The sequence below is a fragment of the Carassius gibelio genome, chromosome A4 (genome assembly GCF_023724105.1).
Source record: "Carassius gibelio isolate Cgi1373 ecotype wild population from Czech Republic chromosome A4, carGib1.2-hapl.c, whole genome shotgun sequence".
NCBI classification, from domain to species: domain Eukaryota; kingdom Metazoa; phylum Chordata; class Actinopteri; order Cypriniformes; family Cyprinidae; genus Carassius; species Carassius gibelio.
This window is the reverse complement of record NC_068374.1, coordinates 1,310,538-1,454,716: the sequence shown is the minus strand read 5'-3', so window position 1 is coordinate 1,454,716 and position 144,179 is coordinate 1,310,538. Positions and strand designations below refer to the sequence as shown.

General features: G+C 40.5%; 6 protein-coding genes and 1 long non-coding RNA gene across 10 annotated transcripts in view; 2 read left to right on the top strand and 5 right to left on the bottom strand.

Annotated features, from left to right (window-relative positions):
- Window positions 1–6,823, bottom strand: part of LOC127968521 (ubiquitin carboxyl-terminal hydrolase 15) — a 34,542-nt gene extending 27,719 nt beyond the window's left edge. For both annotated transcript variants that reach the window (XM_052569800.1, XM_052569808.1), the window contains exons 1-3: window positions 6,663–6,823; window positions 6,225–6,352; window positions 1,517–1,647 (exon numbers count right to left, since the gene is read on the bottom strand). In XM_052569800.1, coding sequence (XP_052425760.1) covers window positions 1,517–1,647; window positions 6,225–6,352; window positions 6,663–6,751 — 348 coding nt within the window. In that variant the 5' untranslated portion in view covers window positions 6,752–6,823. The remainder of the gene's footprint in view (window positions 1–1,516; window positions 1,648–6,224; window positions 6,353–6,662) is intronic.
- A 25,524-nt stretch (window positions 6,824–32,347) lies between these two features.
- LOC127968262 (cerebellin-1-like) lies at window positions 32,348–34,014 on the bottom strand. The gene is made up of 3 exons (XM_052569340.1): window positions 33,630–34,014; window positions 33,246–33,377; window positions 32,348–33,052 (listed from the first exon to the last, which is right to left on the bottom strand). The coding sequence occupies exons 1-3, from the start codon at window positions 33,970–33,972 to the stop codon at window positions 32,745–32,747; spliced, it is 783 nt and encodes a 260-aa protein (XP_052425300.1). The 5' UTR covers window positions 33,973–34,014; the 3' UTR covers window positions 32,348–32,744.
- A 4,862-nt stretch (window positions 34,015–38,876) lies between these two features.
- LOC127968575 (uncharacterized) lies at window positions 38,877–46,416 on the top strand. Of its 2 annotated transcripts, none has more exons than XR_008156016.1 (7): window positions 38,877–39,010; window positions 39,297–39,491; window positions 40,420–40,438; window positions 40,537–40,731; window positions 40,828–40,949; window positions 41,212–41,283; window positions 45,925–46,416. It is a non-coding gene; the product is annotated as an uncharacterized LOC127968575 (long non-coding RNA). The 2 variants fall into 2 exon arrangements; XR_008156017.1 differs by having other exon boundaries at window positions 38,919–39,010; window positions 39,242–39,491.
- A 23,271-nt stretch (window positions 46,417–69,687) lies between these two features.
- LOC127968082 (uncharacterized) lies at window positions 69,688–71,887 on the bottom strand. The gene is made up of 2 exons (XM_052568974.1): window positions 71,776–71,887; window positions 69,688–71,578 (listed from the first exon to the last, which is right to left on the bottom strand). Exons 1-2 carry the CDS (start codon window positions 71,878–71,880, stop codon window positions 70,544–70,546), a joined length of 1,140 nt encoding a protein of 379 aa, XP_052424934.1. The 5' UTR covers window positions 71,881–71,887; the 3' UTR covers window positions 69,688–70,543.
- A 156-nt stretch (window positions 71,888–72,043) lies between these two features.
- LOC127980869 (prolactin receptor-like) lies at window positions 72,044–91,569 on the bottom strand. The gene is made up of 8 exons (XM_052585474.1): window positions 91,280–91,569; window positions 89,325–89,401; window positions 81,927–82,044; window positions 81,621–81,790; window positions 80,987–81,165; window positions 80,733–80,886; window positions 76,066–76,087; window positions 72,044–72,215 (listed from the first exon to the last, which is right to left on the bottom strand). Exons 2-8 carry the CDS (start codon window positions 89,395–89,397, stop codon window positions 72,044–72,046), a joined length of 888 nt encoding a protein of 295 aa, XP_052441434.1. The 5' UTR covers window positions 89,398–89,401; window positions 91,280–91,569.
- Window positions 91,570–104,138: 12,569 nt separating this feature from the next.
- Window positions 104,139–122,780, top strand: LOC127968068 (gastrula zinc finger protein XlCGF8.2DB). The gene is made up of 3 exons (XM_052568948.1): window positions 104,139–104,409; window positions 104,486–104,543; window positions 118,867–122,780. The coding sequence occupies exons 2-3, from the start codon at window positions 104,486–104,488 to the stop codon at window positions 119,949–119,951; spliced, it is 1,143 nt and encodes a 380-aa protein (XP_052424908.1). The 5' UTR covers window positions 104,139–104,409; the 3' UTR covers window positions 119,952–122,780.
- A 13,669-nt stretch (window positions 122,781–136,449) lies between these two features.
- LOC127967772 (gastrula zinc finger protein XlCGF57.1-like) overlaps window positions 136,450–144,179 on the bottom strand; it is a 21,511-nt gene continuing 13,781 nt past the window's right edge. For both annotated transcript variants that reach the window (XM_052568439.1, XM_052568450.1), the window contains one exon: window positions 136,450–138,316. In XM_052568439.1, the coding sequence (XP_052424399.1) occupies window positions 136,611–138,316 (1,706 nt within the window). In that variant the 3' untranslated portion in view covers window positions 136,450–136,610. The remainder of the gene's footprint in view (window positions 138,317–144,179) is intronic.

Below are 144,179 nucleotides of genomic sequence, written 5' to 3'. Positions count from 1 at the left end.
GCTGTGATTGGTTATTACTCTTTACAGTGCGTGGAAGGGTGCGCTGTGATTGGTTATTACTCTTTACAGTGCGTGGAAGGGTGCGCTGTGATTGGTTATTACTCTTTACAGTACATGGAAGGGTGCACTGTGATTGGTTATTACTCTTTACAGTGCATGGAAGGGTGCGCTGTGATTGGTTGTTACTCTTTACAGTGCGTGGAAGGGTGCGCTGTGATAGGTTGTTACTCTTTACAGTGCGTGAAATGGTGCGCTGTGATTGGTTATTACTCTTTACAGTGCGTGGAAGGGTGCGCTGTGATTGGTTATTACTCTTTACAGTGCGTGGAAGGGTGCGCTGTGATTGGTTATTACTCTTTACAGTGCGTGGAAAGGTGCACTGTGATTGGTTATTACTCTTTACAGGGCGTGAAATGGTGCGCTGTGATTGGTTATTACTCTTTACAGTGCGTGGAAAGGTGCACTGTGATTGGTTATTACTCTTTACAGGGCGTGAAATGGTGCGCTGTGATTGGTTATTACTCTTTACAGTGCGTGAAATGGTGCGCTGTGATTGGTTATTACTCTTTAAAGTGCGTGGAAGGGTGCGCTGTGCTTGGTTGTTACTCTTTACAGTGCGTGGAAGGGTGCACTGTGATTGGTTATTACTCTTTAAAGTGCGTGGAATGGTGCGCTGTGATTGGTTATTACTCTTTACGGTGCGTGGAAGGGTGCGCTGTGATTGGTTATTACTCTTTACAGTACATGGAAGGGTGCACTGTGATTGGTTATTACTCTTTACAGTGCATGGAAGGGTGCGCTGTGATTGGTTATTACTCTTTAAAGTGTGTGGAATGGTGCGCTGTGATTAGTTGTTACTCTTTACAGTGCGTAAAATGGTGCGCTGTGATTGGTTATTACTCTTTAAAGTGTGTGGAATGGTGCGCTGTGATTGGTTGTTACTCTTTACAGTGCGTGGAAGGGTGCACTGTGATTGGTTTAGCGCAGTGGTTCTCATCTCCAGTCCTCAGGACCCACTGCTTTGCATATTGTGTATGTCTCCCTTATTTAACACACCTGATTCAGATCATCAGCTCGTTAGGATGGACTCCATGAACTGAAATGAGTGTGTCAGATAAGAGAGACATACACAATGTGTTAGAGCAGTGGGTCCTGAGGACTGGAGTTGAGAACCACTGGTTTAGTGGATATATCGCAATCAGCAAAAAAGGGAGACTGGTGCTTGTCACGGTTTGGAAAAAAGGGAAAAAACATGACCTAATAACTCTGCGAATATCGCATTTTGCATAACATTTTAAAGGGATTTTTCAATACCAACCAGACACAATACTGATATTGGTTTTGGAACCAAACTCTTCAAATATACATTCATATAAAAACACCAATAAGGAGTTTTGACTTAATGTGCAGTGCTCATGTTTAATCAATGGATTGTGTAAGATCTATTGGTTGATCTTGTGTGTGTGTGTGTGTGTGTGTGTGTGTGTGTGTGTGTGTGCATGTTCAGCTGCAGCACCTTGCGGGCGATGGGCTCCTGTCCCGGGCTCAGACCGTACCAGCTCAACAGCTTGTTCCAGCCGGCGGCCGGCAGCAGGATGTAGTCCAGCTCATCGATCAGGTGCTGCTTGAGGCCCAGCACGTCCCCGTCTGCACACACACACACACAGGCGTGTCACACACACACACACAAACACTCACATGCACACACACTCACACACAGGTGCCACACACACACACTTCCTAAAAGAATTTGCAGATTTCCTCTCAGATCTTCTGGTTATGGTTGACGTTTACTGACCTAATAAACTCCTTTGGAGTCAAGCAAAATGTCACCGGGCCCACTCATCGTTTTAATCATACACTAGATTTAATTATATCGCATGGAATCGATCTTACTGCTATAGATATTGTACCTCAAAGTGATGATATTACAGACCATTTCCTTGTATCGTGCATGCTGCGTATAACTGATATTAACTATATGTCGCAGCAATACCGTCTGGGCAGAACTATTGTTCCAGCCACCAAAGAAAGATTCGCAAATAACCTGCCTGATCTATCTCAACTGCTATTTGTACCCAAAAATACACATGAATTAGACAAAATGACTGACAACATGGGCACTATTTTCTCTAATACATTAGAAGCTGTTGCCCCGATCAAATTGAAAAAAGTTAGAGAAAAACGTACTGTGCCATGGTATAACAGTAATACTCACTCTCTAGAAATTAACTCGTAGTCTTGAACGCAAATGGAGAAAAACTAACTTAGAAGTTTTTAGGATTGCATGGAAAAACAGTATGTCCAGCTATAGACAGGCTCTAAAAACTGCTAGGGCAGAGCATATCCACAAACTCATTGAAAATAACCAAAACAATCCAAGGTTTTTATTTAACACAGTGGCTAAGTTAACAAATTACCAGACGCCACCTGATTCAAATATTCCACCAACGTTAAATAGTAATGACTTTATGAATTTCTTCACTGATAAAATAGATATCATTAAAAATACAATAGCGAATGTAGATTCTACAGCATCTAACACTTCAGTTTCATCCATCGCACCCAAAGATAAACTGCAGTGCTTTACAAAAATAGGACAGGAAGAGCTAAATAAACTTATCACTGTATCTAAACCAACAACATGTTTATTAGATCCTGTACCCACTAAATTACTGAAAGAGTTGTTACCTGTAGCCGAAGAACCGCTTCTCAATATCATTAACTCGTCGTTATCTTTAGGTCACGTCCCAAAAACATTCAAGCTGGCGGTTATCAAGCCTCTTATTAAGAAACCAAAACTAGATCCTAGTGTACTGGCAAATTATAGGCCTATTTCAAATCTTCCATTTATGTCTAAAATTTTAGAAAAAGTTGTGTCTGCTCAATTGAGCTCCTTCCTGCATAAAAATGATATGTATGAAGAATTTCAGTCAGGTTTCAGGCCCCACCATAGCACAGAAACTGCACTTGTTAAAATTACAAATGACCTGCTCCTTGCGTCAGACCAAGGCTGCATCTCATTTCTAGTCTTACTTGATCTTAGTTCTGCGTTCGACACCATAGATCATGACATACTCATAGATCGATTACAAAACTATACAGGTATTCAAGGGCAGGCTCTAAGATGGTTTAGATCCTACCTGTCCGATCGCTACCATTTTGTTTACTTAAATGGGGAGTCATCTCATTTATCATCAGTAAAATATGGAGTGCCACAAGGATCTGTCCTAGGTCCCCTTCTATTTTCAATATACATGTTGCCCCTTGGTAATATTATTAGAAAATACGGAATTAGCTTCCACTGTTATGCTGATGATACTCAGCTATATATCCCAACGAGACCAGATGAAACTTCCCAATTATCTAAGCTAACAGAGTGTGTTAAAAATGTAAAAGATTGGATGACACACAATTTTCTCCAATTAAATTCGGATAAGACAGAGATATTAATTATTGGACCAAAAAAACACTACACAGAATCTTGTAGATTACAATCTGCAACTAGACGGATGTACTGTTACTTCCTCTACAGTCAGAAATCTGGGTGTTATATTAGACAGCAACTTGTCTTTTGAAAATCATATTTCCAATGTTACAAAAACTTCATTCTTCCATCTTAGAAACATTGGCAAGCTACGAAACATGTTATCTGTTTCTGATGCAGAAAAGCTAGTTCATGCATTCATGACCTCTAGACTGGACTATTGTAATGCACTTCTAGGTGGTTGTCCTGCTTCTTCAATAAACAAGCTACAGGTCGTCCAAAATACAGCAGCTAGAGTCCTTACGAGGTCAAGAAAATATGATCATATTACCCCGACTTTACAGTCTCTGCACTGGCTACCTATTAAGTTCCGTATCAGTTATAAAGTATCATTACTTACCTATAAGGCCCTGAATGGTTTAGCTCCTGCGTACCTAACTAGCCTTCTACCACGCTACAACCCATCACGCACCCTAAGGTCACAAAACGCTGGACTTTTGGTCGTTCCTAGGATAGCAAAGTCCACTAAAGGAGGTAGAGCTTTCTCACATTTGGCTCCTATACTCTGAAAGAATAGCCTTCCTGATAATGTTCGGGGTTCAGACACACTCTCTCTGCTTAAATCTAGATTAAAAACGCATCTCTTTCACCAAGCATTTGAATAATGTATCTCTTAAATTGTGAGTGTAGTTGCATCTGATCAAATGTGCATTTTTATTCATTAGCTTGGGTTTAACTAATTTTAGTTTGTTGGATCAGCAGCTATGCTAATGATGTCTATATTTTGTTTCTATGTTTTGCCACGTCTGGATCCAGAACACCTGAGAAGAGATGATGCTGACCTACAAGTGTGACTGCATCATATAACAATTATTAATTAATAATATTAATAATGTTCATCGTCTAGCTGACTACGACATATACATTTTTCTAAAAATCCTGTCAAACGTACACAAACTCACAGTCACCACTTATAAGCTATTACTAAATATTGTAGAGATGTAAATTTCTGTAAAGTTGCTTTATAATGATTTGTATTGTAAAAAGCACTATACAAATAAACTTGAATTGAATACACACACGTCTGTCTCACACACACAGGTGTCTGTCACACACACACACACACACACACACATAGGTGTCTGTCTCACACACACACAAACACAGGAGTCTGTCTCACACACACACACACTAGAGCTGGGCGATATATCTAATGATATGATCATGCAAATCTAATCAGTAAAGCTGCTTCCGTGATCACCGCTAAAATCTCCATCCATCACATAATTGGAGTGGCATTTAATAGACAGCAAAGGTGGGACTTTCAAGACACAAGCAAGTCTTCAAGTCATATCCAAGTCTTCAAAGGGTTAAAGTTAATGAGATAATTAAGTGACTAATTAAATGATGATTGTGCATTAATGATGAACACCTGTTGTTATTGAGAACTACAGAGAATCAGATGTTGATGTTTTATTGGTTAAAGTGATGCCACCATCATGGAGATCAGTGTTTGCTTTAGTGGGGCTCTTGACCCTTGACTGTCGTGTTAGATGTCTTTATGTAGCATTGCATGAGGTGCTGTAAAGCAGAGAGAAGAAATTAATCTGTATGTGATAGGTGGTCAGATTACAATCAAATTAACATTAGCTCTGTATAAGTTTAGCATAATCAACCCAGTAAAACTACACTATGGAAAAAAAATGACAGTAAGTGAATTTTAAATCTACTAAGTGCATACAACATTTGAAAAACTATACTCTGTAGACACACACAGACATCAAGAACCAGCATATGACTCTCAACAGTGGTGACAGTCAACAAGATGTTGCATGCTGGGTAAAACCTTAGTAAAAACTCCCATCATGCACTGCAGTATGAAAAATTGTCACCACTGTTGAGGATCGTGTGATAAGTGTGTTTGTCTAAACCTGAACTGATTGGCTCCTTTCGTGTCTTTCAACATTGAAGCATTGTGATTTTTTTAACTTCAGTTCAGTAATAGCTGAGTGTCAGTCTACTATCCAAAGATAAACACCATTTCATGATGTTCAGTCATCATGAGTTAGAAGCAGAAAGAGCATAAGATCATCTGTTACTGCAAGGTTTGACTCAGCAATGCAGACATGTCTCTTGCGAAAACAATATTGCAATTGTTTTGAATCAAATTGTTTTTGAGTTAGTAAAAGGGTGAAGACACTACCTAGAGCAAACCCTGACCACAATTATGGTGGCAGAGTGTTTTTTTTCTTTTACTTTTTTTTTTTTCAGTTGAAGGCTGTGGCTAAACTCAGTTGTAGTTCTTGTGTCTCTCTTTACTTCAGTGGTGTTGATTGTTAACAGCAGAAGTTCATCACTAATGCACAATCATCATTTAATTAGTCACTAAATTATCTCAACTTTAACCCTTTGAGGACTTGAATATGACTTGAAGACTTGCTTGTGACTTGAAAGTCCCACCCCTGATAGACAGAGCCGTAGATCGCTGACAAGACACGCCATATCGCTCTCATTATCGAAGGCGATTCATCTGGGATAATGAACACGATATGGCGTGGCTTGTCAGCGATCTACGGCTCTGTCTATTAAATGCCACTCCAATTATAAGCAGGTGATGGAGATTTTAGCGATGACCACGGAAGCAGCTTTACTGCTTAGATGCGCATGATCATATCATTAGATATATCGCCCAGCCCTAGCACACACACAGGTGTCTGACACACACACACACACACACCTGTGAGCAGGCCCGAGTTGTCCACGGGTCCGGGGTACACAGTCTGCTCGCCCATCTGGTATTTGTCCCAGCTGTCGAAGCCCACATACTTCTTCCATTGCTTGAACCAGCGACTGTCCACCAGATACCTGCGGGAGACCGGACGTGACGTCACTCACACACAAACACACACTCCTGACTGACTGAGAACATGACATTCACGTGGATCAGCTGTCATTCATCTGAACACGCGTTTACTGTGGCACTGCGGCAGAGACACGGTGAAAGGAGCGACGCTCTCACCGGCGTGTGTGTGATCTGTAATTATAATAACTATAATAATAATAATGACGATGATGTTGTTGTTGTTGTGAGTGCGAGTGTCTGACCCGACCGTGACGCGGCTCTGACTGACTGTGACTGACGGACTGTGAGACTCTGAGGAGCGGCGCGTCTCACCAGGTGTCCGCTCTGCGCAGCGGCGTCTTCAGGAGCGTCGCGATCTCTCCTCTCTGCGTCTCCACATCCGCCGCGCCGCCTTCCGCCATCTTCACTCGCGCACTGCATGCTGGGAAGCGACGCTCGCGTCAGCACGCTACGCACGGCGCCGACCGCATGACGTCACGGCGCGCCTCTTCTTCTTCTTTAGAGTTTATCGGCAGCTTGCATCCATTATTGTTGCACTACCGCCATCTTCCGGATTTATTTTCCTTTAATATCCATTTACATCATATTCTTCTCATCAGACCTGATCTTGATTAAAAAAAAAACTAAAATATTTCCTCTGCTTTGTTCATTCTCCTCACTTTACAGTATTTCCCTCATTCCTGTCCCTATTATTCCAACTTTTCCTAACTCTTCCATCATATTTTTCCTCTGTTCTTCATATTGTTTGCAACTCAACAACACATGCTCTATAGTTTCTGCAACCTGACAACAACCACAACAACCAGTTGGGTGCTTTCTTATCATGTGTTATGTGCTATTCAGATTACTATGACCTATCCTTAATCTTGTCATAACTATTTCTTCTTTTCTATTCCCTCCCATATTCTTCACAACCCCTACTTTATTTTGAATAGCATACAAATGTCTCCCTTTAGTTTCCCTGTCCCACTGATTTTGCCATTCTCTAATGGCTTCTTTCCATACTACACTCTTTCCCTCAGACTTTGACAACTTAATATTTACTTCAATAGTCTCTTTTTTAACAGCTTGTTTAGCTAACTTGTCCACCCACAATGCCAATATGAGCAGGAATCCACGTCAGTTGAATCTCATAGCATTTTTCCTTCATTCTTGTATACATTATCAATACTGAATACAGTAAATCCTGATGGCTATTAGGCAAGGCAAGGCAAGTTTATTTATATAGCACATTTCGTACACAATGGTAATTCAAAGTGCTTTACATAAGAGAAAGTAAAATAATCATGAAGAAAAATAATAACAAAAATAAAACAAGTAATTTTACTTTTAAAATGATTAAAACATTTTAAAACAGTTAATAATAAAACAATAATAAAACATAAAACAGTGAAAATATAGTGCAATCAGTTCGGACATTGCACAGTGCTCATTCAATAAATGCAAAGCTAAACAGATGCGTTTTGAGTCTAGATTTAAATGTGACTAGTGTTTTAGCACATCTGATCTCTTCTGGAAGCTGATTCCAGCTGCGGGCAGCATAGTAACTAAAGGAGGACTCCCCTTGTTTTGTGTGAACCCTTGGTATTTCTAACTGACTTGATCCTAATGATCTGACTGCTCTGTTAGGCTTATATTCAGTGAACATATCTGCAATATATTCCGGTCCTAGGTCATTTAGTGACTTATATATGAGTAAAAGTACTTTAAAATCAATCCTAAATGTAACTGGAAGCCAGTGTAAGGACCTGAGGACTGGTGTGATATGCTCAGATTTTCTGGTTCTAGTCAGAATCCTGGCAGCAGCGTTCTGGATGAGCTGGAGCTGTCTAATGGTCTTTTTGGGAAGAGACCATTACAATAGTCCACCCTGCTGGTGATAAAGGCATGAACTAGTTTCTCCAAGTCTTGGCTGGAAACAAAACATCTAATTCTTGCAATGTTTTTTAAATGATAGTATGCTGATTTAGTTACTGCTTTGACATGAATATTGAAACTAAGGTCTGTCTCCAGAATCACACCAAGATTCCTGACTTGATTTTTAGTTGTTTGACCCCTAGAGTCAAGGTATGCATTCACCTTGAACACTTCATCTTTGTTTCCAAATGCAATGACTTCAGTTTTTTCCTTGTTTAACTGAAGAAAGTTCTGGCACATCCAATTATTAATTTCTTCAATGCATTGGCAGAGGGAGTCAATGGGGCTGTAGTCATTTGGAGATAAGGCTAGGTAAATCTGGGTATCATCAGCATAGCTGTGATAGGCAATTTGGTTCTTTCTCATTATTTGACTTAGTGGAAGCATATACAGGCTAAACAAGAGCGGTGCAAGTATTGAGCATTGTGGGACTCCACATGTCATGGACGTCCACTTAGACTTATGCTCTCCTAGACTCACATAATAGCCTCTCCCTTCTAAGTGTGATCTGAACCATTTGAGTACCATCCCAGAAAGCCCGACCCAGTTTTCCAGTCTCTCTAGTAGTATGTTATGATCGACAGTGTCAAACGCAGCACTGAGATCTAGCAATACCAGCACCGATATTTTGCCAGAGTCACAAATTAAGCGAATATCATTTATTATCTTAATGAGTGCTTTCTCTGTGGTGTGATGCGGTCGGAAACCAGATTGAAAATTGTCCAGGTATCCATTTGAGTTTAAGTATTTGTTCAGCTGATTAAAAACTACCTTTTCTATAATTTTGCCTATAAAAGGAAGATTAGATATTGGTCTAAAATTGCTCAAAATTGTGTTATCAAGATTGGTATTTTTCAGGAGGGGCTTTACAACTGCAGTTTTTAGGGAGTTTGGAAATGTCCCAGAAAAGTGAGGCATTCGCCACTTCTAAGAGATCTGCTTTTAAGCAGTCAAGCACACTTTTGAAAAAAGATGTGGGAAGTGTGTCAAGACAACAGGTTGATGATTTTAGGTGCTGCACTATGTCTTCCAGAATTTTGCTATCAATTTTTTCAAAATTAGACATAGTATCTTTTTGATATTGTGGCCTATTCTGTCTGACCTCTGCATTACTTGAGGATGTGCTAATCGCCTTCCTGATATTGATGATCTTCTCAGAAAAGAAGGAAGCAAACTCATTGCATTTGCTGTCTGAGAGCATATCACTGGGAATCTGACTTGGGGGGTTTGTCAGTCTCTCTACAGTGGCAAAAAGAGTACGAGTGTTATTTAAGTTACTGTTTATAAGGTTTGAGAAGAAGTTCTGTCACTAGTTTCACATTAAAAGCATGAAGGATGTCTTTATAGATGCTATAGTGAATTTCAAGTTTCGTCTTCCTCCACATCCTCTCGGCTTTTCTGCATTGTCTTTTCATAGTCTGAACTGCTGTTGATCTTCTCCAAACTGATTTCTGTCTGTTTTCTTACTGACTATTATTGGAGCAATATCATCAATAACATTCTTAACTTTTGAGTTGAAAGAATCAAGGAGAATATCAACAGAGTCTGTAGAAATGCTTGGTGTTAAAGATATAGCCTCCATAAATAGTACACGTGTGTTCTCGTTTATGCATCTCCTTCTGACAGAGACAGATCTAGATTCAGTGGTAGCAGAGATCAATATATCAAAGAAAATACAGAAGTGATCAGATAGTGCTACGTCCTCAATAACAATGGATGAAATGTTTAGACCCCTACTGATGATTAGATCCAGAGTGTGTCCACCTTTGTGTGTGGGTCCATGCACATGCTGAATCAGGTCAAAGGTGTTTAAAACCGTTATCATTTCTTCTGTAGTTTTGTTTTCTGCATTATCTATGTGAATATTAAAATCCCCTGCAATTGCAAAACAGTCAAACTCTGAGGAAATTATTGATAACATTTCTGTGACCTCTTCAACAAAGGCTGGAGAGTATTTTGGAGGCCTGTAAATAATAATAAACAGAATGCGTGGAGCACCTTTCAGCACAATCCCTAGATATTCAAAAGACAAGTACTGACCGAATGACACTTGCTTGCAATGATAGACATCTTTAAATAGAGCAGCTACACCCCCCCCCCCCCCCCAACAGTCCTGCAAGCACTCATGTAAGTGAAGTTATGAGGGGCTGCTTCACTAAGGTCTGTTGCATTGCAGCTGTCTTCTAGCCATGTTTCGCTTAGAAACATAAAATCCAGATTGTTTGAGGTTATAAAGTCATTGATTAGAAATAATTTATTTTTTAGTGAGCGAATGTCTAAAAGTGCTATCTTGATGGCAGTGCTTTGTGTCTTTACATCAATCTTAGTTTGATGCATAATAGGCCGCAGATTAGATGAGTTTGCCCTTCGGCTTGAGAAGGCCTTAGACTTTCTATCATGTGATAAAACTGAAATAGAGAAAGCTACAGGCACACTGGGTTCCCGCTTGTTCAGTAGGCATTTGTGAATGTTGCTGCTATTATAGCGGGGACCCCACACATATCACTGAGAGCTGCTATCAGTTGTTTTTGGTTCACCTTCAGCAGATAGAGGGTTTGGGCCCTGGCGTTGTGGCAGCGGTCGGAGAGCTCTCACAGGAACAGGGCCCACAGGCTTTGGTGGTTGGGGGGCCCGCCGTTTTTTAGTTGATATCTGCGTGCTAGCAGTGAATGAGTGGGAGAGTTTAGTCCCAACATACACCAATTCCTCCATTTTCTGTGAGAAGCACAGAAGTGGAGATGCTGGAGAGAGGGATAATGTGTCTGGTGAGATGGGCTGTGTCTCTGGTGTTTCCGGTGGCTGTGATGTGTTGTCCTGGCTTCCCTGGCTGTTTTCCAGAAAGTCATCCCTGGGTGCTGAATCTTGTAGCTGTTTTGATACATCACAGTCAGTCTGTGAGCTCTGTGGGCAGGGCTCAGCCGGGATAGTGTCTATCAGCAGTGATTGTTTTGGCTGCATGGTGTTATCAGTGTCCTTGTGGGATATGTCAACCACATGATGACTCGGACCTGGTGTGTGTGTGCTGAATGGATTGACACACTCTGCTGAAGGATGACGAAGGGAGAAGAAGATATTGTCCTTAAACACTCTTGCACCAAGTTTGTTTGGGTGGAGGCCATCCGGTTTAAACAATTGTCTATGGCCCCAGAAAAGATTGAAGTTGTCGATGAAATTTACTCCTTTTATATTACAAGATCTTTGTAGCCATGTGTTCAGCCCAAGCATCCGTGAAAACATATTTGTTCCCCTTGCTGGGAGTGGTCCACTGATGAACGACTGAACTTTGAATCTTTGAAGTGTTTCAAAGAGTTCACTTAAGTCCTTCTGAAGGAGTTCTGACTGCTCTTTCCGAATATCATTCTTCTCCACATGGAGGACGATTTGATTTGCAGTCTTGTGCTTCATCAGAATGTTCTGAAGTTCCTTGTTCACATCAGAGACCGTTGCTTGAGGAAGGCAGCATGTTGTTATAGTCCTGCTACGGATGTTTCTGATAACAGAATCACCCACTATCAGAGTCCTGGGCTCGGCTGCGCTCTGAGCTGAAATCCGCTGTCAGCTCGTCCTTGAGCGCCTGTTAGTAGCAGTGTTTGCTGCTGGCTGATCAGATCCATGTTTAATCACATTTGAGGATTCCTCACCGACATTTATTAATGCTTGAAATCTGTTCTCAAGATGTATAGGGGGTGGTAGAATACCAGTATTTACAAGCCTTGTCATAGTCGAATCTGGGGTAGAGGAAGCTATGGCAGCAATACGAGAAACTCGTGACAATCTGATGTCTCGTGTTCCTTTGGGTCTCGCTCCCTGTTTGTGCCATCGATTAGTGTGATGATATACCAGTCATGAGACTGTATAAACTGTATAAAGCTGACACTGAATCACTTCCAATCAAAGCTTTCTTAATTTTGTTTTCCTCAATCCATTCTAATGCTATCATAAAAGCGTATAATTCAACTGCATACACACTCAGATCATTTGTTGCTCGTCTGCTTATCTCACCTCTTTGATTAAAAATGTAAACTGCAGATCCAGTCTTTCCTGTTTCTGGATCCTTTGATCCACACGGCGCGCCTCGCTAATATAAGAATCCCATACAGAAACTGAATCGCTTTCTTATTATGTGAATCATAAATTAGTCTTAATATATCCGGACTTTTCTTTCAAGAACCAAAAACACTTTTAAGTTTAACAGAACGATTTGCAGTCATTGAAGCTTTACGGGATAAAATCCCCAATATTTTAAATAACCTACAAAAAAAAGCATCCTCTGCTCTATGAAAAGCTTTATCTAAATCTACAATATTAATAACAGATCCATCATCAGTACTTGTGTGCTGTAGTCTAGTCTGGTATTATATGAAGTGTGTGTTTTATTTCAGAAGCGAGACTGGGCCGCATCATAACATACATCTAGACAGTGAGGTTTTGTTGTTGTTTTGTCTTTGCAATCAGTTTTATTAATCTTTCAGTTAATGTTGGGGAAAGAAACTGAATTTCTGCGCTCATTTTATAAACCTCTTTAAGAAAGGAAAAGATCAGGAAGGGTTTTACGGAAGTCATCGCCAGCAGGATTCATTAACCTTACTATGTGTGATAGCATTTAAAACTAAAAAGATCAAATTATTAAATGACGTACAGACTCCTCATCATCGACTTCAACTGGAGACATACTTCAGAAAAAGAGGCTTCTGTTCATTCACCGTCCGAGTGGACACCATCGTTCATTGCAGAATAGCATCAGGCAAACAGCTAAAGCTGATGTGTATGCCTTCATCACTTTCATAGGGAACCAAATACTGTGACTAGAGCGATGGTAGGGTGCTTCAAGAGCCAAGTCAAACACTGACATCTGTATGAAGCCGTCAGACAAGGGTAACACGCTGGTTATTTTAAAAAAGAAACGGAAAACTCAAAAGAAGCGAGACCCAGAAAAGTTCAGGAATGAGATGCAGGGTGCTGGTAATCAGTGGCACGCACAGGATTGTGGGAAACTGAGTCAATACTCAGGAGACAGAGCCCTCTGGTGGTGATCAGAGGGAGGCAACAGATTTCTGAGTTAACTCAATGATTGTGTCACACAACACTTGTGTGATGTTGCTCTCGTTGCTCATGTGATTGCTTTATAATTTGAGCTCCAACTAAGAGGGATAACGACAGAAATAGAGGAGATGCTCACCCATTATCTGCTACCCAAACCACCAATAACAGCCTGCTATCAGCCAAGAAGTTGAGTGAAATAAGCACACATCGTCACTTAACCGGACTCACACACACACACACACACACACACACACACACACTGATCTTACGGTCTATATTTATGACGAATTTATTCTGATGTTATTTCAGTGACAGAAGTTCAGCTGCAGTATTAATGTGATGAAGAGACTCTATAACCTCTCATCATGCAGCTCAAAGCATTATGGGTAGAATCTCTTGTCAGTCTCTTCTGATTCATGAACACAGTTTCACTGATGGTCCAGCATTAATCCTAAACCCAGGATAGAGCGTCTGAGTGAATGTGGTCAGGACTGTGTGGATGAGGCTCATTGTGTCAGGTGTTTATATGAAGGTCTTCAGTCCGACTGAGCCGTCAGTCCCATCACAAATGGATTATTATTTGCCACTGTGTCAGAGATGCTGAAGAAGGACAGAGTTCCTGCAAACCATCATCTACATCATCACTTTCTTCTTTTTCTTAAGCCCTGTTCATACCGCCAGCGCCACATCCACGTGATTCTGTTCATTAAAAGTGGAGATCTGGGGACTTCCAGTGACACGAGCGGCAGGTTTATCTTTAACTAACCCCATTCTACATATACTTAAATGTGCATGTAAAAGACTGTCAACAATCTGAGTGTTAGAATCATACATTGATGGGTTTTTTAGTAATTTAGGACCATTGCAGTTCATATTCTTCTTTGATTCCAAGATGGCGCCGGTGTATTTGGCTTTCAGTCTGTCACTCTCGTGGTTGCTTGTCTGGTTGTCTGCTCTGTTTCTAAACTGCTACATGCTGACTAAAAAACGAAAAAAACAAACAAACAAAAACTCCTTAATATATTCAAATTTCGTCAGGAATTATAAAAAAAAATCATCGATAAGCTCATAATTTGTTCTAAAATAGTCTAGTCTGGCTATGTCTATTGTGATGTTTCTGTTCCGCAGACAGTGAGGTTCGGGTTTGTTCCGATCAGAGCTCGTGAGCGGAGAGCGCATTTCTATATATTATTTCCATATATTACGACCCGTTCGCTCATTCCGTGGGGTCTCGCTCAACCCAGAATGGCCTCGTCCGAAAATATGCAAGGAGACATTTAATTGTTTAGTAATAAACTGGTGTCTTCTGTGTCGCTGCAAAGATTGAGGATGCTGACTCAGCCATGCCAGAGAGAAATGCACATTTCATATGGATTACATAATCAGAGAGTAGCCTATTTATTTTGGTTTGAATATTTTCCTTTAAAAGTAGACATTTCAAGCTGTCTGTAATATATAGCCTATATTTCTCAAATCTGTGAGGCACACGCTGAGTTTCGGCGCCCTCCAGGTCACATGAAAGTGACCCTGCCATCGCCTCATTACATTTTCTGCTATATATTTGCTTCTTATTTATAAAATACGGGCAATTGATTGATTAAACATTGATCAAAATTAAGATACAATTTATAGAAAACGAAAATCTTTATCTTAATCTGATTTTCTACAAAATAAAAAAACTATTATTGTTATTATTATCATCATTATTATTATTATTATTAATGCTGAAAAGAGCTGAGAATATTTTTTCAGGTTTATTAGGGGGGATAAAATGAAAGAACAACATTATTACATTTGTTACATTTATATAAATTATTATACATTTATTTGTTACATTTATATTATTTACATCAGTACCAGGATGGGAGACCTCCTAAAGAAAACTAGGTTACTGCTGGAAGAGGTGCTAGTGAGGCCAGCAGGGGGCGCTCACCCTGAGGTCTGTGTGGGTCCTAGCGCCCCAGTGTAGTGATGGGGACACTATACTGTCAACAAGCACCGTCCTTCAGATGAGACGTTAAACCGAGGTCCTGACTGTGGTCATTAAAAATCCCAGGATGTCTTTCGAAAAGAGTAGAGGTGTGACCTCGGCATCCTGGCCAGATTCACCCATTGGCCTCTGACCATCATGGCCTCCTAACAATCCCCATATCCGCTGATTGGCTTCATCACTCTGTCTCCTCTCCACCAGTAAGATGGTGTGTGGTGTGTGTGTGTGTGTGTGTGTGTGTGTGTGTGTGTGTGTGTGTGTGTGTCGTCACATCATCCAGGTGGACGCTGCACACTGGTGGTGGATGAGGAGATACCCCCTGACTATGTAAGCGCTTTGAGTGCCTAGAAAAGCTCTATGTAAATGTAAGGAATTATTATTATTCTTATCAAGCTTTTGAATGGTATAGTATTTGTAACAGATATGCAGGTCAGCGATTCATGGGTTAAATTCTGTTTTATAAATTCAGACTGTTGGTACTAAATGCCAGCCTGGCTGGACTTAAACTATTTACGATGCCCATGCAAGCTTCAAAGAAGAAACGAAAACCCCCAACCCAAATTCTTCCAACACTGGAGACAAAGGAACTTTTCGTATAAGTTCCTTACTTTCATTTTATTATTAATATGTATTTTAATTATGTTTATGGATTGCATAAAATGGTTAATCCTTGTTATGTGAAGAGTACAAGTTGCAAGCTTATACTTTAGGAAATGTCTTTCCTCACTTTAACTTCCTCAAAGAGAGCCATGTTCTGCAACCCCCACTTTTGCAGGTCGTAAAGTTTACGACCACACTGGAGAGGAGAGAAGCCAAATCTTCTCCCCAATGCATTCTATGGAATGAATTTGTTACCTGTTAGTTTTTATGCTGTATAAATGTATTACGTATTCCCTTTTGGTACATTTAGATGTTTCCCAACATCTGCAGTGTTATCATGTGTTAAGCAAATCTTTCAGATGTAGAATTACACATATTTAATGTAACTTCATGTTTTGATCGCATATACCTATTATGTTTAGTCTTGTTCTAATCGTCATGCTTTGACAGACCCATTTATCTAGAGCAAAGTAATGAAAAATGTATTTAATCTGGAATAATGAACTTGCTTTAATATTCCTGATGAAATCGGACAGGCCCTAAATCATCAGGGGGTTGTCTCAACCGAGACAAAGGAACTTTCCCTCCGCTTCAGATCGCGGACATTCATTGGATGCTCCCTCGAAAATGGGCGTGAACTATTTCAAGCTATAAGAATTGACCAAACAAGGTCCACCCTCTCTTCGCTCCTCTTTTTGCTCTTCTTTCTCTTCTCCGTTCTCGGACACGCTGCTCTCCAACGTTGCTTCCGCGCGGCCATAGGCCGCGCTCATAGCGCGAACCCCCTCAGCACAGGGGCTGAGAGAAAAAGCCATTTTAATGGCTCCTTTGGAAGCTTTCGTTTCGTTCGTTTTCTTTTCTTTTCTTTACTAAGTTTATTAAACTATTCGCCTCTCCACGCAAGGAAGACGAATTCTGGAACAATGTTTGTTGAACCTTTCAAATACCGCGCGAGGACAGAACAAAGGACCACGTGCTCCACGCTCACGCCAAGCGCAGCGTGCACGCGCGTCACATGGCCTCCGTTTCATGGCACATGGCTGTTTCAACGGGAACAGTGCGTAAAGCTCACAAGCTCGACGCCGATCTCACGCCACTCACATGGGACACCTTTTGCAAGTATCACTTTCTCTATGGAGATTTAAATGCTGCTTTAAAGTGTTGTTATGATCTGATTTGTTGTTGGCTTCTAAAAGTTACTGACTATGATTTTCATACCTGAGCTCCTTATGTGATCCCATTCTATTTTCTCTCTCTCTCTCTCTCTCTCTCTCTCTCTCTTTTATTTGGATTCCGTTATGTCTCTTAAATGTTTATTGTCTGTATTTTCGTACGCATATTTACTCTGTGTGATTTGTAGTTTGATGTATTACTAGTTGAATTATTAAAAACTCATATATAAAATGATTGGCTTTGGACTCCACCCCACTCACATTACGAGTCACTGAAATGTTTTGGTCTTTAGCTACAAGCTCTAAATTTAGAAACTAAATTTATCATAAGGATAGGATAATATTTTCATGGCCAGAGAATACTTTTCCTTGAATTATAAGGCGTGATAACTTTATTGAAAATTGATAGGTCTACAGTGGTGTGCTGGACATACCACGGCTTGATCTGCAGTAATTTACAGTAAGAGATCACAATAATTGATATGAAGAATGTAATATTGACATATTAATGAGTAAATCACAGTGCCCTGTGATTAGTATTGGTATTGGCAATTGAGCTATTTTTCATAATCAATAAAATTAAATGTAACTGTCATCTGAGATATATATTAATCAAATTCTTGATTAATTATTCAAATTCCCTATATATCATTTGAGTTAATTACTATGTAAAACTCATTGTTGTTTTTTTTTGGTGGAGGAACGCGGCTATTTCAAACTTCGTTTTGTGAGCAATCAATCTGTGTATATGGTTTTTAATAATTTCTGCACGTGCACTATGAAATTATGTAACGTTACTTGTGAGATAAGTCGCAAGACGCGAACTCACTCCTAACTGACTGAGGCAAAAAGCTGGTCAGTAGCACCTAGGTATTTGTAGAAACTTAACAGTATAGTCACTGTTATTTTTGATGAAAGTAAACTGCAGTATAATGTTAAAAGTATCCTGTTAAGAAAGACCAAAATCTTTTTACAGTGAGAACATTTTAATATGAATAATTAAAAGATGAAGAAATCTTTTATTAGTTGCAACATGTAAATCTGAACATGAGCGATGTTCCTCTGATTCAGTAAAAAGGCCTTGTTATTAAATATCGTTATTGAATTCGTGGTAAACCACAGTAATATTCAAAAATAAAACGATAAAAACTCCTGGTCTAAAATTGGCTTAGCTACCCGATTTTTAAACCTAAAACATTTAAGTCATAAGTGCTATTTTGATAAATGTTTATTGGAGTCAACAGTTGGAAAATTCCTGTTTTTATTACAGTTGTGTGTTGGAAGTGAACGGATCCTTCCTTCATCCTATGTGAATATATAGCACCTCAGAAATTAAAACTTTCTGTTTGTTACTTGTGATTTTTGATGCAGAAAATCAGCCTGACAAACGATCAGATAATTTCTAAGTCATATTGAAATTGTAATTCCTCTATCTAAACACCAGGAGGAACGCGTGGGTTAGAAATTTCAGGGTACGCCCTGCTTTTTGATTCCAGCTTGCATGAGTGCAAAGCTGCCATCCTGTGGCCATTTCAGATAATGCGCTCTAATTGCTAATCTTTCCCCTTGATGTATTTGAATTAGATGTCTAAATTCTCGATAAATATTTGCATTTACAGCTTTGCTCGTGCGAATATTATTACAGGGAAACAAAAGAATGTTCCCTGCCTTTGACTGTTTACATTTACTTTGAGTTTGGTTCAAACATGATTTGAATTAAAATGTAATTGTTAATAGTGGAAATCTAGATGTGTCAGGTCAACCACTGATTGACCCACTTAGAAGGTAAGCCATCTAGTGGCAGTCTCCTGTTAAATCGACTAACAGACCTCTGTCTTTTCCATTCTGTTTTGAAATTGCATGTCCACTTTTATCCTCTTTGATTAATCTCACACTGTTTGATTAATTTCATGATCATTAATGATAACTTACAAGCTATCAATGGTTATTATAGGATATTATTCCGATTTTCCTTTTAATTCTTACATGCTTATTTTAAATTTTGATTTAAACCAGTTTTGAATTTTTAATTTGAATTAAGTTTTCTGCTCAGCAGGTTAAAGACAGAGAAGCAGTACTTACCCCCCCCTTGTGGTGAAAACCAGCTACTCCTTCTCTCTTGTTTCATTCCTGTTTTTTTATTTTTTTTTATTTATTTGATGTTTATTATTTTGCTTCTCTCTTTTGACTTAGGTTATTTTGATAATTACCATTATTATCATAAATTCCTTTGTTTTGTTTTATCATGATTAGGTAAAGCTGTTACCTTTCCTCTCTACATATAGTTACTCAATTGATGTTAAACAAACCAAACCTTAATTAACTTTAAGTTTCCTTTGTTCATCCTTTGTGTATTTGATTGTAGAACCCCCTCGGTGATTGGACAGTCATCTCAGGTTTCCAGTGAGCAAGGCTGCCCGACCGGTGTTACCGATACTGGCTGCGAGTGAAACTCGGTCCCTCTTGTCTCAAGAGACATCAGCAATTTTGGCACTCCAAAGGTTGTGCTAAAAGTCACAAGCCGTGCTGTCCTGCGACATGCCAGAGTAACGGAGGACCGGGGACACTGCGGTTCAGTGTTTGGGGAGCACCGGGGAGGTTGACCAAGCCACTGGTCCCCACCTGAATGACTTCAATTCAATCAGGTGAACCAAAAATGATAAAACCTATCCGCTTATTATAAGCCACAGAATATTAGATATTCCCCCGGATATATTTTCAGTGTTCTGACCCTTTTGCTTCTTTAAGCCACACCATATTTCTAGGTTTCCTACCCAGATAGCCCACTCACCTGTTGGCCCTATCTTAAAAACCTAGCAGTAGGCTTAGGCCTCCTTATTCTCACTAACACATTGTGTTTCTTCTCATTTCAAGTGTTGTGTTTCACTTTGATCTTTTTCTACCACCTGTTCTGTTGTGATTTGTTTCTTTCATTTCACATAGAGACAGTAACCTGGGAGCCACCAACGAAGTTAAATAGTAGAGCGACCACCAGCAGCCGGTGTCATCACACGACCCGCTAGGCTACTGCCTGTCAAATCTCCATTTCAGGTCCTTCGTTGACCCAAGTTAATTGGCTACTTAACTGTCTGACTGTTTGCATCAGTCAGCCCCAAAATTCTCATAAACGGCACAGCCCGTATGAATATAGCTCGTTAAACGTAGAACGAACTTGCATTGGTCTTTTTGTGTGTGTGTGCTGTGCTTCTCTCGCCGACAGAGAATCAGGATGTTCCAGGCATCCAGTCCAGCAGTCCACGGGGGCCACCTCTCGACATGGTTGAAAGCAGTGACGACCCCCTTCCTGCCCAAGGACGCCAGTAACCTGCAGCACCCAGAGCAACTAGACACCGAGCTAGATGAACTGATGGCACGCGATCCAAACCAAAGCGACTACTACAGAGAACTCGCCAGGATCTTCGGAAGCCCAGTTCCCATTCTCGTCGCCCAGGCACGGCTCAGTGAACGGAGCAACATCGCGGAGGAGGCCTGGAAGGACCAGGCCCCAACCCAGAGTCATCTTGATCAGCTTCTCCTCGAGACCCAGAACCAGCGCGAGAAAGAGGACGACACAGATCCAGAGCTACAGAAAGGAGTTGAAAGACTTCACAATGCCCTGCAAGATCTTCGCCTCGACACAGATCAAAGAGAACATCTGGAGAGAGAAGCCAGAAAAGAACTCAACAAAAACTCCAGCAAGGCGACGCTCTCCTAAAAAGAGCAGAGACTGAACTAAAAAAAAAAAAAAAGACTATAAAACCTGGGCCTGCAAAACACACTTGCAAGCGGCCCAAGCTAAATTCAACAAGCTTACTCTGCAGAGAGACAAGCTCCAAGATGAACTTTACACTGTTCACACAGAACTGAGACAATTTCACAGATTACAGAGTGGCTGGATCGGAGAAACGCACACCACAAAATTTCTCCCGGGCCGCCACTCCAACCCTTTCAGCCAAGAACCCAGAGCTGGAAAAGGAGATGTAAGCTCACTTCTAAGGAAATCACCAGCCAGCTTACAAGAACATCTGTCAACAACGGAGGGAAGAGAACCCTTCCAGAGAACGCATGTCACCAAACCCTGCACTGCTCACAGAGAACTTCACAAGCTAGCCAGAAGCATCTCTACATTCATTCCAGATCCTGCAGGAGGACATGATGTTCATGCTTCTTTACAAGCCATTGACTTTCATTTGCAAACTGTCGCCAACGTGACAGATGTGAACACATTGTACCTGTTAAAAATCACGGCCAGCCGTGATGTGCATTGCTTTCTGGATCGTCAACCAGAGACTGTCAAAGCGTACTACCAGCAACTGCTACAGACTCTGATTCTTGAATTCTCTGATCCAAACTCAGACCATGGGCTCCTTATTGCTATGGACCTCAAACAGGGCCGATTTGAAAACCCACAAACTTTCTGTAGTCAGCTACGAAACACCTACTTCGGAGCATGCAACGAACCAGGTATGGAACAGGATTTCAACTTAAAAACTCTGTTCCTCCCAAACCTACATGCCAGTTGGAGTTTTCATCTCAGAGTCCCAGCGTGTCCCCGTAACAGGACTACACAAGAGTTACGGAACTTAGCCCACAAAGCTTGCACCAAGCAAAAGACGATTTGTGAAAAGACTGTGAAATACCCCAAAGTCTCTGTCTCTGAGCACTGCTTGGAGTTAACCCTAGATGGCGCCCTACAACACCACAGTCACAGACATCTTTACAGAGAGTCAATACCATTCCAAGCCAGCAGAGGGCAACACAGTGCAGCCACGTCTGAGACAGCAGAGATCCTGAGGGTGCTGAAAGATCTTCTTCACATGAATACTCGCAAGGAAGATGAGCCAAGCACCCAGAACACTGCCCGAGCTCCACAGTCAACAGCTACAGCTAACTGAACGAGACAGCACAGGTCCTCACACCAGGTACCACAAACACAAGGTACCAGAAAATGCTGTTTTGACTACCTGCCTTCGCAGCGAGCTACACAAGACCGGTCCTCATCACCCACCGATCGTCCCACCTGCCCTAATGCCAACATTCCTGGGCAGCCCTGTCCAAAAGGGGGTGGGTCAAAAAGGAGTCAACAGGGAAGACCTGATCGACACAGGATTAAACCTGACGGTGATCTCATCTTACCTTTTCAAAAGACTCCAATTTGAAGCTAAGAGACAAGATCGAACTCTTACACCTCAAACTTATGAACTGAATGTACAGGTGTACAGACAGGATGACATCCAGTTTGAACAGGTTGTTTCCATTCACCTGACATTCGTTCCGATGAATCTAATACATCCCATGTATGTCCCACCAATGAACACTCATACATTGCTCATCGACAAAGACCTGCTAGAACACTTTGACCCTTTTCTGAACTTCAAACAGCTAAAAGACTTTGCTCAAGTGCGAGAACCTCTTTCTCTCCAGCCACACAGGTTGCTAGAGCCAGACTGTCAGGTCGCAGAGGTCACGGGAACTCCCACAGAGCCAGACGGTCAGGTCACAGAGGTCACGGGAACCCCAGCAGCCAGCCATGAGTACAATGCCCTAACAACAGGCCCAAGTTCAAGCCTCTGTACCTTAGTCAACAAACAGGGTACGGTGGTACCAGCTTACACCAAAGGGGTCGCTGTTCGACTCAACCTGCAAGGTGGTCAAACCTTACACCACACGCTGGGTTTCTTCCAATCCTCACCTGAATGTGTGGAACTCGGACTCACACTTGCAAACAAGCATGTCAAACACCAACACCTGTTCCAGCAATGTGATAACATCACAAAAACACACAATGTGATCGTGTACTGGAAGAAGGAAAAAGGACACTCAAAGTTACCAAGTCTAGACGAGGACTTTAAAGATCACACTGACACCCTTGCCAAAACTGGCACACTAAACAACATTCTGTGGTCACTCCCAACCCACCCACCCACATTCAAGGTTGAAGTGATTACACACAGCACAAGAACTTTACTAGCTAACCTGCCTACCTCAGAATCGCTTACGCAGGCTCCGTTGTCTACACAGACCAACATAGCGGACATGCAGGCTTCTGAAACCTTGATAATGACTTTGTTTTACCACCTCTCAGACCCCTCCATCCACCCTGGCAACCAGTCAACAGTCACTGACAACCAAAGCCCCAGACCACTGCATGATACACAAACCATGCTGCGTGCACAGAACAATATTGTGGGTTGTGCACCGTCTGACATCACAATGCCAGGGCGTGTAATGCCACGGAGCAAAAGGGGGATAAGGCCAATAAATTTCCATGACGCAGCATGTGCTGCACCACGCAGCACCAGAGCCACTGACACAACACTGAGGCAAGCGTCATGCCAGCAGCAAGATGTGGCAAAACATGGGCGAGGGCGAGCTAAACCCAGTCGCCGCCCACGAAGCAAAGAGACTGTCCTGTCCAACCAAAGACAGGCCTTGTTTGTTTCTTTCTCCCCTTTCTCTCTCTCTCTCCCTATTATCTGTACCAGGATGCTGCTGTGGTTTGCCGTGCCGTGCTGTCAGCCAAAGAGAGGACAGCTGCCACCGAGAAAACCGCTGAGACTCCTGACTACCGATGACAGGGCACACTACCCCAGCACTGTAACCGAATACAGCTGTACAAGGTTCCGATGGAGAGAGGACTCCCTCACTCACACTGAGGCCGATGTCAAACACCTGTTCAGCCAACATGAGAAAGTGACGGTTACACAAATGGAGTTAGGTGGACACCACCACCGCTCCAAACAGTTCCCGGGAGCTTTGCTTAGAGCCGCTGCTGCCGCCAGAATGTTTAACATTGTTATGTCCAGTGTCAATGCAGCGAACCAGACTGTAAACTCTTTGAAACCACTGTTTACTGTCTTCCAGAAGGACTTTACCCAGACTCAGCTGTTTACAGCGTTAACAACAGACATGCTGTGGGAGGTTAGCTCCTCCAAAGACAGCCTAACCACGAGTAAAACCCCACCATACATGATACCCTTAAGCCTTGTGTTAACTGTGCTGTCTTACACCATCACCATGCCAGCTGACCTGCTACGAATGCACCTGGCCAACTCTCTGGATAGCGCCTTCCTACGGCACGTAAACCCCAAACAGAGAGAAGTGAACGTGCTCCTGAACCAACTCATCAGTGAGTCAAACCAAGTCTACAGACCTAAAGACATTGTCAGTGTCAGGATGTGGAAGAGCAACACCCACACCAAAACACACATTCCAAATGTGGCGGCCTACCACGACAGCAACACACAGCTGTACCTGGCCCCAAACATGCACATGTGTACTTTAACCAAAGACATTCATTATCTCTGCCTTAGCAAACCCTTCCTCAGACACAACTCTGAAGGAATCTGCGAGCTGCAACCCTGGGTCAGCGATACGCGCTGCCCTGCCGAAGCCAAGCCTCGTACACAAGTCACAGAAACGCAAGCAGAGATTGTGGGTAACAGATGGCTCGTCAACACTCCTGTGCGCTCAGCTATGCTGACCTACGACCAGCATGACACCGCCACCCGTGCCAACCTGCTGGACCAAGTACTGAAAGGTACCACCCAACACATTGACATTACTCCTGTCGATACAGCCCTCCAAGCACTGTCTCGACAGCCCATTCTGAACCAGTCATCTGCGGTCCTAGCCTGGACTGCTGCCGACACTGCACGGTGCATCTCCACCGTCATTGGTCCCGCCCTGACTCTTGGCGTGACCTTCATCCTATACAGGATACTCAACGAGATGCAAACCTCTACAGCCAAACTCACGACAACTGTGGCTGGAGGTCTCCGATGGAATCCCCGGAAAAGGGACGCAAAGTCAAAGACAATACCGAACCTCACCAAGCTGAATCCTCAGCTTCAGGAACCACCTGTCATCATGACCCACCTGCTGCATGACCATCACGATTCACCTGTCATCTGCCCATCCGGGATGATTGCCGTCCGATGATGTCCACACAGGGACTTCATCTGACGTAAAGGGGGAGATGTAACAGATATGCAGGTCAGCGATTCATGGGTTAAATTCTGTTTTATAAATTCAGACTGTTGGTACTAAATGCCAGCCTGGCTGGACTTAAACTATTTACGATGCCCATGCAAGCTTCAAAGAAGAAACGAAAACCCCCAACCCAAATTCTTCCAACACTGGAGACAAAGGAACTTTTCGTATAAGTTCCTTACTTTCATTTTATTATTAATATGTATTTTAATTATGTTTATGGATTGCATAAAATGGTTAATCCTTGTTATGTGAAGAGTACAAGTTGCAAGCTTATACTTTAGGAAATGTCTTTCCTCACTTTAACTTCCTCAAAGAGAGCCATGTTCTGCAACCCCCACTTTTGCAGGTCGTAAAGTTTACGACCACACTGGAGAGGAGAGAAGCCAAATCTTCTCCCCAATGCATTCTATGGAATGAATTTGTTACCTGTTAGTTTTTATGCTGTATAAATGTATTACGTATTCCCTTTTGGTACATTTAGATGTTTCCCAACATCTGCAGTGTTATCATGTGTTAAGCAAATCTTTCAGATGTAGAATTACACATATTTAATGTAACTTCATGTTTTGATCACATATACCTATTATGTTTAGTCTTGTTCTAATCGTCATGCTTTGACAGACCCATTTATCTAGAGCAAAGTAATGAAAAATGTATTTAATCTGGAATAATGAACTTGCTTTAATATTCCTGATGAAATCGGACAGGCCCTAAATCATCAGGGGGTTGTCTCAACCGAGACAAAGGAACTTTCCCTCCGCTTCAGATCGCGGACATTCATTGGATGCTCCCTCGAAAATGGGCGTGAACTATTTCAAGCTATAAGAATTGACCAAACAAGGTCCACCCTCTCTTCGCTCCTCTTTTTGCTCTTCTTTCTCTTCTCCGTTCTCGGACACGCTGCTCTCCAACGTTGCTTCCGCGCGGCCGTAGGCCGCGCTCATAGCGCGAACCCCCTCAGCACAGGGGCTGAGAGAAAAAGCCATTTTAATGGCTCCTTTGGAAGCTTTCGTTTCGTTCGTTTTCTTTTCTTTTCTTTACTAAGTTTATTAAACTATTCGCCTCTCCACGCAAGGAAGACGAATTCTGGAACAATGTTTGTTGAACCTTTCAAATACCGCGCGAGGACAGAACAAAGGACCACGTGCTCCACGCTCACGCCAAGCGCAGCGTGCACGCGCGTCACATGGCCTCCGTTTCATGGCACATGGCTGTTTCAACGGGAACAGTGCGTAAAGCTCACAAGCTCGACGCCGATCTCACGCCACTCACATGGGACACCTTTTGCAAGTATCACTTTCTCTATGGAGATTTAAATGCTGCTTTAAAGTGTTGTTATGATCTGATTTGTTGTTGGCTTCTAAAAGTTACTGACTATGATTTTCATACCTGAGCTCCTTATGTGATCCCATTCTATTTTCTCTCTCTCTCTCTCTCTCTCTCTCTCTCTCTTTTATTTGGATTCCGTTATGTCTCTTAAATGTTTATTGTCTGTATTTTCGTACGCATATTTACTCTGTGTGATTTGTAGTTTGATGTATTACTAGTTGAATTATTAAAAACTCATATATAAAATGATTGGCTTTGGACTCCACCCCACTCACATTACGAGTCACTGAAATGTTTTGGTCTTTAGCTACAAGCTCTAAATTTAGAAACTAAATTTATCATAAGGATAGGATAATATTTTCATGGCCAGAGAATACTTTTCCTTGAATTATAAGGCGTGATAACTTTATTGAAAATTGATAGGTCTACAGTGGTGTGCTGGACATACCACGGCTTGATCTGCAGTAATTTACAGTAAGAGATCACAATAATTGATATGAAGAATGTAATATTGACATATTAATGAGTAAATCACAGTGCCCTGTGATTAGTATTGGTATTGGCAATTGAGCTATTTTTCATAATCAATAAAATTAAATGTAACTGTCATCTGAGATATATATTAATCAAATTCTTGATTAATTATTCAAATTCCCTATATATCATTTGAGTTAATTACTATGTAAAACTCATTGTTGTTACATATTGTATATTGTTACTGAAACTTCAGAATGTTTCACTTGATTATACATTTAGTCAGGAATTATATTTTGGAAAAAGTCTAACTAGTAAAATGTTTAGACGTTATGTGAAAACTAGTACAAGTACAGGTCCTTCTCAGAAAATTAGCATATTGTGAAAAAGTTCATTATTTTCCATAATATACTGATAAAAATTAAACTTTCATATATTTTAGATTCATTGCACACCAACTGAAATATTTCAGGTCTTTTATTGTTTTAATTCTGATGATTTTGGCATACAGCTCAAGAAAACCAAAATAGCCTGTCTCAAAAAATTAGCATATCATGAAAAGGTTCTCTAAACGAGCTATTAACCTAATAATCTGAATCAACTAATTAACTCTAAACACCTGCAAAAGATTCCTGAGGCTTTTAAAAACTCCCAGCCTGGTTCACTGAAAACCGCAATCATGGGTAAGACTGCTGTCCAGAAGGCCATCACTGACACCCTCAAGCGAGAGGGTAAGACACAGAAAGACATTTCTGAACACATAGGCTGTTCCCAGAGTGCTGTATCAAGGCACCTCAGTGGGAAGTCTGTGGGAAGGAAAAAGCATGGCAAAAAACGCTGCACAACGAGAAGAGGTGACCGGACCCTGAGGAAGATTGTGGAGAAGGACCGATTCCAGACCTTGGGGAACCTGCGGAAGCAGTGGACTGAGTCTGGAGTAGAAACATCCAGAGCCACCGTGCACAGGCGTGTGCAGGAAATGGGCTACAGAGAAGCAGCACTGGACTGTTCTCAGTTGTCCAAAGTACTTTTTTCGGATGAAAGCAAATTTTGCATGTCATTCGGAAATCAAGGTGCCAGAGTCTGGAGGAAGACTGGGGAGAAGGAAATGCCAAAATGCCTGAAGTCCAGTGTCAAGTACCCACAGTCTGTGATGGTCTGGGGTGCCATGTCAGCTGCTGGGGTTGGTCCACTGTGTTTTATCAAGGGCAGGGTCAATGCAGCTAGCTATCAGGAGATTTTGGAGCACTTCATGCTTCCATCTGCTGAAAAGCTTTATGGAGATGATTTCGTTTTTCAGCACGACCTGGCACCTGCTCACAGTGCCAAAACCACTGGTAAATGGTTTACTGACCATGGTATTACTGTGCTCAATCGGCCTGCAAACTCTCCTGACCTGAACCCCATAGAGAATCTGTGGGATATTGTGAAGAGAAAGTTGAGAGACGCAAGACCCAACACTCTGGATGAGCTTAAGGCTGCTATCGAAGCATCCTGGGCCTCCATAACACCTCAGCAGTGCCACTGGCTGATTGCCTCCATGCCACGCCGCATTGAAGCAGTCATTTCTGCAAAAGGATTCCCAACCAAGTATTGAGTGCATAACTGAACATAATTATTTGAAGGTTGACTTTTTTGTATTAAAAACACTGTTCTTTTATTGGTCGGATGAAATATGCTAAGTTTTTGAGATAGGAATTTGGGGTTTTCATGAGCTGTATGCCAAAATCATCAGTATTAAAACAAAAGACCTGAAATATTGGTGTGCAATGAATCTAAAATACATGAAAGTACATGAAAGTTTAAATTGTATCATTACATTATGGAAAATAATGAACTTTTTCACAATATTCTAATTTTTTGAGAAGGACCTGTATATAAATAAATAAAAAGAGACTTACTCATGTTTATGATCTCTGCTGAATAAAGTGCTTCATTCTTTTTTCTGAGGAAATCCATTTCTCAAATCCTCAACCACATCACATCTTTTTGGAGTGATTTATGTCTTATTCCTCTCATCATGAAGCAAACAGTAAAATAAAATAAAAACTTGAACAGTCTGGCTGCTTTTTCTTCTGTGTGGGCGTATTCAAGCCGCGCTTCAGTTTGAATCTGAATAGAGCGTTCAGCGCGGGGGCGTGGTCACATTAAATATAATGAAGGGAGACATAAAAAACAGACATCGCGTTGTTTTCATATGGATTACTTTATCACAGAATATTTGTTAGCAATAGCACTTGTTTAGTTTAAAAGTAGACATGTCAAGCTTTCTATAGATATCTCTCTCATGTATCTTCGTTGAGTATTCACTGAGTTACAGTTCATTTTAATGACGTGTTTGTAAATGAAGAGCAGCGCAGACAAAGGCTGCAGACAGCACACCTTGTTTGTTATCTTTATTTTATAAGTGCACAAAGTTCTGTTGTTATTATGTCTGTATTCAAAAAAAAGTAGACCCTTTACAGATTCGATTGATGTATTGCTGTTTGATCATATCTGTATGATCAAAACTGAAAGTGTAATTTAAGTTCTTTTCGGGGTTATCAGGAGAAAATGACTCATAACGTGTATATGCGTTAATCGACTCCAGAGGGTTAAAAAGAGTTTTCTATAAAACAAAACTTAATGAAGTCGTCAAAATCATGTTTTACCAAAAACAGGTCTTCACCTTTTCTCTTGCCGCTTTCATCTCTACCTGCAGACTGAGCTTGTGTCACGGCCCCTCCTCTGCATTGCAGGGGCGGTTCCTCCTGCAGGCAGAGGTGGGTCGTTAGTGATTGGAGCCACCTGGGCTCAGGGTATTTAAGTTGTTTCTAATCACTCTTTTCTCTCTCTCTGCTCCTCCAGGTATGATCCTGTTTCGTTTGTTCCTTTATAGTTTTACTTAGTTTCCACTCAGTCATGTTCACACACACACAGATTCCTTCATCCATGCACTTTACACACACCTTACATTATGACATTCTCACACCTCATTCCTTTTTCTTTGGTTAAAGTTAATAGTTTTGGTTTACAATAAAGTACCTTTTTCTTTGGTTGGCCTATACTTGTTTGTGTCCCCTCATTTTTGCCACGGGCCATTCCTTTACACCAGGGATAGGGAACTCCGGTCCTGGAAGGCCACTGTCCTGCAGAGTTTAGCTCCAGCTCTAATTAAACACACCTGAACAAGGCAATCAGTGTTTTCCGGATTACTAGATAGATACAGGCAGGTGAGTTTGTATGTGGGCTGAAGCTAAACTCTGCAGGATAGTAGCCCTCCAGGACCGGAGTTGCCTATCCCTGCTCTACACCCACGACTGCATGCCTGTGCATTGATCATTAAATCTTGATGACACCACAAATTTGCAGATGACACCACGGTGATTGGCCTCATCAGTAACAATGATGAGCACCTAGCCGCATGTTGTACTGACAAGAACCTGATCCAGCTGTCTTCATCCATCCTGGTGAACTTCTACCGATGTGCGATCGAGAGCATCCTGACCAGTTGCATCACAGTCTGGTATGGGAACTGCTCAGTGGCTGACCGCAAGGCACTGCAGAGGGTGGTGAAAACTGCCCAGCGCATCACAGGGACACCACTTCCTGCTCTTGTGGACATCCAGAGGAAACGATGTCTACGTCGAGCTCGCAGCATTCTCAAGGACTCCTCTCACCCTGACCACGAAGTGTTTAACCTCCTCCCCTCCGGAAAGCACTCCAGGAGCCTCCGAACAAGGACCACAAGATTCAGGAACAGCTTTTTCCCTACAGAATTTCAGTCTCCTTACGGAAATCTGCCCTTTGACACCCCCCCAACACCCCCCCCCCACACACACACACACACACACATACACCCAACACACACAGACTCCTCTCCCCTCCTCCTCACTACATCTGATTTATTTATATACAACAAGCTAAAAACATTAAAGGACCCGTTCTTCGTGATCCCATGTTTTAAACTTTAGTTTGTGTGTAACGTTGTTGTTAGAGTATAAATAATATCTGTACAATTCTAAAGCTCAAAGTTCAATGCCAAGCGAGATATCTGATTTAACAGAATTCGCCTACAAGAAATGACCCGTTTGGACTACACCCCTCTAGTTCCTGCAGGAATGACGTCACTAAAACAGTTTTCTGACTAACCTCCGGCCACATGAATTCACAAACAGGGGGCGTGGCCTTGTTGCGCTCCGTCGGAAAAGAGGAAGAGCTGTTTGTGTTTGTCTCCATGTCGTTGAAACGCTGTTATTTTCATCTCGGAGTCCAATCATCTTTGTTTGGGCTTCCCAGGGACGCTGTACTTGGAGATTAATGGTTACAATTTATGTTTAACTTGGTTCCCGAAAATTATAACCCACATGTAAAACTATGTGCAGCACATTTTGCGGAGGACTACTTCCTCAATCTCAATCAGTTTAATGCCGGATTCACACAAAGATTATTCCTGAAAGATGGAGCAGTTCCCTCTTTGTCTGGAGAAGGCGTTGTTTATGGACCACAACCGTTAAGTGTATTTTATTATTTAAGTTGGTGCGTTTAACAGTTTCTGTAACTTATTACACAAAGGGCAACGCTGTTTAGCTTTGTTAACTTGATGTTAGGGCTGTGTAAAAAAACGAATGCGATTTTCATGCGCATCTCGTCAGTAAAAACGCTCCTGTGATTACGAGTACATCTCCAGCACATGCTCCTGCACACTTGCTTCTCAAAACTAGTCCAATCTTGTTTCCAGGAGGGCAGTGTGCGCTCAGCTGCTGCCGAATCACAACACAGGAACCACTGGCCCAATCAGAACTCGTTACGTATTTCTGAAGGAGGGGCTTATAGAACAAGGAAGTCATCAGCCCGTTTTTATGACAGTGAAAACAGCGGTATACAGATAGGTGAATTGTGTGAAAAATACTGTGTTTTACACGCGAAACATGAACACATGTTATATTGCACACTGTAAACACAATCAAAGCTACAAAAAAAAAAACAGGACCTTTAAACTTGTCATTACTTGCACTACTGTCTGTTCATCCAGAAACACTCAATAATCCATTTGCACACTGTAATATTTTCTATGCACTGTACTGTCCATTACACTTGTAAATTGTCCATATGTTCATAGTTCTGCCTTTAGTGTACATAAACTTTTACATAATCCATCTGTATAGTATGTTCATAGTACACCTATCTGTATATCGTGCTTATAGTATTTATAATCTGTAAGTTATGTCCATAATACTTATCTGTATAGTTATTGTACATATTATAGACCTTTATTCTGTACTTACTGCTTATTGCACTTCTGGTTAGATGCTAACTGCATTTCGTTGCCTTGTACCTACATGTACAGTGACAATAAAGTTGAATCTAATCTAATCTAAAAAACAATAATCATCTTCAATTGGACGATATACTGTCACAGTGGAAGACCTTCCCCTTTCCCCCACAGTTCTCTTAAGGAATCAGGCTTCAGGCTTCTTTAAATCCTATCCATGCTATCATGACCTCAAAGCAAGCATTGTTGATCTAACATATTACTGTACTACTGGTTTGTTGGGAAAATATTTAAGATCATGTGAAAAAGAAAATAGAACAATAATGTCTCTTTATTCTCTTATTAATGTAGAATGAATAGATACATAATTAGTTATAAGATACTTAAAAAGCGATTCTAGATTTGCTACTTTAAAAAATCACTTTATCACTTGTGATATTCATGGGTCCCGTCTGTCACAGTGCTCAAACTCTTTATACAATGTTACATGCAAAGACAGCTCTGAACTTACAAGTTTAGTCTATTATACTGATTTTCATATAGTAAACTATCATTAATACAGGTTCATATGTGATGATTTTCATCTTCAATCATAGGCTATAGGTTCAGTTTTACTATAATCACATCCTGCAAACCTCCTGTTCTCTTAATGGAAACAGTAGGTAACCACTGAAAGTAATGTGGTTATGCTCGTTATCATATATCTGCCTTCCAGACCATAGTCTCACATATACGACATCTCCGACCTCCAGGATCAACACAATGCCTTTCGAGGAGTTTACAGCATACTGATCCTGATGGCCATGTGCTACAACCACCCGCTGTCCATTCTTCACAATGGAGACAGTTGATGGATTTGAGGGATTCCAATGACCATAGACAGAAAAGTTGAACATGTACGCTCCTTTCAGTGGGGCTGTGAAAATACCTAAAGCAAATAATGAAAGATAAAGAAGAAAATCAGCTATGTCCTCTATGATTGCTCAATTACTGTGCACAGTGTAATAGTGTTGAAACATGGCAGATCATTCAGTTCTCTTATTCACATTACACAACTGCACAGAGGTTTGAATAAAGCAGAAGGATTCTCATTACTACTGAGTTGTGTCATTGGTAATTACCTGTAAATGGGTTGTAGGCGTTCCCTATGTTTGTGAAGACGTTCCTGTAGGTTAGTGTGATGTCTGTGGTGAAAGGACCGATTTCTCCACCGCCAGATTCCATCAGAGCAGCTGAAAATGCTATCTCTCTGTCTGGGATTGAAAAACATGAGCAATATTGTGATATATTACTGTATTACAATAATAATCTGTTAACATTATTTAATGTTTCACCTCTGAAGAAATAAAAAATGTGTTAAATGACATTTATAATGCTTACTGTAATAGATCAACCTATTTGTACAGAATACTTTGTTTTACTCTAACATTTACGCTATGCACAGTATAACATAGGTGTTTTCCTCACTGATCACTGATCAAAGAGATAATGTTTGGGTGGGGTACCATCATTTTTCTTGTTCAGCTCTTCCAGGATGACTGTCTGTTGTTCTGCAGTTTTCTCTGCATCCCTCAGTCGTGTCTCTAAAGCTCTGATGTTGGCTTTCTGCTCTGTAACTGTGGCGGTCAGTTCTCTCAGTGCTGCATGGATGTCAGAGAAGCTCAGGTCTTGTTGGCTGTGAGTTGAAACTTCATCTGTCAGAGTATCTGTCTGTGGTGGATTTAGTCTTCTGTCATCATTGCTGAGATGTTGACTGATCTCATTATCACCGCGACCTCCATTTACCTGCTGCTGTACCACAAACAGAAAGGCTTCCGACAGCAGCAGTATACATAACCAACCCTTCATTCTTCACCGATGTCTAGCTCTTGCTCGGTCATCCCCACAGCCCTCGTGCTCTTTTTATAGTGTCCTGATAACCTAAGTTATCTTAAGTGACATAAAACATTAATTATTAACATAATTTACAACTTTTCAGCTGCTCCAATGCACTAGATTCTGGGAAATGTATGCTCTTAAGATAACACTTACATTGCAAAGTACTTCTTGTTACAAGTATGGAAGAACCATCACTTCTACCACAAAAGACTGCTTTTTAAGTTATCTTCCTGATGTATCCAAATACCTCAGCATATCCAAAACCTCAGAACAACTTGATGAAAGGAAAAGAAAAGGAAAAAAGCACCAGGCCCAGATTGTGTTACACCAGCCTGTCTGAAATCCTGTGCTGACCAGCTGGCCCCCATCTTCACACAGATCTTCAACAGATCGCTGGAGCTGTGCGAAGTCCCTTCATGCCTCAAACGTTCCACCATCATCCCCATCCCTAAGAAACCCAAAATTACAGGACTAAATGACTACAGGCCTGTGGCTCTAACGTCTGTAGTCATGAAGTCATTTGAGAAACTGGTGCTGGCCCACCTGAAGGACATCACTGGACACTTGCTGGATCCTCTTCAGTTTGCCTACAGAGCAAACAGGTCTGTGGACGATGCAGTAAACATTGGACTGCATTATGTTCTGCAACACCTAGACAGACCGGGGACTTATGTGAGGATCCTGTTTGTGGACTTCAGCTCGGCCTTCAACACGATCATCCCAAACCTCCTCCTGCCCAAACTAAATCAGCTCTCCGTGCCCACCTCCGTCTGTCAGTGGATCAACAGCTTCCTGACAGACAGGCAGCAGCTAGTGAGGCTGGGAAAATACACATCCAGCACCCGTACAATCAGCACCGGAGCTCCCCAGGGCTGTGTTCTCTCCCCATTGCTCTTCTCCCTGTACACTAATGATTGCACATCTAAGGACCCCTCTGTCAAGCTCCTGAAGTTTGCAGATGACACCACACTCATCGGCCTCATTCAGGACGGTGACGAGTCTGCTTACTGACAGGAGGTAAAAGAGCTGGCTGTCTGGTGCAGTCTCAACAACCTGGAGCTGAACACCCTCAAAACAGTGGAGATGATGGTGGACTTCAGGAGAAACCCCCCTGCACTCCCCCCACTCACCATCATGAACAGCACAGTGACTGCAGTGGAGTCATTCAGGTTCCTGGGAACCACCATCTCTCAGGACCTGAAGTGGGACATTCACATTGACTCCATCGTAAAAAAGGCCCAGCAGAGGTTGTACTTTCTCCGCCAGCTGAGGAAGTTTAACCTGCCACAGGAGCTGCTGAAACAGTTCTACTCCACCATCATTGAATCCATCCTCTGCACTTCAGTAACTGTCTGGTTCAGCTCAGCTTCTAAATCTGACCTCAGAAGACTACAGAGGGTAGTCCGGACTGCTGAGCGAATAATCGGTTCAACCCTCCCTTCTATTCAAGAACTGTACTTATCCAGAGTGAGAAAAAGGGCTGTCAAAATCACTCTGGACCCCTCACATCCAGCACACTCCCTCTTTGAACTGTTGCCATCTGGTCGACGCTACAGAGCACTGAGCACTAGAACGACCAGACACAGGACCAGTTTCTTCCCTCAGGCAATCCATCTTATGAACAGCTGATAATAACGGCGAACACACTACACTTTATATTTATATACACACACACTTTATTTATCTAACACACATACTTAGTATACACTTAAATTTTGCACACAATATATATGTACATACATAACTTCTTTTGTAATATACCTGCCTACAATTGTCATTTGTATATTGTCATTCACTGTCTACATATTTGTATTTTTATTCTATTATGTGTTTTATGTTCTGTCGCTGTCATTCTGTTGTACTGCGGAGCTTCTGTCACGAAAACAAATTCCTCGTATGTGTAAACATACCTGGCAATAAAGCTCATTCTGATTCTGATTCTGATTCTGATGTAACAGAAACTATGGACTCTCTCTTTTCTAGCACTTTAAATAGTTGCTCCTTTAAACAGTTGCTCCTTTACGCTTAAGGAAGGTTAAGGAAAACAGTTTGACACCATGGTATAATGAGCATACTCGCACCCTAAAGAGAGCAGCCCGAAAAATGGAGCGCAGCTGGAGGAAAACAAAACTAGAGGTATTTCGTATTGCTTGGCGGGAAAGTAACCTATCTTACAGAAAAGCATTAAAAACTGCTAGATCCAATTACTTTTCTTCTCTTTTAGAAGAAAACAAACATAACCCCAGGTATTTATTCAATACAGTGGCTAAATTAACGAAAAATAAAGCCTCAACAAGTGTTGACATTTCCCAACACCACAGCAGTAATGACTTTATGAACTACTTTACTTCTAAAATCGATACAATTAGAGATAAAATTGCAACCATTCAGCCGTCAGCTACAGTTTCGCATCCGACAGTGCACTATAGACCCCCTGAGGAACAGTTCCACTCATTCTCTACTATAGGAGAGGAAGAATTGTATAAACTTGTTAAATCATCTAAACCAACAACATGTATGTTAGACCCTATACCATCTAAGCTCTTAAAAGAGGTGCTTCCAGAAGTCATAGATCCTCTTCTGACTATCATTAAAAGAATGGCATCTACGCTAATATTTGTTTGTTTCTCTCTTGTTCCGAGGTCACTGTGGCCACCAGATCCAGTCTGTGTCCAGATCAGAGGGTCACTGCAGTCACCCGGATCCAGTACGTATCCAGACCAGATGGTGGATCAGCACCTAGAAAGGACCTCTACTGCCCTGAAAGACAGCGGAGACCAGGACAACTAGAGCCCAGATACAGATCCCCTGTAAAGACCTTGTCTCAGAGGAGCACCAGGACAAGACCACAGGAAACAGATGATTCTTCTGCACAATCTGACTTTGCTGCAGCCTGGAATTGAACTACTGGTTTCGTCTGGTCAGAGGAGAACTGACCCCCCAACTGAGCCTGGTTTCTCCCAAGGTTTTTTTCTCCATTCTGTCACCGATGGAGTTTCGGTTCCTTGCCGCTGTCGCCTCTGGCTTGCTTAGTTGGGGTCACTTCATCTACAGCGATATCATTGACTTGATTGCAAATAAATGCACAGACACTATTGTTTTATGGTGTCTCCTTTATTTATACACCTTTTACCTATTTCTTTATTATTCTCAGGTAGGTAGAAAGTCGACCCTGGACAAAACTATAAGCATTTAAAAAATACGTACAACTTGCTCAGTAGACTTCCCTGTGGTCAGTTCTTGCTTACGGTTTTTAAATTACAACTCTTGCAGACCATAACTTGTCAATAATAAAATACAAGTTTTATTAAAGTTAACAAAAGTTATATCAAAGTTCAATAGTAAAGTAACAAAATCAAGGTATAATCAGCTGGTATCAGGCGTAGAGGGATACTGCATTATTCAGTATCCGTCCGTCAAGTCTCTCTCTCAGTCTTTTATACACAGATGTCGAATGCTGGTTCTTCTGATGTCTTCACCTGGAGTGCTGCCAACTCCTCTGCCGAGGCTTTCAGTTGTTTACTTCACATTGCTTTAGTTCTTTTCAGCTTCTTTTTCCTCTTAACCATCTGTGAAATACACCTTAACTACTATATTGTCCATTTATCATAAAAACTATTTGTAATACATAAGCGTTTCTACTCTAAATCAGTCACTACATACATTTCATGCAAGTAAGCAGTTTTCTTAATGTTAATGAAGTTACACAATACATTTTCCATATAGCATTAATCACAGGGTTACATCTTTGTACTTAAGCAAAAGCATTATTACTACTTAGGTTACAGTACATCTGTTTATAGCAAATTAAGCATTAATCAAGAAAGTACAATTGCTAAATCATCATCTCCATTAACACTATTTAACTGAACCGAGATGACATAACTGAATTCAATGATGAACCGCCTTTAACTATCATTTTGCATTATTGAGACACTGTTTTCCTAATGAATGTTGTTCAGTTCCTTTGACGCAATCTGATTTGTTTAAAGCACTATATAAATAAAGGTGACTTGACTTGACATTATCTTGTTTTAAAATACCATTCTGAGCTGTGATTTATCCTATGTTAATTACTACTTAATCATAGGTTACGTTTGTTACACACTAAAAAATAATGGTACTTCAGTGGTTCTTCAGGGGTTCTTTGTGGAGGATATGGTGCCATATAGCACCACTACCATTTAAAGAACCTGTTAAGCCCAGTTTGGTTCTTCAGCGGTTCTTTGCAGTGGATATGGTGCTATATGGGACCACTGCATGCAAATAACCTGTTAAGCCCCTAATTCTTAGTGATATTAGTTCTCTAATATCCTAAGTGTCTTAGCTTTAGTTGGTGATCGGATTAGAAAAATGACATTTAAATATTGTGATTTTCCTGAACACAAGGCACATATCCAAGGCCTCCACACAAGACTTTTTGACCACAGGTGTGGATGTGAAGTCAGATATATATCGAAATTATGCCACAAAGTTCAATAAAAACGTATATTCATATTCATCAATTGCTTTTTTGTTATTTGTGTAGGTATAGGCCTCAAATAATTAGCCTAAAATGAGTGAGGAGAGAAGTTCTGTTTAAAAACGTGTTTCAATTTCTACTTACAAAATGTGAAAATGTGTCAAGAATTTTTTTTTAAGTTCAATAAAAGAAATAATAAAAAGAAGATTATATATTCATATATATATATACACACACACACACACACACACACACACACACACACACACACATTATTATTATTTCTTTTATTGAACTTTATTCAATTATTTCTTTTATAGAAAATTCTTGACACATTTCCACATTTATACACGTATATAAAAACCTATGTGAGTATGCGCTGAATAGTGTGCACTGTGCAGTTCAGGTGCAAGTGAGCGAGAACGAGCGCCGCATTCCTCAAAGAACACTCTAGAAAAACTGGACCGCTGGACTCAACGTCAATCAAAACCAGGACGACGACGAACGCGACGGACACCTTTCTAAAAAGAGACAGAAGATACCGAGGTGAGTGTCATAGCGCATACTGCGACAGAAATATTCAATTAGCGTTTAGTTACTTGTCAGGGGAAACTTTTCTTTGTATTTTGCAAAAGTTTTACCGTGTTTTGTGACATTAATGCTAAATTTAGTATCAATCTAATGTTAGCTGACAGAGGAGCCTGACCAACAGTGTTGGCTAAGTTAAGTAACTTAAATGTAAGTTAACTGGGTCGTTCTTTTCTTGACTTTCTCCAGATATAACGTTATAACACTAACGTTACCGTTTATCATCTTTTCAAATCACTAATAGTGAAAAGTGCTGGGCTTTATAGCTAGCTGCATCATTGAAACGTAAGCGTCCATATTCGGATACACACAGACTGTGTGACAAACGGAGGAATAAAACCAGGATAAATATCGGCCAGGCGTTTACGAGATGGAGAGAGCTGCGCGAAAATCTTGGACTTGACAGAGACTCTGCTCTCGCGAGTGTATTGATAGACAGGTAAGCAAATCAATTATTTATTTTGTTATTGTACGAGTAACGTGTAAAGATGGTCCAGGTCTCATCTGGATTTGATAATTCCAGTGAGGATGTATCTGTGTTTCCCTGCAACACATGCAACTGTCAATAATAGCACTTATAAACAAAGTTATATTGCTCTTTGTACTAAGGTAAGGATTTTATCACGTGTGGTGACCGAGATTATGGCAGTACAATTAAATACAATCGGATATGTGTTGTAAAAAATATATTTAGTCATTACTTGCAAATGTTCGTTCAAATTTACTTTTAGAACGATTGGTTTGAGCACGTTAAACAACACGGCATTAACCATAAACACGTAACACTGCACAACTCCTTGTTAGTGCGTCCGCCTCCCATGCCGACGACCCGGGTTCGAGCCCCACTCGGAGCGAGTGCGAGGAGCGTCAGAGAGGACCCGGGAGAGAGGGGTATTACATAAAATAATACGATCAGATATACAGGTAATAGAAAAACGAATAAATTACCTCATCCGTGATCATGATTCGTTTATCCAATTTAGATACATTGCTATGGTGAAAACGCATTAAAAACGACATCTCCCATCCTCACCTGCTTCATAGCGTCATCAAGCTTCGCCTTTGTTATTGTTGGAAATGCGCCCTCTTGTGGTCAATTACAAAAAACGCATATTGCAGCTTTAAGTCAGTTCACCTCAATATGAAAATGTCCTGATAATTTACTTACCCCGATGTCATCCAAGATGTCAGCCATGTCTTTATTTCTTCAGTGGTAAACAGATATTTTTTTTTGAGGGATACACATTCAGACTTTAATGGCAACCAACTACCCCAATGTTCAAATAAGGTTCAAATGTCTGTGTCAAATCATAAAATACTGTCAACATGTGTTGTAATTTGTTTTGTTATTTTCTCTCTTTCTTCAGGTTATGACAGACTTCACAGGTTTGACTGACCATTAGTCCTTTTTTCCTCATATTTTTAAAGTTGCTGGTCCCAATGTTGTAGTTTGAGAGTTTGTAACAATTTAACTATCCCAATAGGTTGATGCAGGAGAAGATGAACGAAGCATGAGGGAACATCTCCGAGCAATAAAGGAGGAAACAGAGATGCTTAGACCAAACGTAGAGCTTAAAGAAAGTAGGGCACTGATGAAAATCTACCAGAGAAATTTTGTGTCTAACCACAGCAGGGAGGAGATTATCTCTGAGTTTCCATGTTTCAGACTGGCCAAAATGGTAAGTACAGTAGTGTATAATTGCCTCCTTAGTTATGACTTATGACTAACGAGTTATGACTATGTCTTTTCAACTTTGCCTTCATCTTAACATAAGCTCCTTTGGGATATGAGAGACCGTACCAACGTTGATGTGGACCAACAGATTCTCTCTAAGCTCTCATTAATGGCACCTAAAGTCCTTCAAGTTTCACAGAGTCCCCTGATGGAGAAGTTCAGGTGTGTGGTTGATGACTGTGAAGATCACAGACTGACAAAAGGAAATTAAATCTGCACTGCTTAGATTTTCTGTGTATCACTGACTGACACCCATATCTGCCTGAGATCATACATTCCTGCATGTATCTTGTGTAATAATAAAGACTAGTTTATTAAAGATAGTAATAATTACTGTCTTAGTAATTAATTGAAAAACAAAGAAAACTTATTAGATAAAAACATCCACCATGTTATGTTAACCTAATTCTTGTTTTGTTTAAAGGACTACAGTTGGAAGCAGTTATTCTGTTCTTGCCAGTTTGAGGAGGTCCCGGGGCTGCTGTTTGAAGTTGAGGTGAGCCATGAACAGTTGACTGAGTGTGAAGCACTAATTAAAGACTAATTAAAGGGTTAGTTCATCGAAAATTCAAAATTAAGTCAGTAATAACTCACCCTCATGTCGCTCCCCAGCCAGCAATGACATGTGGGGCCCAGATGAGGGCTTCATGGGCGGCAAATGTGGGCCCCACTATGGGCTTGCACCCGGGATCCATATTGGGGCAAGCCGTGGAAGCCCAGACGTACTAAGAGTGGAACCTGTAAGGGTACCGCATGGGTCTTAATTGGGCAATTCATGTCAGACTCATTTGGGCCCCAAATGGGTCTAAAGTGGGTTTGCACCTGGATCCAGCCGTGGATGCCCAGATGGGCTTTAAAAGGGACCTATAAGGGTGTTATGTGGGATCTTAAATGGGCAATTCATGTCAGACCCATTTGGGCCCCACCTGCTTAAAGGGCGTATAAAATGGGCTTGCACAGAGGATCCAGACGGGGGCCAGCCATGGATGCCAAGATGGGTTTTAAGTGGGACCTGTAAGGGTCTTAACTAAGTAATTCATGTCAGAAGGGTTTACATTTATTCATTTAGCTGACACTTTTATCCAAAGCGACTTACAATTGCTATTTATGTCAGAGGTCGAACGCCTCTGGAGTGTCTTGCTCAGGGACACATTGGTGTCTCACAGTGGATTCGAACCCGGGTCTCCCACACCAGAGGCATGTGTCTTATCCACTGCACCAACACAGGATTCAACCGTGAATGCCCAGTTCAAACCCATGCCCACTTGGCCCATAAATATGCCATTCAAGACCCATATATGTGTTCCCAGTTCAAACCCATGCCCAGTTGGCCCATGCCTGTCCCTTATGGGGCCCATGTAATCAGCTCATATGGGCTTCCTATGTAGGACTCTTACTACAAAACCTACATGGGACCCGCTGATTTCACCCAGCCAAAGCCCATGCCCACACAGTAACCATGGAACCCGCAGTTAACCCATTTGGGCCCCACATGTCATTGCAGGCTGGGTCCAAACATGTAAGACCTCCTTTTATCTTCTGAACACAGTTTAAGATATTTTAGATTTAGTCCGAGAGCTCTCAGTGCCTCCATTGAAGCTGTGTGTACGGTCTACTGTCCATGTCCAGAAAGGTAAGAAAAACATCATCAAAGTAGTCCATGTGACATCAGAGGGTCAGTTAGAATATTTTGAAGCATCGAAAATACATTTTGGTCCAAAAATGGCAAAAACTACAACTTTATTCAGCATTGTCTTCTCTTCCGTGTCTGTTGTGAGAGAGTTCAAATCAAAGCAGTTTGTGAACGAATCATTAGATGTAACCGAATCTTTTTGAACCAGTTCACCAAATCGAACTGAATCGTCTTAAATGCTTCGCGTCTCCAATACTGATTAATCCACAAATGACTTTGTTAACTGTTAACTTTTTTAATGTGGCTGACACTTCCTCTGAGTTCAAACAAACCAATATCCCGGAGTAATTCATTTACTCAAACAGTGACTGACTGAACTGCTGTGAAGAGAGAACTGAAGATGAACACCGAGCCAAGCCAGATAACGAACAAAAGACTGACTCGTTCACGAGTCAAGAACCGTTTCTGTCAGACACGTTCGATTCGAGAACCGAGGAGCTGATGATACTGAGCATGTGTGATTCAGCGTGAAGCAGACCGACACACAGGGCGTTTGAACCAAACCGATAAGGTTAACAGCTTAAGTCATTTGTGGATTAATGCTAATTGGAGATGCGAACCATTTCAAACTATTCAGTTCCATTTGATGAACTGGTTTAAGAAGATCCGGTTACATGGAGTGATTCGTTCGCGAACTGGATATGACAAACTGCTTTGTTTTGAACTCTCTCACAACAGACACAGGGTTCCCGCGGGGTCTTAAAAAGCCTTAAAGGCATTGAATTTATTAATTTGGAAATAATACCTTAAAAAGACTTTAAAAAGTCTTGAATTTTGATGTTTGATTAAATGACGTAGTATAAATAAAGAGTGGAGGAACCAGTAATTGAGAACGCAACGCAGCCCCGGGTCACAGTCGAGCGGCAACCTCTCGCTCTCTCTCGTGAGGCCAATAAGGAAGTGAATAAAACTGTAATTCATCGACTGGCGCTTGAGGCTGGCTGCAGAAGAGAGTCAGTCCCATAGACTCCCCATGTTAAAATGTCCAACTTCACAGCAGAAAAAAACAGCCTGGTTAAAAAAATACGTTGACGCAAAATATGCGGCTGTCAAAGCCTTATTTGATCGGTGAGTGATGTAGAATAGAATGACTGCTGCGCCTGACAGGGCGCGTACGAGAGAAAGCCCCGGCTGCGCGCGCACTCACAGTCTTCAAACAACACGAGCGCTTCTTGCTCTCTCTCTCTCTCTCCCTCGTGCATATTAACCAAAATCAATAGACACGATAGAAATTAGAAAAAGGGCGGAACGCTAGACATCAAGTTGTTGTTATTTTCATCTGAAAGAAGAGCTTTTTTTCAGTAAACTAGGCCCTATGTGTACAGTAAGCTTGTTGCAGTAAGCTATGTGTTTTCAAGGCTTCAAGGTTTTATTGAATGCTATCTCTATACAAGTGCAAAGTAATGCATTCTTAGTCAGTCTTTTATTTTGTAATTTTAAGAGCAATAAACATATATTGCAATGTTAAGGAATTCATGTTTTTTTCATTAAGATATGTAAATTAACATGTATAAATTAAATTAATGGGGAGATAATCTAAATCGAATCGATCTGGAAAAAATTTATTGTTAGATTAATCGATGCATCGAAAAAGTAATCGCTAGATTAATCGTTTAAAAAATAATCTTTTATCCCAGCCCTAATCCAAGCTCATGAATGCTCTCAATTTATTACCATATACTGTTTGGTTTCAACCAACAAGTGCCAGCTAGCTGCTAATGTTCCTGAAGCGGCAGCAGGATCTAATAATAGGGGCCGTTCACATATCACGCCTAAAAACGCGTGGAAAACACTAGGCGCACCGCTTTCTCCTTCTTTCCAAAGGGCTCGGGCAGAAGCGCACCTGAGGCAACGATGACGCGCACTCTCCATGAAGACACAGAAATTTCAGCGAAGGATAAATGGATTTGCAGCACTAAAAATCGCACGCAGTAGCTCTGCTACTAAATTTATTTTTAAAATGGCAATCCATATACAGCTATGATCAGTTGTTCCTTCATCTTGGCCTATCTTTCAATGTTTGAATGTTTTGAATCTTTCAATGTCTTTCATATTTGTATTTTTATTCTATTATGTGTTTTATGTTCTGTCGCTGTCATTCTGTTGTACTGCGGAGCTTCTGTCACGAAAACAAATTCCTCGTATGTGTAAACATACCTGGCAATAAAGCTCATTCTGATTCTGATTCTGATGTTGTTACGGGAAAGGAGGAAGCAGATTGGATAGTTCTTGTCACATGACCCGTGGTGCGCTTGCGGCTCTCTAAAAAGTTGAGATTTTTTAACTCGATGCGGTGCGTGGGTGTCTCGACCGCGTCGCTTCCATTATGAACGCGCATACTGCGCGCCTACATTGGAAATAACGAACTTGAGCGCGCAAAAGACGCGATATGTGAACGGCCCCTTATAGCCAGCTTGCTGCTAGCACTGCAGACCCTTCAGCTATGACCGCAACTAGAGTGGATCTGTACACAGCTTTTGGGGCAACACCAACATTGAAAGCCAAGGTGTTGTGGACTCCTAACACAATCGCTAAACATCAGTCCTACAATGGAAATGAGGGTATCTCAGAACTTTTCAAATGCATGTTCCCTGACTCCGAAATCGCTAAAATTTTTACTTGCGGTCACGATAAAGGAGAAGTTGACGGAACTGGCTGTCCTTGATAAAGAGATTGCTGCCCTGAGTTGACTGTGTTTCTTAATTTAATGTATTGTTGAGTTCTAAATTTCGATGTTTATTGTTCAGGGGTCTCTCAGTTCTAGCTAATATTAAAAAACAACTTAACATTGTTCTGCAAACTGTCTTGTGGCCTTCTGAAATGTTTTTATTTTTCACACCTGCTTGGCTTATCTTTTACCCATTCCACATTTGAAAAATAAATGAAAACAAGTTCAAGGATTTTGTTTTTCTTTGCTGGTAGGGACGTGAAATAGGTATTAATTTTTATATAAATGGACTTAAAAAGGTCTTAAAAAGACTAGAATTTAACTTGAAGAAACCTGTAGGAACCCTGCATACATGTAAGAGAAGACAATGCTGAATAAAGCTATTTTTGGACCAAAATGTATTTTCGATGCTTCAAAATATTCTAACTGACCCTCTGATGTCACATGGACTACTTTGATTATGTTTTTTTTAACCTTTCTGGACATGGACAGTAGACCGTACAGTATATAACACACAGTTTCAATGGAGGGACAGAAAGCTCTCGGACTAAATCTAAAATATCGTAAACCGTGTTCTGAAGATAAACAGAAGTCTCACCAGTTTGGAACGACACGAGGGCGAGTTATTTATGACATCATTTTGATTATTGGGTGAACTAACCCTTTCAATTCACTGTAAAACAGCTTCAGTGGGCTTATGGTTTTATTCAACTTTTTAAGGTTTCCCTTTCAAATAAATGTGAAAATGGTTAATGCTATTATCCCTTCTCCCCCAGGGTCATGCTCAGACCTGCCCTCCTGACACACCAACACCTAAAATGGTGCTCAAAGGCTGCAGGGAGGGTCATCCCATGCAATACGATCACATCTCGATGACACTGGGCCTTATCCTTTGTATATATTTTCTGTTTGGCATCCAATATCCTAAAGGACTGAAAAAGACACTGACCTTCCTGGAGTGCGTTGTTTTAAAAATGAAGGATGCAGCACCGACTTCCTGTCACAATTAAAAGAGTGTAAAATTCAATCTGTGCATAGAGACACACACTCTCTCTCTCTCTCTCTCTCTCTCTTTTTCTCTTTCTGGGGCCTATTCCAATTTATATATTTTTTCCTTCTATTTTTTTCTAACTCCTAACGCCAGTGTTGTTAATGTTATAAAGCACTGATTATATTTGAAACTAAAAGAAATGAATTAAACTCTTTTAAAAGTGTAATGTATTTTGTTTGTCAGTAAGCTTTTAGTACGAGATTTTGAATCTTTCAATCCACGATTTGGTATAAAAGCGTCATTTAGAAGCATATTGACTCAAACATTGTAGTATATGGCATAATAATAGCCTACTACCTAAAAAAAAAGGTTATATAAAGCAGCATTTGACAAATTTGATGTGAAGCTTAAGTGCCAATAATGCCAAAAGAGGTTCCCCTATAACGAACAAAAGAACCACTGTTGAGCACCATTTTTGTTGAAGAAATTGTAAACAATCAAGGTGCTTTATGGCACCTCTTATGGTTCTACATAGCACAATTTGACCCCTCGACCAGGAGGAAAAGTCCATTGGCCCTACGACCTCCTTTAGTGGTCTAAGGGTAAAAAAGGCATGTGCAACCACCAAACTGGTACACTTTTTTTAATTGGAAGTGGGACGTCCCCCGTTTGGAGACTCTGGGTCATAGGGCCCTGTAATTTGAGATTCTGGAGATCCAGGAGCTCGCAAGGGTCCAATCGAGGTGAATTCTGCATATTAGTTTCTGAGGGACCCCCTTGACCAGGCGGAAAATTCTGGTTGCCCTACAACCTTAATTAGTGGTCAAAAAAGAGAGCATATGTCCACCAAAATGGTACGCGTTTAAATTGGAGGTATTCTCTCTCTCATTTCCCTGAAGCACAAAGTCATAGGACCTTGAAAAAAAATACCCGTCTTGCACCCTGAAATCACTCGAAAGGCTCTGATCATGTAAGAATCTGAGAGGGCTGAGGGAGAAATTTTGTCCTTCGCCCTAGGGCCCCATGCCTTCAGCTGCTATCTCGGGAAGGCCCCAGGAGCCACCGAGTACAGTGGACATGCTTTCAATGACAATATTGCACATACTTACGTGTCCACAGGAGCAGTATGAAGGGAGTGCAGAATAATTGGCAACTGGGATGTTTTCACATAAAAAAAGTATGATACATGATAAAAATATAGACATGACACGAAACTCTGCTGGAGTGTTTCTGGAAGGGCCACCGTGGGGACTTCCTCATCAAGTGGCCAATCCCCCCTAACTAATAAACCCGGAGAAGTCTGAATCTCAACAGTACGCGATGTAGTCTGAGCACGAATCAGTAAGTCAGTGGTGATTACACGTGGTGATGTTACTGTGGCATCTGTAACCTGTGTGGCAGTAGTGACAGGTACGCGTGATACTTGTGGTAGTGAAACTGTGGTGTAAGCTGCCTGTGTGGTGTTAGCTACACCACTGGTGGATGCGTGTCCGCCCCGTGTCACTACCTCCGCGTAGGTCGGTGCACATGCATTCTCAGTTCTGAGTGTAACCAAAGAGTGTGGCATTTCTGCCGTAATAAGAGCTTCTGCCTGCTCAGTTGACTCTGGAAGGATTTGACTGTGAAAATTTCTATTAGCCCAGGCGGCAGCTATCTCAGATGCCTTTGGCCAATCATGGTGGCTGTTCTGTGTACGGACATTCTGTAGAGCTTCATCAATCAGAGTTTCGTAGTGTTGTTCTAGAATGAGTTGTGTGGTAAATTGCCCTCAAGCATTGTTCTGACCTGCTCCCCAGGGAACGCTGGTCTGACCGTGTTTGTGAGCAGCCGCGTGAGTCGCTGGAAAGTAATTGGTTGGTTGTCGGTCACTTTAGTTGTTACCTTACTCAAATGATGTACCAATCTGATGATGTCATAAAAAGATTTAATCGTATTTTTTAGTGCCGGCTGGGCTGGTATGTACTCATTGTTGTGCGTGAACCTTTGAGGCCTTTCCTCAGCTCTCTCATTTTCTCGAGGAAAGCATGAAATTCTATTAGCTTCCGGCTAATCTGCGGCCTATTATGCATCAAACTAAGATTGATGTAAAGACACCAAGCACTGCCATCAAGATAGCACTTTTAAACATTCGCTCACTAAAAAATAAATCATAAAAACTAAAATTCTAATCAATGACTTCATAACCACAAACAATCTGGATTTTATATTTCTAAATGAAACATGGCTTGAAGACAGCTGCAGTGCAACAATCCTAAATGAAGCAGCCTCTCCTAACTTCACTTACACGAGTGTTTGCAGGACTGTTAGGAGAGGTGGGGGTGTAGCTGCTCTATTTAAAGATGTCTATCAATGCAAGCAAGTGTCATTTGGTCAGTACTTGTCTTTCGAATATCTAGGGATTGTGCTGAAAGGTGCTCCACGCATTCTGTTTATTATTATTTACAGGCCTCCAAAATACTCTCCAGCCTTTGTTGAAGAGGTCATGGAAATGTTATCAATAATTTCCTCAGAGTTTGACTGTTTTGCAATTGCAGGGGATTTTAATATTCACATAGATAATGCAGAAAACAAAACTACAAAAGAAATGATAACGGTTCTAAACACCTTTGACCTGATTCAGCATGTGCATGGACCCACACACAAAGGTGGACACACTCTGGATCTAATCATCAGTAGGGGTCTAAATATTTCATCCATTGTTACTAAGGACATGGCACCATCTGATCACTTCTGTATTTTCTTTGATATATTGATCTCTGCTACCACTGAATCTAGATCTGTCTCTGTCAGAAGGAGATGCATAAACGAGAACACAAGTGTACTATTTATGGAGGCTATATCTTTAACACCAAGCATTTCTGCAGACTCTGTTGATATTCTCCTTGATTCTTTCAACTCAAAAGTTAAGAATGTTATTGATGATATTGCACCAATAATAGTCAGTAAGAAAACAAACAGACAGAAATCAGTTTGGAGAAGATCAACAGCAGTTCAGACTATGAAAAGACAATGCAGAAAAGCAGAGAGGATGTGGAGGAAGACGAAACTTGAAATTCACTATATCATCTATAAAGACATCCTTCATGCTTTTAATGTGAAACTAGCCACAGCTAGACAGAACTTCTTCTCAAACCTTATAAACAGTAACTTAAACAGCACTCATACTCTTTTTGCCACTGTTGAGAGACTGACAAACCCCCCCAAGTCAGATTCCCACTGATATGCTATCAGACAGCAGATGCAATGAGTTTGCTTCTTTCTTTTTTGAGAAGATCATAAATATCAGGAAGGCGATTAGCACATCCTCAAGTAATGCAGAGGTCAGACAGATTAGGCCAAAATATCAAAAAGATACTATGTCTAATTTTGAAAAAATTGATAGCAAAATTCTGGAAGACATAGTGCAGCAACTAAAATCATCAACCTGTTGTCTTGACACACTTCCCAAATATTTTTCAAAAGTGTGCTTGACTGAAGTGGTGAATGCCTCACTTCTTTCTGGGACATTTCCAAACTCCCTAAAAACTGCAGTTGTTAAGCCCCTCCTGAAAAAGACCAATCTTGATAACACAATTTTGAGAAATTTTAGACCAATATCTAATCTTCCTTTTATAGGCAAAATTATAGAAAAGGTAGTTTTTAATCAGCTGAACAAATACTTAAACTCAAATGGATACCTGGACAATTTCCAATCTGGTTTCCGACCGCATCACACCACAGAGACAGCACTCATTAAGATAATAAATGATATTCGCTTAAAATGTGACTCTGGCAAAATATCGGTGCTGGTATTGCTAGATCTCAGTGCTGCGTTTGACACTGTCGATCATAACATACTACTAGAGAGACTGGAAAACTGGGTCGGGCTTTCTGGGATGGTACTCAAATGGTTCAGATCACACTTAGAAGGGAGAGGCTATTATGTGAGTATAGGAGAGCATAAGTCTAAGTGGACGTCCATGACATGCGGAGTCCCACAAGGGTCAATTCTTGCACCGCTCTTGTTTAGCCTGTATATGCTTCCACTAAGTCAAATAATGAGAAAGAACCAAATTGCCTACCACAGCTATGCTGATGATACCCAGATTTACCAAGCCTTATCTCCAAATGACTACAGCCCCATTGACTCCCTCTGCCAATGCATTGATGAAATTAATAGTTGGATGTGCCAGAACTTTTTTCAGTTAAACAAGGAAAAAACTGAAGTCATTGCATTTGGAAACAAAGATGAAGTGTTCAAGGTGAATGCATACCTTGACTCTAGGGGTCAAACAACTAAAAATCAAGTCAGGAATCTTGGTGTGATTCTGGAGACAGACCTTAGTTTCAGTAGTCATGTCAAAGCAGTAACTAAATCAGCATACTATCATTTAAAAAACATCGCAAGAATTAGATCGCAAGGGCTCCTCACTGGCCTTCCCAAAAAGACCATTAGACAGCTGACATTAGACATTTAGGATTGATTTTAAAGTACTTTTACTCGTATATAAGTCACTAAATGACCTAGGACCGAAATATATTTCAGATATGTTCACTGAATATAAACCTAACAGAGCACACAGATCATTAGGATCGAGTCAGTCAGAAATACCAAGGGTTCACACAAAACAAGGGGAGTCCTCCTTTAGTTACTATGCTGCCCGCAGTTGGAATCAGCTTCCAGAAGAGATCAGATGTGCTAAAACACTAGTCACATTTAAATCTAGACTCAAAACTCTTCTTTTTAGCTGTGTATTTATTGAATGAGCACTGTGTGATGTCCGAACTGATTGCGCTATATTTTCAATGTTTTATTTTATTGTATTTTTTTATGTAAAATCATTTTCTGTTTTTAAATATTTTAATCATTTTAAAAGTTTTAAAATTGCTTGTTTTATTTTTGTTATTATTTTTCTTCATGATTATTTTACTTTCTTTTATGTAAAGCACTTTGAATTACCATTGTGTACGAAATGTGCTATATATATAAATTAACTTGCCTTGCCTATCTCTTTTTCTCTTTTGTGAGGTGATTTGTCTGTCCACTGAGACGTCTATGTCTCTGAATCTCTTTTCATGATTAACAAAAGAAACTCTAGAGAAAGAGCGTGAGGGAAAATCATACATGGAACTCCTCTTTTGAAATTGTGTTTGAGGTCTTGAATATTGACGGATGAAGTGATTTTGTCGTTGAGGAGGAGAGTAATCCTCCTCAACGTAGTCTTCAAAAATTCACGCTCAGCGTGTTCATCTTGTTCAACGAAAAGAGGAGTTCTGTTTTGTGGTTTTGCTTCACGTCTCTTTTTTATTTTTTCTTCTACGTCCTTTTCTTCTAATGGGAGGCCTGTTTGGGCCTGCAACAATCTCATGGCGTTCAGAGTTACCGGGAAATCTGTCTGGATTTCTAACCAGTCTAAACTCTTCTTCATGGTACACATCTCTAAATCTCTGAGAGGACCCAGGTCTGACCGACATATTGCTTATGACACTTGGTACAGTACAACAGGTAGATACAATTGCAGGTTTCATGGGACAGAGATCTGGGAAGTTGAAGTACTTTTTTAGAAAATCTACTGACCACTAGTTGTGCTGGAGTGTAGTATTTGCATTTGCCAATACGGCCTTTGGTAGGTGTTGTACGAATCTTGCTTTGTACCAATTTATCCCGTAAATTGGTGTTCCTTCTATATGCCGCTATGGGCTTATGTCTTTTTAAATAGTTGGTGGGTTCTAGGAACTTTTGGAAATTGGCCTTGAGTTCAAGGTTCAGCTGTGTGCTTTGAAGCGAGAAATGGGCAACCAGGGGGAGTATTTTGTCCCTTTGGCCTGTGTTATCCTCAGGACAGGCCCGTGGCTTGTCAAAGTTTTTTAATATACTTCTGAGAAAGGAACGAGAGTACCCCCTGTGTTTGAGGGAAGAAAAGAGTGTTTGTACGGCTGAATAAAATGAGGATGGTTGTGTACAGATTCTTTTAAATCTAAGCAATTGTGATTTTATGATGCCCTTGAATGTGTGTTTAGGGTGGACGCTCCTCTTGTGTAACAGTGAATGGGTGTCCGTCTCCTTGAAATAGACTCTACAGTCGAGAAAGCCAGTTTCCAAAAATGTAGGCCCTTTGTAGGAGACCACATCCAAAAAATTGACCTCCTTGGGGTCAAATGTGTATATGATTTTGATGGACCTTTGGTGTGTGTTGAGATGGTCAGTGAAGGTAACAAAATCCTCTGTAGAGTATGTCCATACTCCCCATATGTCATCAAGGAACCTGTAGTATGCATATGGTTTTTTAGTAGCTGAGGTCAAAGCTGATTCTTCCCAGTAGGCCATAAATATATTTGCATATGAGGGTGCAAATTTCTTACCCATTGCAGTCCCCTTGGTCTGTAAATAGAATTTAGAATCGAATTCAAAGTCATTTCTAGTAAGATTTATTTCCAATAACTTGAGGATATAATAATCTGGCCTTTTGGGGTCTGGGTATTTTTCCATAAATGTTTTGACAGCTTTGAGACCTACCTCGGTTTCTATATTTGTATATAAGCTATCTATATCTATGGTGAAGAGAAATGCATTTTTAGGTATTTTTAATGTTTTAATTTTTGATATAAAATCATAAGTATCCTTGAGGTAACTGGAGTGACGTGTGGATATGGGGTTCAAAAAATATTCAATATATTCAGCTATAAAATACGTCTCACTGTTACAGTCGGATACTATAGGTCTTCCTGGAGGGATTTCTCCAGGAATGCTCCATTTTTCAGGCTCTTTATGGATCTTGGGTAATAAATAAAATCTTCTGGGCCTGGGAGGGTTCTCTCCCAATAAATATTCTTTTTGTGCCCCACTAATTGTTTTTTATCAAACATTTCATCCAATATCTCTTCAACCATGGTTCTAGTTTGTGGATATATGGCTCCCTCTAGTGTGCAATAGTGTTCCTTCACTGCCAACTGTCTCTGTCCTTCCCAAATGTACTGACTTTTATCCATAATAACAGTTGCATTCCCCTTATCAGCAGGTTTTATGATGATGTTCCTATTTCTTTGTAATTCTACCAGAGCCTTTCTTTCTGCCCTTGTTAGGTTTTCTGTTGTTTGAAGGCCCCAGTTTAGGTGCCTGCATGCGTAGTTGTCAGCTCTGATTATTTGCGTTATTGGTTTGGGCAGACTAGATAACGCTGGAGTCCAGTCTGAGGCTCCAGTGAAGGGAATTTTTTGTTTTTGACTCTTTTTCCCCTCAAAGAAAGTCTCTAGTTTGATTCTGCGGTGATAGGCCTGCATGTCTTTTAGTAACTGTATTTTTTGAGTTTTAACTCCCATGGGTGTGGGAACAAAAGACAGGCCTTTAAGTAAAACCGCACGTTGTTCTTTGGATAGTTTGAATTTCTTTGAGAGGTTTACAATGAGTTTATTCTGGTCCTGTTTTGGACTCTCATGAATTAACAGTTTAAATGTGTTTTCCAGTGTTGAAGCATGGCCTTGGCAGTGGAGGCCCTCCAGTGTATCCCATCACTTTCCACCATGAATTGTTCTGAGGGAAGTGGAGGGATGCAACTGGTATTTTTCTTAATGTGAATGTTCAAGTGATCAATCATGATTTGCTTGTACAGTGGCAATGATCTTGTGAAATTGATTAGTGGGAAGAACACTTCTGTGTTAGGCAGTCTCTTAGTGACAGCTTTGTGGGCTTTTTGTATGCCCCCGTACAACTCAAAATTAACCACAGTTATACCCTGACGGAGGATACTAATTGCGTCAATACATGAGTCAACAAAATTCTGATTGGTTCCAAAACCTAGATAAACTCTCCAAAGACGTAGATCTGATATGCTGTCAGATGATCGTTTGTCCTGGGACTGTCTGAGCTTCTCCCTGTACAGACAGATAACACACATACACAGAGACCTTATCTCAAATTCAAGGCTTTCTAGCACTGGCGAGTGTCTTATCATTACGGTTGGATACACACACACAGGGCCTGAAGTTAACTGTTTTGACCACCAGCCCCTGATTTAAAAATCCACCTGCCACAGTAACCTTTTACCAGCCAATTTCTTTTTTTTCTTTTTTTTTGCCTCATAAAGGTGAAAAATAGAGATCACACAAACATTGTTCTTTAACCTGTAAGAATACACATTTAAGTTATTAATGAAATCATTATAAGTAATAATAACTCTTAGACTATAATTGTTTTTTTTATTGGCTGTGTCACACTACATATTCATCTGTCATAGTCATATATACTGACTGCTGCTAATCTGAGTCCACAGAAAAGGAGCAGATGCACTCCTCTTCCTCCACCTCTGCTGCAGCTGCTTCTTCCAGGGTCTGGTCTCCTTGACCGTATGCTGCTGTCTTTGATTGAGGGGGAGGACAGATGGACAAAGAGCAGGTCAGACAGTGTCTCACATTTGAGACTGGACCGCCAATCAGACTTCACCATCTTCATCACATTAAACCCACTCTTTCTATTTCTAGTACTTTGAGATGCTAACCTGCACTGTTTTCTGGATCAGGCCATTGTTGGAAGCTAACTATCTTTGTATCGCTCAGGATTCCAGACCCCACATCCCCAAATCTGTTGTCCATGCTGTCGGACAGCTTGTCCAGAAGTTTGTCTTTGTAAGTCATCATGTGGCTGGTTAACACCCATGTAAGTGTTGGAATCCAGCACCTTCCTCAGCAGCGGTCCAGGTCTGTGTCAAAGTCTTTAGTTTTAGTTTACTTTTTTCAAAAGGATTTGTACATCAAGACTTCACAGTTTTAATCGTTACAATAAGATCACAATGAGTGGTTCATTGGAGACATGCTATGTGAGTAAAGAGCGTTTTGCCTTTATCTGAATAAATTAATTTAATACATGTGTGTCAGGACAGAGTCATGACAAGAGGGAGGTCACATATTAGGAGGTAAAATTGGACTAGGTTTTAGGAATGAGAAAACCACTTTTTAAGCTGAAGCAAAGATTAAAAACACTTTTGAAACTATAAACAGTAATAAATATAATGATTAAATCATATAATTATAATATAATTAAATGACCTGTATTTGTATTTGAGGACCACAGCCTGGGTGGAAGTCAGGCCACTGTGGGCGTCAGCTACTGTGAAGCATCACTGCTGCAATTTCCCTGACCGCTTGCTAAGATGAGTCAGCGTATCATGCAGGAAACTGCTGAACTGAAGAGCATCTCCATCTGTCACCAGCTTGTAGAAGCCCGTGCCTTGCTCTGTTGAGCAGCATTTACCCCTTCATCGTCTGGTGACTGCATCTTTAGAAAACAACAACAAAAGTCATTAAACTGGAAATGGAAGAACTGCATTTTACATGTTACAATCAAAATGTTGACAGATAAATAATATACAACATTACATATAAGCTACTACTTGCCTGCTCAAGGTGCTGAACAATCCCCTTAACCCCCTTAAGAAATGGTCCAAGGCCCTCAGTAGGTGAGAGACCCACCTTGTACCTCCTACTCTGGTGGGCATCAGTGGTTTAATCCCTAGCACTGAGAAACTCTCCTCTAATTTGGCTCTGTTCAGTGGTAAAGGTTGAACAGGCCAGTCAAGAGGTCCTCAACTTTCCTACAATGACTGTTGGTCTTCATTACATCTTTAAATGCGGTGTGCCATGCAGTGGACTCCTAAAATGTACATCCTTTCCCCACGAAGCCTGCTGGAAACTCCTGTCTGGGATCCTCTCATAACGGCCGCTCCATCTGTCCCTCAAGCAACTAGCTTTTCCTTCCGTTCCTCCTCACCACCACTGACTGCAGACATCTGGGAGCATATTGCATCTGTTATATGTGCTGCATCTGCCTTTTTCAGTGCCTGGATCCCCACAAACTGCACCTTGACTTTTCCTGCTCTGCTCATTCTAGTGTAGACCAACTCTTCTTCCATTACACTACTGTCTGTGGATCCATCTGCCATTACGGAGATGAACTTGGTGGCAGATATCTCCTCCTTTACCTTCCACCTTTCAACCTCTGCTATATAGTGCATGAAGACTTGGGCTTGGTTTGCATTTCTGTATGTCTTCCCTGCAGCTAACCCTTTCTGTTCATCCACCCTACAGAAACAATGACAATTCACAGTTAGCTTGATAACACATGCATGCCAGCGCATGCACGCACGTACACACACACACACACTGGTTCACTATCTTTGTGGGGACCCATAGACTTAATAGTTTTTATACTGTACAAACGATATATTCCATCTCCTTACACTAACCCTACCCATCACAGAAAACTTCTGCATTTTTAAATTTCCAAAAAAACTCATTCTGTATGATTTATAAGCTTGTGTCAGAATGGGGACCTCTATTTAGGTCTCCACTGTGACACGACTCGAGCCCCCATCAGTCTGTGTGCATTCAGGTTGAGGTCCCCACCGGGATAGAAAAACAGGTACACACACACACACACACACACACACACACACACACACACACACACACACACAGTTACCTAAGTTACCGCAGCTCGTATGTAAACAAATCACACACGGCTGTGTTGATGGCTGATTTAGTCAGTAGACTGTTGATTACAGCCTTCAGGAACCATTAAGCAGAACTAAATTAATATTAACATTACTGGTAAACTTACGGGTACCGGACATTTTCTCTCTGGTTCCCAACTCCCAACATAGGCACGCGCACACATCTGTGTAACTCATTGTACAGTAAACAACGTCAGCTTTGCTTTATCTCATCTCATCCCACCTCACCAACAGTTTAATACTTACTCGCACATCCAAATGTAGTCAGAGAAGGGCCTCATCTTCTTGCCGATCGCGTGAACGTTGCGAAACAGGAGTCGCATCCTCTCAAACTGCGCTGCTTTCATGGACGTCAGTGCCTTGACCGCAGCGGTGTCCTCCGGAAGCGCAGTCTTTGCTATTTTGCAACTTATTGTGTGTAGGTGGCATTTTGATGACTCGTGGTCCTTAATTGCTTCGATAGTCCCGATTACAAAAGGATTTGACTTCACTTTCTCTGAGCCATACATACGGCAGTCACTGCAGTACATTTCGTCTGTACTGCTGTCATAAATCAGCCATTGACGAACCTTGCCATTGTCGCCAATTGTCCACTTTGAATTAAAACGTCGTCTTTTACTTCTCTTTGACTCATCCTCATCTTTTTGCTGGTTGTTCGTTTCAGCTGGCCTCTTTACCCCAGTAATGTGCCGCCACATTTTGAACTAAAATCCAACGAAATGGCGGACTTAAAAAAACAACAGACGCAAAAAATAACAACTAATGAATCACTCAATTCTCATTGGCCACCCATTAACGTGGCAGGTAGATTGACAGTTTTACCCGCCAATTACAAAACTCACCCGCATTTGGCGCGTGGTCGGGTGTTAATTTCAGGCCCTGCACACACATAATATGTGGACATTAATCTTGAGGAAAAGAAATACAGCACACATAAGGTTACACATTTCACTCTTGCCATAACTTGATTAATAGTCAAACAATAAATCATGTAATAATATAATTAATATCAGCAACTCGGCATCCACTCCTTCAGGCTTAATAGACATGAACTAGCTATGTGAAATTGTGATTAATCGCGAGTTAACTCATGTCAGTCGTGCAATTAATCGCAATTAAATATTGTAATCGGTTGACAGCCCTAAAATAAATACAATGTAAATTCACGTCTCATGACATTGTAATGCCCATTGAATGGAACATCAAGATGGAATATCCTGTGAAGTGCACTTAAGATCAAATAGGAAAACTCCTGAAATAATAAGAGATACAGTGTTGTGCCCCGCCCCGCATTGAAGCTCAAGTTAATTTAATTTAAAGTAGGGCTGAAATGATTAGTCGACACTATCGACCATGTTTAATTTGACCTAATTTAGAGCGTGCAATAATGCGGTTTGACCAGTGTGTAGCGAAAGCTTTACAGTATCTCTTCTTAAACTATTATTAAATATGAGTTATGGTTTGGTTTGCAGAGAACAAAGCGTAATCTAGCTCAGGACTGTTTTGATTATCATAACCAAGTTAGTTATTTTAAGAGAGATTACTGTACCAGTCAAAAGCTTTTTTTATTATTTTATTTTTTAAAGAAGTCTATTCAGCTCACCAAGCCTGCATTTATTTGACTCAAAATACAGCAAAACCTGAAAAAAATATATATTAATCTGTTTTCAATAATAATAATAATAATAAATGTTTTTTGGAGCAGCAAATCAGTATATTAGAATGATTTCTGAAGGATCATGTGACTGGAGTAATGTTGCTAAAAATTCAGCCTTGAAATCATAGGAATAGATTACATTTTAAAATATATTCAAATAAAAAAAAAAAAATATTTTATATGGTAAAAAATCTTTCAAAATGTTACTGTTTTTGCTGTACTTTGGATCCAATACATGCAGGCTTGATGAACAGAATATACTTCTTTAAAAACAATGTTACTATACAAAAATGATGCTAAACTGGTAGTGTATATTGTGAATAAAACATCTAATCACTTACCTTTATTTTACCTTTCATTTTCATATAGTAATTAAATGGTAAATAAGGTTTTTCTGTCAACTCATTTTGTGTCAAATATATTTTTTTTGTATAAATTAACTGTATAATAATTGTAATTACATAATATTATTTCCCAAAGCTGAAGTTATTAGACTATCTTTCATTTATTTGTTATGTATGACAGTATTTTAACTAATTGAAAGAGTTGAATATTTAAATTATATTGATTTATCAGTGAAATAATCGATGATTAATCGAAGATTAATCGATTATTAAAATAATCGTTTGTGGCAGCCCTAATTTAAAGGGGTCATATAATGCTACATGCACTTTTACATGTTGTTTGAGCTGAAATGTGACGTCACACAGTCGAGAGACCCCACGATTGTTTGATTGACAGCAGTGTCCCGACATCTGAGTGACTAAAATCGCGGAGGATTAACTTAAGTTTGGATCTGAAAATGCATTTATATTTGTGCGAATCATTCATGAGCCAGCCTCACCCACAGAAGCAGTGAGTTTAATCTATTTAAATTAATCATTGCAAATAATAACTTGCTAATTAGCAAGTTTCACTATGAATGTGGCAAAAGTAAACAGTCTCTCATAGAGCAAATCAGAAGAGAGGGGCGGGGTCAGCAGAGCTCATTAGCATTAAAGGAGAATTCCAGTGTTTCGAAAAGAGCTATTTTTTACAGGGTAAAAATGTGTTTTACACTACCATTGTGAAATTTTAAACAAACTGTTACAGACTTTTCATTAAGACCCTAAAGAATAATATCAGTTTGTGGAAAATAGGCATTTTATGACCCCTTTCATTTTCTGTATAGTGTTGGATCACAACAGAAGTCATTCAAGATCATGTTTCCTACAGAACAGGTCTCTACTTAGTCTTTTATTAAACAAACTAAATGGTCTTATGTTATTTATATGACAGCACGTAAATTCTTTCTCCACGTGTTAGTGTGTTTACAATTCACCTCTGCTCTGAGTTCCCCCCCCGATGCGCACAGACACATGCCCACACACACTCCTACAGAACCAAACACAAAAATATACTAAAAAATATCTCCCCAGTACTTCTAACCTAGGAGAACACTGAGATACATACAAAACGTGCAGAGTTGTGAATGCCAAGACTTTACTGTCAACCACGTTTAATTGCTTTTATCTAAATTTGTACACTTTTCTATTTGCAGACAACAGACCTTCATGAAGAACTTATCAGGTCGAAACGAAGAGTTATAGTAAAAACTATTCAAAAATTGTCTGGCATTAAGGCAAATCCCCCACATGTGACCAAGCCTGAAGAGCTTGTATCAGGCACCAGCAGCCAGGGCACCACTGCACCTAAAAAGAAAATCAAGTGCCATGGATGAATTTGAAACGGAAATTATGTCCATCGTAAAAGAAAAGAGAAAAGAGGATGATGTAAGCAGCTTCCTCAACTGCATTCACCCAGCTCTCTCCCATCTTCCCAGGAGTTCACTACAAATCAAGATACTGCAATTGATACACGACGCCGAGTACAGTGTCAGTTCATGAACATGATCTTTAAAGTAATAGTTCACTCAAAAATGAAAATCTACTGCAATTTAACTATCCCTCAGAGTTTGCTGCTTCGTCTGAACAGATTTGGAGAAATTAAGCATCACATGACTTGCTCTGCAAAGGATCCTCTTCAAGCAGCTAACTTGTGGATAATTGTGATGTTTTTATCAGCTGTTTGGACTCATTCTCTCCATTGCTGAGCAAGTGATGTGATGCTGAATTTCTCCAAATCTGTTCCGACGAAGAAAAAATATATATACACATCTTGGATGGCCTGAGGGCGATTTTAATTTCAGTATATTTTCATTTTTGGGTGAACTATTACTTATGTTTTATAGGTTTCTTATAAGTTCTCATGTGTTTTGAGTGCAATTAATGAAGTTGTTCACTGCAAAATGAACATTGTTCATTCAAAGAATATTATTCCATAAAGAAGATGTGGTTTTCCAAAACAGGTTATAATAAGTTGCTCTCTTCTCCTGCTGTTATGTAGGAATTGTTGTTTTAGAGAAAACAATAAAACCAGTTTCTTCATTCATTACTTTGTGTTTGTCTTTTTGTCTTTCAAGTGTACTTGAAAATTTTCTTAAAACCATCACTAAGCTTTAGCATCGCTGACAATACATTTCAAATGATTCGACAGCCTTTTTGTAAACATACCATTGCAGTGGAGATGTTCTTGATGTCTTGGTTGTTGGACACAGCCGATAATATCCATCATGAGTAACACATCTGCTGTAAGCACAAGGATTTTTTTTGACCGTAAACAAAAATGACAATATGCATTTTGCATCCATGTACCTAAAAGATAACATTCATTCCATCAAAAAATTTAATATGTGCATTTAACACATGTTGCATGTCTACATGTAACCTTAATGTATACACAAACACAAACAAACAATGGAAAAATTGACTGTCTGATATTGAGGTGGCTCTGAAAAGACCCTTTTCATGGTGAGCCAGACTTCCTCAAATCTGGTAATACTGCCAAGGAACTGCACCACACGGGCAGTTGAAGTATTCCCTATACTTCTCCCTCACAGCTAGGGCCTCCCGCGACGCAGTGTTGCTTCCCATCCTTCCAGCTGCATTCAGTGCAGTACTTGGGTCAGCAGAACCAGTGGTGGAAGGAGAATTCTGATGACCCCATCTAATTAAATTGTGGAGAATGGTGGTTGCTTGCACAATCTTTTCTGCATGAAATGGGCTCAACTCCATCACTCTGTGGTACACACGAAACTGAGCTGCCATGATGCCAAACGCATTCTCTACAATCCTCCTTGCATGCGACAGACGGAAGCTGAAGATCCTCTGGTCAGCAGGGATTGCTCTTCCTGGGTAAGGACACAAAAGATGTTTTCGGAGGGGAAATGCTTCCTCTCCAACAAACACAAATGGGACCTTCCCAAGGTGTTCACCATTCGGAAGAGGCTCATCGTCTGGAAGATGGAGTGTTCCATCTCTGAGAGCTCTTCCAAAAGCAAAGGCAGACAACGTACCACCATCACTACTCTTGCCAAAGGCCCGATGTCTACTACTCTGAAGAGGTAGTTGGCATCTACCACCGCCAGGAGAACAATAAAGAACTGTCCCTTGTAGTTATAATAAAGGGACCCAGAATCAGCAGGGGCTTTTATTGTAATGTGCTTCCCATCAATGGCACCCAGGAAGTGTGGAAAAGCCCATTTACTGGAGAACCCCTCAGCAATCGCCCTCCAATCTGATTCTTGAGGCACTGGCATATACTCTCCTGCCAAACTCTGCCAATGATGGCACTATTCCAACTGCAGTGGATTTGCCCACCCTGAAGCTTTTGGATATAGTGTGGTATGAGTCACCAGTTGTCAAAAACTGGAGTAATTTACTAAAACTAATGAATATTTTATGAATATTGATGTTATTTAAAAATGTATATTCCGTAACGTTGTATGTTTAATCATAAACTTCACAATAATACAACAATCTTTACTCAATATTTGACAATTAAATGGTGAAAAGCAGGTGGCCTGGTAAATAAATCTGGCTAACGTTAGTTTGTATCAAAATTAGTGGGTAAGCTTTTTTTTTTTTTAGCATTTGCAAACATCATAACATAAAATATATTGATGTTAAAGTACTCACCTTAAACAGATAGCCAGACGCAGTGTGGTGTCCTGCCTCTCAATCAATGGAGCGATCATACACAACAACCGATCATAATCGGCGGGACAGAGCCGAAAATACTCCTTGTGGCGATCCTCATCCAGCCGAAGCTCCTGAATTAAAGAATGGAATGCACCCCGTTCCGTCCGAGTCCGTAGAATAGGGTGAACCCACAGCCTTCTCCTTTCCAGACGCTTTCGACGCCGTCGCAAAAGACACAGTACAAGCACATCGGAATCCATAGGTGTGGAGGGGAAACGTTGGAGTGTGATGTCATATCCTGTTCCCGCTCATATTCTATATATTGGATAATACTGCCATCATATCAGACTGCTGCTGCTAGGGGCGTATGCTTCCCCCTTTACAATCACAGCTGCTTAAGCATTTTAAGAACATACTTGTTGCACATCCTCAATTGCTTAACTTTGGGTGACGCTCCCACCCCCCACCTTAATGTGCTTTTTCAGCATGTAATCCTTAACTTCCATCGTATTAGGCTGCTGCTGCTGCTGCTATGGGTGTATGCCCCCCCCCCCATACTGTTCTCTCAAATATTTTGCATAAGCAGCTAAGCAACATGCTTGTTGTATGCTTCTCTCCGAGTTTGGGTGATGCTTCCCACATAAAGATAGTATCAAGCAACATTTCTCATTGCTGGCCATTCAAATTGCATCAGTTGTGTTGGGGAGTTTTGGCTTATGGTTGTTTTGGGGGTTTGTCTTGCTGCTCTCCCCGCTCTGTCCGAGCATGGCTGCATGGACAGGCATGTGGAGTGTTGCCCAGAACATAACCATACAGCCAACACTAACTGTATGCAATTATAATTGCCATAAATATACTTGACAGAAGTGGTCCTGATTGAAATGGAGCATCGCGTTAGTTCAGTCAGGTCATGTTAGTCACGCTTGCATCAGCTGACAGTCAGCTGTTCCTGACGTGTACCAATCCAGTCTTGCCACCTATCATCTGCGGTCTATTTAAATCCCCATTATTCAGTGTCTCTCCATCGCATAGCTGCTTGCAATTAACTCCCTCCTCCAACCCCAACTCCACCAACTGAACCTGTAATCCGATCTAACTTCTTTCTTTACAGTGTCTTCATTGGAAACAGTCTCTATCACATTTTGTTTACAACTCATGTAATTGTGAATTGTAATTATGTATGCTTATGTTTCTGTTCTGTACCCCAGGGGGGTTTGTCTTGAGGCTCTCCCCGCTCTGTCCAAGCATGGAGTGTTGCCCAGAACATAACCATACCACCAACACTAACTGTATGCAATTATAATTGTCATAAATTTACTTGACGGAAGTGGTCCTGATTGAAATAATACATACTGCATTTCTTTGAAAGCTGACACCTTTACTACTCTATAAACCTCTTTTTAAATATATCAGAACCTCTCTGATGTGTTTCTATAACTGATCTGCAGGTAGAACATGAACGCTTTTAACCTGCACAAGTGATGTGGTCTTCCATCTGCTCGCCACCAGAGCTCACCTTCCTATTATATTGACGCTCACGCTACACAGACTGCTTCACATCATCCTGGACTACATTTCCCATGTTCCATTGCACTGATTACACCCTCACCTGCATCCAATCACACACCTTTAATAGGGAATGTGAAGGTACGTCACGCAGTGTTGCATTATGGGACGTGGGCGCCACGATCTCTGTTCACGTTTTCGCCAACCGTTGCTAAGACATTTAATTTTGAGTGTGTTTGGCCAAAATGAGGTAAAATTGAAGAACGGAAGAAATGGAGAAGTTCAAAGAAAAAGAGAAGGGAATCGGGAGAAACTAAACGCCACTACCAAAAAACTTTATTTATACAAACTGACCGAGATAAACAAGATAGATCCATATGATTTAGCAGCCCAAGACTGGATTACGGATCCAGACGCACTACCTCCGCTCACATTTATGGACATCGTCAATTACCTCGTTTTTGGATTGAGTGCGTACACTTTGCAGGAGTTTAAGTCCCTTCAAGCTCATGAACAGTTTTGCAGCGGCTGGGTACAGGACCTCCTCATTCACAGGCCGCCTAACTGCAAGAGCACAGTCGTACTGGCAAAGGTAAGATGGCACTTCATCTTCTGTCGGAGTTTTATGGCGGTTGGCAAATCAGCTAAAATAAATAGGCTATTTACTGACAATGTTTTAATACCTATGTATCTTAATGATTCTGTAAAATTGATTCTTTCTCTGTTGTATTCTGTGCAATGAATCAACACGTTCATAAGAAGGCACTTGTGTTTTTGGCCAAGTTATTAAAACAAAAAAAAAGCTAAATATTCAGCTAAAGTTATGTTATTTTAAAGAGTCATAAGCAGTGGGTTTGAGCAGTTGCATTTAATAAAAAATATATATATTGGTTATAATTGTCAAAATTGTCTAAAAACCCAGTTTTATTTTGCTCGTGGTGGGCAGATGTATTTTTGTAACACGTGATTATGTTGATTAGAAATGAATGAATACATAATGTACAATCAATAATTTACATTACATTATATTTACATTGAAATACATAATTAACATTTACAAATTAGTTTGACTGTGTAAGCATAAAAGCAAGATAATTTAAGTGGTTCTGCTTTTATTAATCACAAATTAACTAAGTTTAATTTGTATTAATCAGATAATAAATGTATCTGTCATTGATTAACATTTCTGTCTTTATGTACAGGTGATGCACTCCTAGCGCCTTAGTGAAGTTCCTCTGAAGGCTTGGGTTATCATCAACACCAATGGTGAAGTTTCCTCAGCCCACTGTACGTGTGTGCCTGGAGTTGCAGAGACATGCACCCATGTTGGGGCCTTGCTTTTTAAAATGAAAGCAACTGTCCGGTGCAGAGAAATGAGGACTGTCACAGACATGTCTGCATACTGGATCTTACCAAGTAATGTGAACAAAGTTCACGGTGAGGTAAGCCATAAGATTAATTACACCTCTGCTGTTGCCATGCAAAAATCAATGAACCCTCTGTTGGATGGTGAGACTGACAACAAGCATGGATTGAGGACTTGTACCAAGACGATCCCTACACCATCACCTACACCTTCAGAGCTAAGACAGTTTTACACTGATCTTCATAAAACAGGTGGCAAGTCTGCTATTCTGAGTGTGCTGCCAGATTACTGCAAGGAGTTCAGAGATCCTGTGCACCCTGTCACACAATTGAAATCCCTTCACTGCCTACATGACCCCAGGCTTGTTGGATGTGATTTATCAGTATTGGAACAGCACTGCCAGGCACTACAAAAACATGCTGATGTTTCAGAGGCACAAGCTGTAGAGATTGAGGAGGGGACAAGGAAACAGCAGAAATCTTCATTGTGGTTTGCTGCTGGAGCAGGCAGGGTCCCCGCCTCGAATATGCATGCTGTTTATGCTACTGATATCAAAGCACCAGCTCTGTCAACTGTAAAAGAGGTTTGTTATCCTAAGGACAGCAAATGTAGCACAGCTGATGTCAATTGGGGCATTACACATGAAGAGCAGGCATTGAGAACATATGTGGAAAAAAACAAGAGAAAACACAATGGCCACGAAGTTGCCACATGTGTTTGTTTTTTTATAAACCCAGATTTCCCCCAAGTGGGGGCATCACCAGATGGCACAGTGAGGTGCATTTGCTGTGGGAAAGGTTGTGTTGTGCCCTTCCAAGTACAGGAACAACTCCATTCAAGAGGCATGTTTGGCCAAAGACAGCAACTTCTGCCTTGAGGTTGTTAATGGAGAGGTAAAACTGAAATGCAGTCACCCATATTACACACAGGTCCAAACACAAATATTCGTGACAGGCAGTAATTACTGTGATTTTGTGGTTTGGACACTCAAAGACTGTGTTGTAGAACCAAACCCTGAGTTTTGGATGGCACGCATAAAGAAGGGACAACAATTTTTCGTGGCTCATTGGCAAACATTTCACTCAAGCCTCCCAAGCATCAGTGAGCAACAAAACTTTGCCTCTAACAATGATACAGAAAAACAATACAAGGAAGGGCAGTTACAGAGGTAGAGAGCACTGTTCAAAGAAACCGAAAAAACTTTGGTGTCTGTGCCACGGACCTGAGGAAAAAGGTGACATGGTGGCATGTGACAATGAAAACTGTAGGGTCCAGTGGTTTCATCTCGAATGTGTTTTGGTGTTCATTTTAGTAGCCTAGGCTACGTTCATTACAGTTGTACATTTATGTTATAGCTATTTGACCCAAGTAGCAGCTCTCGTAGCTAATGTTAGCTTTCTATTTTTAGCATATGTTAAGTTTTCATAGGTTGTGCAAGAAATGTTTTTGTTGTTGTACATTGTCACAAGATGGGGTAACTTGTTAAATACCACTGTGCCTTTTTGTCATCAGTTAATGTTGACATGTAAAAATTAGGGTATTTGGTAGTTTATTTCAAAATAGATTGATGTATCTTTGCCCATCCAAGTTTATTTGCACTTAAAGGGATAGTTCACTTTAAAATGAAAATTCTGTCATCATAGATGAGAGTCAGTGGTTCCAGGTAACTGTTTGGTTACTGACATTCTTCAAAATATCTTCCTTTGTGTTCAGCAGAAGAAAGAAATTCATACAGGTTTGAAACAACTTGAGGGCGAGTAAATTACAGAATTTTCATTTTAAAGTGAACTATCCCTTTAAAGGGTCTCTGTGGACACAATCAGTACAGAAACAGATAAGTCACCTAATGTATTTATTAAGCAGTTATATAAAAACTTGAGTCACAAACATTTTAAAAAGGCATGTAAAAATATGTACAGAATATCAAAGCAAATTGTTCATTGAAAACAAAATAAATAATTTTTGATTCATGCAATGTGGCCTGTCTTTATCATCTGCTAACATAAACCACAAATTCAACATCATTCATCAATTATCCTACAAATCATCAAGGAATATACAATACACAACACCTCTTGCTTTGTACAACTTTTATCAAACGTTTTTACAAACCAGTTGATTTAGTAATCACTGCACAACACTTGGACACATGTTTGTAAGAGCACAGCAGACTGTGACAACTTTGTCCAAGAAAACCACAGTCTCACCCTCACATGGCAGAATTTTAGAATACAAAATTTTGTATTTATTCCGAACTTGACCAATAACTCTTTCCACGTGTATTCTGAGATGAGCAATGGATCTTGTTTCCTCCACATCTTTTGCATCCAATTGATGACGAGCCTTTGTGAACGCTGGTATTTTCACGTCAGCACACATCAGTCCCACACTCTCCTTTATGTAGAAAACCACTGTCCTCTGTTATTCGTTTGTCACTTGTCCGCCCACCCCACCCTTTGGAGATGAAAGAAATTACTCCTCGTGGAGTAATGCCGATGAGGTATTTCAGTGTATGCCTGTGTTTTTAATTTGAAAATGTTAGTGCTCTTCCCTGAAGATTGGATGGTCTTTCTATAAAAATTTCAAAGCAGTCCACAATGGCAGCAACACGATTTCCAAATATCTCCGCAAACTGGCGTGGCATACTGACGCACAAACATCTTCCTCTGCGTCTTGGGCCACCTCCTCCGTGCTTTCTTCTTGTTCTTTCTCCTCCCCTTCCTCTCCTGGCATCTTGCTAATTACCTGATGTTTGAGGTGTCTTCTTAACTAACGTGCAGACCTCTCTTTATTCATCACTTTCACTTCATTGTGGCCCAGAAGCAGAGATGGTGCCCAGTCAGGATGAGTGTCCAGCATTTCAAATGCTGGCTGTCCTGTAAATACAGCAATTTTGTAGGTTATAGACAATTATGGACATCTTCATATACTTTCAACACACACACACACACACACACACATATATATATATATATATATATATATATATATATATATATATACATAATTATGTTAGTAGAAACTGGACCAGAAGATAAACAAAAGCTAACACGTTAATTTAAAGTGATCTTGATGAAACTATTGACAGTGTGTGACTTATATATATATATATATATATATATATATATATATATATAAATCAATCAATTTCTTAGATATTGTGATTGTTGTTGCAAATGGATCATTATCTGTTGATAGCCACAAATTATGTGTTGCTCTGGAAGTCAACACACACCGACGTTTAAGACAATAAGAACAAAATGAAAATATTGTATTTAGGTCAAAGTTAGAGACCAGAGAACTCACCTGACTGAAAATGCAGCGAACACACTCTCGCTGATGCAGGGATGTTTTTTCCAGGAAGGAAAGCTGAAATAACGTATTCCGTTGTTCAGTTTCCTCCCTGAACGATCATGTGACCTGCTATGGCAGTTTTTGATCAAGCAGTACTGACCAACCATATCGATGTTTATTAAAATCTCGACTGAAAATCCAAACACAGCCTCCAACACACAAATTCAAATACATTGGTATAGTGCGCGATCCTGCAAATATGGCGGAGGACCCATAATGCAACGCGGCGTGATGTCACCTTCACCTTCCCTATACCAGGCTCTAACCACAGTTCAGGGAAGAGTATTGTTTGCGTGTATCACTGTCAGTGATAGCAATGTTATAGTCATTCCAAATTTGGCTAGTTCCTACTCTTGTTCTTTGCCTCTCCTTTATCTAGTCTGTTTACCCTAGCTTTGTATTTTAGCCTGTCTCCTCGTTTTGTCTGTTTGCTACCTGCCCCGGATTACCCTTTGTATTGCCTTCTCAGACTTTGTTTGTACCTCGCCTGGACTATTGTCTGAGGATTATCTGTTTGCCTTGCCCTTTGTATCGACCCCCGCCTGTTTACTGGACTACTCTTTGGTCTTGCCCTCAGTGTACCTGTTTTCCATTGTCCGACCCTTGCCTGTGTTGACCATGTCTTTGAATAAAGCTTTGCAGATGGACCCCCTTGCCTCTCATCTCATTCCCTCCGTATCAATGACAATACACCCCAAAGACAAATAATCCCTCAGGAAAATCAAGAGGAAAACATGAACTGACACTAAAATGAGTCTGAGAAACAGTGATGAATAAATAACAGTGCTTCAGTCTCTCTAAGGTGCACAAACAAGACAGTGCACACACACACACACACACACACACAGGTTCACGTTACAGTACCATTATCTTTTTCTCTCTGGGACACTGTTATAAGACACTTCTACGTAGCCAAGAACAAACACATAAAAATAAAGCAGCCATTTTTTGACCATGAAATGTTTTTCTAATCTTCCGTAGTGTTTTAAACGGCACTCTTTATGAATGCGGTACAAAACAGAGTAATGTATCATGAATGTATCGAACATTATTAAAACCCTGATTCATCTGATTTTACATTCTAGTAATAAACATTACACAAAAAATTGTCAAAAGGCACATTTGCAAACACATCAATTAAACTGCCACTCAAACATTTGACGTGGTCCAAACAAACAACTTTTAATGTTGTGAAAGATTATAGTAGTTCAACCTACTAAAACATATTGGGGTTTGTGTCTTATGCTTTAAAAAGAAACTCCAGAGTCTTTCATTAAAAAAACATGAACTACTAAGCAAACTACTGAGTTTAGCTCGTCAGTGACACTGCTTATAAACACAGTGAATGTTTCGCTTTCTTTACTGTCGTATGTTTGAGGATCAGTGTATAAACTAGGATGCATCAATGGGACTGTGTTGTGTGGCTCATCATCTTCATCATAGATGTACATACATTACATCATCACTCACTCAACGAGCAAACCATATACACGTGTTACAAAAGAGTTTCTAGAATTAAGAGTAAATGTTTATCCTGACGAGACTCGAAGGAAGTTTAGTTGAAATGTGCTGGTCATGGATAAGAAGTGACTGGATTCCTGCTGAGATCTCAAGCAGTGACCCTTTCTCTCTCTATTCTTCCATCTGTCCATTAAAGAAACGTGTTTTACTCATTTCAGTTATTTCTAGTCTGACCTGGCATTCTGCTCTTTCCATGAAATCTGTGATCTGATCTTCTGTACACGATAATCTCTCTCACACGTCATTAATTGCCTGTGAAATCTTATTTACATGAAGAAGAAAAATTCATCTGACTGGTAGGTAAATAAATTACTTGAGTTTCTATAATATGAAATCTACACATTTTTCCAAACTAAACTCAATGAATCAGATTAAAATCATGTTCATATTATTGCGTTGTCACTTTAATCAAGCAGGAGCAGCACTGCTAAACTAGACTTAGCGCTTAAACACCTGCTGCACTGCTCCTAATACGCTGCTCGTGTCTGTGTGTGTTATTAGATGCTTCTGCAGATCCTGTCTGGTGAATGAGGTTGTGAAGGCATGACAGCTTCGCTTGGGTTCGACTCTATCCTGCTCAACAGCGCCTCCATCTGCTTCTCCAGCAGCGCTGCCAGCTGGCTGTTCTTGTCTGCTTTGTAGTCCGCTCCCTCGTTGAGCTGCAGGTAGGGCACCAGATGTAGTGTGCCGGCGGGCGTCACGCCATTCACACACATGTAGAAGTCTTGAGTGGGCGGCGCCACGGGGGCGGGGCTTAGGATCATGCTGTAGTCCATGCCTGGGACAGACGTGAGCTCTGGTTGGGCGGGGCCAAGGTCTGGAGGGGGCGTATCTTCCTCACGGTAGGGGACGGGGCTTAGAATCATGCTGTAGTCCATGCCTGGGACAGACATGAGCACCGGGTGGGCAGGGCCAGGGTCATCAGGGGGCATGTCTTCCTCACAGTAGGGGGTGGGGCTTACAATCATGCTGTAGTCCATGCCTGGGACAGACATGAGCGCTGGGTGGGCAGGGCCAGGGTCAGCAGGGGGCATGTCTTCCTCACAGTAGGGGGTGGGGCTTACAATCATGCTGTAGTCCATTCCTGGAACAGACTTGAGCACTGGGTGGGCAGGGCCAAGGTCTGGAGGGGGCGTGTCTTCCTCACAGTAGGGGACGGGGCTTAGAATCATGCTGTAGTCCATGCCTGGGACAGACATGAGCGCCGGGTGGGCAGGGCCAGGGTCTGCAGGGGGCGTGTCTTCCTCACAGTAGGGGGTGGAGCCGTGGCAGTAAGGTGCAGGAGTGCTGTTAGTCTGAACAGACTGTTGTCCATCAGGGCAGGTGACGTACTGCGTGATTGGCCCGATCGGCACAATCGGTGTGATTGTCTTGATCAGCACATCCTCCTGTATACCGTCAGACTGGACACTGGGTGTCACAGCTGGACTCGTGTCCACGTTTACCTGGTACCACGTTTCCGTGCAGTACTGTGGCGACTTGTAGCAGTGAAAACTGGAGAAATGCTGATTGATCTCGTCAATATTCCCCTTCTGTTGGGACAAGAAAGAGCAGGAACTTCAAATTAAGTTCTGAATAAATCGTTCAACATTGTTGTGCTAGTTGTCGTGACATTGCTATGCAGTCGCTAAGCTATGTTCTGATCTGAGCTGTTTATCTGATCTGAACACTACTAATAAACAGTGTAACTCTGAGCTGGTGTGTGTGATGTGTGAAGGGACTCTCTGACCTTCAGCAGAGCGGGTTCAAGTCCTGGGATGCACGGTTTGGGAATCGCTGGCAGGAGGAATGATTTAATCCTGCTGGAAGAACACAAGCAGTGAAAAACATCCATGAGACAGTGATACAAAACACACAGAACTTAGCTAAAAAAAAATCTTTATTGATAGCACATCCCAGTAGAGAATTTTCAGCATTTTTATTCTTTACCTCTCACAGAACCCTTTTTTGCATGTTTACATTTTCAGGTAATAATCCTTTTTTATGTTTATTAATCACTATTCTGCAGATTTGTGGCTGTCGGTGCCAGAACTAAATGTCTGAGACGAGACCAGAGCTATGAGCTTCATGACGTCACTGACCTCTTGCCTCGTGGGATGTTCCCCAAAGTGAAGATGATGAAGATCATGATGGTGAGGCTGGTCACAAGGATCAAGGCTAACATTTGATCTGAGAGACAAAGAGAGACACACTTAGAGCAGCAGCTATCAGTCATGACCACTGTTGGGAACGTTACTTTAAAAAAGTAATTAGTTATAGTTACCCACTACTTGTTTCAAAAAGTAACTGAGTTAGTAACTGAATTACCCTAGAATAAAAGTAACTCGTTACCAGGGAAAGTAACTATTTGCGTTACTGTATAAAAAAAAAAAAAAAAATATATATATATATATATATATATGTAACGGGATAAATATTATAGATGAGGGTTCTTTAATTAAATCCTGCTGTAATGTGATCGCGCTTCCTATTGGCTGCGCTGGTGGCGCTATAGCACACGGAGTTCGAATGAACTGCAGCAGAGCTAGAGGGAACTGCTGTGGGTGAGTCGTTTCTGTTGCAGCTCCACATTAAAAGTAAAAATACTGGTTTTATATTGAATGTTAGGAGATGTATGTTAGGGATTGCACACAGTGGACATTAATTGATTTTTGAGTGTGTTTTCTGTTCATATTTTTGGGTAATTTGATAGTTTTATTTCTGTTTGCACGAACTCTTTTAATGTGCGCCATTTTTTCCATGTGCTCTCTAAAAAAAAAACTGAAATCATTTCTCAAACAGATGGAGCTGTGTTAGCGTGACTCACAATTCTCTTCTTTCCACTGCTCTGTGTGCAGGGAAATAAAGTAAAATATCATCCACAATCTGAGTGTGTGTGAGTGCTGTGGAAGAATGGGGCAAACCGGGCCAGATTAACCAAAGGTCACATTGGTGCCGTGACTCAGGACTTCAATCAAGTTGTCGAAGATCATCCCAACATCGGACCGGCAGACCTGTCGTCATTCTTCACTGCACAGGACCTTCAGCTAAGCTTTTATTAGTTATTGCTGGACTTTAAACTAAAAAAAAAAAAAAAAGAGGGAAGAGACTTTTGAATGGACACTCTGAAGTGATTTGATATTTTATTGACTCCGGGTATCACAGCAGTATAATATAGAACACACATTGGTTTTTTTCTTTTCCCATTTATATACTCCTATTACTTAATTATGGAAAACAATAGGTTCACGGGATCTCGTTATGTGGGCAGTCCGGTTAGTGTTGGTCGAGGGAGAGGTCTATTAGTGACACCTATTCCTTTCCCAGATATTAGCTCTAATATGGGTGCCACTAACAATGGTATGGGGTTAGAAGCAAATGCATTTCTTGAGCCAAATGCTAATGAAAACCCTGTTAATGTTAATTGCACTTCTGAAACTACACGGCCAATTAGTACATCAACTCCAGTCCTTACCAGTGACATGATGAGTCAGATGGGTAACATAGTGCAGCAAGTAGGCCTTCAACTGGCAGATAGTATCCTTGCACATTTGAATTTGCAAAGTCAATCAGAAGTTGCACCTAAGCAAACTCAAAATAACCACAATAGTAGATACACGCCTGAGCAGTGCTCCATGTCAACTGCATCACAGATTCAAGTAGTGCGTCAGAGGGAAGTTAAAGATCCTCCTACTTTCAGAGGCGATACATCAGACACTGTTACACTCGATGAGTGGGTGGAGCTCATGAAGAACTTCATAAAAAAGGGGTTTCTGCCTACTGAAGAGCAAGGTGAAGAAATTTTAATCCACTTGAGAGGCAAAGCCAAAGATGTTGTTAAAGTGGGGATACTGTCAATCGGATTAGATATCAGAACGAATCCAGATGCAATCTACACCTTATTACGGAAGCATTTCAGTTGTCATCAGTATTCTCCTGTCCCTTTACAAGATTTCTACACTACTCTTCCAGAACCTCGGGAGGATCCCTTTGATTACTGGTTACGCCTGAACCATACTGCTGACATCACAGCTGAATGTCTGAAACAACAGGGAAAGGTACTAGACAACCAACTGAACGAAGTCACATGCATGTTCATTAGGAACTGTCCAAATTCAGATCTAGCACTGACGTTTCGTTCAAAAACCATTGACAGTGCAAGAGATCCTTAACGAGTATCATTCAGAGAAAAATCTCAGAGCCACTGGACAAGGAAACAGACAGATTGAATGTGAAAATAAAATCACTATGAATGAGATGCGTGTAGGTCCTGGCCCAAACACAGTGAAAGCTGAACAAGATTCACTTCAGTCAAAACAGTCAGAAAACATGGCTCTGGAAAAAGTGATCGATATGTTGGAAAGAGTTCTGATGAATAATAGTAGTAATGCACAGGCGAGCAAGGAGTATAGGAAGAGAAACACCATGTCAAGAATTCCAGGCTTGAATGATACACCGTGCTTAGTGTGCAAGGACATGTCACATTCTGCTTTTACTCACTGTAAAGACAAAAGGCTCTGTTTCCAGTGTTTTTCGCCTGACCATCCCAGATTCCGGTGTCCAAAGGAAAGGAAGAATGCTTCCTCAGCCAACCAGCAGTCAAACTAAGTGATCTACGTGTGAGGGAGGATCACGTAGATCTTGAGAGTGAATCTCCCATATCCAGTTTTGAAGATGAAATGGATTATGAGTCTTTATGTCAAATGTTCAGTGATGTAACTTCAGACAAAACGGTCATCTTTCAGGGTGTTCAGAAAGTTCCAAAAGCCGATAGCTTGTTTTACACATCTGTTTCAGTTGAAAATGATCTTTTCATTAAGGCTTTAATTGATTGTGGATCAATGGCATGTACTATTAGCGAGTCCACTGAAGAACGGGTGCTGAAAAATATCCCAGATATGATAAGTCAGCCAGCAGAAGATATTGTTATTGTTGGTTGTGGTGGCCATCGTGTTGCCCCCACTGCAGTCTATGATCTTAAAGCTACAGTGTACGGTTGCTCCATGATAATTCCTGCTTTAGTTGTGCCTGGGCAGACCGAAGAGATGATTTTGGGCACAAACGTCATAAAGAGACTTCTGATGCAACTGAGAGAAACTGATGGTTACTGGAGGCTCATGTCTAAGTCAAGTAACAATGAGAGTGATGAGTGTTGTATGTTTCTATCTCTTTTCTCAAATGCAGAAAGATGGAGAGGCGAATCCATACCTGAAAAAGTCGGTACAGTAAAGTTACATAGGAGTGTGATTTTAGAGCCACAAACAGAACATCTGGTTTGGGGTAAGCTACCTCAGTCTTCTGTCTTGTCAGTAGGCAGCACTGTCATTGTGGAACCGACCAAGTCCAGAACAAGACCAATGTGAATATTGGTCGGAAGGGTCATTACACCACTATGGGGAGATGGTTCTATCCCCTTAAAAGTCATCAATCCCACTAATCACAGAGTTGTGTTGAAGAGAAATGCAAAAATAGCTGACGTGTCACCTTGTATTGCTGTGCAAGATTTACCATTGCCGAAACAGATTCAATCTAATCTGCAGTGTACTGAGGAACCCTTACCACCTAGATCCGGTGAAGAGATGAAGCGAGTCTTGAGTGATTTGAACCTTGGTGAACTTGACTTGGAGTCATGTGAAGTTTCAGCCCACTGGAAAGACAAGTTGTTGCAAATTATTGAGAAGTATGAATCAGTTTTCTCAAGAGACAAAATGGACTGTGGAGAGGCTAAAGGCTTTGTCCATCGAATTAATCTCACGGATGACAAACCCTTCCGATTTCCATATAGGTGTATACCACCAAGCCAGTATGCTAAATTGAGGACAGCTTTGAATGAGATGGAGGAAAAAGGAATCATTCGCAAGTCACATAGTGACTATGCTTCCCCTCTCGTACTAGTTTGGAAGAAGAATGGAGATCTCAGAATTTGGACTGATTTTAGGTGGTTAAACGCGAGGACTATCAGAGATGCTTATCCTTTACCACACCAGTCTGATGTGTTAGCTGCTTTAGGAGGCAACACCTTCTCAACCATGGATCTTACCTCAGGGTATTACGATGTCCCCCTAGAAGAAGAACACAAAAAGTACACTGCTTTCTCTTCCCCATTTGGATTTCTTGAGTATAATAGGCTTCCTCAGGGTCTCTCTAATAGCCCAGCCACTTTCATGAGAATGATGATGTCTATTTTTGGAGATGAGAATTTCAGCAGCGTTCTTTGTTACCTTGATGATTTGATGGTGTTTGCCCCTTGTGAGTCAGTAGCCCTCCAACGTCTTGAATTGGTTCTTTTGCGGTTGTCACATCACAATCTAAAGTTGGCTCCAAAGAAATGCTGTTTCTTGAGGCGGTCTGTGAAATTCCTTGGCCACATTGTATGTGAAGAAGGGATTAAGACTGATCCTGGTAAAGTTGAGGCAATCAACAATATTAAAGCTTCTGATCTGATGGAACCTTATGGAAAAACACCATGTCAGAAAAAGATCAGGTCCTTTCTTGGAATGGTTCTGTACTATCAACATTTTATTGAAGGATGCTCAGCAAAAGCAAAGCCTCTATTCAAGTTGACATCAGGTTCAGTAAAACAGAAAACTGTCACAAAAGGACGTAATCCAAGAAAGAAAATTAGTTACCTCAAACTTTCACCGACTGACTGGACAGCTGATTGTGAAGAAGCCTTGCACACACTAAAACTAGAACTAACTAAAAATGTAACACTGGCTCACCCAGACTTTGACTGAACTTTTGTTTTGGCTATCGATGCATCCTTCGACGGAGTGGGAGCTGTATTATCACAGGTTCTGCCAGGTGAAGAGATTGCAAGACCCATAGCCTTTGCAAGCAGAACTCTGTCTCGCTCACAAATGAACTATCCAGCTCACAGATTGGAGTTCTTTGCCCTAAAGTGGGCTATCTGTGAGAAGTTTAGCCATTGGCTGAGGGGACGGCACTTTACGGCATGGACCGACAACAATCCTCTTACATATATCCTGACTAAACCCCGACTTGATGCATGTGAGCAACGATGGGTGGCAAAACTTGCATCTTACAGTTTTGATCTGAAGTATGTCACAGGAACGAAAAATGTTGTCGCTGATGCTTTGAGCCGTGAGCCATTTTTTCAGTCTTGCATAGGACATCGCCTTATCACTGAACCCTACTTGTCTCTCTTGAAGGATCTTAGCGGTGTAGTCGACAACACTGTCCAAGATGCTTTCAAGTGCACAAGTAATCATCAGGTGGTGCAGAAGGATGGGAAATGTTCTTGTTACCCAACCAGTGATGGACTCTCACCTTCAGGTTCTTCTGGGTGCCAGGAAGTTTCTGCAGTGTTAGCAGCACACACTACTGGAGGTTTGAGTGAAGTATTGGGTACAGTGCCAGCCATTTCACAACCACAACAGTTTAGCCCTCCTTTGCAACACAGCAACATCGTGTTTGAACAGGAGAAAGACAGTACCTTGAGTCGGATTTTGTACTACATTTAAAGATGTCGGAAACCATCTAAGAAAGAACAAACAAAGGAATCCACAAGTGTGCGGAAACTGTTGAAACACCATGATAAACTGGTTGTCTGTAATGGTGTACTTTATAAGGTAAAGAGAGACCCGAAGCTAAACAAGAAACTCTACCTGTTTGTTGTACCTGTTTCATTGAAAGCGCAAGTTCTTCATGGTCTCCATGATGCCGCAGGACATCAAGGACGTAGCAGAACACTGTCTCTAGCAAAACAACGATTCTTCTGGATTGGTATGAAAAAAGATATCGATGATCATGTGAAGAATTGTCATCGATGTGTGGTTGGTAAAACCTCTGAACCCAATGCTTGTGCTCCACTGGAAAATATCCGTACATCAGAACCACTTGAGCTGGTCTGCATTGACTTTTGGTCAGCAGAGGTCAAAGAAGGAAAGTCGGTAGATGTGCTGATTGTGACTGATCATTTTACAAAAATGGCCCACGCATTTCCATGCCGGAATCAATCAGCCAAACAGGTTGCGAGAAGACTCTGGAATGACTTCTTTCTGGTCTATGGATTCCCCAAAAGAATTCATTCTGACCAGGGGGCTAATTTCGAGAGCAAGTTAATCAAGGAACTATTGACCATGGCAGGTGTAGATAAATCACACACAACACCATACCACCCCATGGGTAACGGCATTGCTGAGAGGTTCAATAGGACTCTTGGAAGCATGATCAGGACATTACCCCCTAAAGTTAAATCTAAATGGCCACAGATGCTTCAGCAACTTACTTTCTGTTACAACTGCACAGAACATGAGACAACGGGTTTTGCGCCATTCTTTCTTATGTTTGGCAGAGTTCCTCGTCTTCCAATTGATGTCCTGTTTCAGAATGTGCTTCTTAATCAAGATGTGGTGGATTACAAAGATTTTGTGTCCAAGTTGAAGACAGATTTGCGTGAAGCAGCTCGCATAGCAAGGATGCACACTCTGAGAGAGCAGGAACGACATGGCAGACTTTACAACAGAAAGGTAAAAGGCTGTCCACTGGCTGTTGGAGATAGAGTGTTGGTTGCGAACAGAGGTGAAAAAGGTAGAAGAAAAGTTTCTGACAAATGGGAGTCATCTCCATATGAAGTCACTGCAGTGTATCCTGATATCAATGTTTACAGGATTCGAGAAATCAACTCTGACAAAGTGAGGGTAGTCCATAGAAATCTGTTGTTATCGGTGAACTTCCTACCAGTTGATGAACATCAGGAATCTGATCAAAAGAATGATGATGTGAATGATGAAACTGATCCTCAGGAAGTTGATCATGATGACCGAACTGCAAACTGGGTATTGAGTAATCCTGGTGGTTTTGATGAGGAGGATAAACATACAAACTGTACAGCCTGTATCAGAGATACTGGACTCGGCAAGCACTGATGCTGGGAACTTGAAGTCATCCAAGAAGAGGAATCTGTGGTGTGCTCACAGCCAAGACAAGTTGAGGCTGTAGTGACTCGAACTAGACTTGGCAGAGTCATAAAACAACCTAAAAGACTGATTTATGAAATGAACAAACAACACATAGACCGTTCAGACTCTACAGTGAGTTCTTTTGTTTATTTAGTTAAAAGCATTTTTACATAGTGTTATATTTGATTTCATGCAAAGTAGAGAACACAGAAACAAATTGATAAAGAGATAAGAAATCACTTGAGTTATTACATGTTGAAATTTTTGAGGTGTAACGGGCATCTCTTTAGTCTACTTCCAGACCGGGGTTAGGCGCCTCCCTTGTCTCTAGGTACTTCTTATTGAAGAATCCATTGATTGACTGATAATCATACTCCAAGTGCAGTTTGTCTTCTCTTCTTTAATAATTGTAAACATAAAGTGAGAATTCCATACCCTTTTTTTTCTTTATCTTTCTTCACTGTTGGTTTTTCTTGTTATGGTTTGTCCACATTAAGCAGGATTTAAGGGGGGTGTATGTAACGGGATAAATATTATAGATGAGGGTTCTTTAATTAAATCCTGCTGTAATGTGATCGCGCTTCCTATTGGCTGCGCTGGTGGCGCTATAGCACACGGAGTTCGAATGAACTGCAGCAGAGCTAGAGGGAACTGCTGTGGGTGAGTCGTTTCTGTTGCAGCTCCACATTAAAAGTAAAAATACTAGTTTTATATTGAATGTTAGGAGATGTATGTTTGGGATTGCACACAGTGGACATTAATTGATTTTTGAGTGTGTTTTATTTGATAGTTTTATTTCTGTTTGCACGAACTCTTTTAATGTGCGCCATTTTTTCCATGTGCTCTCTAAAAAAAAAACTGAAATCATTTCTGAACCGATGGAGCTGTATTAGCGTGACTCACAATTCTCTTCTTTCCACTGCTCTGTGTGCAGGGAAATAAAGTAAAATATCATCCACAATCTGAGTGTGTGTGAGTGCTGTGGAAGAATGGGGCAAACCGGGCCAGATTAACCAAAGGTCACACACATATATATATATATATATATATATATATATATATATATATATATATATATATATATATTTTTAGCAGTTTTCACAAGTCAGTTGAAAAGAGTAGAACAGACATGTGTTCGTACATAACTTTCGATATTTATTGCACGTCAACAGACAGCAAGAGTTTTATCCTGCACTTTATCTTTGTCTTTGTAAGAAAAGTGTTTTTGGCCACTAGCTTTGTAGATGTGTGTCACACATTGCATGTACACATTACATGCACGTTCTTGCCTTTGACCACAATGAATTTGAAGTAGTGCTTATATCTCCACCTTGAAAATGCCAACTTTTCATCGGATTGCTCCTGACTCGCCATCTCTGCTGCTGCTGCGAATCTCTGTTTAGCTGTTGCGTGTGTGCGCGCGTTCGTGTGTGTGTGTTTAGCGCCGCTGGCGTAAAAACACTGGCTCTGATTGGCTACCATGAAACACATGACTCTGCCTTAGCCAATCATAATCGCTTATCCCGTTATTAACCCAACTCACTCGCTGTGTGAGCCAGGGGTGCATTCGGATAGCATAGTCTATTAAATCAATGCATAGTAACGCACCGCATTTAACCTCCAGTAATGTTAACGGCGTTGTAACAACGGGAAAAGTAATTAGTTAGATTACCCCGTTACTGAAAAAATAACGTCGTTACCTAACGCTGTTCTTTTAAACGCCGTTTTTCTAAACACTGCTCATGACAGATGGGTTGATATATGTGTAAGTGTTTGTGAGTACCGGACAGAGCTCTGCCGTTGATGCTGACGATGATGGACTCACTCCATACACTCCAGTGTTTGTTGCTGGTGGTGCGGCAGCGCACACTGAACTCATACCTTCCCACCGGCAGATCCAAAAACTCCACATGAGGCTCGCGCAAACGCTCCATTACCTACAGACCAATAGAAGACAAATTGTTCATCTCCATTCCTGTCTCTTCTACATTTATCATAAAAATGGAGACATGATAAGCAGACTCTGTGTGTCTGTACCCTCCAGTTGTCTGGCTGAGCGAGGTTTCTGTAGCGCAGCTCGTAGACCAGCATCATCAGTTGCTCATGAACCAGAGACTCTTTCGGATGCAGCCAGGACACTAAAACATTGCGGCCCTCTTCACCGATGCTCTCGTTCAGCATGATATATGTCAGGTTAAAGGGAGGGTCGGTTTCCACTGGGAACAAAGAACACGAGACTCATTAACAAACATGATGATGAGCAAACCTCAGGAGAAACCTAGAACAGAAGAGTTCACGAAGACACACTGTGAAAGCCTGAACATTTACAACCGTGTAGAGGCCTAATGTAGGGTCAGTATTTGGACAGTATGAACAGAGAGCAGTAGTTTGAAGAAAACTCTCATAGTGCTTGTTATATGCTATGAAGTATCCTTCACATCAATGCCAATAAAAAAAAAACTTTATTTTACAGAATAATCAGTGTATATAACTGTATATTAAACTGTATGAGTGAAGTGTTGAACAAGAAAAATCAAGCTGAGTGCGAACAGTCTGCAGGTCTGAGCCGAGCTCAGTGGATGAAGCTAGAGAAGCTTTTTCAAGAGCTGATGCCAGCTTCATCATATCCTAATGTTTTATAGCATGTGTAATATTTAGTGTAAAGCATCACCTATCTCGACCACGTCCAGGCAGTGTTTCCGAGAGGTGATGGGCCCCGTGTGTGTGTGTGCCGTCACGTTCATGCAGTACATCTCCCAGACCTGAGTGTGTTTGGCATCAAAGAAGCAGCTGTTGATGCCGCCGCTCACGTAATCAGGACACTCCTGAGGAGCACGCTCACTGTGAGGAGACATGACGTCTGTTCACTATCAACAGCTACACGCTACATAACACACACTAATCTGGTGAAAATGATGATAAATCAGAGCGATTGAAAGTTACACAGATGTATTAAAGGCACGCTGTGAAATCTCACCCCATGGTGTACAGGAGCGTGTAGGTGACGTTGTCCTGATTAGCGATCGGATGCCACCAGCAGGTGAAGATCTCCATGTTGGGCGAGCGGCAGCGGTAAATATACGGCCTTTTACCATCTGCAATGAAGCAAACAAAGACTGAAGATCTCAGAGAAGACATCTATTGCAGCATAGCAGTGACAAATTACATGAAGCAACTACAGTGGTGTCAGAATAAACACAGAATGTATAGGTTGTACTACACTGTATGTAAGCTTGCTTATTGTGCCCAAGAGCATCATTTATTTAAGCTATATGCCCTTATTAATAAGAAACTGTGCTTCTAACCTCAGGTCCAGAGCTGTAGTTCTTACTATGTAATGTAAGCAATGGTTTTGGGAAACACAGAATCGTTGAACCATGTTGGTAACAACGGTACTTGTGACCATAGTTGGCTAATGATGCTTTTGGGAATCGCTCCCCAGAATGGCGCGGAAACATGTCAAGTGTTGATGTAGATGTTGACTTTGATATTTCCAGCTCTTTGAGTTGATGTGGTAATTTCCTACCGCAATATGAAGCATGAAGATAATAAAACGTTATGAAGAAGAACATCTTATTGTGCTCAATTACAGTTTTTTACAACAACAGTCTATGTGAGCTAAGCTGTGAATCATTGCTTTTGGCACAAAATACATCCCTTGAATGACTACAGCTTTGAATGGACATCAATTAACTTGTCACACAAACAATGTGTGAAACAAACATACTCTTTAAACAACAGTTAAACCTAAAGGGATAGTTCACCCAAGAATTAAGATTAGCCCATGATTTACTCACCTTTTAGCCATCCCAGATGTATATGACTTTCTTCTTTCAGACAAATACAATCAGAGTTAAAATAAAGTAATAAAATATCCTGGCTCTTCCAAGCTTTATAATGGCAATGTATGGTGGTTGAAATTTTGAATCCCATAAAAGTGCAGAAGTCCATCATAAAAAGTGTAATGGATGCCTTGTGAAGTGAAGCAATGCACTTGTGTAAGAAACGGGTCGAGCGGATGACATATTCTGGCACATCACTATTTATAATGGATGCATACACTTTATTAGATTTCTATTGGACTACTGAATATCAACAGCCATTCCCTGCCATTATAAAGCTTGAAAGAGCCAGGACAATTTTTAATATGAATCGAGGGCAGCGTTAGTTCAGTCAGGCCACGGAGGCATAGGCTGCGCCCAGCTGATGCAGTCAGCTGTCAAATCGCTCCAACTACTGCCATTCTCCTATTACACACGGGACATATGTACATATCTATACGTGGCACTACGGCTTGGTAAGTATGCTCAGCGGCTCGCAACCCTCCCTCCCTCCCTCCCCATTATAAGCATGAACACATTACTGTGGACCGTCTGGTTGTTGTCTTCTTTGTTTCAGATCACTATTCCAGTCTGGGTTGGCATGGACCTGACTGCTGAGAGACACCCATCTTCATAACCAGGCTACAGGATAGACGTCCCACTGCCACATCTACACAATTACCACCGTTTGCATTAAAGACATTATTAAGTGTCCTAATTCTCATGTATTTCCAAGCGAATGGTTACGGGGGATTAATGTTTAAACCTCTTGTATGTTCAATTAATTTGGGAGCAGGAACCCCCATAAGGAACCATACTGCCAAAGATAAATTGTGTTCAATACACTCAAGTAACTTGCCAAAGTGGTCCTGTCTGAACTCTGATTGGATTCATCTAAAAGAAGTCAGATGAATAGATGGCTTGAGGATGAGTAAATCATGGGCTAATTAAAATTTTTGGTTGAACTATCCCTTTAAGTTCGTAACCTAGCAAAACTGATGGTATTGAAATACCATCAAAAGAGTTAGTCACATTCAAGAATCCTGATAGATTTACACTACTATTTTCATTTGATTCACACAGCTATACTGTTCTGACCAGCTGAATTAAATGTGCTAATCAGATCATACTGACTCACTTATTTAGCTACACGTTAAGTTGCTGACAGCAAAACATTAAACACAAAACGCTCCATTAGTGTCTTCAGTGTGTGATTATGACATGTGGGCTCATGCTAGCAGCTACACACTCCTACAAACACAGACACAGAGAGAGCGCTGTGGCAGAGGAATAAACACAGCAATGAGCAGCTAAACATACCGGCGATTTGAGATCTCACATATACTCACGGTCAGTTTTCACATTAAAAGTCAATATAAAAACATTTAATACATGATGCAAAGACAAGCTGCATACTAAGAGTTAGTAAGATAGTAGTTATGTTTAGATATGGGGTAGGTTTAAGGGATCTATAATATGGAAAGGCAGAATGAGGCATTAATATGAGCTTTACAAGAACTAATAAACAGAAAATATGCTAGTAATAGTTAATAGTGAGAGTATGCCTAATAAATTTACATTTAGAGCCATTTTATCTTGTAGTATATTCAATTTATTCCTCAAATGTAGTTACTTATTTACATCTCTACACACACACTCTCTTTCTCTCTCAATGTGCTATAGACATGCTTTAGCGGGTGAGTTAAGGACTCTGATCTAATGGTTTAGTGTTTACTAAGTGCTTTATTTACTTACATCAGCCTGTCATCATATGTTGACGTCACACATGAAAGATAAACCCGAGGAAAGCTGAAAACCAGAGCGGATCAGGCCTCATGAAATATGATCAGAACATATTTTTCGCACTACTAGCCCTTTCTTTCACACAGAGGCACAAACAGATCGTTTTGAACAGTGTGGGGAAGGTTACTTTGGAAATGTAACAGATATACAATATAGTAAATAGTGTATTTATGTAAATGATTTAATTAGATTGCTTTTGATTTACTTTTCTAAATTAAAATTTCTAAATAATTGTGAATAAAAACAAAAGAATAACTGAATTACCCTGAAACATTTAAAACAGGCAGGGTTAACTTTACACTAGTACTCAACACTGATTATGTTCAAAATACTTCATCTCTTGAATTAAGATAAAAATAATTCATTTAAAGCACAGCCACCACAAAATCAGACTTTAGCGACATTTCAATTTGAGATCGTTCTGAGGTTTGATACAGATTTAAAATAAAAAGATATAGTTTAATAGCTATGATACTGTTTTAGAAATTAATTCTTTAGATAGCTATGACGGGAAACACTGGTATCTAACAATGCCTTGCAAAAACAGTTAATATTCAAAAAATAAAGCATATACATAAACCCAAATATGGAATAAAACCGTTACCAAGTGTGCTATTCTGTGTCCTAAATTCTTGAACATTTTTTGAGCAATCAATCTGATTTATGAAAGGAATCAATCTTGACCCGGTTCCCCAAAACGTTCTTATCGCTAAGTAGTTCTTAACCTATTCCTTAACCTCTCTCTTAACCTTGTGGCACGATTCCCGACACGCCCAAGATATACCGCTAAGTATATCTTCTGTAAGTCACAATTTCGTAAGGTTGGTCTGGACTAGGCTTGTTGCGATAGTCGGTGTTACCGGTGATACACGGTGTTTAACCCACCTACCGGTCATATCACTTGACCACCGGCACCGTCCCATCGTGTTGAAGTTTTAGCCTATAGCAATAAAGCACTTAGTTAGTGACTACGTGCCTTCGTAATTTAGCGTAAGTGGAACGAGTGCCGCAGTAAAGCAGCAGGTGTCCGATTTCATTTATCATTTGAGATCTGGTTTCAAAGCGAAATGCAAAAGCACCTATTTGGAAATATTTTGGATTCAAACCAAATGCCAACAGGGAACCTGAAAACGTTAACGAGGCAACCTGTAAACTTTGCCTGATGAAAGTGGCAGCATCCGGAGGTAACACTTCAAATTTACACGCACATCTTCAAGCACACCACAAAAATGAAGCGGCCAAGATGGGTCCAGCGGCAAAAAATCGACCACAAAAGCCTGACACACAAACACAGCCTTCGATAAGTGGTGAATTTGCGCAATGCACAAAATATAAAAGGGACAGTGCGAGGTGGAACACGTGCACTGACGCAGTGACGAAATACATATGCAAAGAAGTGGTGTCTTTTAATACTGTTGAAAAGCAATCTTTCAGAGACCTCATAACCACACTCGACAGCCAATATTCATTTGTTTCATATTCGATGGTTGTGCTGTGTTTTTTTTGTTTGTTTGTTTGTTTTTTGCTGAAAAAGGCAGGCACTTTATTTAACGAATAGCGATTTTTTTAAATATAATTTCTTGTTTGATACTTGCACGATGTGTGCAGTGGTTCGTTTTATTAATAAATGCACTTTAAAGGTGTTTCATAAGTGCTTTTGTTTAGTTTTTGCATGGTGTGTTAAGTTATTATTCATTTTGCAATAAATATGTGTGTAATACAAGCGAGTGTCTTATTGTTTTGAGTATTTTTATTAAGAATAGAATAAATTAACCCATGATTAATTCAAACAAATGCTACTGAATTGCCGCTAATTAGAGTGAAAGTAAATTGAGACGTGTCCACGTCTGCACGTCCGCATTTTCGGCCACCTGAAATCCCCGACACGCAACCCTGGTGACACCGGGATTACCGTTTTTTTTTATACGTCGATTAACCGGTGGAAAAAATCTGTCACCGCAACATCCCTAGTCTGGACCATTCGGAAGATCTCTCTTAGTGTTGTTTGAGCTCAAGACGCTACTGTACAGCAGTCTTTAGAAACCAGCGCAGCGCAGTACAAGTCAAACTATAGTATGTTGACAATGTTGTGGCTCAACAATGATTTTATGTTATGGACATTTTAAGACTCATAACCGCAATGGATACTGGCCTAATTATGAAGTTGACTTTATGTGGTATCAGAACTAATATGGTGTTAATTAGCCTAGGCTTTTTCGTAATGTAATTAAAGCGAATTGACAATCAGTTTTTTGATAATTAAAATCTGGCAAACAATTTGGCTCTAAATGGCTAAGATCTATAAATGGGTAGTCATGGTTGTGTCCAGTAAGCGACCATAACAGCGATCCAACGTGTCCTTAATTGAATCAAAGACGGAGCCTGACGCGGAGCCGTTTAGTCCATGTCAATTTTTTTATTTGGCAAAACTTAAGCCCTTTTGACAATTTGCCTGATGTGACTATATAAAAAAAAAATCGCCTCCCAAGACAACTCATTATGGAGCTGCTGGACCTTCTCAGACCTGCGCTTGCCAGGATAATGCGGTGGAATTAAGCTTTAAGCCCTGAAGCCCAGTGCTACGTGTTTTTTTTTTTTTTGCTACAGAGAGATTCATTGAGGTCGTGGGAGAGGGCTACGACCTAATCAAGACCTCTGTGTCTAGATGCGTCCACACTGTCACCAACGCCCTTCTGCGCCATGTCGGGGATTACATCCTGGTGGATGGCACACTCATCCCTATCACCAATCCATCAGTGATTGATCAGGCATACATATCGCGAAAGGGACACGCAGCCATAAACGTGCAGGTTATAGTGGACCATTGGGGTGTGATCTCTGACCTGGTGGCAATGTCCAGCAAAACTTCAAGTTCCTCTGACGAGAGGCTTGGTGCCCTGTTTTACGTTTCTTCCCCAGCATATTCTGTATCTAACTCTCCTTCTCTCTGTTCATTGTAGATAGGTTGCTTTATATTGAAAACATAAACCAATTGCAATCAATACCGCACTAAACAGAAGTAACTGCAGCTGCTTGCCAATCAATTCTGATTGTAAAGTACCTCACCATTAATATAAAAGTGTGTTATATAATTTTTATAAGTCGTTAAACCCATGTCAAGAAGCGGCACAAGCGGCACAGCGGGATAAGGAGGGTGGAAGATTAGCGAGGGATCCCCGGTTCGTCTAACCGTCACAACATATCGTGTGAACATATTACTGACCATTTGATAATTAAATTTAAATTCTATATTCTACTGATAACTTAAAGTATGTTAATATAAATGTTACTGTAATAATTTGAGGAATGTTTAATTAGAACGTGTTGTCTTTCTTAACGATGTATTGCACCTTCGCGTGAAGTGGAAAATCGATTCATGACCAATCGATGCAAACTAATTCAGCACCTTCACTCGGTACAGCGCTCTTGTTACGTCGGCCGTAAGAGGCAGCGTGTTAAGAAGCTTCCTAAGGGACACTTCGGGGAACACACTTAGAAACATAAACAACTTTGGTAAGATATATCTTTTGAGTCTTCTTAGTGCGCTAAGAGTGAGCGTTATCGGGGAACCGGGCCCATATCTGAATGTGTGTGTGAAAATATTCAGATGTAATCCTATAATCATTAACATTTCACGAGTAACTGTAATTACAATTTTTTTTCTCAGTGCCTGTAGCAGATTACAGTTAAATTTATTTTGTATTCAATTAAATAATTCCATTACATATAACTAGTTATTCTATATATTTTAAAAGTCTTAAAGGCCAGTTTCACTAACAGTTTGTGCTAGCGCAAGGATTTACTAATGCAATACCAGCTTTATCAAAACTTCTAGCAAACCTTCAGCCCTCCAGTTCTTTTTAACATACTCTGGCTTCTTTATTTCTTTATTTGCGACTACACTAATTTGCATTGCACTTGATATATTTAGTTGGTGGTATATAAATGAGAGGTTGGAATTGATTGCCATGGATCGCAGAAGCCTCATATAAGTTCATATGTATTCGCGATCCTGTTAAAAGATCATGATCTCCATTCAAACACACGCAATCTTATTCTTAAATGACGATAATTTTGATATGTAAACCTTTGAAGTCACAATCCCATCTGAATATTTAACAGCTTCACAAACAGTAGGCTACATTTCTGTTTTGCAAACATTAAATAATAACGAAAGTACTGGAATAAAAGTTCGGATATTGACTCCGATGTTGTGATAAAGAGTAACTGGCCTTTAGAACAAATGTTATGTTTCAAATAAAGAGATGTGTATGCTACATTATGCCAGTGATGTCTTTGTTTAAAAAACACTGGATGAAACAATCTTCATTCTCTTATTTCAAGTGACTCTTTTCCATAATTAATTCTTTTAAAATAATAAATATTTTCAAATAGACTCATTTGTTAAAATCTAGACAAGATTATTTTGTTTGGTTGTATGATGTTTTGTTTTCAGAATCGTCAGATCTCTATTGTAAAAATCAATTATTCAAAATCATCTAATGCATGCTATCAGCTCTGTTTCTAATATTCAAATGTAGACTAGAGTGTAAAATGTACAATGTATAAGAATCTTTTCGTAGTGCATCAATAAGGATTTGGTCCAATTATACTGCGTTGTAATGCTTCTCATCCAGTGTGAAGAGTTCTGCAAACCACACCCCAATCACCAATGACTCCTCCTCCTCCTCTAGCACACACCTCCCTTTCGTTTGGTTTGTTCTGTGATCCGTGACGAGGTCTTTACTCACCTTCCTTGGACGACTGCAGCGCTTCAGTGACGGTCATCCAGTGAAGCGTCAGGAGCAGAAAGCACAGCATCATGCGACTGCAACACAAAACAGCACTGCTACACTTGTCTGCATGAGCTGACAGTAAATACACAGTGTGCACACACACACACACACACAGGTGTAACAATAAATCCCACATCATGCAGAACTTCAGAGGCACACATCTTTAAAAACACTGAGATCTGTTGACAAAGGCTGATGGGAACTGGAAATACTGGAAAAACCCTCATTATGCCACGAGGACTCGAATTCACAGCTTTCAGTCACGTGACTGTCTCCAAGACCTGGAGGGCAAAACCTCCACAGAAATGCAGGGCAAGCCTGTCAACACCCCAGCTGCATCACCACCTTCATTTTTCTAAAAACTCAGAGTCTGTTATTCCTTACTTCAACGGCTGGTTTGATCTCAGAAAACCTACAACAGCCTTAAATCACTGAACCGATATATATCTATTAGTTAACTCTAAACACAAATAACACACAGTTGACATTAGAGGTGAAGAGAGTTATTACATTTACATTTACATTTAATCATTTAGCAGATGCTTTTCTCCAAAGCGACTCACAAATGAGAACAATAGAAGCAGTCAGGTCAACAAGAGAACAACAACAGTATACAAGTGCCATAACAAGTCTCAGTTAGTCTAGTACAGAACACATAGCCAGGTATTTTTTATTTGTTTTTTTTTTTAATTCAATGAAAAAGACAAGAAAAGGAAAAGTGCTGGTGTTATTTGGTTAAGTGCAGGTGAAAAAGATGAGTGTTTAGATGTTACATAACGATGATGAAAGACAAACATGATGAACATTAAAGCCTCGACTGGAGAAACCCAGGAAATGATTCATAGTGACTGTAGCTTCCACATCGTTTCCTCGAAGCACCAATCTTTGATCTAACTGTGTTACACAAAAGCAGAGTGATGACAGGCATGAAAACAATCTTTAATGCTGTTGTGAATGCGGCTCTGGCGTGATATGTGTTGTTGTGAGGCATGATGGGATGCTAATGCTAGTCAGGATCTGTTTCCTCTAAGAACGCTGTTCAGTGAACTCAGCCCAATACTGCACTCTTAGTGACATTCAGAACAGAACAATAATTATTATAATGCTGTTCATTACAAACAACATTTATTTTAAAGTAGTGCAGTCTAACATCTGTTAATGCTTTGTTTTCTGGTAGTTAAGTGACCTGAGGTTGACTTTTGACATGTGAGAACACTTCCAGTGAAAAAAACAGTGATAAAACACTGATGGTACGAAGCTTTAGAGTCTCAACAGCAGGAATCTCTCACACACACACACACATAATTAATTCATTTACAAAATAAATGTTGTATAATTACAATGAAGCCTGATAGTTATGATAGTTACACACTTTTTACATCACATTCTCATTGCTGTGATCTGTCTGAATAACTTCCTAAATACATGATGAATACCTTTAACACAAACACAAGAATCAATTCTAAAACAGACTTCAGTTAATAAAACGGTGCAGTCCAGTAAAATGTGTTCAATAGCAATATAAAAAAGCTTTGTAGAATATTACAATAATTACTGTTTTACTAAAAGAGCAGTCTTAGTCAATATCTGTTGTCTCTCTATGATTCAGGTCTTATCTTATTCTCTTATATGTGTTATATATGACACAATAAACCTCCAACTGGATGACATCCATCATGTTAACACATGATATGAAAGATCTGTCATCTCAAAGACAGATGAGGTGTTTTATGTCCAAACGGGATCCATTACACTGACAGACATGTTCATTTTAACATACTTCAGCACATTTACAATAAAAGAGCACAAGCTATCTGTCTCAGAGCCAGCTATATTTGCCAGGTTTATTAAAACACTAGATTAGAAAGCAAGCCAGAGCAGGGGAAATGCAGAAAAGAAGCTGAACGGACCTGTTAGATCAGCAGGATTGAGTCCGATAGAAAGCGCTTCAGACAGAGTCCATGTTCAGTTCTCATACCTCTCGCCACTTTAACAGCTGAACGCCTCTACCTTGATGAACCCGACACTTCTCTCTCCACACTCACTACACACCTGCTCTTGTGTTCATGAAGATGAGCTTACAGAGGAGATAAAGGAGTAATCCTGATACAGCAGATCATATGACAACAACTAACAAACAAACAGCGGAGAGATCTAGAAACTCAGCAAGTCCCTGGGAACAAGACTAAAACCTGTCAGACCAGATTCACTCCCACACGACACAGTGCAGGAAGCACAAATCAATTACTGCATACTACACAAACTCACCACACATCTGTATGTATTGGGTTTGTTTTAGTCGCATGATGATGTTCATACAATAAAAGCTGAATAGAGAGAAAAATAGCAAGCATCACTGCAAACGCAGCAGGATTTATCTGAAAAATCTCACAGAACAGAGCCATTTTTATGTGAAATCAGCTCAGTGTTCACTTGTGTGATTATTATGAATCAGCATGAATGATTAAATAAATATGAGGGCAATTTTTTACACCAATGACTACAATAGGTGCATTTGTACCTTTGAAGCTTGGCTCCTAATAATGACAACATTAATATATTTTATAAAGTATCTGTTTAAAAGTTTTAAAAAAAAACACCTTGATGTAACTCTGCCCACTAGTGTGTGCTCGGACCAGCTAAAGACCAGCTTAAACCAGCTAAAGACCAGCTTAAACCAGCTAAAGAGCATCTTAAGCCTGCTAAAGACAAGCTAAAGACCAGCTCATGGATAGCTAAAGACCAGCTAAAGACCAGCTCATGGATAGCTAAAGACCAGCTAAAGACCAGCTCATGGATAGCTAAAGACCAGCTAAAGACCAGCTCATGGATAGCTAAAGACCAGCTAAAGACCAGCTCATGGATAGCTAAAGACCAGCTAAAGACCAGCTCATGGATAGCTAAACATCTGGGCCCGTATTCATGAAGAATCTTAATGCAAAAAGTAGCTCCTAGTGACAAAATTCTAAGGAAATTCTTAGAAATGTGGGCGTTTACTCTTAAAATTAAAGAAAAAATCCTAGTAAAGAAAAAAGTAATTCAGAAAGCATCTTAACCCTTAAAAGAGGTCTTTAAGGTCAAACATGTTTAGGAGCACAGATGAGGACTTTTAAGAGGCTTAAGAGTTTCTTTAGTAGAGGAGAAAATGGCAGAAAGACGAAGAGGCAGAAGAAATGTGTTGCAGACAATGGATGACAGCGAGTTAATAAGACGGTATAGATTATATAATAATTTATTATTTAATATATAAATTAAAGTAATCACTACATTACGATATTTGGCAACTGGTAAAATGCAACAATGCAATAGTGATGATTTGAGTCTGTCACAACCTTCTGTAAGCAGTGATCACACAAACAATTACAGCACTTTCAGAACATCTTATTGTGTCACAGTTCATTTAGTTTCCACTGGACATTCCCACCTTGCAGGCTCAAAAAACTGCATTTATGAATATAGCAGGCTGATAGGTGCGCACAAGCAGAGGGAATGAACCGTTAATAGTTAGAGCTATACGAGCTATACGCTCTTTAAGAATGGCCTTGTGTTCATCCACTAACTGGGCTAACACTGTTCCTCTGTCCAGTTGGTCTTTCTCGCCCTTCTTTGTTTTGATTCCATGTTTGATACATTAAACCAACATTCAAACCACCACTTAAATAGAATTGTAAGAATTAGAATTGAATTGTGTCCCTAGAAGCTACTTTTATAGCTTTATATATACCATTAAGATTCTTTATGAATACGGGCCCAGCATACCAGCTTCAAATCCTGCTTAACCAGCATTTGCTGTTTAGTTCAACAGGGAATTGATGGGAGGTAGAGTGATTTTCCAGTCCTGCACAGAAGAAAACAAACTGACCTTTACTGTCCCAGTGGACACATGAACAACAAACACAGATGATGATGTAACTGGAGACACTTTAATGAAGTCATCGGATGCACTGAGATGATGAAAAGTTCAGCGGCTCCAATGGGACAAACAAGCCTTTTCATCTCAACACCAGTCAACAGGCTGTGTCTCATTCATTTGCTCAACTGACCTCGTCACCCGCTTTGAGCAGTAAATATCTCACTCATGTTCTCCAGTGAACCCCTGATTTCGGTCAGTTGATGGAAAGGGTCATGTGTAAAGCTCTCTACAAGCTCTGAGGATGTTCAGAGACCATGTCACCTTTGGTTCTGTAGTAGAGTCAATCAATCAACAGGATCGGTTCTGGAAACAGACAGACCAAAGTCTCTTTATTCAGCTCGTGTCAGCTCAGTTTAGGGGTGTGTGATCTTGACAAACAAAGATTATTATAAAAAAACAAATTCTCGATTAACGATAATTAAATAAAAAGGTGTTTTGTGCTGGCCTGACATGGATAAATACAATACACTATAATATAGCCTATTTCAGTGCTGTATGACAAATTAATAGAGAGGAGTTTCACAAAATGGTTGTTTTTCAGCCAAGAAGAGAGCAATGTTTGTACAAGCAAACAAAATGCTGTAGGCATCATTTACTCCAGCAGATCTCTACTGCTCTGTGTCTGACAGAAGCTTCTGTTTGTGCTTGCTGCAGTGTCCATCTCTCTTAAGCCCCTTTCACACTGCGATTCCAGAAAACACACGGGTAATGTGTCCCGGCAATTGTTCCCGGGTCGCTAGATTTTACACTTCCACACTACCAGTGATGACCCGGAATATGTGCGTGCGTTCATACACAACCCATAAGATCCCGTAAAGACACGTGACTTTAATCAGGGACTGAACCCGGCAATGTTACTAGGTCCCCGGCCTGGGATCAATCCCAGAATCAATCCTGGGACGTATTTGCTTTCACACAGAAGGCGACCCGGCAATATTCAGGGTCTAATGTGCAGTGTGAAAGGGGCTTGTGTTCATCATATGTATATTTTGGTTCCAATAAGAAAGGCTGGGCAAAAAATTTTACTCAATATTTTTGGTTCTTTGTGCAAAAATAAATAAATAAATAATAAATACAAAGAATATATTATTCTTGTAGCTTTGTAACATTACATTTGAACCACTTATGTCACACGGACTACTTCATTGATCATCCAGTTTACTGGGCCTTGATCGTGGGAGGGTCAGAGAGCTCTCGAATTTCATCAAATATATCTTAACTTGTGTGAAACACTGTATTTGAATCATCAACCAAACAAAGATTTTTATTATTCATTTGGCAGACGCGTAGACAGTTTTTAATCTGAATCAGATTGTATCATTTCAAAATTTGAAGCAAAAACAGAATGGTCTGACTTCAGATTTGTGGAACTATAGCACATAAAACAGGGATCTCCTGTCCTGCAGACTTCAGTTGCAACTCTGCTCCAACACACCTGTCTGTAATTACCAAGTAGCCCAGAACACCTTTGCTGTGTCCGAAACCGCTCCCTATCCACTATATAGTCAATCAATCAATCAATCACCTTTATTTATATAGCGCTTTAAACAAAATACATTGCGTCAAAGCACTGAACAACATTCATTTGGAAAACAGTGTCTCAGTAATGCAAAATGATAGTTAAAGGCAGTTCATCATTGAATTCAGTGATGTCATCTCTGTTCAGTTAAATAGTGTCTGTGCATTTATTTGCAATCAAGTCAATGATATCGCTGTAGATGAAGTGACCCCAACTAAGCAAGCCAGAGGCGACAGCGGTAAGGAACCGAAACTCCATCGGTGACAGAATGGAGAAAAAAACCTTGGGAGAAACCAGGCTCAGTTGGGGTCAGTTCTCCTCTGACCAGACGAAACCAGTAGTTCAATTCCAGACTGCAGCAAAGTCAGATTGTGCAGAAGAATCATCTGTTTCCTGTGGTCTTGTCCTGGTGCTCCTCTGAGACAAGGTCTTTACAGGGGATCTGTATCTGGGCTCTAGTTGTCCTGGTCTCCGCTGTCTTTCAGGGATGTAGAGGTCCTTTCTAGGTGCTGATCCACCATCTGGTCTGGATACGTACTGGATCCGGGTGACTGCAGTGACCCTCTGATCTGGAAAAATACTGCATCTGTGACTATAGTGCACTATATGGGGTGTCAGCCATTTTGTAGTGCTGTCTGAATTCTGAGTGAACTGCTTCATTCCCTACATTTGTCCACTACTTTTTACCCAAAATTCATTCTGATTTCGAGTGTACAACCGATGTACTCTCGCTGAATCACTATTTCCCACAATCCAATGCGGAGTAGTGTCGAGCTGGAAGCGACAGCGGGATCGAGTGAGTTTGAATGGAGATGAAGTTTACATCTTTATTATTTCTGTTTTAACGTTTTTCCTACATTATTTATATTAAAATATGTTATGTAGGCAATAATTCAGTTTAATATTTGACTAATTTTATTGGTGGCATCGTTGTTAACTTACAAAAATGATGATAATTTGGTGAATAATTTTCATTTTTCTGTTAATAACAGGTAGTGTATTCCGATGTAAAATTAACAGTCGCCTGAGGACGATCAACAACCATCTTATCTGAGCTCAAAACGCTGCTTGAGCAAGTGTCAAGACACTAAAAGTAATAAATACATAATTAGGAACGTTTATTTGTGTTTATTTGTGTTCTCAGTACGTTATTTTAATAGCAATTAAGGATTATGAACATAAAAGCATTACAAAATAATAATTTTATACCATCGATGAAACCACAAAGCTGACGCGGGAGGTATGTATAACTGCAATATAAAGTAATTTTGAGTATTATTGCTATTAGTATTATTTTCTAAAATTAGGTACATGTAATATAAAAGTACACATGGCAATGTTTTTGCAACAGCTCCAAGTCTCACGCGCAGTGTAGGCTATACGTCACTGTCCGAATCCGTTCACTTATTTATTTGTTCACTCCTTCCTGATATAGTGAACTGTGAACAGCACTTGATTAGCTGCTTCGGGTGTGTTTGATTGGGCTTGGAGATGAAATCTGTAGGATGTAGATCTTCATGAGCAGAGATGGAGACCACTGACATAAAACATATCTGCAGGAAACAAAAACAGCACATGGGCTGATGAAGACAGATCCACTCTCTGCCAGCACACACCAGTTTCCTTGGGTACCACTGTAAACAAAACAGAGCTGCTTACAATGTTAATGTGCAGAATAAATAGGGTTGCCAACCATTCGGTTTAATACAGAATACCCATTTTTAGGTATCAAAGAAACATTCTGTATGAAAGCTATACGGAAGACAGTTTGTCCCGTATTTAAAGGGTTAGTTCACCCAATAATACAAATGATGTCATTAATAACTTACCTTCATGTCGTTCAAAACCTGTGAGACTTCCGTTTATCTTTGGAACACAGTTTAAGATATTTATCCCGAGAGCTCTCAGTCCCTCCATTGAAGCTGTGTGTACGGTATACTGTCCATGTCCAGAAAGGTAAGAAAAACATCATCAAAGTAGTCCATGTGACATCAGAGGGTTAGTTAGAATTTTTTGAAGCATCGAAAATACATTTTGGTCCAAAAATAGCAAAAACTACGACTTTATTCAGCATTGTCTTCTCTTCCGTGTCTTTCACGAGTTCATACCTACGTATTCAAGTTCAAGTTCAAGTCTGCTTTATTGTCAATTTCCACATGTACAGTACATACATACAGAGAATCGAGAATATATTAATACATTAAGGTTATGCGTATTTGGCGTGCTGTCCGGGTGGAGGGCTCCGAGCTCAGGATGTGCTCGAACCCAGAGTACTCCCCCCGGTTGTGGTAGTAGATGGATCTATAAGTGAGGAGAAATGGGGTGGAGGAGGGATGCTGAAAACTGTCAATGAACAGAGGTAGGTTCTGCTGTTATTTATACCTTATCATGAGATGATTACTGATTGGTCTCCACTTGTGTTAATCAGGTTAATGAACTGCGACTGCTCCTCCCGAACTTTCTCAATTTTGTGAGAGAGAGTTCAAAACAAAGCAGTTTCTGATATCTGGTTCGCGAACGAATCATTCGATCTAACCGGATCTTTTTGAACCAGTTCACCAAATCGAACTGAATTGTTTTAAACGGTTCGCGTCTCCAATACGCATTAATCCACAAATGACTTTGTTAACTGTTAACTTTTTTAATGTGGCTGACACTTCCTCTGAGTTCAAACAAACCAGTATCCCGGAGTAATTCATTGACTCAAACAGTACACTGACTGAACTGCTGTGAAGAGAGAACTGAAGATGAACACAGATCCAAGCCAGATAACGAACAAAAGACTGACTCGTTCACGAGTGAAGAACCGGTTGCATTGGTTTTCGGATCACCAGTAGTTCTTTCGGACAGTTCGATTCAATAAATTAGTTGAAGAAAATGGTTCACCAGTTCTTTTGCGCTCGATGTAATGGCGTCATTGGCGATGATTGCCCTTGATTCAAGCCTTCGGTTTACCCGCGCTCACAACACTGGAACAGAATAGGTTCAGAATCAATCACCAGTTCTTTAATCACAAGTTCTGTAGTCGTTGAAGTGACGTCTTGGGAAACCCGTGTTTGGGCGTTGGCTGAAGATGGAGTTGTGTGGCTGGTTGAAGTTGAACGTGCAGACGAGGTCAGAAGGCGTTACAAAACTTAACTCAGAACATGAAACTCTCAAACGGAAAAGGAAAGAAATAAAGTTTGACGAGACTAAGTTGTGTTTCTCCTCATAGTGGCTAAGTAGCAGCAGGCGTGCAGACTGAAACACGCTGGAACCTCGCTCAAAGAACTGTGATGACAAACAGCACGGCTTAAAGCTAAAGCTAGGTAGCAAAGCTAAAAGCAGACATGACTAATAGCAGAAGCATAGCTAGAGACTAAAACTAAGATTTTATGGTGTCCTAAGTGTTTAAACTGGCCTGTTGGCCACACCTCAGATGTTGTCTTGACCAATCAGATATTGTCTTGGCTCGGGAGTATCATAAATCATATGTTTATCTTACCAAGCATGTGGTCTGAATTTTCCCACTCTTGCAGGGTCTCATTTTGGACATGATTCAATATGATATATTTGACAAATAAAAGATTGTCTGGGCTATCTCAAGCAAGCAGATTCGATTACATCGATACTAGACATGACTATGTATCCTTAAGCTATCCCATAGTTATTAAAAGACATACACAATAAGTGATTATAACATTATAGTCAAATGTGTGGGTTACACATAAATGAATATGGAGTTAAGCGATGGACTGATATTCATTTAGAAGTCATTTTGGAGTTCATTTTGGTCCACATATATGTACAAAAGACAGTTTCTTTGCCATTCTCTTGACAAATATTTCTGTGGAGACCAGAGGTTCAAAGCCCTTCCCCTTAGGAATTTCAGTCTGGTTCTGCTGGGTGGGGGAAGTCAATGGAACTTGTGTAGTACTCTCATGGGTTTTCATGTGATGTCCAGCGTTGCATTTCAATTACGAACAACAAATTTGACAATCTCTTCTGCGAATTGAAATTTTAAATAATTGTTCTAGTGGTGTTAATGTTGAAAGCTGTTCTGTGAACAAGTTGGTTGGTCATCTTGCTTGGGACTTGTGGCACTAGAACTGATTTATGACTTCCTGAGGAATTTGGCTCGTGTTTCAAACACAGCCCTGATTGACTCTTTAATTTGTCTGGTTCGAGTCATTTCTGTTACAATGAATCATGATAAAATTCGAATTGGCTCTAAACATTCATGTTCAAAATTATTCAACCCCCTTTGTGCAGAATCTTTTATTCTTTAAAATCTCCACTAAAAGTGTTTAGAAGCTTCTGTCACCTCTCTACTACAGTTTTGACCCATTCCACACCTGAAAAAGCTTTCAGATCACTGATAATCTTTGGTTTTCACATTCACCACTGCTTTCTTCAAATTTAACCAGATATTTGCAATGAGAATTAAGCCTGGAGACTGAACAGGTCACTCAAGAACATTCTGTGACTGATCCCTGAACCAAGCAGAAGTAGATTTGGATGTGTACTCTGGGATGACTGGCCTGCAGGAAAGTCCATTGATCATCAGCTTCAGTTTCTGCACCAAAGGCATCACAATTCTTGTCAAAATGGCCTGACACTTCAAAGAATCCATGATGTCCTTCATACAGTCATGATTTCCACTTCCTTCTACAGTAAAGAAACCCCATAACAGGACTGATCCACCTCCAAGTTTGAGGATGGAGATGGTGTTCTTCTGCTTATGAGTTATGCCTGTTTTTGCAGCAGACATACCGCTGATCCATGGGTCCAAAAAGTTCCAGTTTGGTCACATCACTCCATATAACATTCCTCCAGAGCTCCACAAGTCTACACAAATGTATTTTATCAAGTTTAAGTTGTCCTTTGTTCTTCTGGTATTCTACAAGATGTCTCAACATAAAGGCAATACATGTCTATTGATCTTCTTACACATTGCTTTGAAATGGTTTTCCTTCTTTCATCGGGTCATCTTGCAAGTCTTTGGCTGTACATTGCAGGTTTTTCTCAGTTGCTCTGATTTAACATTTTATGATATGGAGCTATTTCTTCCACAATCTCAAAGATTTTCTGGTAAAACACACTTTAAGCTAAGGAATAAGGCTGAGAGCTGTGTCTCTAGGAACTTTCAATGTCTTGGAAATCTTCATATAGCCTTAGCCTTGTAGCAGAAATGAGTCGAACCAGACAAATTAAAGAGTCGATCAGGGCTGTGTTTGAAACACGAGCCGATTTCTTCAGGAAGTCATAAATCAGTTATAGTCCCACAAGTCCCAAACAAGATGACCAACCAACTTGTTCCCAGAACAGTTTTCAACATTAACACCACTAGAACAATGATTTACAATTTCAATTCGCAGAAGATAAATTTGGTGTCAAATTTGTTGTTCGTAATGGAAATGCAACGCTGGACATCACATGTAAACCCATGAGAGTTAAACACTTCCATTGACTTCCCCCACCCAGCAGAACCAGACTGAAATTCCTAAGGGAGGGGGGGGGCTTTGAACCTCTGGTCTCCACAGAAATATATATATTGTGACATGCGTCCCGAGCGCTCGTCAGCGTCGCCCTGGCAACACAGTGGAGTCACCGGCACTAGCTCATCACGGGCTGAGCGGCCGCACCTGCAGCTCGTCAAGCGGCACCTACTTAAGCAGAGGAGGAAAGCAGTGTGGTGAGGAATGTCTCCCAACGAAGACACTAACCCTTACCTCCTCTGTTTCAGAGAGCAGCGTGTGACCGTCAGCCCCACCAAGGAGAGCACAGCACGGGATCCACCACTCAGGATACAGAGAGCACGAGGGACTTGGAGCACCACGGAGAGCACCGCCTTCACTCAGAGCACAATTCATTTAATAAATCCACCCTTCGGGGACTTTCTCTGTCCATCGGTTGTCGTGTAGTTCCTCACCCCGCCACACTGGTGGAGAATGCGGGCAAGGTGGAGCCTAGACAGCGCAGTTGGGAAACATCTGGTGACGTCACTCCCTCTCGCTTGCAAATGTTCGTGAGAACCCCGACTGGGACGGAGGAAAACCGGGGACAGCCTCCCAGCCACAAAAGGGTAAGTGACTTCTGTTATCTGCATTTTGCCCTGTGGTTGGTTGAGGCTGTCACTAAAACTCGGTTTCTCTGTCCCTGTTCCGGCGCGCTGCGAGAGGGAGGACCGCCCGGAGAGGAATCCCCGCCCACTCCGACCGTTTGGAGTCTGGTTGAGGATGGTAGCACTCCCGTGTGGGTGGCGCCCTGGGGACGGGGATGTCGCTTGGGAGGGGGGATGTGACGAGTCAGCTGCCTCCTCCCTGATTGTCACCGGCACCCCGTCCTAAATCGCGGCCCTTCACCAGGCTCCCGACTGGAGTGGGTGTGTGAGAGGAGGGGCGCTGGACGAGTCAGGGCTGGCAGCGTGTGATGGGGCACACCTGGAGGAAGTGGAGCCTCATTACCGCCGCTGTTTAAAAGCCCAACGCGCCTCTCCTCAGGAGACCGGTCTCTTCCCCGTGCATGCACACTGGTGTCCTCGTGGGTCCAGGAAGGGTGTGTTGAGGGACTCCCGCGCCACAAGAGACGTGAGCAGCCGGACCCGCGATCCGGAGGAGAACCGCACCCGTTTACACGGCCGACGGGCCAGGATGCCGGGCGTCCATCCCCTACCAGCGCCGCGGCCGACGAGAGAGATGCGGCCGCTAGAGGAAGCCGCCGCCCCTCGCGCCCCGGACCGAGGAGGGGAGCGCGTGCGGCCGCCGGACTCCGCCCCTTACCTGGACCCTTCCTCCATGAACACTGCCCGACCCACACGAACCCCGCAGCACAACGAGGACACCAGATCCCCTGTTATTTTGGACACTTTCCCCCTTTGGCCACTTTTATTCCCTTTGTTTTATGATTTCTGTTAATAAAAGCCTCTCCGAGGCCTGACGCCACGCCCACTGTGTCTGTCTTGTGCTCCTCCCGTGACAATATATATAATTTTTTTTTATTTGCACATTTTTATTGCACAATGGCAGAAGATTTAACTGTTCATGAGGTAGATTGTCTATAGCCCATATAAAGGCATATACACTGCTGTTCAAAAGTCTGGGATCAGTAAGTTTCTTCTGCTCATCAAAGCTGCATTTATTTAAGATGGCGGCACGTGCGTTCACACGCAGCGGCTTCTCTCTGTCCCGACAGAATAGTGTTTTCCTGTTTTTTGTCTTGTGAGTCGCAGTGTTTTTATATGTCGTTTTCGCATCTACCTGTCTGTAAGCGCAAATACAGTCGCAAGTTTCTGCTCGATGTCGGCAGAACTGCATTTTTACAGTTAAACTCCATGCACGCGGAACAGGTGCGGGATCGCGGTCTGCTACGCGGTCCTTCACCATCACCGACCCCCCACTACTGCATCTTGCCCGCAGCGGAGGCGCCACAAGTGGTGTGAGAGGAAGCAGAAGAGGGGTAAGTGCGGAGGTATCCGGGCTAGGCTAACGGCTAACCCACACAAGCCATCTGTCCCCACCATCGTACTGGCTAACGTACGCTCGTTGGACAATAAATTGGATTACACTCGTTTACTACGTTCAACTCAGAGACTGTTGTGTTTTTGTGTTCACGGAAACATGGCTCAGCAACAGTGTTCCAGATGGCGCTATTCAGCTCGACCAGCTGACGTGCTATAGAGCGGACAGAGCTCTCGTCGCGGCAGGAAAAACCTGTGGCGGCGGGCTTTGTGTTTACATCAATGACGCGTGGTGCCATTCTATCTACCGAGGGGATATACTGCTATACTGCTCATTTCGGTGTACATTCCCCCGTTCAACATCATCAGCAACAGGAACGACGCACTTAATGAACTGTACCAGCACATCAGTGAGCAACAGACAGCACACCCCGATGTTTTTCTCATCATAACTGGGGATTTCAACAATGCTGACAGAAAGAATGTGTTTCCAAAAATTAACCAACACATTACTTTCCAACACGAGGTAATAACATTTTGGACTTTGTTTACACCACACAGAGAGGAGCTTACAAGGCCCTCCCCCTCCCCCACCTCTGAGCTTCAGACCACATCACTGTCATGCTAATGCTTGCATATAGACCACTCATTAAAGTTGCCAAACCAGTTCACAAACAGATTAAAGTGTGGCCAGAAGGATCATCAGATGTTCTTCAGGACTGCTTCAACACAACTGACTGGGACATGTTTAAACAGGCTGCCACATGAAATAACACCACTGACCTCCAGGAGTACTCAGAGACTGTCACTGCCTACTGGTTTTGTCTGGTCAGAGGATATGTCAGCAGCTCCGGGATGAGCTTTGAAGAACCAAATGATCCAAGATCATGCTAAATCGTCAACAATCAAATCCAGCTAACTGAGTTAGCGACGTACGAAGACGTCGCTAACTCAGTTCGCTTCTTTTCAACCAGAACTGATACTCAAAATATGTCTGCTACCACCGCTACTTTATTACAAGAGTATCGTACTGATCCAGGGACAATAATTTAAAATAATAATCATTAAAAAAATATTTACAAATAATATAAAAATGTTGTGTAGTCCATAACAGCCTACTAGACAGCAAGTTTTACTCACTGAAATATTTATTTGTCATAAAATGATTACTTCATAATTGTATTAGAGTACACACATGCTATACAGATAATAGAGTCGTGCATTATTTTGAGTGATGATGATATTATAAGAGTGGCTTGATGGAGCGCAGGAGATGCAGATAACATGATATTGACCCTTAAGAAACTTTCATTAATGCTGTCACATAACAAATCTGTCCCAATATAAAATGAAATGAATAGATAATTTCTACATTGAAATAAAAATGTAAAGACTGCAAAACTATAAATTGCGAATCTAAATAATTGGGAATCATGAAAAAAAATATAATAAAATGAAAACATGTATGTATTATCTGTTTCATTTATCTATTATAACATTTATGTAGTTTTGTTTGCTTGGCTGTTTCCTTATAAAAGTCCAGAAATGTGTTTTTCGTCAGGTGTCGTTTTAAATTATATGACGTCATTACGTTGCCGTCTTGCCACCAGCTAATCGCTGCACTGCTGATCATGGTTTCTAGTATCGATGTCATTTGATCTCGGATGTAATAAGCGACGTACGAAGAACAGGCCCCTGTCAACAAGAAACTGCTTATTCCTTCAACAAGAGATTTCATCTGATTCAGTCACTAAAGAGTTAAAACGGAAGGACATTGAGGGGAAACATATGTGACTATATCATAACGTTTATAAAAGAAAGTCAATTCAATAGAAGTGCATAGTATTATTCTCACTTAATTAAAGCTCAAAAGAAGAAGCCGACTTTTATTTTGGCGCGGTGACGTGACGTCATCGGCCTGCGTCTGTAGAAAGATTTGTGTTTTCAGTGTTAAATCGATTTTAACCGAGTTATCGTGTAGTAGGTACAAACTCTGCACGTACAGTAATTGTTTTATTATTATGATGTGTATGATTTCTCTCTCTGTCGTGTAGTGACAGAAAACAGTCTGCTTTTGTAAGCTTAATTTGGAGTCAGAAGCTCGTCAGAGTGACTGTTTGAATCCGCTGCTCGAGAACAACAGACACAAAGAAACAGTTCTTCGTCGAGTGTAAGTCCGTCTGATGAGCTAAGCGTCTCTCACAGATGTGGGGTGTGTGTTCATGAATGTGACTGTTGTACTGCAGATGTCGTTGATTAAAGAGGAGAGAGAGGAGGTCAGGATTGATGAACAGACTCCAGCAGGTGAGCGTCATCATCTCTGTCACATCGCGTCATAGTACTGAGACTGCTCTCCTTAGATGATCTTAATAAGTATTAAAGGATCGTTTTTAGTATATTAAGAACAAAATTAGTTTGTGAAAATAGTGCACTAAGCACATAATGGAAGTGTACTTGTTTTTCACCCGGGGATCTATATAGCAAAAAAAAATTAAAAACCCTGTCTCTGTGTTCTATACTAGACTAACTGAGACTTGTCATGGCACTTGTATACTGTTGTTGTTCTCTTGTTGACCTTACTGCTTCTATTGTTCTCATTTGTAAGTCGCTTTGGAGAAAACCTGCCACAAATATTAAGGGGGTATATTTTTTTATTTAAAGATAAATATAACAAGTCTACAGCCACCTTGGCAATTGAATCACCATTGGCTAGTAAATCATTTAGATTACTCACCAGTCTGATATATATACACAGTGCCTTACAAAAGTATTCAACCCCCTTGAACTTTGCGACCTTTTGCCACATTTCAGGCTTCAAACATAAAGATATAAAACTGTATTTTTTTTGTGAAGAATCAACAACAAGTGGGACACAATCATGAAGTGGAACGAAATTTATTGGATATTTCAAACTTTTTTAACAAATAAAAAACTGAAAAATTGGGCGTGCAAAATTATTCAGCCCCCTTAAGTTAATACTTTGTAGCGCCACCTTTTGCTGCGATTACAGCTGTAAGTCGTTTGGGGTATGTCTCTATCAGTTTTGCACATCGAGAGACTGAAATTTTTGCCCATTCCTCCTTGCAAAACAGCTGGAGCTCAGTGAGGTTGGATGGAGAGCATTTGTGAACAGCAGTTTTCAGTTCTTTCCACAGATTCTGGATTGGATTCAGGTCTGGACTTTGATTTGGCCATTCTAACACCTGGATATGTTTATTTGTGAACCATTCCATTGTAGCTTTTGCTTTATGTTTTGGATCATTGTCTTGTTGGAAGACAAATCTCCTTCCCAGTCTCAGGTCTTTTGCAGACTCCATCAGGTTTTCTTCCAGAATGGTCCTGTATTTGGCTCCATCCATCTTCCCATCAATTTTAACAATCTTCCCTGTCCCTGCTGAAGAAAAGCAGGCCCAAACCATGATGCTGCCACCACCATGTTTGACAGTGAAGATGGTGTGTTCATGGTGATGAGCTGTGTTGCTTTTACGCCAAACATAATGTTTTGCATTGTTGCCAAAAAGTTCGATTTTGGTTTCATCTGACCAGAGCACCTTCTTCCATATGTTTGGTGTGTCTCCCAGGTGGCTTGTGGCAAACTTTAAACGACACTTTTTATGGATAGCTTTAAGAAATGTCTTTCTTCTTGCCACTCTTCCATAAAGGCCAGATTTGTGCAGTATACGACTGATTGTTGTCCTATGGACAGAGTCTCCCACCACAGCTGTAGATCTCTGCAGTTCATCCAGAGTGATCATGTGCCTCTTGGCTGCATCTCTGATCAGTCTTCTCCTTGTATGAGCTGAAAGTTTAGAAGGACGGCCAGGTCTTGGTAGATTTGCAGTGGTCTGATACTCCTTCCATTTCAATATTATCGCTTGCACAGTGCTCCTTGGGATGTTTAAAGCTTGGGAAATCTTTTTGTATCCAAATCCGGCTTTAAACTTCTCCACAACAGTATCTCGGACCTGCCTGGTGTGTTCCTTGTTCTTCATGATGCTCATTAGACGGACCTCTGAGACTATCACAGTGCAGGTGCATTTATACGGAGACTTGATTACACACAGGTGGATTCTATTTATCATCATTAGTCATTTAGGTCAACATTGGATCATTCAGAGATTCTCACTGAACTTCTGGAGAGAGTATCCTGCACTGAAAGTAAAGGGGCTAAATAAGTTTTTTATTTGTTAAATAAGTTTGAAATATCGAGTACATTCCGTTCCACTTCATGATTGTGTCCCACTTGTTGTTGATTCTTCACAAAAAATTACAGTTTCATATCTTTATGTTTGAAGCCTGAAATGTGGCAAAAGGTTGCAAAGTTCAAGGGGGCCGAATACTTTCGCAAGGCACTGTATATATGTATACAAATACTGTGAAAAAAATTACAATGGCACAGCTTTTTAAATACTTTACAGTACACTGTTAAAGGGTTAGTTCCCCCCAAAAATTGTCATTAATAACTCACCCTCATGTCGTTCCAAACCAGCGAGATCTCCGTTTATCTTCAGAACACAGTTTAAGATATTTTAGATTTAGTCCGAGAGCTCTCAGTCCCTCCATTGAAGCTGTGTGTACGGTCTACTGTCCATGTCCAGAAAGGTAAGAAAAACATCATCAAAGTAGTCCATGTGACATCAGAGGGTCAGTTAGAATATTTTGGTCCAAAAATAGCAAAAACTATGACTTTATTCAGCATTGTCTTCTCTTCCGGTCTGTTGTGAGAGAGAGTTCAAATCAAAGCAGTCTGGGTATCCGGTTTGCGAACGAATCATTCAGTTCACCAAATCAAATTGAATCGTTTTAAACGGTTCGCGTCTCTAATACGCATTAATCCACAAATGACTTAAGCTGTTAACTTTTTTAATGTGGCTGAGTTCAAACAAACCAATATCCCGGAGTAATTCATTTACTCAAACAGTGACTGACTGAACTGCTGTGAAGAGAGAACTGAAGATGAACACCGAGCCGAGCCAGATAACGAACAAAAGACTGACTCATCTGTAATGGATTCATGAATATTAATCAGGTTGTCTGCATTCGGTCAAACTGATTTGCTCAGTAGCTGAGCACCAGCAAATGAGATTGCCCTCTGTGCATTAGTTCTGCCCACTACTAAGGAACTCCGTTATTTTTACAGGAAAACAAGGAAAATACAACAAAGAATATTGTTTATAGCGTACATGTAGCGCGTCAATTCTGCATGTATGTAAGACTCTCTCAGTGCGTGTGTGAGAGAAAGCGACAGCGAGTTGTCCATCTTCACACTAGAGCTCATGATACGTCAACCACAGGTGCACTGAGCATCCATTGAGATGAACTGAGAAATATCACAGATCACTTGATGAGAAATCACTCTGAAATGCTCTGTCAGTGTTCAACGAGTGAAAATATATGAGTGCTAAACTTAAACTTGCCATCTTTCTGTTCACTTGAGCTGTTTAACCAGCACGGATGAGACGAGACAGGCACTGCGGTCATGTGTGCTGTTTGTCAACCTGCTTCTGGAGAGAAGTGAACGTGACCGCTCAGCTAGTTTCCTTGTATCCATACTTAGAGAAATTAGTATTGGTACCGCTCAGATATTTTAGTTTCGATATTTATCAATATTGATATTTTGACAACTAGGCCATAAGGTGAACGAGAAAAAAGTGGCTAGAAAGGGATTTCCGTTCCCACACCTGGGCACTACTTTTTAAATGCATTTTTGCATAGACAACACCATATTGGACTTTATGTTAAAAGTTCTCCGCAAAATATCCTGCAGTTTTTTGCCACGATCCATAAATCTGTATAATTGTGAATAAAAAAAAACGAAAATCTTATGCTGCTGGTTTTGCTTATAACTTTATAATCATTTTAGCAACACAAAATATATCTTAAACTGACCATAATACATGTACTTTTACATTTGAGAAAGATATTTGTGCATTATATACTTAAGTGTGAATGTAGACCATAAAATACGGCAAATTTGTACAAAATAAGCCTCAAATTTACGGATAGGCACCAAGCAAAATGAAGCATACACATTGTGAATTTATCAAAACTGTGATGTATTATACATCAAAATGTTCAGTGGGTACTGTGTAAACAAAGAGACATAAAGAAGCAGCACACTTTGGCCCAGGCTGGCTGAAATTATTCAAAATGCGACCACACCCCCCTTAATTGTGAATAATGACAAAAATGAACAATTCTACAACCGATTCATTGCAGCTTAAAATAATGCACAGCACATTTTTACTCACCAGTATCATCCCTGTCACTATCATCAGAGCCATCATCCCATGTAGCTCTTTCTTCTGTTTCCTGGGAAGCATTTGCACAGTTGTCACTTGTCGGGGGCATGTATAGTTCTGGCAAAGCAGACGATGCCATGCAGAATGCTTTGTATCTTGCATCGTTCACATATTTTTGGCAGATGACTGCCCATACAGGTGGCACACATATTTGCAAAGAATGTCAAAGGTAGACTGGTCCAGCTTAAAACTACTACCTAGATTTCTAAAAGCATTCAGGTATTCCTCTTTCTCACAAGCAATAGAAAATGCCTTTCTTTTGCCTTTGCCATAAAAAGCACTTGTAGAGTCACAACCTGAGAAGGTATGGATCCCAATAAGTGCCAGACACACAGTGGTACCAAGAGCTGATGACACCTTAGCTAAATCAATGATCCTTGTTTTGTTGCCAACCCCCGTGAAAAAATACCACCTACATGTTAAATCTGGCTGCAGACTTAAAGCAATTACTGCCACATCCGTATCAGGGCTCTTGATGACTACAGTTCATACAGTAATAATTCACCTTATTATTTTAATTTTACCAGCAGAAATTATTTAATAAATTATTTATTTTCCACTTCTCTCAACAGTGTTTGAAATGTTTTACATTTTCAACATTGAGTCCATAAAACAAATAACAGCTAAGCATCCAACAGACTCCTCTCTGAACACCTCTCTCTCTCTCAAACACAGTTTACATACAACATTAAACTTTGTTACATTAATTGAAAGTTTGGGCACCCCTTGCAGAATCTGTGAAAATGCGAGTAATTTTCAAAAAATAAGAGAGATCATACTAAATGCATGTTATTTTTTATGTAGTACTGTCCTGAGTAAGATATTGTACATAAAACATTTTAACATTTAGTCCACAAGACAAAAGAAATGCTGAAATTATTAAAATAACCCCACTCAAAAGTTTGGGAACCCTTGGTTCTTAGTACTGTGTTTTGTCTCCTGATGATCCTCGATGGTTTTTCTGTTTTGTGATGGTTGTGCATGAGTCCCTTGTTTGTTCTGAACAGTTAAACTGAGCAGCGTTCTTCAGAAACATCTTTAAGGTCCTGCAGATTCTTCAGTTTTCCAGCATCTTTGCATATTTGAACCCTTTCCAGCAGTGACTTCATCACACTGAGGACATTTGAGGTACTCAAACACAAATATTAAAAAAGATTCAATCATTCACTGATGCTCCAGAAGGAAACTAGATGCATTAAGAGCTGGGGGTGAAAACTTATGGAATTTGAAGATCAAGGTAAATTGTACTTAATTTGTGTACCGGGAAACATACAAGTATCTTCTGTTGCTTACGAAAGGCAGAACTAAATGGAAAAAAATTATATTTCAACAAAATAAGACAAATTTGGCCATCTTCATTGTGTTCAAAAGTTTTCACCCCCCAGCTCTTAATGCATCTTGTTTTATTTTAATAATTTCAGCATTTTTTTGTCTTGTGGACTAAATGTTAATATCTTTTATGTACAATATCTTACTCAGGACAGTACTAAATAAAATATAACATGCATTTAGTATGATCTCTCTTATTTTTTGAAAATTACTCGCATTTTCACAGATTCTGCATAGGGTGCCCAAACTTTCGAGCCCCACTGTATGTGTATATATATATATATATATATATATATATATATATATATATATATATATATATATATATATATATATATAATATAACTGTAATATGCACTTCTCATGATTAGGTAATCGCGGCAGCTGTAGTCTTATTCACATTTGTTTTTCTGATTAATTGTTTTGCTCTATGAGAAAGACAAGGTAACAAAATATTTGGGGCTTAAGCCCCCTTAGCCCAGCCCTAGCGTTTTTTGGAACGCGTTTTTTTTTGACGGCCTGCTAGCGGATTGTAACGGGGCGTTCACATAGCACGTCTTTTGCATGCGCAAGTTCGTTATTTCCAACGTAGGCGAGCGGTATGCGCTCTCATAATGGAAGCGACGTGGACGCGGTGCGACGCGCTCGTTTTTTCCAGGCGCATCCGCACCGCATCAAGTTAAAAACATCTCAACTTTTCAGAGAGCAGCAAGCGCACCGCAGGTCATGTGACAAGAACTAACCAATCAGCTTCATCTTTTCCCTTAACAACGTTGAAAGCTCAGCCAAGATGAAGGAACAGCTGATCATAGCTGTATATGGATTGCCATTTTGAAATGAATTTAGTAGCAGAGCTACTGCAAGTGATTTTTAGAGCTGCAAATCCATTTATACTTTGCTGAAATTTCCGCGTCTCCCGTCTTCATGGAGAGAGCACGTCACGAAGCTCGTCATGGTTGCTTAGCAACGGCAGACGCCTCAGGGGCGCAACTGCCCGAGCGCTTTGGAAAGAAAGAGAAAGCGGCGCACCCAGCGTTTTCCACGCGTTTTTAGGTGCGAATTATTGAAGACAAAAGCGATGACCGTCGGTAACCCTCAGGCTGACATGTTGATGTGATGTGATATCTGATCTAAGTGGGCGTGGTGTGCGTAAGGTAGAGAAGACATGACTGATGATACTGTCCTGATCCAGTCACGACGCTATTCTCAGCCTGCGCTCCAGCTGAGTAATCAACTTTATTTTTAAATAATAATTTATATATTTTATATTTAAACTGAAAACATGGTGTGATTTAACACTCAAGTCATTCAAGTCATCCTCTCAAGTCTCGAGTCTTTAACTTCCAAGTCCGAGTCAAGTGTCAAGTCATAAAAATAGCGACTCGAGTCCAAGTCACCAAGTCACAAGTCCCCATGTCTGCTCATTTCTGGATACTGATCAATCACAAAGTCTATCCGAGAACAGTTGTGCTTCAGAGCAAGCTTGACCATGTACTGCAGTATTGTCTCAGCAAGCTCTCCAAAGGTACTTGGTACGGACCGAATGGCTTGAATGACTGCCATGCCATCGAAGAGAATAGCTCCATCTGCCGGAACTTTGTCAACTAAACATTCTCCACCTTTGGTTTCCAATAAATCCAATAACTAAACATCCTCCACCTTTGGTTTCCAATAAATCCAATAACTAAACATCCTCCACCTTTGGTTTCCAATAAATCCAATAACTAAACATCCTCCACCTTTGGTTTCCAATAAATCCAATAACTAAACATCCTCCACCTTTGGTTTCCAATAAATCCAATAACTAAACATCATCCACCTTTTGGTTTAAATAAAGATATATTTACAGGGAAAACAAAGTATAAAAAACAGAGTTAAAATACACTGTGTATCAGCTTTAACATTTTATATAATGATTATGATTATCATTATTATAAATTAAATTTCTGAGAAAATTTTTTTTAACATTCTTTCCAAAGTTGCGTATTAAAAAACTTTTAGATTTTAATTTACCTGTAATTTGAAGCATCAAGATCTTCATGTTTTTTCACAAGGTTTAAAAAGATCCTTCTTAGCTGCATCATTGTCAGCACCTCTTGGTTTACAATTATTCTATGGCGGATGATCCTCTCACAAAAGATCTTGTAGCTGGTATCAAAGGTTGGCTCATTTCTGAAAAGAAAACAGAAAAAAAAGATATAATACTCTGTCTCTTGACTATTTTACAAATAAAATAGAATAATTGGTAATAAAACATTTTTAGTTTATTCTTCCTTCCACTACACATTTAATCATATTAAATTGCTGTGCCAAGAGTTGTGCAGCCAAAACTCAGTTTACAGACAAATATGCCGACTTTGTAGATGGCCAATGCTTTACTTTTGAGATGTACTACAATCTTGAATTATCATTTGATATTAATATTGATAATAACTCACTGTTCTTCTGAGGTGCCAGTAACTGTTGCAGTAGACTTTGTCAAGAACCTGGTGCACTGTCTGTACCGCACCTCCAGAGACACACAGTCTTTGTCCTGAATATGCACAAGAATGCTAGTGTCTTCTGTCATGTTAGCAACTTTCAGCAACTGGCCTGTGAATAGATATATAAATATAATGAAACCAGTTTGAAAATAAAAACAATTATGTAAAAACCGTTAACAATTAAGCAATATTGAGTGTTCTTTTATGCAAAATGCAAATCTGTAAATATAAAACAAATTATGTAATTGTAATTTTAGTTCAGCCATGGTGTCCAACATATGGCATAAATTTACAAAGTTAAAACATGTGTTTGTTTACCCACCTGCTGACGATGTTTCTGCTTGTGAAAGATGGTCCTTCTGACGTTTGCCTGCCACAGTAATGTACTTGTCCGATTTCTTACAAATGATGCACAAGGCAGGAAGCACAGGACCTGCACATGCTACTGGCAGACCCGTCCTGGACCTAAGTTTCTTTGTCGGACATTCAGTTATTGAGATACTACTACCGGATGACACAGACTGCTCTTTTTGAGCATCTTGAACTTCAGGACGCTGTGTGACACGTTTTTCTGCCGCATCCAATCGTTTGTTATCGATGAAATAGCTGTAGCAAGTGGAGTGAAACCCAGCGTCTTCGGGAACATTTTTAAAACTCGATTTCCAGACAATGTTTGTATGTTTCAGCTATTCTCTGATTCTCACCCTGCAAACCAAGCCACCGTTTGACGCTATTTCTAAATGTATCCAATCGTGTTCGTGTAAAATCCTTTGTTTCTTCTTTCTTTATTGATGTGAGATGCATATAGCATTGTTTATATTCCTTTTTACAGAGTTTTGAAGGAGGTCTGGCCGTAATTGCCTCCTCTTTGCTACTCGATGTTGACAACATGGGCACAGACATCTTGAACTCATGTTTACACGTCTTTCCAAAAAGCGTACGCCTTATTGGTTGTGCTTCCCACACGTGACGCGAAGCCTAATCACTCATGATCAAAATATGATTACACGGGTAAGGAACTATCGTCGACTTTAGACACCTTATAAAAAATAAACTGCTGGATAACACATGGAGAACTTTTATTTTCTCGCTCAAAACCAATACATATTTTTTTTTTAGAATGAAAATAATTTAGTGCCCCATATATGGGAACGGGATGAAACGAAAAACGGCTTCACCTTACGGCCTAAACACTATAGCACACTATCTGATGCAATACTGTGGCTGACGGCTGCATGGTTGCATAAAAATGGTTGCATGACATATGGTAGATGTATAAGTCACTTGTAATTAACCAGTTCCCCAATATTGAAAGTGTATTTAAAGTAACAACTTTCTAAGTAGCTTAAGGCGCTCCTTTCCCTCAGCCATTAGACTTTTAAACAGATAGCCAGAGGACATAGACTAGTCTTATTCATCTGATAGATTAGTTGGTCTGAATTGCTCTTCTTTTTGCACACTGCTATTGTTACTGCTGCTGCTATTATTATTAGTGATCGACCGATATTGATTTTTTATAACCGATACCGATTATTTGCATGTTTATGTACCCGATAACCGATATGCAGAACCGATATTTATTTACTGTTATACTTCTGTTTCTGACAATTATTACAACACAAATGAGCTGAACAAACCATTTTATTAATAACTATCACTCCCTCCTTGCATACAAAAAAAATAAAAAATTTATATTTATACACAAATAAATAGAGGGGTCTGAGTCCAAAAAATTAAAGTGCACTGTTACTAAGTGTCTTTGTTTTAAAATAAAAGCTTTGATGAGGTAAAAAAATAAAAACAGGTAAAAAAATAAAGCACAAAAATGATTATAACATATTAACTCCCAGTTAAGCAGAACTAGGTTTTAGTGTAGAAAACAGAGTCTTTCAGCATTCTGCCCTGTAAGCCTGCTTCCTTTGTTTTCATAAATGGCTCCCACTTCACTGAAGGCTCGTTCACTGGGCACCGAAGACAGTGGGGGGCAAAGGAACTTTCTTGACAGACGAGCAAGAATGGGGAACCTTTTCTCATTTTGTTTCCACCATTCAAGTGGCTTGCCCATCCTCCTATCAATCACTGATTCCAACTAGTGTTATTAATTATTATGTTTTGTCGGCCTAGATCATGAAATGCTTTCTGACAAAGTGCTGTAACTTATCTATGCATTTACACAAAACTATAAATTGGGCTACTCAACCGCGATCGCGTGTGGAGATTGTAAATAATTTCCACAGAGCTGCATTTATTTATATTTGTATTAACTAAATAATGGTTATGTAGTAAATCAAATGATTCTATAATTTAGGGGGTTTAAACGAGATAATATTGTCAAAAATTTCATGCAGTGGCCGTGCTTGAGGCTTCCTGATTATCAACCCAGTCAGGTGCTGAGCAATATGAACGAACTTTTTTTCCCGAGACTATATAAAGTTAAACAGCACTTGTCAGTTGGCATTTTATGATCTACATTCAATCTAACGTTAGATTATGAAATGCCAACTGACAAAGTGCTGTTTGACCATAATTTAATCAACCGCGATCGCGCATGGAGATAATAAATAATTAATTTACACAAAGCGGTATATTTATATGTGTATTAGCGAAATAATTGTTTTGTAGTAAATGATAATATAATCTACAGTGTTTAAACAAGATAATCTTGTCAAAAGTTTCATTCAGTGGCATTGCTTGAGGCTTCCTGATCATCAACCCAGTCAGGTGCTGAGCAATATGAACGAACTTTCTCTTCTAGACTAATGGTGAGCAAATACAACAGATAGAGAATTAAATTCAGCGCTTTTATTTTCAACATGCACTCATTCATGTCTGTTTTATTTAATTCATGTAAAGGTCTTTATTGGGGCAGGACATGACGAATTACACTACGTGACTCAATGAGTTCGTCTCAATTGTTTAGAAACAAGCTGCATAAATTAACTATATCAGGAATTTATGTCTCAGTTCTCATTTGTGCATGTCTTTTATGTTAAATAAAGTTGATTAATTAAAGCAAACCAAGTAGAACATATACTTTACCTGTGCACTGAGTTGTTGTTGACTGATCTCCTCAGACGCCCGGGCTGCAATGGCGGAAATCTCAAAACGGCCACAAGATGGCGCCGTAAATCGGCGAATCCGATATTACAAAACCGATACCCGATTATGGAAAATTGCTTAAATATCGGGAAAAATATCGGTAAACAGATACATCGGTCGATCACTAATTATTATCATAGAGTTGCAATCAATTTGAATGCTACCGTGCTATTGTTTTGCACATAGGTCAATATTGTAATATAAGCAGTAATGTTACTGCTGCTAATATCAAATAGCTGCATTTCAATTTGCACATTTTTAATGTTACGGCTGCTGCTATTATTACATACAGTTGCATTCAGTTTGAAAATGTTGCTGGACTACAGTTTTTGAGCATACGTCAATATTGCAACAAAAAATACAATGTACACTTAAGAATCAGAAAGAGCTTTATTGCCAAGTATGCTTGCACACACTAGGTGTTTTAGTGACATACGCTTCAAATACACAGAGACAAAAATATACAGACAAAAAATAATAAATTAAAATACACAATTAAATATTAATAAATATTTAAAAATATATTGAAAAATAAATTGTATAAACAGTTGTGTTGTAGATAATACTGGAATAGGATTGAGTAAGATGCAGGGATGTACTAGGATGGAGGGGTAACAAATAAATATAAGGATAATGCACATTTTCATCGCATAAGTGGGGAACATTTAACTGTTCCTGAGGTAGATTGTCTGGGGGAAGAAACTGTTCTTGTGATTTTCCGAGCCCTTTTCCTCACTCTGGATGTATACAGTTCTTGAAGGGTGGGCAGGGGAGCACCAATAATCCTTTCAGCAGTCCGAACAGTTCTCTGTAGTCTTCTGATGTCTGATTTTGTTGCTGAGCCAAACCAGACAGTTATAGAAGTACACAGTACAGACTCAATGACGGCTGAGTAGAACTGTTTCCGCAGCTCCTGTGGCAAGGTAAACTTCCTCAGCTGGCGAAGGAAATACAACCTTTGCTGGGCCTTTTTAACAATGGAGTCAATGTGAATGTCCCACTTCAGGTCCTGAGAGATGGTGGTGCCCAGGAACCTGAATGACTCCACTGCAGTCACAGTGCTGTTCATGATGGTGAGTGGGGAAAGTGCAGGGGGTTTCTCCTGAAGTCCACGATCATCTCCACTGTTTTGAGCGTGTTCAGCTCCAGGTTGTTAAGACTGCACCAGACAGCCAGCTGCTCGACCTCTTGTCTGTAAGCAGACTCATCACCGTCCTGGATGAGGCCGATGACTGTAGTGTCGTCTGCAAACTTTATGAGCTTGACAGAGGGGTCTTTAGAGGTGCAGTCGTTGGTGTACAGGGAGAAAAGCAGAGGGGAGAGAACACATCCCTGAGGGGCACCAGTGTTGGTGGAGCAGCTGTTTGATGTGAATTTCCCCAGTCTCACTAACTGTTGCCTATCTGTCAGAAAGCTGGTGATCCACCGACAGATAGAGCTAGGAACAGAGAGCTGGGGGTTCGATGCCTTGCTCAAGGGCACCTAAGTCTTGGTATTGAAGGTGGAGAGAGAACTGTACATGCACTCCCCCCACCCACAATTCCTGCCGGCCCGAGACTCGAACCCACAACCCTTCGATTGGGAGTCCAACCCTCTAACCATTAGGCCACGACTTCCCCTGATGTTGCAGGATGAAGTGCAATCCCATGTTAATTGCATCATCCACGGACCTGTTTGCTCGGTAAGCAAACTGCAGGGGGTCCAGTAAGGGTCCAGTGATGTCCTTCAGATAAGCCAGAACCAGTTTTTCAAACGACTTCATGACGACAGACGTTAGAGCCACAGGTCTGTAGTCGTTAAGTTCTGCTATCTTGGGTTTCTTTGGGATGGGGATGATGGTGGAGCGTTTGAAGCAGGAAGGCACTTCACACAACTCCAGGGATCTGTTGAAGATCTGTGAAAAGATGGGGGCCAGCTGGTCAGCACAGATTTTCAGACAGGCTGGTGTAACGCCATCTGGGCCTGGTGCTTTTCTTCTTTTGTTCTTCTTGAAGACCTGGCGCACATCATCTTCACAGATTTGAAGAGCAGGAGGTGTGGAACGGAGGATTGCAGGATGTGTTAATGGTTGTGCAGGGAGATGGTCAGAATGGGTGATGGGGGTTTCAAATCTGCAATAAAACTCATTCAGGTCGTTAGCAAGTCGTTGATTAGCCTCAGTGCAAGGGGATGGTGTCTTGTAGTTTGTGATGGCCCTCAGTCCTCTCCACACTGAAGCTGAGTCGTTGGAAGTAAACTGGTCTTCCAACTTTTTAGCGTAGGTCTTTTTAGCCGCTCTGATCTCTTTGTTCAGTGTGTTCCTGGCCTGATTGTACAAGACCCTGTCCCCATTTCTGTAGGCATCCTCTTTGGCCTGACGAAGATGTCTGAGTTTTACTGTAAACCATGGCTTATCATTGTTGAATGTTAAATAAGTCCTGGTAGGAATGCATATATCCTCACAGAAACTAATATAGGATGTTACAGTCTCTGTGAGTTTGTCCAGATCGGTGGTAGCAGCTTCAAAAACACTCCAATCAGTGAGGTCAAAACAAGATTGTAAATCCTGCTCTGTTTCGCTGGTCCATCTCTTCACAGTCCTTACTACAGGTTTAGCAGATTTAAGTTTCTGCCTGTAGGACGGTATAAGATGAACCAGACAGTGATCAGAACGTCCCAAAGCTGCTCGTGGAACAGAGTGATGTGCATCCTTTATTGTGGTGTAACAGTGATACAATATATTACTGTCTCTGGTGGGACATGCTGTCTGTATTTTGGCAGTTCGCATGAGAGATTGGCTTCATTAAAGTACCACAGAATGATTAAAACAGAGTCCGGGTGTAGTTGTTCTGTCTCTGTGATCTGATCAGAGAGTTTCTGTAAAGCCAGACTTGCGTGTGCTTGTGGTGGAATGTAAACACTCACCAGAAAGAATGAGTGAAACTCACGTGGTGAGCAGAACGGCTTGCAGTTCATGAACAGTGTTCCTAGATCAGGACAACACATTTTCTTTAACACTTGCACATGCCTAGTTTATATTTCTATATTTACATTGTCTATATTTAATTATTATATATTTAAATATAAAATATAATTTCTAGTCTTTATTCATTTTTTATATATTTCTATATTAGTGTGTGTATGTTTCTTATTTTTTTTATATTTTAATTCTTTACATAGTTTTTGCACTTGTTTTGGTATTTATTATGGACAGCAAAGAAAGAATTTCATTGTACAAAACTTTTTTTTTTACCTTTCTGTACACATTACAATAAACACTTTGATTATTGAATCTACTAACTACGGGGTCTATTGTACATATTTTAGTTTTGATTATCCATGTTGATTTTAATTCTTTAAATGTATACAAATGTTTTGATGTCTGTGGCTTTGTGATTAAACTGGGGTAAACCTTTATTTGTCTTTTTGCCTTAGGCATGATGCTGCTGAAAGAGGAACCTGAAGTACTGAATCAAATAGAAGAGAAAGCTCCAAATAAGAATCATTTCAAAACTGAAGGGATCTCTTTTAGGTGCCCACAGACTGAAAAGACTTCCTCAGAAGAAAAACAAACTAAGGGTTATTTCACCTGTTTTGAGTGTGGGATGAATTTCATTCACCCTGAAAGCCTTAGAATCCACATGGGAATCCACAATGGAGAGAATCCTTACACCTGCCAATATTGTGGACAGGGTTTCAGTGAAGATGAAAGCCTTAGAGCGCATATGGGAATCCACAATGAAGAGAAGGGTTTCACCTGCCAAGAGTGTGGAAAGACGTTCAGTGAATATCAAAGCCTTCTAGTCCACATGAGAATCCACAATGAAGAGGATCCTTACACCTGCCAACGATGTGGAAAGAGTTATGTTCAAACTGCAAGCCTGAAAGTACACATGAGAACTCACACCGGAGAGATACATTTTACCTGCCAAGAGTGTGGAAAGAGTTTCAATCTAAAACAAACCCTTCTAAATCACATGAAAGTTCACATTGGACCGGAGCCTTTTGCATGCCAACAATGTGAAAAGAGCTTCACAACAGAAGTAGACCTGAAGTCACACATGAACGTTCACATTGGAGAGAAGCCGTTTGAATGCGTTCAGTGTGGAAAGAGATTTCTTCATAAAATAAGCCTTAATAACCACTTGAAGATTCATTCGGAAGAGAACTGCTTTGTATGTCAACAATGCAGAAGACGTTTTGCTCACAAATCACATCTTAGAGTCCACATGAGAGTTCACACTGGAGAGAAGCCTTACATCTGCACTCAGTGTGGAAAGAGTTTCACATATAAAACAGCTCTTGACTCCCACATGATAAGTCACACTGGAAAGAGCCGTTTCACCTGCAAAACGTGTGGGAAGGTCTTCACAAACAAGGTGGGCCTCATGTATCACATGAACGTTCACACCGGAGAGAAGCCGTTCAAATGTGATCAGTGTGGAAAGAGGTTTGCAGGTAAAGCTGCCCTTGAGAGACACATGAGGATTCACTCAAAAGAGAAAAAGTTTTATATGTAACTAGTGCCATAAAATGATTGGCCTTAGGAGGCATAGGAGAATTCGCTGGAGAGTGAAAACCTCCCAAACGCAACCTGTGTGAAAGGATTTTGCTATTTATTATACCTTCAAGTATCACATGAGGCTTCACACCAGGCAGAAGCCTTGAAGTGTCATCTGTGTTTGAACGGAGCTTCTCATATTGCCGGTGCCCGAAATGCTATTAGAAAGGTGCATTCTGGGAAGAAACCGTAGTGCTCCAAGTGTGGCAAAATCATTTGTGCAATCACTCTGGACAAAGGCCATTTAAATGTGAGGAAAGCTTTAATTTGCCATCACATGTTCATATACATATGAAAACTCATGCTTATGTGAAGCCATATTTGTGTTTACTGTATGGAAAGAGTGTCATGGCTTAGCAATCTGAAATGGCAAAAGAAAATACGAGTTTGTGTGAAATTAAGGCTACATATACACTGCACAGATCGATGTGGCACAGATTCGATTTTTCTGGTCGAATGTATAACGTTTTTTGGCCAGGCTGTTAAAGTGACCTTTAAATGTGGCCCGTATCCGATGGTCAGTGATTTGGTGATGTTCATTTGTTTTATTTGCATCCTTCATGTCATTATATTTTGTCTTTTTTTTTTAAATCAAGAGAAGTGAAAGTACAGCCAAGTATGGTGTCCCATACTCAGAATTCGTGCTCTGCATTTAACCCATCCAAAGTGCACACACACAGTAAACACTCAATTTGAGTCAAATTGAACACTTCTGAAATGTTTATATGACTCCCTCCATTTTGGAGTTAAAATAACACTTTTGAAAGTGTGAAATATGTTCATTATTATATTATATTATATATATTATATTCATTCATTACACACAGACTGAATGTTTATTACTTTTAATTTTGATGATTATAACTGACAACTAAATTCAACCAAATTCAGTATCTCAGAAAAGTAGAATATAACTTAAGACCAATACAAAGAAAGGATTTTTAGAAATCTTGTCCAAAGGAAGAGTATGAAAATTTAAAGTATGAGCATGTACAGCACTCAATACTTAGTTGTGGCTCTTTTGTCTGAATGACTGCAGCACTGCGGCGTGGCATGGAGTGGATCAGTCTGTGGCACTGATCAGGTGTTATGAGAGACCAGGTGTCTCTGATAGTGGCCTTCAGCAATGCGGCGTGGCATGGAGTGGATCAGTCTGTGGCACTGCTCAGGTGTTATGAGAGACCAGGTGTCTCTGATAGTGGCCTTCAGCTCGTCTGCATTGTTGGGTCTGGCATATCACATCCTCCTCTTCACAATACCCCATAGTTTTATTATAAGGTTAAGGTCAGGTGAGTTTACTGGCCAATTAAGAACAGGGACACCATGGTCCTTAAACCAGGTACTGGTAGCTTTAGCACTGTGTGCAGGTGCAGAGTCCTGTTGGAAAATGAAATCTGCATCTCCATAAAGTTGGTCAGCAGCAGGAAGCATGAAGTGCTCTAAAACTTCCTGGTTTACGGATGTGTTGACCTTTGACCTCAGAAAACACAGTGGACCAACACCAGCAGATGACCTGGCACCCCAAACCATCACTGACTGTGGAAACTTTACACTGGACCTCAAGCAACGTGGATTGTGTGCCTCTCCTCTCTTCCTCCAGACTCTGGGACCCTGATTGACTTTCATCAGAGAACATAACTGTGGAGCACTCAGCAGCAGTCCAGTCCTTTCTGAAGCGAGACGCTTCTGACGCTGTCTGTTGTTCAAGAGTGTCTTGACACAAGGAATGTGAAGCTGAAACCCATGTCTTGCATGCGTCTGTGTGTAGTGGTTCTTGAAGCACTGGCTCCAGCTGCAGTCCACTCTTTGTGAATCTCCCCCACATTTCTGAATGGGTTTTGTTTCACAATCTTCTCCAGGGTGAGGTTATCTCTATTGTTTGTACATTTTTTCTACCACATCTTAATAATAATAATAATAATAATAATACGTTTTATTTATATAGCGCCTTTCCAGAGCTCAAGGACACGTTACAATAAACAAACAACAATAAAGGCAATTGACAAAGAGAGCAGACAGAACAACAGTAGGCAAATGAGAGTACAAGTACAGTAAGTGAGAATTGGGTAGATGGGGCAGCAACCAGCAGAGAGAGAGGAAAAAAATAAAGTAAAAAATAAAAAACACACACTAAGAACTATAACATTCAGAAAATAGGTGTGTTTTGAGCATGGATTTGAATTCATAGATAGTGTTAACAAAACGGAGTGATGGGGGGAGAGAGTTCCACATTTTGGACGCAACAACACTGAATGATCTGCCCCCCATTGAAGCAAGGCGATGCCGAGGGACAACGAGAAGGCTGGAATCAGCGGATCGTAAAGAGCGAGTAGGGGTGTAGGGGAGAAGCAGGTTACAGAGGTAGGGGGGAGCAAGGCCATGCAGAGACTTAAAAGCGAGAAGGAGAATTTTGAATTTAATACGGTAAGCCACAGGAAGCCAGTGAAGATCATGCAGAATTGGGGAAATATGTGCAGAACGCTTGGTGTGGGTGAGTAGTCTGGCAGCAGAGTTTTGAAAGTATTGTAATTTGGAAATGGAGCTAGCTGGTAGGCCAATGAAAAGTGCATTGCAGTAATCAAGACGTGAGGTGACAAATGCATGGATGACAGTTTCAGCATCTGAGATACTGATAAAGGGACAGAGCTGAGCGATACGACGTAGATGAAAGAATGCCAATTTAGTGATGGAATTAATGTGAGAGTGGAAAGATAGAGAGGAATCAAAAATTACACCAAGATTTTTAACAGTACTAGATGGTTTGATAAGAGAGCCGGCGATCTCACAGGTGAAGTTAGTAGGAATTTTATTAGTGAGTGATGTAGGTCCAGTGAAAATAATCTCAGTTTTGTCCATGTTAAGTTTTAGAAAATTTGAATGAAGCCAATCTTTTATTTCATGTACACAGGCAGAGATTTTGTCAGTTGTGAAAGATAAAGTTGATGTACAGGTAGTATATAATTGAATGTCATCAGCGTAGAAATGATAATTAAAACCATGACGGCGAAGGATCTGACCAAGAGGGATTATATAGATTATAAATAATAATGGCCCAAGAACGGATCCCTGAGGGACACCTTGCTTCAGGGGGACAGTGGGTGAGCGAAAATTCTGAAGTGAAATGTAAAACAGTCTGTCAGAGAGATAAGAGGAGAACCAGGAAAGAGCAGCACCAGAAATACCCACATCTGAAAGGCGTGAAATGAGTAGTTGATGGGAGACGGTATCGAAGGCAGAGCTGAGGTCGAGCAGCAAAAGCATAGACAGAGAACTAGAATCACCAGAGAGAAGTAGATCATTCAGTACCTTAACTAGTGCAGTTTCAGTACTATGCATAGGGCGAAAACCAGATTGAAAAGGATCAAAAAGATTATTTTCAACTAGAAAAGACTGAAGCTGGGAGGCAACAGTACTTTCCAGTAATTTAGCTATGAAGGGGAGATTTGAAATGGGACGATAATTAGATAAAACTGAGGGATCAAGGTTGGGTTTCTTGAGAACAGGGGTAACAGCTGCAGTTTTGAGTGACAGAGGAAATGAAGCAGAGGTAAGAGAAGCATTGATGAAGTGAGAGATAGGTGCAGAAATAACTGAATGGCAAAGTTTCAGTAGAGTAGTAGGAGCAGGGTCAAGATGAAAAGATGAAGGGTTGGATTTCAAGATTAACTCGGAGACAGAAGAAGGAGTAGACAGAGAGAAAAAAGGCAGGGATTGACCAGGTTGATTCGGCAGATAACAAATGTTAGTGGCATCATTAAAGAGGCATTGGTTTACGATATCTGTCTTTTCTAGCATGTGAGCCAAGAATGAAGTGCAAAGTTTATCAGAAGCTAGAGCAACATGAGATGGAGGTTTGGTGAGTTTATTTATTGTGTTGAATAATGCTTTTGGCCGGTTACTTGATTTATTGATTATAGCAGATACAAAACTGGAACGAGCCAAATTCAGGGCCGATTTATAAATCTTGATATGTTCGATGAATGCCAAATGGTGATCAGTCAGGCCAGTTTTCCTGTAGTAACGCTCAAGCCGTCTGCCAGTGGCTTTCAAGATACGGAGCTCAGGAGTGTACCAAGGAGACGAATGTGTGGAAGGGACACTTCTGGTCTTAACAGGAGCATGCTTATCTGAGATATCCGAGATTATGGAGTTATAGTTGGATAGTATCAGTGAGGGTGAGGAGATATCAAAGACATCAGAGAGATTAGAAGAGGAAACGGAGGTACAAAATAATGCAGTATCAACAGCTTTGACTTCCCTTCTCCTCTCTATTAATGTGCTTGGACACAGAGCTCTGTGAACAGCCAGCCTCTTTTGCAAATGACCTTTTGTCCTTGTGCAAGGTGTCAATGGTCATCTTTGGACAACTGTCAGGTCAGCAGTCTTCCCCACGATTGTGTTGCCTACAGAACTAGACTGAGAAAACATTTAAAGGCCAGGTGTTTTGAGTTAGAGGGTTGGTTCTCCCAGAAATGAAAATTATTTAATTAATAACTCACCCTCATGTCGTTCCAAACCAGTAAGACCTCCGTTTATCTTTGGAACACAGTTTAAGATATTTTAGATTCAGTCAGAGAGCTTTAATTAGCTGATTAGAGTGTGGCACCAGGTGTCTTCAATATTGAACCCTTTCACCAAATTCCTATTTTCTGAAATACTGAATTTGAGAATCTGGGTTATAATCATCAAAATTAAAAGAAATAAACATTTGAAATATATCAGTCTGTGTGTGTAATGAATGAATATAATATACAAGTTTCACTTTTTGATTGGAATTAGTGAAATCAACTTTTTGATGATATTCTAATTATATGACCAGCACCTGTATTTGCACTTTCAAAAGTGTTATTTTAACTCCAAAATGGAGGGAGTCATATATACATATGATATATATATATATATATATATATATATATATATATATATATATATATATATATATATATTGTCAGACAACGGAACCTGTTGGCTGGTCTTCTTGGGCACTTCTCCGGCACTCCGCCAGCAGAAATGCCTACGCTTTTATCCAAAGTGACTTACATTGCATTTCAAGGTATTTGGCACATTTACATTCCTCTCAGTTCTTGTTTTCCCTGGGAATCGAAAACACACACACACACACACACACACAGAGAGAGAGAGAGACAGACACAGAGACACACATACAGATATACATTTCATTTTACTTTGATTTCATAATACATATTTCATGTATGAGAGTATGAATTCAATGTATTTACCTTGACAACAGCCTCTGGAAGGTCACCAAAGATTTGGAGGCCAGTCCAGGGTCTTGGAGATCAATGTCTCCAGTGTGGGTAGAAGCAGACCTGCCAACATGTACGCATTTTTCGTACTCTGCACGCATTTTGACCCATAAGTACGCTTGTATGATTCACTGCTCTCTAGGTACGCTTTTTGTTGCGTCTTGCATTTCGCCGATTTCAGTTTCTATGCAATCTATGACGCTGATTCTGCCGCTGATCCACAGCGTGTAAGTGGAGTGAAAAGCTTTCGGCCAATCAGAGCGGTGCATGTTAACCCACCGTCCACCTGCCCCTCCTATCCACAAGCTTAGTTGGCAGTTACAAAAGTGGTGGAATGGCTTGAAATCTAGAAAGTTTTAGACAGGCAAGGTGCTGATTAACATGAGATAAATGTAACAGTTAGGCTATGTTTAGCCTAATTGAATTTATGGACATTAAAAATGACCTTGACATGACATCATAACAAGCAGTCCAGCTGTGGCGAGCTCAGTTCAGTTCACGCGTTCATGTAGGCTAACATGTAGGCTAACATGTAAGGGTGGCCCTGCCAATAATGCACCTAAAAGCTGCCACAAAGAACCAGCAAAAGTAATGATTATGAATATTTAATGATTATAAATATTAATAAACAAGTGTTTTCTGTATCAATGTCGCGTCGACTGCAAAGATAAAGTTGACGATGCTGTCTCGCGATCTTCGGAGTAGTGAACGCGCCAGAGAAATGCACATTTCATACGGATGAACGTTACATAAGCAGAGAGCAGTCTGTTTTCTTTCGTTTTGAAGTGTTCTGTTCAACCCTCGAGTCGGTTAACGCGTATACGCATTATGAGTCATTTTCTCCTGATAACTCCAAAAAGAACTTAAATTACGCTTTCAGTTTTGATCGTGAAGATAAGAGCAAAATCGAATCCGTAAAGGGTCTACTTTTATTTGTATACAGACATAATAACAACAAAACTTTGTGCACTTATAAAATAAAGATAACAAACAAGGTGTGCTGTCTGCAGCCTTTGTTTGTGCTGATCTTCATTTACAAACGTAATTAAAATGAACTGTAACTCCGTGAATACTCAATGAAGAGACATGAGAGATATATCTATAGAAAGATTGACATGTCTACTTTTAAACTTAACAAGTGCTGCCGAAAAAAAATATTCTGTGATAAAGTAATTCATATGAAAACAATGCGATGTCTTGTCCGTTTTTCACATCTCCCATTATCTTCTAATTCGACCACGCTCCCGCGCTGAACGCTCTATTCAGATTCTAATGTTAAATAAAGTTTTTATTTTTATTTTACTGTTTGCTTCGTGATGAGAGGAATAAGATATAAGTCACCCCAAAATGTGATGTGGTTGAGTATTTGAGATTTGGATTTCCTCAGAAAAAAAGAATGAAGCACTTTATTCAGCAGAGATCATAAACATGAGTAAGTCTCTTATTATTTATTTATATACTTGTACTAGTTTTCATATAACATATAAACATTTTACTAGTTAGACTTTTTCCAAACTATAATTCCTGACTAAATGTATAATCAAGTGAAACATTCTGAAGTTTCAATAACAATATGCAATATTATACCATTCAAAAGCTTGATGTAAATAATATAAATGTAACTGTAACAAATGTAACAAACAATGCTGTTCTTTCAATTAATTCCCCAGAAAAAACGTGAAAAAAATAATATTCTCAGCTCTTTTCAACATTAATAATAATCTATTAATATGAGCACAGAGATGTTTAGTTCTCTGGTGACAAAAAAGTCATGATTGCCTCCAAAGGCAGCATTTGTTACAAAGAGACTTTCACTGATGCACTACTTAAAAAAAGCCAAATCTCCAACCTTTAACAGGTTAAACAATGCAAAAGTTTGCATGGAAAATTATAAAAAAAAATGTTGTTTGTTTTTAGCAAACTGATTTTGATATTGATAACTGCTGGTTTTGCACATTTATTTAATGTTTTGATTTATTTATTTAGAAAGAATGTCCTCAGTTTACTTTTATTTCTGACAAGATTTTCAGGTGGAAGAAGTTTCTATGGGTTATGCATCCAGCACAAAATGTCCGGAGTGATTGCAGAAATTGTATAACATTTATGGTCTACTTGTATATGTTATGGAGTAACTAATAAGTCTTAATTGGTGAAAGTATATTATGTGTATAATATGTATTATAGTGTTAGGTACCTCATAGGTGTGTGTGCAACGGTGGAGCATACATTGGCGGTGGGCTGTAAGGTTCGCGCGCATGTGTGCGGGGGTTGGGGGTGTAGTACTCATAAAATTTCTTCAAGGTTGGCAGGCATGTAGAAGGGTGCCATAAAAGCAGTTGTCTTCGCCCCAAAGAATGTCAAGGGCTACCGTTAGTGGCTTCATCACTGTGCTGTATTCCCTGAGGAACAGGTACTCTCGATCTGTGATTGCCTTCAACCCAAAATTTTAGGAAATGGTGTTCAGCTCTGCGATTGGGTATTCATAGACACGAGCAACAGCATCATGAAAGAAGCTCCATCTGGTCATACATGGGACAAGGATCTTCCTTTCAAGGACAGACTTTATTAAAGAGTTTGGTGATTTTACATCCAAGTTAGTTCTGGCTGCAGATAAAGTTTTAATAGTTGGTGATTTTAATATCCATGTTGATACTGAAAAAGATGCATTGGGATCAGCATTTATAAACATTCTGAACTCTATTGGGGTTAGACAACACGTTTCAGGACCTACTCATTGTCGAAATCATACTCTAGATTTAATACTGTCACATGGAATTGATGTGATGCAATTATATTCCTTCTTAGAGAAAAATGGTATATGTGTGGGTGTATCTCTCTATTAGTTTTATTGGATCTTAGTGCTGCGTTTGACACAATTGACCACAGCATTCTTTTGCATAGACTTTAACACTTTGTTGTCATCAGTGGAAGTGCATTAGCATGGTTTAAATCGTACTTATCTGACCGCCATTAGTTCGTAGCAGTGAATGAAGATGTATCATATCGATCACAAGTGCAGTATGGAGTACCTCAAGGCTCAGTACTAGGGCCGTTACTCTTCACGCTTTATATGTTACCCTTGGGAGATATCATCAGGAAACATGGTGTTAGCTTTCACTGTTATGCTGATGATACTCAGCTCTATATTTCTTTATGGCCCAGTGAAACACACCGATTTGAAAAACTAATGGAATGCATAGTCGATATAAAAAACTGGATGACAAGTAATTTCTTACTGTTAAATTCTGAAAAAACAGAGGTGTTATTTATAGGACCTAAAAACTCTGCTTGTAATAACCTAGAACACTGTCTAAGACTTGATGGTTGCTCTGTCAATTCTTCGTCATCAGTTAGGAACCTAGGTGTGCTATTTAATTGCAATCTTTCCTTAGAAAGCCACGTTTCTAGCATTTGTAAAACTGCATTTTTCCATCTCTAAAATATATCTAAATTACGGCCTATGCTCTCAATGTCAAATGCAGAAATGTTAATCCATGCATTTATGACTTCAAGGTTAGACTATTGTAATGCTTTATTGGGTGGTTGTTCTGTACACTTAGTAAACAAACTACAGCTAGTCCAAAATGCATCAGCAAGAGTTCTTACTAGAACCAGGAAAGCATGACCATATTAGCCCGGTCCTGTCAACACTGCACTGGCTCCCTATCAAACATCGTATAGATTTTTAAATATTTGTTTAAGTGAAGTGAAAGTGACATTCAGCCAAGTATGGTGACCCATACTCAGAATTTGTGCTCTGCATTTAACCCATCCGAAATGCACACACACAGAGCAGTGAACACACACACACACACTGTGAGCACACACCCGGAGCAGTGGGCAGCCATTTATGCTGCGGGGTTCGATGCCTTGCTCAAGGGCACCTAAGTCGTGGTATTGAAGGTGGAGAGAGAGCTGTTCATGCACTCCCCCCACCCACAATTCCGTCCGGCCCGAGACTAGAACTCACAACCCTTCGATTGGGAGTCCAACCCTCTAACCATTAGGCCACGACTTCCCATTACTTATATATTATTATATATTACTTATAACGCCCTGAATGGTTTAGCACCTCTGTATTTGAATGAGCTCCTTTTACATTATAATCCTCTTCGTCCACTGCGTTCTCAAAACTCAGGCAATTTGATAATACCTAGAATATCAAAATCAACTGCGGGCGGCAGATCCTTTTCCTATTTGGTGCCTAAACTCTGGAAGAACCTACCTAACATTGTTTGGGAGGCAGACACACTCTTCAATCAATCAATCAATCACCTTTATTTATATAGTGCTTTAAACAAAATGCATTGCGTCAAAGCACTGAACAACATTCATTTGGAAAACAGTGTCTCAATAATGCAAAATTATAGTTAAGGCAGTTCATCATTGAATTCAGTGATGTCATCTCTGTTCAGTTAAATAGTGTCTGTGCATTTATTTGCAATAAAGTCAATGATATAGTCTTGCAGTTTAAATCTAGATTCACGAGTTCACACTTACATATAATTAGCTGAAGTATTATAATGCATATTTGGCGTGCTGTCCAGGGAAGGGGCTCCAAGCTCGGGAATGGCCCGAACCTAGAGTAGAGACCCTAGAGGGTCTGAAAGTTTGGCCAGTGGGCCGTGATGGTGGCTCACTGTACCTGGACTGATAGGCCCTGCTGGCATGCAGGGAAAAGGTAAGTGCTCTACCGGGAAAGTTCTCACTGCGTCCGCTGTGAGACCAAATGCTCGCTGGACAGAAAGAGAAAACAGGAAAGAGAGAAAATGAGAGCTTGACCGGGAGATTTTCTCACACTGCCTCTGCTGTGAGACCAAATGCTCCCTGGACGAAAGAGAAAACGAAAGTGCTCTACCGGGAAGTTCTCACTACGTCCGCTGTGAGACCAAATGCTCGTTGGACAAAAAGAGAAAACAGGAAAGAGGAAAATGAGAGCTTGACCAGGAGATTTTCTCATACTTCTTCCGCTGTGAGACCCAATGCTCGCTGGACAGAAGTAAAGACATAAGTGCTCTACCGGGAAAGTTCTCACTGCTTCCGCTGAGAGACCAAATGCTCGCTGGACAGAAAGAGAAAACGGGAAAGAGAGAAAATGAGAGCTTGACCGGGAGATTTTCTCACACTGTGTCCGCTGTGAGACCAAATGCTCACTGGACGAAAGAGAAAGCGTAAGTGCTCTTACGGGAACGTTTTCGCTGCATCCGCTGTGAGACCCAATGCTCGCTGGATAAAAGAGAAAACGTAAGCGCTCTACCGGGAAAGTTCTCGATGTGAGACCAAATGCGGGCAGTCGCTGCTGTGGCAGTGGGGAGATACGGGAAAGGCTACTTGCTTCGGCTGCTGTAGATGTTGGCTGCGGGAAGAGTAAAAAGGGTTAGTAACATTGATGGGGCAAGCTAAAAAATTAATGGGTAGCTTACTGTGTTACCAGCTTAGCAATTGGTTGCCTGATTTGACAATTCCTTAAGCCTTGTCCACATTATTATGTTCCTGTTGGAAAAGCATCTTTCCTCATTTGGCCTCCGGGCTCTTAGGCGGTCTCCAGGGCGGATACGTTTGGAAGGCTGTTTTCATGTTGTAGTATGGACTGTGGAAACAGAGGCTTTTGGAAACGATGAAGCATGTTTTAGTCTTGTAAGACATTGTACCGAAAGACATGATTATAGCAGTAATGTACCAGACAAACCCATGTTTTTTGGCATGGAGACAGAAATTACATACCTAAAATAAAAATGTTTCTGCTCATAATTCTTTCTGACTAGATACATGATCAACATTTGTCCATGAGCTGACACTTCGACGTTTACCATTCAGGAATAGGAATAATTTTCCTGACATAATTTACTAAATAACTGCCCCTGAAATGATGTTTTATCGAAATATTGGTCAAATATTGAAGCCAGAGTCTTTAGACTTTAAATTGATGCATGGTTTATCCAGATCAAATAAGAGAGTGATGTTTAACATGCTGTGGAAGTGAAACGATAATAAACTGGGGCCGTTGGCGATGCTTGCAAGCAAATGGGTTAATAGCAGTTATGTGCTATTAGCTTCCAAGTGGTTTCTAAAGATATTTACTTGCCTGTTTTTCTTATTACGGTCCTGAAAAGGCAACAGTAATTTTACTCACACTTGCTATCCTGCATCAAAACACAAGGGCAGATGCATTTTAATTTTGAGTGATCACGTGAATGGAGAAATAGGTCCCTAAATAATTTGGTCCTGCCAGAAAACTTGCATGGAAATAAAAATGTAAAATTAAGCTAAGCATTTAACCTACGGTTTCATCCAGCGACCTACAGTGCATTCAGGCATTTTCTATTAATTTTTTATATCATGTAACTTATGTCTGTATCATTTCAGTGAGGTTTAAACGTCCGCCGTATGGCGAATGTAGTGTCTTGGACATTTCAGTGTGGATGAGACTCTGGAAATAATGCCTTGGCTTCGTGGTTAAGTGGCATCATCATCCGACGGAACTACGTTTGTATCTGTAGTCCAAATTAATGCGCACTCCACACTCCAGATCAGCAGGTGGCGGTAATGCATCTTTACGTTGGTTTGCCAAAACCGCCATAAAACACTAGTAGAAGACGGAACTGCGTAATGACGTCATATAACAAACTTTAGCCACAAACCTGCTTTTAGATGCAACACTTTGGATGCCAACTGCCGTAAAATTCCAATGAAGAAAAAGAACCTGCTTTTAGCGTCTTCGCCTGAAAATGTATTGGTTAACGTTGCGCGGTCTGCGCCGCTAGAGGAAGCGACCTCAAACTGCCACTAGGCCGGAACGCCGGGGTGAAAGGCTTAGCCGCGGCGGGAAGTGAGAGAGGCTTGCTGCGGTGAGAACTGGGGTGCGGCCCAGGCTGGTTGGATTCCAGCTCGAGGAGAGCTAGGTCTTGGGCGGCACGATCACTGTGTCGAGCGAGGCGAGCTCGGAGCTTGCACGGTCTATTGGCCATGACGTGTGGCTTGGCGAAGACAACAGCTGTTGCTTAATGCTGCTCAACGGCCATGTTTGGCAGGGTAGGAATGATCGCGGGCCTGGCAAAAGCAGCAGGTCTTATAAATCCCCAATGTAGCTCTCTTTTCGTTTGTACGAAAATTGGGTCTGTGGTAAGGTGACAAACGAAGCGAACCAGCATGCTGATAAACCATCAATGGAGACAGGTAGGCTAATTCAGCTGTATTTATATTTATAAGGTTGATTATCTTAAGTGGTTCCACCTGTGCTAATTAGGCTAAGTATCTGACATGCTTCTCCCAAACCTTGTTATGAAACTACATTTAAAGACCCATCTCTTTAGCCTGGCATACACATAACATACTAATATGCTTTTTATATCCATATCTGTTAAAGGATTTTTAGGCTGCATTAATTAGGTAAACCGGAACCGGGAACACATCCCATAACACCCGATGTACTTGCTACATCATTAGAAGAATGGCATCTACGCTAACATTTGTCTGTTTCTCTCTTGTTCCGAGGTCACCGTGGCCACCAGATCCAGTCTGTGTCCAGATCAGAGGGTCACTGCAGTCACCCGGATCCAGTACGTATCCAGACCAGATGGTGGATCAGCACCTAGAAAGGACCTCTACTGCCCTGAAAGACAGCGGAGACCAGGACAACTAGAGCCCAGATACAGATCCCCTGTAAAGACCTTGTCTCAGAGGAGCACCAGGACAAGACCACAGGAAACAGATGATTCTTCTGCACAATCTGACTTTGCTGCAGTCTGGAATTGAACTACTGGTTTCGTCTGGTCAGAGGAGAACTGACCCCCCAACTGAGCCTGGTTTCTCCCAAGGTTTTTTTCTCCATTCTGTCACCGATGGAGTTTCGGTTCCTTGCCGCTGTCGCCTCTGGCTTGCTTAGTTGGGGTCACTTCATCTACAGCGATATCGTTGACTTGATTGCAAATAAATGCACAGACACTATTTAAACTGAACAGAGATGGCATCACTGAATTCAATGACGAACTGCCTTTAACTATCATTTTGCATTATTGACACACTGTTTTTCTAATGAATGTTGTTCAGTTGCTTTGACGCAATGTATTTTGTTTAAAGCGCTATATAAATAAATAAAGGTGATGAGCGAGTACAGCATTATGTGTATCTGTATACCATATGAATTATCTGTATCTGGGCGGGGCCTAACCCGAAAGTGGGCGGGATTTAACCCGGAAGTGTGTCTGGTAGACTCAAAACAGGCGGGGCTTTAACCGGTATGTTATTTTAAGCATGCAATTGATAGGGGTTGATCAGAAATTGTTATATTTATTGCTGATTAGAAAACTATTTACATGACAGCATCATCATTGAGCTTCAGATCAATGGTTTTGATCACGATAACAATCTCAACATAACTATCTGTTTTTTACTTTTAATTTTTTTTATAATCAGTGTGATATTTTTTTTTGGGGTTCTTTTTTATTTATTTTATTTCCACACCAGGTATGTGTGTGTATGGGTGTTTGTGTGTGTTACTTTGAAATATTATTTATACCACAACTACCTTTATTTTTTTTATGAAATAGAGCAAGAAAGTGTCACAGTGCGTTAAGTCAAAAAACTGGTTAGAGCCAGCAGACAGTTAAAAAAAAAAAAAATTCCGATGACCGGCAGGGAGAGAGGGAGGAAGAGACTGTGTGTGTGTGTGTGCGCGTGTGTAGCTAATTCATTTGTAATATCGTTTTATATATTTAACTATCTTTATTTATTTGTATGAAATACAGCAAGAAATAAGTGTCACTCAGTGCATGAAGTCATAAAACAAACCCCACGTTTACCAAAACTCTACGGGTTAATAAGTACTACAAACCTGAAGCTGAAGAACACCTAAACGTTAACGTAAAAGACCGGCGAACCTGAGTGACTTGCGGAGAGAAAGAGAGAGAGAGCACTGTTCTCTTCTCAGTGTTCTGTGTGTGAGTGAGCAGAGCGTGTATGTGTGTAGGGGAGGGGCACTGTGACTAGCCTATCACAGAACATAGACACGGTCAGCAACCCAATGAGAATTTTTATTTAATCCGAGCACAGATATTGACTCGTATTACTCGTATAATACTTGTACTTGGCAAAAGTGCTTTATCCATACCGGATACTCTGTTGAAACGAGTATCCAGCTCAACTCTAATAGAAACTATTCTGTCACCTTATGTGATTAAAAAATTGTCCAGTAGTTATAGATTTCTAAGCCAATTAAAAGCTAGAAATTAGAATTAAAATAAAGTTCCCTATACCTATACACTACCAGTTAAAAGTTTTTTAACAGTAAGCTTGTTAATGTTTTTTTTTTTAAAGAAGTCTCTTCTGTTCACCAAGCCTGCGTTTATTGGATCATAAAGTAAAGCAAAAACAGTAACTTTTGGAAATCTTTTACTAGCCTATTAAATAAATAAAAACGTATTGTAATCATGTTGAAAATAGCTGAGTAGAATTTTTTAAGGTTTCTTTGATGAATAAGAAGTTCAGAAGAACAGCATTTATCTAAGATAAAAATCTTTTGTAAAATTACCAAAATTATCATAACTTTTGATCAATTTAAAGAACCCTTGCTGAATAAAAGTATTAATTTCTATCATTTCTTTTCCAAAAAATAAAATTATACTAATTCTAAGCTTTTAAATTATATAGTGTATAATGTTGCTAAAGCATTTCATTTAACATGAGTGCTGATCTTTGGATCCTTCTATTCAACAATATTGATTTTTAATTTTTTTACTCTGAAAAAACACCATTGATCACAGGAATATTAACATTAATGCATTTGGCAGATGCTTTTATATAAAAATAAAAAAAGTGCATTCAGGCCAACATTTTTTTTACCTAATATTTCACACTGAAGTCCAGAAAGTGAACTATTATCGATCTCGGCGACGGTTTTGGTTTGTGTGTCGTAGCTCGGTGGGCTTTCTCCAAAGAATTTATCATATCTTCTTGTAACTTTAGTGACATTTTTAAAAAAGCCAGTAATAAACGGTATCATTGCTTTCACCCAAATATTAAAATTATGTCATTAATAACTCACCCTCATGTCGTTCCAAACCAGCGAGATCTCCGTTCATCTTCTGAACACAGTTTAAGATATTTTAGATTTAGTCCGAGAGCTCTCAGTCCCTCCATTGAAGCTGTGTGTACGGTATACTGTCCATGTCCAGAAAGGTAAGAAAAACATCATCAAAGTAGTCCATGTGACATCAGAGGGTCCGTTAGAATATTTTGAGGCATCGAAAATACACTTTGGTCCAAAAATACCAAAAACTAAGACTTACGTTTTATCTGTCTCGGCTCGGTGTTCATCTTCAGTTCTCTCTTCACAGCAGTTCAGTCAGTGTACTGTTTGAGTCAATGAATTACTCCGGGATATTGGTTTGATTGAACTCAGAGGGAGTGTCAGCCACATTAAGAAAGTTAACAGCTTAAGTCATTTGTGGATTAATCCGTATTGGAGATGCGAACCGTTTAAAACGATTCAGTTCGATTTGGTGAACTGGTTCTAGAAGATCCGGATACATCGAATGATTCGTTTGCGAACTTGATATCACAAACTGCTTTCCATAGTGAAGTTGTGCCCTAATGGTTAGAGAGTCGGACTTGCAATCGAAAGGTTGTGAGTTTGAGTCCCGGGCCGGCAGGAATTGTGGGTGGGGGAGTGCATGTACAGTTCTCTCTCCACCTTCAATACCACGACTTAGGTGCCCTTGAGCAAGGCATCGAACCCCCAACTGCTCCCCGGGCGCCGCAGCATAAATGGCTGCCCACTGCTCCGGGTGTGTGTTCACAGTGTGTGTTTGTGTGTTCACTGCTCTGTGTGTGTGCACTTCGGATGGGTTAAATGCAGAGCATGAATTCTGAGTATGGTTCACCATACTTGGCTGAATGTTACATCACTTTCACTTTATTTGTTTTGAACTCTCTCACAACAAACACGTAAGAGAAGACAATGATGAATAAAGTCTTAGTTTTTGCTATTTTTGGACCAAAATGTATTTTCGATGCTTCAAAATATTCTAACTGACCCTCTGATGTCACATGGACTACTTTGATGATGTTTTTCTTACCTTTCTGGACATGGACAGTAGACCGTACACACAGCTTCAATGGAGGGACTGAGAGCTCTCGGACTAAATCTAAAATATCTTAAACTGTGTTCAGAAGATAAATGGAGGTCTTCTTGCTTTGGAACAACATGAGGGTGAGTTATTAATGACATAATTTCCATTTTTGGGTGAAGTATCCCTTTAAGGAGTAATTTTCTTTTTAACAGGCAGATTAAACAGAAATTCGGGCTGAGCGATGTTCTTAAAAGTCTGACTCGGGCATGGCATTACCGGAAGTCAAGTGTGAACTTTCATGTGAGCTTTAAGGTTTCCAGTTTGAGCAAAACTCTTTCCACACTGTTGGCAGGTGTAAGGCTTCTCTCCAGTGTGAACTCTCATGTGCCTGTCAATAGATTCCTTACGAGTGAAACATTTTCCACACTGTTGGCAGGTAAAAGGGCTCTCTCCAGTGTGAATTATCATGTGGACGTTAAGATTTCTATGATGAGCAAAACACTTTCCACACTCAGGGCAAGTGTAAGGCTTTTCTCCAGCGTGAACAGTCATGTGCCAGTTAAGACTTCCTTTTTGAGAGAAACTCTTTCCACACTGTTGGCAGGTGTAAGGCTTCTCCCCAGTGTGAACTCTCATGTGGACGTTAAAGCTCCCTTTATGAGTGAAATTTTTTCCACATTGTAGGCAGGTGAAGGGACTCTCTCCATTGTGTATTTTCATGTGGGCTTTAAGATGTACATGTTGTGCAAACGTTTCACCACACTGCTGGCATGTGTAAGGCTTCTCTCCATTGTGGACTCTCATGTGGACTTTAAGGTTTCCAAGTTGAGCGAAACTTTCACCACAACGAAGGCATGTGTAAGGCTTCTCTTCAATGTGGACTCTCATGTGGACCTTAAGGTTTACACGCTGAGCAAAACTCTCTCCACACTGCTGACATGTGTAAGGGCTCTCTTCAGTGTGAAGCCTCACATGTTTTTTAAGGCTTACTTTATGATGGAAACTTTGTCCACACTGTTGGCATGTGTATGCCTTTTCTCTAGTGTGAATTCTTATATGCATGTCAAGATTGACTTTACGAGTGAAACTCTTTCCACACTGTTGGCATGTGTAAGGCTTCTCTCCAGTGTGAATTCTCATGTGCACATTAAGGTTTCCGTGATGAGCAAAACTCTTTCCACATTCAGGGCAGGTGTAAGGCTTTTGTCCAGAGTGAAGAGTCATGTGCCAATTAAAGCTCCCTTTCTGAGTGAAACTCTTTCCACACTGTAGGCAGGTGTAAGGCTTCTCCCCAGTGTGAACTCTCATGTGGATGTTAAAGCTTCCTTTATGAGTGAAACTTTTTCCACACTGTTGGCATGTGAAGGGACTCTCTGTATTGTGTATTGTCATGTGGGCTTCAAGGTTTAAATGTTGAGCAAAGCTCTCACCACACTGCTGGCATGTGTAAGTCTCCGCTCCGGTGTGAATTCTCATGTGTCTGTTAAGGCTGATTGTATGATTGCAGCTTTGTCCACCCTGTTGGCAGGTAAAAGGGCTTTCCCCAGTGTGAATCCTCATGTGGGCTTTAAGGTTAACATGTTGATGGAAACTCTTTCCACACTCAGGGCATGGGTAAGGCTTCACTTTAGCGTGAATTCTCATGTGCGTGCTAAGACTTCCTTTTTGAGTGAAACTTTTTCCACACTGTTGGCATGTGTACAACTTGTCTCCAGTGTGAACTCTCATATGCACGTCAAGACTTAATTTACGAGGAAAACTTTTTCCACAGTGTTGGAAGGTGAAAGGATTCTCTCCAGTGTTGACTTCAAGTTTTCCTTTTTGATTGAAAGTGAAATAATTAATTTGAGCTTTTTTTGGTGTGGAAGTCTTTTCAGTCTGTGAATGTCTAAAAGATTCTCTTCTAGTTGTCAAATCATGAAGATTCCCATAATCATCTTTCTCTTCAGTTCCATTCAATACTTCTTTCTCTTTCATTGGTATTAGGTCTAAAGTGAAAAACCACAAACAAAAAACTAGTTATCCCAAGTTTAATGGTACAATACATCAAAACTTTAAGGTATGTAATACATCAAAACCAACAGCATGTATGCTAGACCCTGAACGAGAAGTGTCCAAACCTGCTCTGGAGGCCACTGTTACTAATCCTTGATCCAAAACACCTGCTGGAAGTTCCCAACTCTGGCCCTTGTAACCCCCTTTCCGTCAGAGCTTAGCTCAAACCCTAATCAAACACACATACTAATCAAGGTCTGGTGTATTATTGAAAGATAAAGACAGGTGAGTCTGATCAATGTTTCAGAAAAGGGGACCTTGAGGGCCAGAGTTGAGAAACGCTGATCTTCATAATATTACTAACTTTCTTTAGGTCTTTAAGCTGACAGTTTGACCCAGGATATATTTTTTATTATAAACTTATCTCAATTAGCGATGCTAATAATTAATCCGTGATTAACTGAAAAAAATAAATAATAATTCAAAGAAACTGAAACAATCTATATAGTCATAAAAGTGAAAAGATATTTTCTGCACAAACCAGACATTAATATTAGATGTTGTGCTGGGGGAAAGCTAAACTGAATTACCGGTGTGTGTGAGAAATGTCTAGGCCCCACATGAAGCTTAATGTTTCTAATAAAAATATAAATAATAATTAATTCCTATGACTTTAATTTGTGGCTATGGATCATGTTACATTGATTTCTTCTGTCTTTAAAATAAAACTAAGCATCAGGCTTCCCCAAAATGTTCTTATCGCTAAGTAGTTCTTAACCTATTCCTTAACCTCTCTCTTAACCTTATGGCATGATTCCCAACACGTTCGTACGCTGAGTATATCTTCTGTAATGCTGTGTTCACACCAAACGCGAATAGAGCGTCTGGCGCGAATGATTTCAATGTTAAGTCAATGCAAAGGCGTGTTTACGCGCGTCTGGAGTGCTCGCGGCGCGAATGGGGCGTTAAGTGCGGCGCGTCAATTCGCGCAGCGTTAACCAATCAGGAGCCTGCTAGGAGTCACTCATTCAACAATGTTCCTGCAGCCTCCGGTTGTGCAGGAATACCCTTCTCCACTCATTCAACAAGGAGGAACGACTGATGTTGTCAGTGAGCAGTCAACCGGAGCTATATGACAAAAGTTCATATTTCTATAGAGACAGGAATAAAAAGGACATACATGTATATAAAAAACATATTAATAGATAAATTGAATAAAGGCCAATTGATAAGAAACGTTTCATTTTACCCCAAACAAATTATATTTTATCTTGAACCACTAAAGAGACATCAGAGCCAGCGGCAAATGTCATAAGGTCTAGCCGAGCCGAGGCTGCTCTCGGCGGATACATGATGACGGAGCTCCCGCTGGTCGCATGGAGCTCATCTCCGAGATCGGCGAAACACATTTTTTTAAATAGACGCTGTCATTATAAATAAACCGCATATCTGAGTTTAAAACCACTACATTCTCGTATGAAATACTTTTAAAACTACATTTCATGACACAGTAACAGTAATATTTTGAAAATTATCCGAATAAAAATGGCAGTTGAAAATGCTGCGTGAACTCAGCTGGCAGAAGCCCCCCCATGACGCGAATTCGCGTCTGTTGTGAAGTTAATTCCACACGCGAATGAAGCGAATGATCTCAAAATGGTCAAGCGGCAAACTAGACGCGGTAGACGCGAATTTGACGCTCTATTCGCGTTTGGTGTGAACACAGCATAAGTCACACTTCCGTAAGGTTGGTCAGGACCATTCGTAAGCTCTCTCTTAGCGTTGTTTGACTCTAGTCGCTGCCACCGTGAAGCAGTCTTTAGAAATCAGCGCAGTGCAGTACAAGTCAAACTGTGGTATGACAACAAAGATTTTATGTTATGGACATTTTAAGACTACTAATAAAATATGTTCGCAATGGATACAGGCCTATTTATGAAGTTGACTTTATTTGGTATCAGAACTAATAGTGGTAATTAGCCTAGGCTATTTCTTAATGTCATTAAAGCGTTTAAATTGGCAAACACTTTTGATAATTAAAATTTGGCAAACATTTTGGCTATAAATGGCTAAGATCTATAAATGGGTAAGCATGGTGGTGTCGAGTAAGGCAGCTATGGCAGCGATCCAACGTGTCCTTGTATTGAATAAAGTGCCAGCCGTCAATATTTATATTCTGCAAAACTTAAGCCCTTTTGGCATTTTGCCTGACATGGTTATATAAAATAAATTGCTGGCATCCCCAGAGTCTTGGGCCTGGTGAATCCCTAACGCCAATCCATGAGTGATTGATCAGGCATACATATCATGAAAGGGATATGCCCCCATCAACATGCAGGTTATAGTGGACCATAGGGGTGTGATCTCCGACGAGGTCCAGCAAAACTTCAAGTTCCTCTGACAAGAAGCTTGGTGTCCTTTTTTACAATGTTTCCCCACCATATTCTGTATCTAACTCTCTCTCTCTCTGTTTATTGTAGATAGAGAAGATTGCGTTTTATTGAAAACATTAACCAATGGCAATCAATACCGCATTAAATGAATATTATTAGCTTCAAGGCCAAGATGAGCAATACAGTCCATCTGGTCCAGCTCTCGTCGCCCTCCATGCTCCACCAACCGGGCTGTCAACCACAACGTGTTAGCCCGCCTAGCTCGGTCAGTTAGCACCACCATCAGCTGTGACAACACTTCACTAAATCGCGCTCTGCTCAACATCCGCTCACTGACAGGCAAGGGACATCGTATCCAGGACATTATCTCCGATCGTAATTTAGACTTTCTTTGTTTAACCGAGACATGGCAACAACCCAACGTCTTATCTCAGCTGAATGAATCCACTCCTAGCGGATTTGTTTACATCTGTCAACCCCGTGGCTCTGGCCGGGGGGAGGAGGTCTCGCGTTAATTTACTGCAAGAAGTGGAAAGTCTCACTGGTGTCCGTGCCTGTCTCCAGCTCGTTTGAATCTACCGTTTGCATGTTGTCTGGCCCCACTCCAACCATCATTGCTACTGTCTACCGCCCCCCTAAACTGTTTAGTGAATTTTTTAATGATTTTGCTGCTTTCCTCACCCATTTATCCTCTCTCTCGCCGAACATAATACTGCTGAGCGATTTCAATATCCACATGGACAATATCAATCTGCCTCTCACCAAAGACTTCACTTCATGCCTTTGGATGTCAGCAACATATTACTTTTTCAACACACTGTAAAGGACATATTCTGGACTTAATCTGCTGCTCTGGTGTCACCCCTTCTGACCTTACAGCTGATGAACTCCCCATAACTGACCACTTTCTCCTCTCATTTACTGTGAAACTCACTTTATCCATATCTGAAAAACCACACCTTATTTCATTTCGGAATATAAAAAATATCCCTCACCTAAACATCTCGGCTGACTTTCAACCACTCACTCACTCATTCTCCTCCTTCCAGCTCACCGCTATTTTAGAAATTTCAGAACTCATCCGGACTACCAAGCCATCTACTTGTCTACTTAATCCCCTCCCCACACAACTTGTAAAATCCTGCCTTCTCCTCCTGGTCCCCCTCATTTCTGATATCATTCACTCCTCTCTCACCACTGAAACTGTCCCTACATCCTTCAAAACTGCTGCCATTACCCCAATTTTGAAAAAAACTGGTGCCGACCCCTCCGACATCAATAACTTACGTCCTATATCCAATGTACCCTTCATCTCTAAAATCCTTAAAAAAACAGTTGCCTCTCAAATCCATTCTCACCTATCACATAATAACCTGTATGAACAGTTCCAGTCCGGTTTCTGCCCACTCCATAGCACTGAAACAGCACTTATCAAAATCACCAACGACCTTCTTATAGCAGCTGATTCTGGACTTCTCACCATCCTCATTCTCCTCGACCTGAGTGCAGCCTTTGATACCATCTGTCACACCACCCTCCTCAACAGGTTTCTTCCATTGGCATCACGCACACTCCATTTGACTGGTTCACATCTTATCTCTCTGGCCGCACTCAGTTTGTTCAGCTAAAGTCTTTTAAATCCATTCCCTCCTCCGTCAATACAGGTGTGCAGAGCACTTTTCATCATTTACCTCCTTCCACTCTGCAATATCTTCTGCAAATTTAACATTCACTTCCACTGTTATGCTGATGACACCCAGCTATACCTCTCCACTAAATCCTCGTCCACTCTTCCATACACTTCTCTTATTAATTGCATCTCTGAAATAAAAACCTGGTTCACCCAAAACTTCCTTCAATTAAACAGTAATAAAACAGAGGTTCTCCTCATTGACACCAAATCAAACCACAGCAGTAATGACTTTATGAACTACTTTACTTCTAAAATCGATACTATTAGAGATAAAATTGCAACCATTCAGCCGTCAGCTACAGTATCACATCAGACAGTGCACTATAGACCCCTGAGGAACAGTTCCACTCATTCTCTACGATAGGAGAGGAAGAATTGTATAAACTTGTTAAATCATCTAAACCAACAACATGTATGTTAGACCTTATACCATCTAAGCTCCTAAAAGAGGTGCTTCCAGAAGTCATAGGTCCTCTTCTGACTATTATTAATTCCTCATTGTCATTAGGATATGTCCCCAAAACCTTCAAACTGGCTGTTATTAAGCCTCTCATCAAAAAACCACAACTTGACCCCAATGAACTTGTTAATTATAGACCAATCTCGAATCTCCCTTTTCTGTCCAAGATACTAGAAAAGGTGGTATCCTCACAATTATATTCCTTCTTAGAGAAAAATGGTATATGTGAGGATTTCCAGTCAGGATTTAGACCGTATCATAGTACTGAAACTGCTCTCCTTAGAGTTACAAATGATCTGCTCTTATCATCTGATCGTGGGTGTATCTCTCTATTAGTTTTATTGGATCTTAGTGCTGCGTTTGACACAATTGACCACAACATTCTTTTGCATAGACACTTTGTTGGCATCCGTGGAAGTGCATTAGCATGGTTTAAATCGTACTTATATGACCGCCATCAGTTCGTAGCAGTGAATGAAGATGTATCATATCGATCACAAGTGCAGTATGGAGTACCTCAAGGCTCAGTTCTAGGGCCGCTACTCTTCACGCTTTATATGTTACCCTTGGGAGATATCATCAGGAAACATGGTGTTAGCTTTCACTGTTATGCTGATGATACTCAGTCAACTGAGTCACTGTCACAACATATCGTGTCAACTTATTACTGACCATTTGATAATTAAATTTAAAGTCTATATTCTACTGATAACTTAGAGTAGAGTATGCTGCACCTTTACGTGAAGTGGAAAATCGATTCATGAGCAATCGATGGCAACAAATTTTAGCACCTTCACTCGGGACAGCGCTCTTGTAACATCGCATGTAAGAGGCAGCGTGCTAAGGATCTTCCCTGAAGGGACACTTCAGGGAACACAATAAGGAACATAAACAACGTTGGTAAGATATATCTTTCGAGGCTTCTTAGTGCACTAAGAGTGAGCGTTACCGGGGAACCGGGCCCTGATTAGTACAACATGGCCATGCCTTCAATATTTGTCCCCTCATTTTAGTTGTGTTATTAATATCTTTAAAATGTGGAAATTTGAGTGGTCAAGCTTCAAAACAGAACACAAAGCTGCATATGGCTTGATTTAAAGGATGGGTTCACCCAAAAATGAACTGATAATTTAAATTTTTGGGTGAACTAACGCTTTAAATTTGCACGAGAATTAACATTATTGGTTCTTTTGAATCTCAAACATGCCACTTAACAAAAGAATGAAACCCTATTGGTTCTCACACATTTCCTTCTTATTCTATCCTTCAAATACAACAGTATGTTTCATAATATTGGGATAAGACTGTGA

Bases quoted from the DNA above. Each gene is read 5' to 3' on its own strand.
- LOC127968262 (XM_052569340.1), bottom strand. From the start codon at position 33,972: ATGAAGGGTTGGTTATGTATACTGCTGCTGTCGGAAGCCTTTCTGTTT. The intron at 33,378-33,629 runs GTACCCCACCCA...TTTCAATCCCAG, and splicing joins GCTGAACAAGAAAAATGATG to ACAGAGAGATAGCATTTTCA. The intron at 33,053-33,245 runs GTAATTACCAAT...TATTTGCTTTAG, and splicing joins CGCCTACAACCCATTTACAG to GTATTTTCACAGCCCCACTG.
- LOC127968082 (XM_052568974.1), bottom strand. From the start codon at position 71,880: ATGGATGTTTTTCACTGCTTGTGTTCTTCCAGCAGGATTAAATCATTC. The intron at 71,579-71,775 runs GTCAGAGAGTCC...TTGTCCCAACAG, and splicing joins TTGAACCCGCTCTGCTGAAG to AAGGGGAATATTGACGAGAT.
- LOC127980869 (XM_052585474.1), bottom strand. From the start codon at position 89,397: ATGATGCTGTGCTTTCTGCTCCTGACGCTTCACTGGATGACCGTCACT. The intron at 81,166-81,620 runs GTGATGCTTTAC...CTTTGTTCCCAG, and splicing joins CCTGGACGTGGTCGAGATAG to TGGAAACCGACCCTCCCTTT. The intron at 80,887-80,986 runs GTACAGACACAC...ATTGGTCTGTAG, and splicing joins CTCAGCCAGACAACTGGAGG to GTAATGGAGCGTTTGCGCGA.
- LOC127968068 (XM_052568948.1), top strand. From the start codon at position 104,486: ATGTCGTTGATTAAAGAGGAGAGAGAGGAGGTCAGGATTGATGAACAG. The intron at 104,544-118,866 runs GTGAGCGTCATC...TTTTTGCCTTAG, and splicing joins TGATGAACAGACTCCAGCAG to GCATGATGCTGCTGAAAGAG.